At 42.0% G+C, this 124,565-nt stretch overlaps 15 protein-coding genes and 2 long non-coding RNA genes across 19 annotated transcripts in view; 9 read left to right on the forward strand and 8 right to left on the reverse strand.

The window, feature by feature from the left end:
- LOC4337692 (zinc finger CCCH domain-containing protein 33-like) overlaps positions 1 to 2,270 on the forward strand; it is a 2,415-nt gene extending 145 nt beyond the window's left edge. Inside the window, exon 1 of the mRNA NM_001402478.1 lies at positions 1 to 2,270. This exon is cut by the window's left edge and continues 145 nt beyond it. Coding sequence (NP_001389407.1) covers positions 29 to 1,834 — 1,806 coding nt within the window. The 5' untranslated portion in view covers positions 1 to 28 and the 3' untranslated portion in view covers positions 1,835 to 2,270.
- A 2,062-nt stretch (positions 2,271 to 4,332) lies between these two features.
- Positions 4,333 to 7,197, reverse strand: LOC4337693 (uncharacterized). The gene is made up of 2 exons (XM_015782830.3): positions 5,929 to 7,197; positions 4,333 to 5,050 (listed from the first exon to the last, which is right to left on the reverse strand). The coding sequence occupies exons 1-2, from the start codon at positions 6,587 to 6,589 to the stop codon at positions 4,617 to 4,619; spliced, it is 1,095 nt and encodes a 364-aa protein (XP_015638316.1). The 5' UTR covers positions 6,590 to 7,197; the 3' UTR covers positions 4,333 to 4,616.
- A 6,126-nt stretch (positions 7,198 to 13,323) lies between these two features.
- LOC4337694 (metal tolerance protein 1-like) lies at positions 13,324 to 16,889 on the reverse strand. The gene is made up of 2 exons (NM_001420085.1): positions 16,759 to 16,889; positions 13,324 to 15,009 (listed from the first exon to the last, which is right to left on the reverse strand). The coding sequence occupies exon 2, from the start codon at positions 15,007 to 15,009 to the stop codon at positions 13,753 to 13,755; it is 1,257 nt and encodes a 418-aa protein (NP_001407014.1). The 5' UTR covers positions 16,759 to 16,889; the 3' UTR covers positions 13,324 to 13,752.
- Positions 16,890 to 36,341: 19,452 nt separating this feature from the next.
- LOC4337696 (glutamate--cysteine ligase A, chloroplastic-like) lies at positions 36,342 to 40,995 on the forward strand. 2 transcript variants are annotated; one of them, NM_001402479.1, is made up of 16 exons: positions 36,342 to 36,422; positions 36,528 to 36,787; positions 37,420 to 37,570; positions 37,738 to 37,845; positions 37,989 to 38,081; positions 38,207 to 38,290; positions 38,388 to 38,456; positions 38,548 to 38,618; positions 38,695 to 38,763; positions 38,920 to 39,013; positions 39,131 to 39,220; positions 39,316 to 39,396; positions 39,575 to 39,667; positions 39,884 to 39,964; positions 40,049 to 40,118; positions 40,256 to 40,995. In NM_001402479.1, exons 2-16 carry the CDS (start codon positions 36,552 to 36,554, stop codon positions 40,342 to 40,344), a joined length of 1,479 nt encoding a protein of 492 aa, NP_001389408.1. In that variant the 5' UTR covers positions 36,342 to 36,422; positions 36,528 to 36,551; the 3' UTR covers positions 40,345 to 40,995. The 2 variants fall into 2 exon arrangements, with proteins under 2 accessions (NP_001389408.1, XP_066166311.1); XM_066310214.1 differs by having other exon boundaries at positions 36,371 to 36,422; positions 36,539 to 36,787; positions 40,256 to 40,881.
- Positions 40,996 to 42,789: 1,794 nt separating this feature from the next.
- On the forward strand, positions 42,790 to 44,898 carry LOC4337697 (acetylornithine aminotransferase, mitochondrial). The gene is made up of 3 exons (XM_015784057.3): positions 42,790 to 43,270; positions 43,381 to 43,812; positions 44,173 to 44,898. The coding sequence occupies exons 1-3, from the start codon at positions 42,842 to 42,844 to the stop codon at positions 44,707 to 44,709; spliced, it is 1,398 nt and encodes a 465-aa protein (XP_015639543.1). The 5' UTR covers positions 42,790 to 42,841; the 3' UTR covers positions 44,710 to 44,898.
- Positions 44,899 to 45,007: 109 nt separating this feature from the next.
- LOC4337698 (endoglucanase 14) lies at positions 45,008 to 47,244 on the reverse strand. Its single transcript, NM_001420098.1, has 4 exons — positions 46,232 to 47,244; positions 46,005 to 46,091; positions 45,750 to 45,905; positions 45,008 to 45,634 (listed from the first exon to the last, which is right to left on the reverse strand). Exons 1-4 carry the CDS (start codon positions 46,907 to 46,909, stop codon positions 45,008 to 45,010), a joined length of 1,548 nt encoding a protein of 515 aa, NP_001407027.1. The 5' UTR covers positions 46,910 to 47,244.
- An 8,304-nt stretch (positions 47,245 to 55,548) lies between these two features.
- Positions 55,549 to 56,917, forward strand: LOC4337699 (ocs element-binding factor 1). Its single transcript, XM_015784058.3, has one exon. The coding sequence runs from the start codon at positions 56,096 to 56,098 to the stop codon at positions 56,540 to 56,542; it is 447 nt and encodes a 148-aa protein (XP_015639544.1). The 5' UTR covers positions 55,549 to 56,095; the 3' UTR covers positions 56,543 to 56,917.
- A 1,366-nt stretch (positions 56,918 to 58,283) lies between these two features.
- On the forward strand, positions 58,284 to 58,975 carry LOC4337700 (pre-rRNA-processing protein ESF2). The gene has a single exon (XM_015783480.3). It carries the CDS (start codon positions 58,478 to 58,480, stop codon positions 58,844 to 58,846), a length of 369 nt encoding a protein of 122 aa, XP_015638966.1. The 5' UTR covers positions 58,284 to 58,477; the 3' UTR covers positions 58,847 to 58,975.
- A 2,074-nt stretch (positions 58,976 to 61,049) lies between these two features.
- On the reverse strand, positions 61,050 to 61,519 carry LOC107280899 (protein ETHYLENE-INSENSITIVE 3-like 2). The gene is made up of 2 exons (XM_015783014.1): positions 61,370 to 61,519; positions 61,050 to 61,265 (listed from the first exon to the last, which is right to left on the reverse strand). The coding sequence occupies exons 1-2, from the start codon at positions 61,517 to 61,519 to the stop codon at positions 61,050 to 61,052; spliced, it is 366 nt and encodes a 121-aa protein (XP_015638500.1).
- Positions 61,520 to 62,284: 765 nt separating this feature from the next.
- Positions 62,285 to 68,776, reverse strand: LOC4337701 (homeobox protein knotted-1-like 10). The gene is made up of 5 exons (NM_001420127.1): positions 67,941 to 68,776; positions 67,629 to 67,751; positions 67,370 to 67,508; positions 62,974 to 63,224; positions 62,285 to 62,886 (listed from the first exon to the last, which is right to left on the reverse strand). The coding sequence occupies exons 1-5, from the start codon at positions 68,169 to 68,171 to the stop codon at positions 62,695 to 62,697; spliced, it is 936 nt and encodes a 311-aa protein (NP_001407056.1). The 5' UTR covers positions 68,172 to 68,776; the 3' UTR covers positions 62,285 to 62,694.
- Positions 68,777 to 72,843: 4,067 nt separating this feature from the next.
- LOC136356572 (uncharacterized) lies at positions 72,844 to 76,081 on the reverse strand. The gene is made up of 3 exons (XR_010741506.1): positions 75,943 to 76,081; positions 74,303 to 74,407; positions 72,844 to 73,128 (listed from the first exon to the last, which is right to left on the reverse strand). It is a non-coding gene; the product is annotated as an uncharacterized lncRNA (long non-coding RNA).
- Positions 76,082 to 81,120: 5,039 nt separating this feature from the next.
- LOC9270274 (probable WRKY transcription factor 69) lies at positions 81,121 to 82,377 on the forward strand. Its single transcript, XM_015784451.3, has 3 exons — positions 81,121 to 81,350; positions 81,449 to 81,574; positions 81,776 to 82,377. Exons 1-3 carry the CDS (start codon positions 81,301 to 81,303, stop codon positions 82,137 to 82,139), a joined length of 540 nt encoding a protein of 179 aa, XP_015639937.1. The 5' UTR covers positions 81,121 to 81,300; the 3' UTR covers positions 82,140 to 82,377.
- A 191-nt stretch (positions 82,378 to 82,568) lies between these two features.
- Positions 82,569 to 86,636, reverse strand: LOC4337703 (uncharacterized). Its single transcript, XM_015784450.3, has 11 exons — positions 86,394 to 86,636; positions 85,821 to 85,955; positions 85,586 to 85,710; positions 85,206 to 85,327; positions 85,042 to 85,124; positions 84,814 to 84,915; positions 84,416 to 84,529; positions 83,591 to 83,776; positions 83,407 to 83,501; positions 83,234 to 83,331; positions 82,569 to 82,958 (listed from the first exon to the last, which is right to left on the reverse strand). The coding sequence occupies exons 1-11, from the start codon at positions 86,394 to 86,396 to the stop codon at positions 82,828 to 82,830; spliced, it is 1,194 nt and encodes a 397-aa protein (XP_015639936.1). The 5' UTR covers positions 86,397 to 86,636; the 3' UTR covers positions 82,569 to 82,827.
- Positions 86,637 to 90,212: 3,576 nt separating this feature from the next.
- On the forward strand, positions 90,213 to 93,552 carry LOC4337704 (cysteine-rich receptor-like protein kinase 2). Its single transcript, XM_015784452.3, has 7 exons — positions 90,213 to 91,145; positions 91,542 to 91,652; positions 91,757 to 91,896; positions 92,086 to 92,296; positions 92,402 to 92,636; positions 92,764 to 92,917; positions 93,016 to 93,552. Exons 1-7 carry the CDS (start codon positions 90,323 to 90,325, stop codon positions 93,346 to 93,348), a joined length of 2,007 nt encoding a protein of 668 aa, XP_015639938.1. The 5' UTR covers positions 90,213 to 90,322; the 3' UTR covers positions 93,349 to 93,552.
- A 6,115-nt stretch (positions 93,553 to 99,667) lies between these two features.
- On the forward strand, positions 99,668 to 100,549 carry LOC9270441 (uncharacterized). The gene is made up of 2 exons (XR_001546120.3): positions 99,668 to 99,862; positions 100,032 to 100,549. It is a non-coding gene; the product is annotated as an uncharacterized lncRNA (long non-coding RNA).
- Positions 100,550 to 119,690: 19,141 nt separating this feature from the next.
- LOC9266317 (uncharacterized) lies at positions 119,691 to 121,098 on the forward strand. The gene is made up of 2 exons (XM_015782840.3): positions 119,691 to 119,821; positions 120,369 to 121,098. The coding sequence occupies exons 1-2, from the start codon at positions 119,819 to 119,821 to the stop codon at positions 120,600 to 120,602; spliced, it is 237 nt and encodes a 78-aa protein (XP_015638326.1). The 5' UTR covers positions 119,691 to 119,818; the 3' UTR covers positions 120,603 to 121,098.
- Positions 121,099 to 123,354: 2,256 nt separating this feature from the next.
- LOC4337707 (UPF0481 protein At3g47200) overlaps positions 123,355 to 124,565 on the reverse strand; it is a 6,311-nt gene continuing 5,100 nt past the window's right edge. For both annotated transcript variants that reach the window (XM_015783498.3, XM_066310335.1), the window contains exons 2-3: positions 124,099 to 124,565; positions 123,355 to 123,982 (exon numbers count right to left, since the gene is read on the reverse strand). The exon at positions 124,099 to 124,565 is cut by the window's right edge. In XM_015783498.3, the coding sequence (XP_015638984.1) occupies positions 123,743 to 123,982; positions 124,099 to 124,565 (707 nt within the window). In that variant the 3' untranslated portion in view covers positions 123,355 to 123,742. The remainder of the gene's footprint in view (positions 123,983 to 124,098) is intronic.

The raw sequence follows: 124,565 nt of genomic DNA on the forward strand, positions 1-124,565 counted from the left end.
TCTGCGTGCGTGTTTGTTTGTGTGTGTCATGTGCTCTGGGCCGCGCAAGCCGTCCACACCGCCGCTGCCGCAGCAGCAGAAGGAGGCGACGGTGATGGCGGCGTCCTTGCTTCTTGAGCTGGCGGCAGCGGACGACGTGGCGGCGGTGAGGAGGGTCGTGGAGGAGGAGAAGGTGTCTCTTGGCGTGGCTGGGTTGTGGTATGGGCCTTCGGCGAGCGGCGTGGCGAGGCTCGGGATGGAGCGGAGGACGGCGGCGATGGTGGCGGCGCTGTACGGGAGCACGGGGGTGCTTGGGTATGTCGTGGCGGCAGCGCCGGCGGAGGCCGCGCGCGCGTCGGAGACGGATGGGGCCACGCCGCTGCACATGGCGGCTGCCGGTGGCGCGGCGAACGCGGTCGCGGCCACGCGCCTGTTGCTCGCCGCGGGGGCGTCGGTCGACGCGCTCTCGGCTTCGGGGCTCCGCGCCGGTGACCTCCTCCCGCGCGCCACCGCGGCGGAGAAGGCCATCCGGCTGCTGCTCAAGTCGCCGGCCGTGTCGCCGTCGTCGTCGCCGAAGAAGTCGGCCTCGCCGCCGTCGCCGCCGCCGCCGCAGGAGGCGAAGAAGGAGTACCCGCCTGACCTGACGCTGCCCGACCTCAAGAGCGGACTGTTCAGCACCGACGAGTTCCGCATGTACAGCTTCAAGGTGAAGCCGTGCTCCCGCGCCTACTCCCATGACTGGACCGAGTGCCCCTTCGTCCACCCCGGCGAGAACGCGCGCCGCCGCGACCCTCGCCGCTACTCCTACAGCTGCGTGCCTTGCCCGGAGTTCCGCAAGGGCGGCTCGTGCCGCAAGGGCGACGCGTGCGAGTACGCCCATGGCGTGTTCGAGTGCTGGCTCCACCCGGCGCAGTACAGGACGCGCCTCTGCAAGGACGAGGTCGGCTGCGCGCGCCGCATCTGCTTCTTCGCCCACAAGCCCGACGAGCTCCGCGCCGTCAACCCCTCCGCCGTGTCCGTCGGCATGCAGCCCACCGTATCGTCGCCGCGCTCCTCGCCGCCCAACGGGCTCGACATGGCGGCGGCGGCGGCGGCGATGATGAGCCCCGCCTGGCCGTCGTCCCCAGCGAGCCGCCTCAAGACGGCGCTCGGCGCGCGGGAGCTCGACTTCGACCTCGAGATGCTCGCGCTGGACCAGTACCAGCAGAAGCTGTTCGACAAGGTGTCCGGCGCGCCGTCGCCGAGGGCGAGCTGGGGCGCCGCGGCGAACGGCCTCGCCACCGCGTCGCCGGCGAGGGCCGTGCCGGACTACACCGACCTGCTCGGCTCCGTCGACCCGGCCATGCTGTCCCAGCTCCACGCGCTGTCCCTCAAGCAGGCCGGCGACATGCCCGCGTACAGCTCCATGGCGGACACCACGCAGATGCACATGCCGACCTCGCCGATGGTGGGCGGCGCGAACACCGCGTTCGGGCTGGACCACTCCATGGCGAAGGCGATCATGAGCTCCCGCGCCTCGGCGTTCGCCAAGCGCAGCCAGAGCTTCATCGACCGCGGAGGCCGCGCCCCGGCGGCGCGTTCGCTCATGTCGCCGGCGACGACCGGCGCGCCGTCCATTCTCTCGGACTGGGGCTCGCCGGACGGCAAGCTGGACTGGGGCGTCCAGGGCGACGAGCTGCACAAGCTCCGCAAGTCGGCGTCGTTCGCGTTCCGCGGCCAATCCGCCATGCCGGTGGCGACGCACGCCGCGGCGGCGGAGCCGGACGTGTCATGGGTGAACTCTCTTGTCAAGGACGGCCACGCCGCCGGCGACATATTCGCGCAGTGGCCGGAGCAGGAGCAGATGGTGGCATGATCATCAGAGGCTCATAGCAACCTAGCTAACCAAAAAAAAAGAAGTTCTTTCTTTCAATTAATTTTTCCCCTTCGTTTGCTTAATTTGATTCAAATGAGATGGTTTTTTAGTACATATTTAAGCTGTTCGCAAATAATATTGTTCATCAACAAAGAAGCATGTATACCCAAAGGGAGCTCTAGATTGATGAAGAACAGCTGATATTTACTCTATTAATTTTTGCCCCTCTCTTTGGGTTTTATAAAATAGTTGTATACAAGAATTCCAACAAGAGTTTTTATTTTACTCGATATATATTCATATATATCTTTGGGCATCAGTAAGATTTTGATCCATGTGCTGTCTGTCTTATGTTATTAACCATGCAAGATTCATGTTGTTCATCAGGAACATATGCTTATTATCAGCAGTACATCAATGGATAGATATATTCACCAGTATATATTCTTTGGTTCCTCCATGAGCATATCATATCTTCCTTTGCTTGATGCCTTCTTTATTTTTTTTTCCTTCTAAAGAGTGGATTATAAACCATTTGCATATTTGCAATTGATTATTCTCTCAAGTGGTTGGTGGGCCATAGGAGATAAACTGCAGAGCAATCACAGGTTAGTTTAGTGGAGATGGAGGCATGGTGCACCAATTGTGATCAGTGTTAGCATTATTATTATAACAAAAAGGAAGGAGCCATGCATCTTAAAGCAAGCCAAGTGATTAACTAATTATCATCATTGTGGTGGGTTTGGCACAAAACACAGAAATTGGGCCCCAAAGTCTGGGCATAAGGGCAACCAAGATACTAGAGCATGATAATCTCCAATAATTTAATGTTTTCTGAGTGTTGCCAATGTTGATTTTGCTTTGACGAAAAGCTTTTGTTCTAGAACATTGGGCTGGTTCCTCCTTAAATGATCACAAAGAATGGGTACATATCTTTTTTCTTCTCTGTTTTTCAGATTTGTTTTTTGGCTGATTGTATAATCTGATGAAAAGAGTACTGTTGTCCATGCTGTCTTTGGATTATATATATTTATGTGGGTTCAGCTGCTGTGTTTGGATACTCCGAATAATTGTAGCTGGTGTTGTATTCAATTCCTAATCATGCTTAAGTATTGTTCTTGCAGCTGGAGTAGATTTTGGAGAATTCTATGCGTGTCCAGATATTGAGCCATTAACTATGCACTTTCCAGCATCTCATTGCTGTTGGTGTTCTTATCTATTTATTTATTGTGCATTAGGAAACATGTTTTTGTAGATATGGTTATTTAACTTATTTTGTAATATAGAAAACCTTACTTGTTCTATGCTATTATTCTTGTGTACTTGCTCTTACCTGCTGTCTCTTCTTGTTTCCTACCCACTTCTTCTAGGCTGTATTTAGTTTCTTTCAAAGTTGTAAGTTTGGTTAAAATTGATACGATGTGACTGAAAAATTGTGTGTGTATGACAGGTTGATGTGATGGAAGAAGTTGGAAGTTTAGATCCAAAATTTAGATCTAAACACAGCCCTAATCTACTTTCGCAGCCTGCAAAATTGCATGTAAATGATATGACAGCAGAATTGTAATTTACCAAATTACAACAAAAAAGTTTACAATTCGTGCGGAAATTGAATTGTTTTATGTGAAATTCCAAGGGGCTGAAATAGTATCACATCTACTGATTTATTTTTTGTGGTTCCTTAAGGGGGTTGTTTCGGAAGCAGTCAAACTGTAATCTTCAAGACAAAATTAACATCCTGAGTAACATGCCAATCTGACACTATATGATTATTGAGTTAATCAGAAACAACTTGCGTCACAAGGAGGGATTATGGTTGGCTGATGAGTTGATTATTACATGGTCTTCGTTTGTATGCGAGACATTCAAACCTTCCTCCGAAAGCAACCTGAATTTTCTGAACTAATTTTATCAGTTCGTCGAACGAACGGCGACAAATCCTGTTCCAGATATGTTTTGGATTATTAACTGTGACTCATCAGCACACCATGATGTCCCATCTAATTGTCAAGCTCTTATCGCCTTATACGGATTAACAAATTGAGCAGCATCTTTTCTGCAATAGATAGAAAAGTGAAGCTCTCCCCTTCACGGGACTGATCATGATATATACTTGTTCATGCATTTGTCATCGATGTTGACATGGCAAAGACCTTTCTTATGGAATGTACACATCATTGACCTCATTTTGGTTGAAACTTTCCGACAAATTATTGCTCTGTTTAATTTCCTGCAGGAGAGAAATCAGATTGTCCAACCTCTCCATAAAGTTTCCTTCCATGCTGCAACTTTGAAGAAAATTTCTTGTTTTCTTTAATTAATTAGTTACTCCCTGCCAAGAACCGTCAGTTTCTTATCAACAAGAGGCTGTTCGTTGAATGTGATCCGTTCTAATCCATGGACGCTCCGACAAATCTCATAGAATCAGGAAACAGATTATTTTATATGTACTTCTGATGGAGACAGACAGGGTTTACTGCAGTTGGTGAAGCTGAAAATTGATCAAGTTACTACCAATCTTTGTCAACTAATATGAACCATAGAGTGAAAACACATGTGCTAATTTACATCAACTAACTAATATACATGTTGTTAGGTTTATGCTTGTACATGGAGTTAAAGTAAACATGTACAATTTCACTGCATATTACTAGCATATGGTTACAGCCTTGAAAGGAGAGAATTAATTTCATTGCATATTCGGGCTCGAGATTTTCTGAACCTGTTGTCTCTGCTACAATTCTCCAATCTTCTCCTCATGTTGTTGAGAGCTTGAGATTGTTCAGTTGCTTCGAATTGCCTGCATATTTCGATCAACCCTGAAGCTTGGATGTTTCATGGAGATGAGGCGGCCAGGTGAAGAATGTACAGTTTCAGAACCTGTCTGCATGAGTTCATCAGCTGTCTCAGATGTGAGCTGATCAAGAATCTCAGAGACCATGTCAGCTGCAATGTTCTCAGAATCACTAGTTAACCATATCACGCTGTTCAGATCTTCCTCAACCAGCCTGCAGATGAACTGCAGAGTGCCAGACACACCCGGGATGAACACCTCAGACTTGTTCATCACACTCCTGTTCCTCATCCCACTTTCTGAACATTTTGAGACATGGCAACTGCTAGTTTCAGGAGATAACGGGTTGTCGAGATCGTCGTTGAAATCGGGTTGCAGCTTCCTCCTTGAGCTCTGTTGATTGTTTGCAAGCCGAATTTCTTCTGCAATTTGTAGAGATTTACAGTGATGATGATTCAGCCTGTCAGTACCAATGTAGTACCATGAACATAAACAATAAAATAACTACATACATTGGTAAAGCCTAATCAGAACATTTTAAGAAACACTGAGCCTTTCAGTCAAACATGAACAATGCATTACTAGTTAACTGCTCGGTTCATGACTTTTTGGGGCCTGTCTGAAATGAATTGGGGACATAGTCAGATGGCTATTAGCTGCTACAGTCGCTATGATAATTATCTTTTAGTGATGTGTTGCTATCAGGGAGCTGGCTTTTCAGAGCTTTTGCAGTTTTCAGAGCAAACAGGATGAGATATGATTAAGCCACAAGAAAACACAGGTTTCAGATAACTTTGGATTGCGCCATCTTGGACTGGTTAGTAAGTCACCTAGAAGTTGCATTGCCAAGTCTGAATCACGGACCACAGAATTGTCCTTCTTGAACTTTAATTAATTTCTTTGGGAAGAATTTGTCCTTGTTGTAAATTCTCAACTGAAAGCTTTGAAAAACACAATTTCCTGACAAATTACCAGCAACTGAAACTTTCAAAACTCAAAAATATTATGCCAAGCCCATCACTGTCTGACAGTTGAGAAACTTGCTCGAAATTGCCCTAGAAAAACGGCCGTAACTAATTATCTCACTTGGAGTAACTATCTCGTTATCTGAATTTTGTCAGTGCATTTTACTACTGTTTCAGATGTTCTCACTTGGAGTAGACAGTGAATTCCTGCTCAAATTTTAATAATCGTTTTTACTGCTAATTAGTTGAGCTATATGGAGTTAATAGTGAAGTAAGAGTGAGCTGCAGCTGCAGGTTGCAGTGAGTGGAGAAGAGATTACGCGAAGACGACGAACCTGAGGTAGGCGACGGCGAGCTCGGCCCCACTTCTTCCGACGAGCACGACGACGTGGTGGTGGTGGTGGTGGTCGTCGTCGTGGACGACGACGACGACGACGACGACGAGTGCTGCGCGTGCAGCACCGACACCGGGCTTGAGCTCGGCATGCCGCGCTCTGTCGCCGCCGCTCTCCTCCTGCCGTGGCCGGGATGCTGCGCCTCGTCGTCGTCGTCGTCGCCGCCGTAGTGCAGCTTGCGGCGGGGGCAGCCACCGCTCTGTTTCTTGGCTCCGACGTGTCCGCTCTTGCCGTCGGGTTCGCCATTGTCGTGGCGAGAAGCGGCATCCGGGCTGAAGCTGAGGACGATGAACTCGTCGCCCTCCTCCTTCAAGTACGGCGCCGGCGGCGGCGGCCACCCCTCCGCCGAGCTCACCGACCTGCTCCTCCTCCTCCGCCGCTGCCGCCGCAGCGGCTGGCACTCCGTCTCCGGCGGCGGCGGCGGCATTGCGTCGAGCCCCATCAGCCTGGCCACGACGCAGGGGCTCATCCCCTCCTCCTGCTGTACCTGCACCTGCACCACCACCGCACCGTCGTCGTCGCCGCCGCCCGCATTGCCGGCGGCGGCGTGCGCGCAGAGTAGGCGGCGGAGGAAGTCGAGAGCCAAGGTGGAGGACGCCATGGCAATGGCAACTATGGCAGCATCAGCTTCGCAATGCTGCTGCTATTATATCTTCTTCTTGCCTCCGTTCTTGATTCGATTTGAACTGCAGTTGGAGGGAAAAAGAAAGAAAGAAAGAGAGAAAGAAAAGCAAAAGGAGGAAGAAGAAAGGTATGGCTATGGAGGTAGCAGCAGCTTGATTAGATGAAGAAATGGATGGAATTTTGCAAAGATTTTACTGCTAGTGGTAGAAAGGTGATCAACTGTTGCAGTGGTTATCTTCTTCTTCTACTTCTACTTCTACTGCTGCTGATGCTGTTGCACTTTTGTGTTTTGTCTGTCCCCTTGGATCTTTGGAGTGAGGGTGTGTTTAGTTCACGTCAAAATTGGAAGTTTGGTTGAAATTGGAACGATGTGACGGAAAAGTTGAAAGTTTGTGTGTGTAGAAAAGTTTTGATGTGATAGAAAAATTGAAAGTTTGAAGAAAAAGTTTGGATCTAAACTCGGCCTGAGTGAAATTTTTACCGTTTGACATTTGAAATACTCCTAGAGTATTTGCTCATACTGTTTTATTACAGTTAGTAGTAGGACTATCATATTTGTGTGTATTGTGATAAGGTTGGGACTGACACTGTTTACCTGCCTGTGCCATATATGAACACTGTAGTTCATAGCTTCACTATTGCAATGATATAATAAATGGGGTGGAGTGAGAAAAAGGTTGCATGCATGGGTATGAACTGAATTTGAACCTCCTTGACAAATAGGAGAGCGGAAAAATCCTTCAATGGAGTGTGGAGCATGCATTATACATTCTTCAATCCATGGTGGAACTTTATTAAAAAGATTGAGGTAGGAAGAATGCATACATTGACCTTGATGGTCGTGCTTTATAGTAGTTGTACATGCCATTTTGCTACTCTCATATACTATACTGTAGTAAGCCAGAGTCCTTCAATGCTCCATTGATGTTCCCAACTCACATCTCTCGTTCTCCAAGTGCATGCTTACCAAACTGCTATATGGTGTGTTTTTTTCTTTTTTAAAGAAAAGTTTTATATGAAAATTGTTTTAAAATCATGTTAATTAATTTTTTTTAAAAAAGAGTTAATACTTAATTAATCATGCTTTAATGAATCATTCCATTCTACGTGCGTGAGAAATTAGCACCCAACATCAACCTCTGAACACAGCCTAAAGGCAGTGGTGGTGTGAAAGTGAAGCATGCAAAGTGGGCTGTGGGCGGGCTCTGCGTTTGAAAGGGGGAAGGAAGGTTTTGCATGGAATTTGCAATGGCAGCCGGTGAGACCTTTTCCTGCAATTCTGCTTTGGCCAATTCCTTCCTTCTCACATGCATTGCAAATTTGTTTGCAATTTGCTCGCATTTTTTTTGCAAGTCTGCACGGTTTGAGTTGACAAAAAGGTTACCCTGCATGCGTGGGCCATCCATGTACGCCAGTCAGTGCAGATGCAGGTGTGGACACCGGGAGAAGAAACTTGTGGCACTAGTGTCGGGGGCCTGCACTGTATCGCTTCCATCCATCCATGTCCATGTCGTCTTCAATGCCAATGCCGAGCTCCGGCTGTCAGCGTGTCACAATGTGACGCCTAAGGGTGTGTTTAATTCACATCAAAATTGGAAGTTTGGTTGAAATTGCAACGATGTGACGAAAAAGTTGGAAGTTTGTGGGTGTATGAAAGTTTTGATGTGATGGGAAAGTTGGAAGTTTGAAGAAAAAGTTTGAAACTAAACTCGGCCTTAGTTCACGCCAAAATTGAAAATTTGATTGAAATTGGAAACGATGTGTTTAGTTCATACAACCTTTCATACACACAACTTTTCAAATATGTTTAGTTCACATTAAAGTTTGTAAGTTTGGTTCAAATTGGTACGATGTGATAGAAAAATTGTGTGTGTATGAAAAGTTTGATGTGATGGAAAGTTGGAAGTTTGGAAAAAAAAACTTTGGAACTAAACAAAGCCATTTTGTGTAGAAAAGTTTCGATGTGATAAAAAAGTTGGAAGTTTGAAGAAAAAGTTGATAACTGAACCAGGCCACTGTTCATGCATGCTCGGTGGAACCTCTACATCTTTGATTTCGAGTTTTTGACTGTGTTTAGTTCACATCAAAATTGGAAGTTTGGTTGAAATTAGAACGATGTGATAAAAAAGTTGAAAGTTTACGTATGTGGAAAAGTTTTGATGTGATGGAAAAGTTGAAAGTTTGAAGAATTATTTTGGAACTAAACACGGCCTTTACTCCAGTTTCCATTGCATTAAATGATCTATATGAACGGATGGAATGGCATATGTGGTGTTTTCAATTCACCTACTACATGCTGCAAACGCAAACGCCGACCTCGACGGCATTAGCAATCCGATCCACACAACACAAATCGCTGCACTCATCAGAATCCAACGATCGCATTGCCGGCCCAAACTTTTTTCTTGCCATCGTGAGGTTAGGTTTTTTTGTGGTCGAACTAGCTATAGATTTAACACGGATACTCGTATTTATGGTTAATTTATTTAAGTTGTAGGTAACATACTCGTTGATTGCGAGATGTTTGTAATGACTTCGTCAATCTCAAGATGTACCGACCCAATCTTTGAAGAATGTCCATAGAGATAGGATGTACTTATGTTTACAATGGTGAGTGTATACTTGTATTGTGTTTTAAAAAAAATCTATACGCACAGTACTACGGGAGGATAGCATACGGTGTTTCAATTCACCTACTCCTAAGCAGAGTGTAACTTAACTCGTTAGGTTTCTTGTTGTGGAAACAATCCACCCGGTTTCAAGTCCTAGGCTTGGTACGGGTGCTCGCATTTACAGCTAATTATTCTTTCAATAATAGGCAACGTATCCATCGATAGCAAGACACCCATGGTGATTTCGTTAATCTCAAGATATGCCGGCCTAGTCTGCCGGAGATCTATACGCACAGGACAATGGGAGGATAGCATACGGTGTTTCAATTCACCTACTCCTAAGTAAAGTGAGTGTAACTTAGCTCGTTAGGTTCCCTGTTGTAGAAACAACCCACCTGGGTTCAAGTCCTAGACTTGGTACGGGTGCTCGCATTTACAGCTAATTATTCTTTCAATGATAAACAACATATTCATCGATAGCAAGACATCCATGGTGATTTCGTTAATCTCAATATATGCCGGCCTAGTCTGTCGGAGATGCTCATAGGGGTAGGATAACACCCTTCAACTACTAAAACCATACCAAACAACTCCTCTATTATTTTAAGGGAGGTTTTTAAGAACATAGCGTCCACATGACACTTTGACCCGATCTTCATCGTAGCTATAACACGTGGCTGAGACATCGATGGACTTCACTAGAGCGTGCAGCCACTTCGTTGGCGCTACAACTATGTCGATAGCAGCAGCATGGTGAAGCTGGCCAACCTCAGAGCCCAACTCGATGAGATCTACCATAGCAACCTTGTCTTCGGTGACCTCTATGGTCATACCTTAGCTACCACATCTTCCCCTTCTAGCTAGCTTAGCTAGCTAATACCGCTAGATTTACTTTTTTTAGATAATAAAAACTTTATTGCACCCACCCCGATACATCCCGGTAGAAACGCCTAAGAACAATCTCGGTCTCTGCATTAGTTTTTATCAAAATAAAATAGCATGAGTGTTATGACTATATCGTCACCCATGCTATTAGCTAAAACATTCATTGATCACCCCGCTCCAAGCCTCCAAATGTCAACAGACTACTGCAACCAAATCCTGTATATGTAGCAACGACAACCCAATCCCATGTATCTAGTTTCTGAAAGATAACCTAGATCTGGTTTTTGAATAGATAACTTGTAAAGGAAAACTAAATGTTTTCCTCTTTAAACTCGTAATATGCATGTACTTAACAACGGGCCAGACCCATAGACCCATAGATTGGCTAGCAATGTGGATTGAGAATAAAGCACCAGTTAAACCCATATAATTGGAGATTAGTTTGGTGAGAGATTGATGATAAAGTACTAGATCCTACTATAGTTACGCACACACAAATGAGCGCACAGCCTCTTAAGCACGATAAGGAGTCGGAATGAGGACGGCTACACTTTTAAAGTAGTAGAAAAAATAGAATTCCTGCTTAACCAGAACAAACAACATGTAACAATCTCTAACAGGACATATGATTTCATTTCTTTTGTAATTCTTGAAAGAGAACCACCATCATACGCACGATAAGGAGTCGGAAGGGGGACGACTATGCTTTAAAGTAAAAGAGCATCTATGCCCCTAGTGGGTTTTGGTTTATTGATGACAAACGATTAAGGGACTAATGCACTTATTGAGTGTATAAGCAAGTGATTAGTCCGATGAAGAAGCTAGGAAATGGACTTATCGATGGATGAGAATTAAAGAGAAGATATTGAAGATGCGGGTATGAAGTGACTACCTATGGCAAGATGGTGAAGCGCAAGCGACGCTCAGTTGCGATGGACCATGCGGTGGTGAAGGGCAAGCAAGGGGCTTGGCGCCGACGAACCGAAACCGGTGGTGAAGGGCGAGTGAAGACTGTGTCGTGATGAATCGTGCGATGCCATTTGAAGTCATGGATTATCTACATTAATCATTTGAGAAATGGAAGATGAAATGTCAAAGATCAAGAAGATGAGATCTTCCCAATGATCAAATGACCTTGACGTTGGTAACCCTCCAAGTGAAGAAACAATATGGTGTGAAGGTACTCCTATTGGTATAACTTTGCCTTCCAAATTTGAGTTTAGGATGCCGTCCTATTAAGAGGGATACCACATGCATATAATTGGTTGAATACTAGTGCTCAAAATGCTTCATCTTTGTGTGAGTTGAAAAACCTAAGCCAAAATTTCAATCCCGAGTTGTTTCACTTGTCACAACACTTACACCGGGTTTCTTTGCAAGTTTTTCAACATCTCTTGAAGGTTTTGGACCATGTTTTATGTTGGGTTTGATAGCCCACAAAACTAGCTTTCCATAGAGTCCAAGATCTTCGAAATCGGAGTTCGGAGTAAAAAGTTATTGCATTTTTAATTGAGCAACATCAGACTATCCGATGTATCAGACTATCCAATTTTTCATAGAGCTTCACTCTCTGTCTTGATTTGAAAAAATCCTATCGAGTGAGTTTTTCTAAGTATCGGAGTATCCGATGTCGGATCAAATAGTCCGATGACACAGAGACTCCGAAATTTCATGGAACTTGAGTCTCTGTTTGAGGACGAAATTTTTGCTTCTAAAATATCAGATACTCCGATTTAACATCAGATAGTCTGATGTTTCGGAAAGTCCGAAATTTCATGGAACTTCGTTCTCTGTTTCTTGTTGCCTTGGAGGTTTAAAATATCGGACTATCCGATCTTGTATCGGACTATCCGACGTGGGCTGAAAGATTCCCCTCCAACGGTCACATTTTGGGGGATCTATATAAACCCCACACCAACCCTTTTCTAGGGTTGCCCAAACTGATTTCATTCCAATCTTGCTTTGGGTTGAGCTTTGTGCTAAGTGCTTTGGATTTTTGAGCTCTCTCCCTCTCTATCTCAAATCCCCCTTGTTCTTTGTGACTTGGATCTTTGTGTGTGGATTTGGAGTTTGGGAGCCTAGTGTGTGTTTCTTTTGATCTTGAGCACTAGGATTTGTCCAAGAGTTGTGTGGTGTTTATTACTCTTGGAGGTTGAGGACTCCTAGACGGCTAGGTGTCGTTCTTGGGCCACCGATCTACGTGTGGTTGGCCAAGAGAAGTTTGTGAAGGCCGGATCTCGCCTCCGCAAGGAAAGAGATACCCTTAGTGGAAGGAGGAGTGCATTTGTGCAACCTCACGAGGATAGGGTTGAAAAAGACCCGGCTCTTTGCGAGCCCCTCAACGGAGACTAGAATCCCCTCAAGGATTTGAACTCCGGGAAATACATCGTCGCGTAAACCTCAGTGATATCCTATCTCTCTTTACCTTCTTGTTGCATTGCTTTGTGCCATGCTAATATTGTTGTTGGTTGAGCTCACCTCCTTACGTGTGGATTGGATCTAGAGCTTTTAGGTTGTTTCTTGTTTGTTTTTGTTGTTGTGCAGGTCAGATAGTCTGATCTCATTTCAGACAATCCGATCACATAGGACTATCCGACCTGATATCAGACAATCCGACCCTGTTTTGTTTTAGCTTCCACATTTATTTTAAAAATCGTCTATTCACCCCTCTAGGCGACATCATAAAGTAGTAAAAACCACCATCCTATGCACGATAAGGAGTCAAAAGGAGGATGACTATGTTTTTAAAGTAGTAAAAAGCCATCCTACGTACAATAAAGAGTTGAAAGGAAGACGACTACGTTTTTAAAGTAGTAGGAAGAAAAACAGCATTCCTGCTTAACCAGGACGAACAATGCATAGAAAGAAAAACAACATTCCTGCTTAACGAGAACGAACAACACATAACAACCTTTAACAGGACATATAATTTCATTTCTTTTGTGATTTCTTGAAAAAACCAACCACCAAACATTTGTGTGGAGTTCCATATGCCATTTGGATAAATAAACGCTTACCAGATTTATTTGTAATGATCAATTGATTTTCTGTGACTAGTTGAATGATGGTACTCCTAGAGTGAGAAGCAAACGAGCATATGTTATGCTCACATAAGAGTTGTGAAAAAAAAAAACCCACTCCAGCAAACGCACACGAATTATTTAGTACAAGTAGTAGGTTTGCAATGTAAGAAACAAAAAAGCTCGAAGCAGATCATTATAAGGCCAAACGAAACTTGGTTATTATTTCCCATGCCAGTGCAGATTTACATAAAAACTAGTACGGCTGGGCGCTAGACTACAGACGCAGAAGGCAGGTTGACGTACTCACAGGTGCCTGAAAACTTGTCTGAAAACTGCACCCATGTGAATACAACCGACTACGAAACTGATTAACATCAACTCACCTAATTGACTAAGATAGTACTAATAACACGTACTTATAGTAATAAACAGCATCAGAAGCTAACATTCAGATGAACCTGCAGGAATTGTTGGACTCTGCTGATCTGATTTGCACTGCAGAGCTAACAGTAACTGCATAAAACCAGTGAAACAGGTTCCTGATAAGTTGGTCCCATGAGATGAGATGAAGATGATCCGTTCTATCATCAACACTACCTACCTGTCTCAAGCGGTCAAGCCTACTCGCGCTCAATCTGAATGGTCACATGGCTGATGTTGTACTCAGACTTGATGTACCCAATCACCTTGTCCAGCATTTGATCAGCGTCTGCGTCCTGAGTGATTGTCACATGGCACGCCAGGAGAACCTTCCCCACCGTTATGGCCCAGATGTGCAGCTCATGTACTGCAACCACACCGTCCATGTCGCGGAGGCCATTCTCAAGGCTGGTGGCATCGATCTCGCGGGGCGTGCTCTCCATCAGGACCTCAAGGATGTTGCGCAGCATCTTGATTGTGGTGAAGAGTACGATCACGGAGAAGATGAGGGTGCAGATGAGATCAATAATCTTCCACTCGGGCTTGTACCAGATGATAGCCCCTCCAATCATCACACCGATGCTCTGGATTGAATCCCCAAGCACATGCAGATAAGCACTGTGTACATTGATATTACGACGAGCCTTCTTGGCATCCTTGGCACCAGATTGGGTGCTGTCACAACCAGCATCACTCTTGAGCAATGGTTCCTCAGCATCATGGTGGTGGTGTCCAGTGCCTGGATGGTGATGGAGATTGACGGTAATTGAATTACCATGGCCATCTTCGTGGTGATGTACATGGCCATGCTCTTGATCTTCATGGTGGTGATGGTCATGGTCAGAACCACCATGATCATGGTCATGGGAATGTCCATGCCCATGACCATGTCCGTGTCCATGTCCATGGTCATGACCAAGCAAGACAGCCATTATGATGTTAACAAATAAGCCAAATGCTGAGACAGCAAACATGAGGGAGCCCTGGACCTCACCACTTTCATTAATGAGCCTTACAATAGCTTCATAGACAAGAATACCAGCAAGGAGCCATATGAGCTGAATAGAAACCAGGGCACCAAGAATTTCTATACGGAAAAACCCATATGACTGCTGTGGTGTAGCTTCCCATCCAGCTGCCCAAAGAGAGAACAAAGATATGGCAAAGGCCGCAACATCCGAAAGGAGATGGGCTGCATCAGTCAAGATTGCCAAACTGTTTGCTTTGATACCTCCAACCACTTCGACCGCCATGAATATGATGCAAAGGATCACAGCAATAATGAGCTTCCTCATTGACGCCATTCTCTCCCTTGCATCTTTTGAGCTATTACTGGAATCAGAAAAGTCACAAGCAGCACCTCTGCAAACTTTGTTCCCAGCTGCTACAGAAGTAGATGATGAGATGTCCATTCTCACTTCAGCAATCTGGGGAGGTGCTGAGTTATGGCTGTCCATCTAGGGGGAAAAGAATCATGTCAATACACAAGTACAAAGATGATGCTATATTTACTTCTCATGCTCTGAGAAAACATGTTAACATAAGGTTCCTGGTAGAAATAGTGCGAAAAGCTAGTGATAAGAATCCTTTCTTGTGTCACTGGGGGAGGAAAAAAACTGAACAGCACTTCATAAAGTAAAAGGTGGCATGAACATTCTTAACATGAATGAATAACGAAGTTAAAACATCAAACATATATAACATAGGCAACACTGTTTACAAGTAAAAAATCTCCGTGCCATGGCAGAGCGTACTTTTATGGTACTTATGCCAGGTAACAATGAGTAGCCTTTTGTTAAGCGGCACATTAAAAAAATGTGCATCAGTACCACCTTCCTAACCAGGAGACAACAGTAGCAGGTACAAAAAGGTTGGCCAAAGGATATAATGAATAGAAGTAAATATGTTCGTTTTTAGAAGGTGCCAATGTCTCTTTGCTCAACAAATATAGCAAGTGCATAGTTCTTGCTAGTGCAAATATAATATAAGCATTGCAAATAATGAAACCATTTTCTTAGTCAGGCTAAAGCTTTCAAGATGTATTAAAAAAGCACAACAAAACAGGAAATAAAAAAACCATAAAACTGAATGCAGAAGGAGAGCACTAGAATTGTCGTGCTGGCAGTACAAGAACAGTTAGCTGGCACCTGGCAGTCTTTTCCAACTAAAAGTGACAGTATCACGAAAGGGAAGATTAATTAAGTCGCACTAATCCAACAACAAGAAGGTCCCCCTAAACATAACTAGACATTCAGCACATGATTGCAAACAAACGTCACAAGATTGAAGTAGGTACTTCGTAAATCAAAATACCCTCAAACAGATCAAGTTCTCTCTACCTAACCGAAGGCAACCGGCAATCGCTGGTTACAGCGAAAGCACAAGAGGGGAACACCACCAAGGGAGCAAGCTAATCGGCATTCATTCATGTTTACGATAACCTACATTAGAGTGTATGTCCACAAATCCAAAAGGACAATATAATGAAACTAATGAAGCACTCCAGAGCTATCGTAATGAGATTTTCCAACCAATCCATCCATCCATCGGAAGCTTTTCATTGGACACGAGGACGGACTGGTCAGGGACCAACGCTGATTGATTGATTGATCGATTTATTTCGCCAATTCAATGACGCCGTGCTCGCGGACAAACAGTTTGTGGCTGACGAAAGTTGAAACCTACTCCAGACCAATCGAATCTGTAGTGTTAGGAAGAACCCAAGGAGGAAACGACCAAAAATCGATCCCTATCATCACCCCGTAACACCGCAATTGGAGACAGGGACTCGTGATTCGACCGATTTTGAAAAATTTTTCTCTCCCCCGATCAAATGGACGGAGAAGCGAATCGAAGCGAGACCCCACACCTCCACTCGAACAACCCAATCCCGCAGTAGCAACCCGTAACCTCGAGTCGAACAACCCAATCCCGTGACCCGTAACCGCCGCTCCCCTGATTTCTCCTCCTCCTCCATGAAACAATATTCCATCCTAAACAAAAAAAAAAAAACTAGCGCTCCAAAATCCGAAACAATAACAGCAACAGGGAATGACCCCAGGGAAACCCGCGGCGAGCGAAGAGCAGATTCGTGGAACGAACGAGAGAGGAGCAGAGGTTGATCTGGTCTCTCGGTGGGGACGACGAATCCATCGTAGGAAGAGGTGGTGGGAAAGGGGATGGGGATGCGGCGATGAGGCGCTAACCTTGGGGATGAGGAGGGCTTCTCTGCCGCCGCCGCCGTTGCCGTCGCCGTGGTCGTCGCCGCCGGCGTCGAGGTGGTGGTGATGGCGCGTGCGTGCGTTGGAGATGGGGAGGAGAGAACGGGGGGTAGGATGCGTTCTCGCGTGGAAGAGGCGAGAGATATGAAGAGGAGGATGAGGTGGCTTTGGCTAGGAGGGGCAGTTTGGTAATTTAATTACGGATTGTCGGGCCCACCGACCAGACAGATGACGTGGAACCCCCACGCGGCCCCCATCCGCTTTCCTTCTCGTCTTTTCTTTGGCACGGACATGAAGGCATATTAAAAAATAAAAAGGAGAATAGCTAATATGGTCCTTAAAATTTTGTTCCTGGGTCATTTTAGTCATTAATTTTTTATATTGTCCAAATAAGTCCTTTAAATTTGTCATATGGGCTAATATAGTCCTTGGTCCCACGAAAATCGCATCCAAACAAGTCCTTTAAATTTGTCATGTGGGCTAATATAGTCCTTGGTCCCACCAAAATCGCCACATGGACATGCCATGTCACATTTCTATGCAAAATCTATATGATTTGTCCAATTTACCCTTACGCATAGGAAAATAAAAAACAAAAGAAAAAAGTTAAAAAATATATGGTACATGTAAGAGCAAAAATATACCTCAAAAGGGTGAAAAAAGAAGTATTTTTTTCCTATGGTTATGTCTAATTCACCCTTATATTTATTTTTCTATGATATACGTAAGGGTATATTAGACAATTCATCATAGATTTGCATGAATGATGACATGGCATATCCATATGATGATTTTGGTAGACCCAAGGACTATTCTAGGCCTTATGACAAAGGTTAAGGATTTCTTTGGACCATTTAAAAGGTTAGGGACTAAACTGATCCTACAGAGAAATTTTAGGGACTAAAGTAGCTATTCTCTCTTAAAAAAACAATTTCTAACTACGTACAGTAAGTATATACAAATATACTTCCTCCATTCCATAATACTCCTATAAGACATGATCAAACTTGGTATAGTCTTCAAAACTAATACTTGATCTAAAATTTCTCACTTAAAATTTTTCATATACTATAAGATTTATTGTAACAAATTTATAACCATCTTAAAGTAAATTTGAATGTCAATCCAATGATATTAATTTTAACAAATAAAATTTAATTTATATTATAATAATTGTTGATCAAATGTTTTTAAAGTTAAATCTTGGAATGTGTGCACGTCTTTTATTATAGGATAGAGGGAGTAGTTTATGTCTAGGCTATATAGGTCTCGTTCTTTTCTCCAATAAGAGTTGGATGAAGATTAAGATTTTTGTGGCACGCTTTTCAAACTGCTAAACGGAGTGTTTTGTGCAAAAACTTTCTATATGAAAGTTGCTCTAAAATATTGTATTAATCTATTTTTCAAGTTTGTAATAATTAAAACTCAATCAATCATACATTAATACCATCTCGTTTTGCGTAAAAAACTTAATGAAACATCTTTAGGAGAAAAGGACACCACCATAGCCAAAAATTGATTACTTTTTAAAAATAGGTTTTACTTACAATAAAACACTTCTTTTTTTCGTAAGTTTTTGGGATTAGAATTTTAAACTGTTTTCTTAATAAGTCAATGACTTTCAAGTAAGTTTGGTGGACTTCTTACTCTAATTCACGTAAACATATAAAGTAGTATTAAAACTAGCTTTTGGTTTAATAGTGTGGACGGTTTGTGGCTTTATAAGAGAAGAATGATATAAAAGTTGTCTCTTTTTTTCTCTTTTTCAGTTTTGGCCTTTATTTTGCTTAGAAGCTCAAACAAATACTAGAACCTAGTATATAGTTAAATGAGTGGCAGATGAGAAATGGTAGTTTCCTTTTAGAACATTAGTAGTAATATATAGCACCATACGCGAAAAACTTACATGGAATTATGTCGTCAGGCACAGCGAAATACTTACGTGGAATAATTATAGACATGGATGATAAATCTTGTAAGGTATGAGAGCATCATATATAATAAATATTGTCGATAATCAGTTAACCAACAATAGCTTTTGTCTTGATTATATTGGGACATGTCGTGTTAGCCCTCGATAATTGACTATTTTAAACAGGTTCAGATCCCTCGAAGCAATAATAAACATATGTCATGATGATTGTATTTGTATACTAGGAGTATGTAAAAACACTATAAACTAGGGAACTTGGCCTGACTTCACGTGTGTGTTTTTTTTTTCTCAAAATGATCAGCTAAACTAAATAGCAGTTTTCTCTTTACTATGAAAATTATGATTATATACTATAGCTTAAATTTAAAATAACATGTTTTTGTAATACAGCCTCCCATGGTCCAACTGTCTCCTCTGGAGACAGAACTACAGAAGCAAGGATAGATCGAATTCAAAGTTTATGGCAAATGGCCAAATGGTTTGATCACGAACTCTCCCTTCACCTTACATTAATTTAAGACAGGGGAAGGATTTGAAAACACAAGTTGTGCTTTAACTATTACTACGACGGTTGAAGTTTATACATATAGTACGTGTGTTACGAGTATTACACGATTACTTGGGATTAGCAGGGAGTACAGTAGGTCATAGTTAGTGGTGCCACATGGAACCATGTATATATAATAAGATTAAAATGTCAGATATCACGTGTATCACGATGGTGTAGTGCTGTGCTGTGCTGGCATGGCGCTTGATTAGGGGGCCACTGCCCCTATCGTTAACCCCACTGCCCTGGATAGTTGTGTCCATAAGACGACGTGATTTTTTGTCCAAACACTGTACAAGCATACTGGTGTGCTACTCCGTTCCAAAAAAAAAAAAATAAACCCTAGCTACGAATCTGGACACGTATATGTCTAGGTTTGTAGCTTGGATTGGGTTTTTTTGGACGGAGGGGGTAGGTGTTTATATAAACTGGCAAGATCGATGGAGGCGGCGCGTTGGGCGGTCCACCGGCCTAAACCGGATCTGGCCGCCTCCGCCCTGGTGCGGAAGGGGGGAAGGCTAGTGGAAGGAGCTGGATGAGGCGCCGAAGGAGGAGTTGGCCAGCAGTGTTGGGGGAGCCCGACAGGATGACGGAGTTAATTGGAGGGGGTGGTCAAGCCGGTCCTAAGCCGAATTTAGCCGCCTCCATCTTGGTTCTGGAAGAAGAAGGCCGACGAAAGTGGAGTTGGGGAGTTGAGGAGTTGGAGGTGCAGGTGGCCGGGAGGTTGGCCGGAGGGGCACAACAGGTGTCAATTGGTGAAATTGCCGCATTGAGGGGTCGTTCGTTGTTGCAGATATGCTTGTTGGATAGCCGCGGGACACGAAGATCAGCGGTGTGGTCAGTGACCTGGTTGACGGCAAGGGTTCTTCCCGACTAGCTGATGTTCCCTCCTCCCGTCCCTTGGAGCCCCTTCCCTTCTTAGACTGGTCTGCTCCTAGACTCTAGTCGTGGGGTGCCCATGTTAAGAAGAGAGACGCAGGTCTGGTTGGAAGGTTCTGTTTGGTGAAGATCATGAGGTTGCCCGCTCTGTCAGCGCTTTGAAAGTCCTTGCAGCAGTGAGTCGTGTGGTGAACGAAGCTCCCGTGGCATAGCCATCAGGGTTTGAGTTGGGGTGGAGTCGGAGCTGCTTGAGGTGGCAAGCTCAGCAACGATAACCCCCTTCTTTCTCCTTGGAAGCGTCTAAGGTGTTGTGAAGCCTTGTGGCGGCTTTGGTTTCGTGGTTGGTAGGGAGCGAGAGCCTAAGCGAAAGCCCTGCTTAGTCTTTGACTATAGCTGATAACGTCGACTCCTGTGGGCGACATCCCCTTCTTGAAGGCGTTATCGCTTTGCTCTCCTTTTCTTCGGGTGAAAACTTTGTTCCAATTCTCGGACGGACGTTGCTTGCGTCTCGAATGCTTTCTTTCTCCTTGGAGGCTTCATTTAGAAGACCCTACTCTGTGTTATCGTTTGTCCCCTAGTCTGGGGTTTGTTCATAAGAAGTCAGAGCTGCTCTTATGAGCTTAGCAACGATGACTTATGTCTCGAACTTCAGTAGTGCTGCTGCTTGTGCCATGTTATGTTCCTCGTGTGGGTCTCTGGCTGGTTTTCCCCAATTAACCGTGCATTTGTGAGGTTTTCGGACCCGGTTTTCCCTTAAAAACTGGGCTAACTCTCTACTTCTTATATGAAAACAGGTATTCCCTGTCCTCTTTGAGATTTACCTTAAAAAAATTATTGATCACAAGTGTGGCAAGTTGTGACAAAAGTCTGTGAGTATGACACATGGAAACATGAGCTATGAAAGTGTGGTATGTCATAAATATAGCAATGAACCAAAGACTTGCTTGATTTAGTCAAAGGGCTTAGCCACAAGTTGTGGCAAGTGTTTCTCTCCTGCTCTTCTTTTCTTTTCTTTTCTTTTTTTGTTCGAGATAAAAATCTCAGTTAGTATGTCCCTCTACACCATGCAATACAAATTAAGTTGAAACACATTCAAATGGATATACGGATAAAATTCTTTATTGGATCTTATTTGAGAAACGATAATACTCCCTCCATTTCTAAAAGGAGGGATTCTAGGTTTTTAAGAGATTAAGGATGAAGATAAAAGATCACTATCATGCATGCCTCATGTTGCGTGGTGAGTGAAAAAGTGGTTGTGGATAAGGTGAGAATAAAATTAAATATCAATGATTGATCGGGCACTATATAGTACATATAAAATCCCTTATTGTTGGATAAAATTCTAAAATGTTTCGATCGTTGGGCGTTCGAGAGAATAATTTTTTTTAAGGGAAAAAGGGGGGGGAGATATTTCATTGCACACAAAGAAAGGCTACAGCTATTAATTCCAATATGATAGTATTATCTCTGTCCATTCCTAGTGTAAATGCGGCACACACGTTGAAGAGGCATATGTTTACACGCAGGTCACCCTAAACGTGTCCAAAAAGTCAGGTCTTAAAAATCATTATATGTAGTAAGATATGGTGGATTTATACTCGGTAAACACGTCTTGATTAATCTAATGACCACTAGTTCTTCTTTTAGCAAGGAGACATGGCAAGGCTAGTGAAAGATGAGAGCCCTGAACTGAAAGGCAGAAGCACTATACGTACGTGTCATATAATTCCTAGTGTAGTAGTTTTTTTATCATTGCTCAATTTTGTTTGCTTCCCCTGAATAATGGATCGAGCTTTTGCTCATCCTGACTTTATACCTCACGAGGACAACAGAGAGTATTACTTTTTGCAGGATGATTATATTTTTGTTTTTATCATACCGACGATTAGGTGCCCAATTATATACCTAGTACTCCCTCCGTCCCTAAATATAAAAAAATTTGATAGAATGTGACACATCATGTCCATATATATTGTACTAGAATGTGTCACATCCCACTAAAATCCTTTATATTTAGGGATGGAGGGAGTAGGTTTTTTCTTCGCAAATAGGATTTAATAAATTGTGATTTCTTTATATTGTGTTGGTGCTTATTAGTTTTTGCTTGAATTTTGCTAAATTTTGGTGTGTTCACGTGAACCCTTTGGTGGGTCGCGTTTGAGCGAATTTGTGGAATAATTGGATGTAACTCGTTGAGCAAAGATAGGGTTATATATCACCTTCGTCCTAAAATATAAGCATTTTTATGTATAAATTTAGATAAACAGTGATCCAGATTCAATGATTATATTTTAAGATGGAGGGAGTAGGTTTTTTTATTACACTGACAATTACACAATTAGGTAACTCACTATATAATACTTTTTTCATAGCAATTGTATATGTTTTTATTACATAAAAAGCAGGCACAAAACATCACACACGCATACAAACACTCACACATAAGGGTGGCCATTCAGTCTGACCGAAGAACTCGATCTAAATCTTTGGTCTTTTCATAAATTTAGTGATTTAAAATTAAAGACCAAATTGCATTGCAAAATTTTGTTTAAGACTAAGTAGTTTTGTTTCATTTAGTTTGGGTCGGTCTTCGATTATGACCGAGATATATACCTGAATTTTGATAGGGAAGGGGAGAAAAGAAGCCTATGTGGGCCTAGAAGATTATAATTTGAGATCGATGGACAAAACTATAATTGAAGAAGAATAGGCACTTTGGTGGTGGCAAGTATGACAACCATGGCAGCAAGGCGGTGCTTGAGCTCAAGGAGAGTAGCGGGGCCACACCTTAGCACCGCCTACCTCCATAGCAACCTTGTTGACGAGCTGCGGCCCTTCATCTCCTTTGCCTTTGCCGCCACCATCGAATGCGACCGGAGGTGCGCAGTGGCGTATGCATTGGTCAGATGTGGTCGGTGGTGAAGGAGGGCCTCATTGGTTTGCTATAAGCCTAAGTGACCGCCAACGAAAATAGACATATTTTCGCTGGCGGCTGGTATAACGCGGCCGCCAGCGAAGATCTATTTTTGCTGGCGGTCGTTGCCCCTTACCCCCTCGTTACAATTTTGCTGGCGGTTTTGGCATTTTTCCGCCAGTGAAAATCATAGACCAACGCCATGAAAAATCATTTTTCTAGTAGTGTGATTATAAGATAATTTAAACGTAATTTCTATTTAGCATTGGCTTTTAAGTCACTATGGACAAATATATGAAAATTTTATTTGTATTTACATTTAGGCCATATAAAATTAGTTTCGCCTATCTAACACTCTAAAATAACTTTATATGAAAGAGTGATCAGTTACAAAGTTATAGATCTCATCGTGATCTACAACTTTTATACATCAGAGATATATTGTAAAGAGTGAAGTGCACAAGCGATCCCTAAACTTGTGCGGGTGTGTCATCTAGGTCCCTAAACTCTCAAAATGCATTTTCGGGTCCTCAAACTTGTTTTGGGGTGTCATATAGGTCCAAACGAGCTCCAACCCCTTCCATACGCTGATGTGGCATGTTACAATAGTTCATACGTGTTAGTTGGACCCACGTGTCAGTCACATAGAAAAAAATATAAGTAGAAAAATATATTTTCTCCTCTCTACCTTAGGATTTTTATCTTTTTTCTATCTACCTAAGAGGAGAAAATATGGTTTTTAATTTTATTTTTTATATATGCTTGACATGTGGATTCCACTGACATGTAGGCGTCACTGTGGCATTGCCACGTCAGCGAATCGAGTGGGTTAGAACCCGTCATGGCAAGTTCAGGGATCTAAAAATGCATTTTAGGAGTTCAGGGATCTAGATGACACCACTGCACAAGTTTAGGGACCGCCTATGTACTTCACTCTATTGTAAATATGGCTATAAAATTTATAACGAATATTTGAACATCTAAATGATATAAAATGAAAAAAATTATCAACTACAAAGTTATAGATTTCGTCGAGATCTATAATTTTCATATAAAGTTTGGCTTTATCTGACTTATATGAAATATTTAAAAACTTTATAACTATCATATGATAAACTATATGGCAATTTTGCATTTAGACCCATCACGTCAAAAAATTGCCCTCTGAAAGGATGTTTTCTAAAAAAGCTCTCCCAGAGTGTGTTAGGGGTGTAGATATGTAATTATTTGAAACAAAAAATTATTTATGTAAATATTTTAATAAATAATAAAAATTAATAATACAAAAACGAATTCTTCTGTCTATTCATAAGAAAAGGCCCAATTTATCCAGGCTATACATTGGGCTTTTGTACTGTGCAAAAACTATCCCATGCATGGGCCACAGCCCACTCTTGCTTTCATATTGGCCCACTTGAGAATTCTCACTCTTTTTCTTATGGAAAAAGTACACCGAAGGTCTCTTAACTTGTCATCGAGTTACAAAATCGTCCCCCCACCGCAAAACCAGATATCGAACGTCTCTTAACTAATCAAAACCGGTCATAATAGATTCTTTGGTGGTTTTGATCCGATTTTGTCCTACGTGGCGGCTAAGTCAGCGTGGGACCCACGGGTGTCTTCCCCCTCTCTTGCCCTTTACACGGGTGATGAGCGTGCACGGGACGGAGAGGCTAGGCACGGCGCAGCCGGCGGCCGACGGGAAAGAATTCGGCGGCGGCGCGCTCCACCGCGTGCGCCCCCGTCGCCTACCGCGCTCGCAGCCGCCACTGGCGAGCAAGGCGAAGGTACTGGGGCGGCTGGCGTTCCCGGCGCTCCTGGCGGAGGCGTCAGACTACATTGCTGCGCTGGAGATGCAGGTGAGCGCCATGGCGGCGCTCGCGCAGGCACTCTAGTCCGTGGCACCCGCGCCGCCGCCGTCGTGATCTTCCTCGTCGTCATCATCCAGTTCCAAGGAAGGATTTGGTCTGTGTGTCTGTACATGACTTTTTTTTTTTTGCTCGGGCTAGCTTGGCCATTGTTAGTGAATTGATGGTGAAAATAAAAATGAGTTTAGTTTGGTCAGGATTATTATTAATTTTTTGTTTAGTGGGTAGGTCTGGTGTTGCCGCCGACGCCCTCTCGCGACCAGGCAGGGCAGCGATCGGAGGCGACCAGGCTGCGACGGCAAATGTAGGGGAACACGCGGAGGCGAACGGGGACTTGCAGAATGGAGCAGTGATTCGTGCCCCGCGCGTCGAGGTCTGCATGCCGGCCGCCGAGGTGGCCCGCTGCAGCAGCGTCTGCAGGCGTCATCGCCACGGACGCCTTCCGCCGCGACCACCAGCGCCACTGCTTCCCGCCACCCCATGTCGCTCTTCTTGTACCGCCTCGACCACTGGGCCTACCCCGACCGCGTCTGCGTCCACCTCCGCGGCGTCGACATCGCCGCTCGCGAGACCCACCCGCCCACCCGGCTATCCGCCTCGCCCACACCGACGCCAACCTCCGCCGTCCGCCGCACGCCCGTTCCCGCCTTGTTGCTGCCTCCCCGGGCCCATCTTTGGCCGCCACGGAGCCCCGCCGGGCTGCCGCGGTGCTTCCCCACTGCGACCGTCGCCGCCGGCCGCAGTCGCGGGGCCACCCTCCTTCTCTCCCGCCTCGCCCCGGCGGCCTCCACCCCAGCCGCTGGCCGGCTTGCCCAGAAAAGAGAAGAGAAGAGAAGAGAAGAGTGAGAGAGAGAGGAGGAGGAAGGGAGAGAGATGACGTGGCATCCTGACATATGGGACCCACGTAGGTCCCACGCTGCCTCAGCCGTTACATAGGATAAAACCGGTGTTAAAATCACCGAAGAACCTATTCTGACCGGTTTTGATTAGTTAAGGGACGTCGAATATCTGATTTTGCGGTTGGGGGTGATTTTGTAACTCGACGACAAGTTAAGGGACCATTGGTGTACTTTTTCCTTTTCTTATCTTAGGACCACAAGAACAAACTCTCTTCATTTAGGTTACGGGAAAAATTTGCAAGAAGTTCGAACGAGTTGAAATTTGCGTAATATCTCAAGCAGAATATATGCTCCGAGATCAGAATGGAGATCAAGTTTGGTTCAATATCCTACCAAAGTACCAATTCGGTAGGCGCCAGATTGATTTGCCGAAAGACGGCTCCAATCCAAACGCCAACCAAGTGCAGTCGAAGCCGAATTTTGCCATATAATCATGTAGTACTATGTTGCACACATTGACATTGCATCAAGAATTAAACATTAGAATCCATCGTTTGCTTGTTGGGTTATCCGGCTGCAGCTAAAATTTAAATTTCAAACTTAATTCAAGGATTTTTTTAATCATAATTTATATTCTAGCATTGGCTTTTAAATTATTAAGAACACAGGTACAAAAGTTTTACTTATAAATTATTTTTCATTGCTTTGTTCATTTTTCTATGGCTTATTAGCCTAGAAAAACGACGTGAGGATTGATATGAACATCTTAAGAAAAAAATAGAATTGCGAAATTCTTGCGACATAAAATTGTGATTTTTCAACCGGTTAGCGAAAAAGATTATTTGGCACACGCCAGGCGCTCGCGCATGTCTCCACTACCGTACAACGTTAATTGTTTTAAAAAATAACATAGTTACATACAAATTACCAAATTACACTATTATATATTTGTGAGTTTTTGAATAAATTTTCTATCAACTAGGTAGTTAAAAGAAAAATCTAAGGGATGTGCTTCTATGCTCCACAAAAAAAAACTTGCACGAAAGTTAAAGCTAATCAGCGGCTGTGATTAAAAGGGAGATTAGCACTTAATTATCATTAGCGAGGGGTAATTTCGTCCAAAGATTTTCGAGCCCATATCCAGCCCAGTCCACCTGAAGCGATCCCCACCCCCACCGGTCCACCACGGCGCCGCTCCTCAACCACACCGCCGCGCCGATTTTCGCCTTGCCGTCGCTGCTCTGCCCTCTTCTTCCCCTCGCAACGCCGCCTCGCCGCCCGGCTCCCTCCCCACGCCGCTTCCTGCCTCCCTTCGCCACCATCGGCGCCGCCATCACTCCTCCACAACCCGCGCGTCGGCGGCGCCGCCCAACCATCGTCACCTCCGCCCGTGAGCCGTGCAGCCCGGCGCACCCCCTTCATCCATCTCACAGCTCGCCGCCGGCTCGCCGCAGTATCCACATGCGCCTCCTTCCCGCGGCGCTACGCCGGAGCCGCCACTGACAACTGGAGTGATGCACGGGATTGAGATATGAACAGCCCCCTTCCTCCGCCGAGGCTCCTCCGAATTGCAACATACCGGTACGCTTGCTATTTCTGATGTGCCCCATCTTGTGTGTGATGTCGAATGAGAATTAACCTAACAATTGATTTGGACTACAGGTTTGATGTGAAACAATTTCCTGTTCCATCAGAAGACCTTTTCTGAAGGTATAGTTTCAGTTCCCACCATATTTGTTTTGTTTCACTGTATAGAATATGATGACTCGCCTCCAATCTACTCATATTTGGAGTATATAGCTTGATTTGATTCCTTGACTGTTCTTTGTCGATAGCTAATTATGATATGACCTACTCCCTCCGTTCCATAATATAACGCACAACCACTTTTCTTAGATGTTCCATAATATAAGGCATACATGCAAGTATGCAATTAACTATGACATCTTCTCCATTAAATTATTACTTTTTAAATCCTCCACTCTCATGTTATCTAATCCTATTGGATGCATGCATTAGTATTTATTAGGATGATCCAAACTACAAGATGATAATAGTTATTTCTTGTTCTTTGGGTTAAGGGTGGTTGTGCCTTATATTTTGGAATGGAGGGAGTATTAGCTAAATGTTATTCACCGATTGTTTCCCAACTATCAAGGTTTTGGGCAAGTTAGTTGTTTTATAGTTTTTAAGGCTGTTTAAGTACCATTTTAATCATGGTTATTAATTTCCTAGTATTAGTTTGTGTTGTCTAGAAATTTTTTGTATTTTCCATCTATTTTGCCTCTACACCACTTGCATAGTAGATAGTACTTCTTAACAGTTCTTAACTTGGGGTTAACAGTTTAAGGCTGTAGAAACCTAGTTCAATGGGTTTACCCATATCAGTGTTATGTTTTGGCCTAGCCTGGCTTGCTGGCTGCCTGCCTATGTGAATTTCCATTGCATGCATGGTGGTTTAGCGAACTGATATGGTCAAGGCTGAGATTGTTTAGCCATACTAGCAGCATACAAGGCAAATTTTTTCTGTTCAAATAATGAAATGAGTTTACTTGGTAGGATGGGTGAGTTTCGTGGCACAGGTAATAAAGATGATGCTAAATGTGGCAAGGATTGTTCAACTGATTCGTACATGGACAATTCGTCCAATACAAATGATGATGACTATGCTGAATGTTCCTTGGTTAGTTCACTATCTGCACATGTCCATAGAGTGCTTATCATTTATTTGTTGGATTTATGCAATTATTTATACATGTTGTAGTTTAGATTTCTATCACGTTAGCTCATAGTATTGGGGTTAAATACTTTTTTTTTATAATAGAGAGACCACAATAAATCTCAGCCTAATGATCCTAGTTGCAGTCACAATGTGTTCCACAGCGTTGAGGAAGATAATGTAGCTCTAGATGAGTACTGGAATATAGTTCAAATGAATTTTTAGACTGAAGATGAATGTTACAACTTCTACAATAGTTATGCTAAAAGGAAAGGTTTTAGTGTGAGGAAGGATATTGTGAGGCGTGAAAAAAGAGTTGGAGCCATCGAATACAGGCATTTTGTTTGCTCTAAGGAGGGGATTCGAGATCCTAGTTTGGTAAAACCTGAGGATTGTGTAAGAAGGGAAAGAGCGTTGACTCAAATGGAATGCGCTGCTAGTCTTAGCATCAAGCTTGATAAGAAACATGGTATCTGGTTTGTAGACAATTTTATTGATGAGCATAACCACCCATTGACGAGCCACGACGAGACTCCATTTCTTCGGTCTCATAGGAAAATTAAGGACTTCCAAAAATCTGAAATACATTCACTAGAATCTATTGGTATTCGAAAAAATGTCATAATGAAGGTCATGAAGTGCAAGTATGGAGGATACGATAAGGTGGGATTTGTCAAAAAGGACTTGTACAATTATTCATCAAGGTATAAGAGGTCTAGAATTTTGGAAGGTGATGCAAGTGCAACTTTAGAACTTATGAAGAAAAGGCGGGACAAGGATCCTGGTTTTTTCTATGAGTACCAAGTTGATGATGAAGGTCGTCTGAAAAATCTGTTTTGGTGTGATGCTCAGTCTCGCATGGACTATCAATCGTTCGGTGATGTTGTTGTGTTTGATAGCACACAAAGGATGAACAAATATAACATGCCATTTATTCCCTTTGTTGGGCTCAACCACCATCGTCAAACCACTATTTTTGCCTGTGGTATTGTGTCCGACGAGTGTGTTGAATCTTATACTTGGTTTCTTCAGGTGTTCTTGAGAGCAATGTGCCAGCAGAAACCAAGGTCTATAATAACGGACAGCGATAATGCAATGATGAAAGCAATCTGCCAAGTGCTCCCAGATACCGACCATCGTGTATGCTCGTGGCATATCGAGAGAGGTATCAGTAAGCACCTCCATTTCTCACAAATAAAGATATTCAGGTCCTTTATATATGATGCCTGCTCACATGCTGAATTTGAAGAAAAGTGGAGTAGTTTTGTTTTAAAGTACAGAACCTCTAGAAACAAGGGTTGGTTAAAAAGGATGTATAGAAAGAGGAAATTGTGGACAGCTGCTTTCTTGACTAACACATATTTTTTGGGCATGAAAAGCAACCAGAGGAGTGAGAGCTTGAATTCATGCCTTCATAGGCATCTAGACTATTACATGTCTTTGCTTGATTTAGTAGAGCATTATGAGGTATGTGTTTCTGAATTGCGTGAAAAAGTGGCTGAGTTTGATTCGAAAGCATCTCAATCATGGCCTGCTACTATCACTGATAGTCCTGAAATCGAAGAGTCTGCAGGGCATATTTTCACATCTGCAAATTTTGATCTAGTTCAAAAGGAGCTTCAGAAGTTAGATGGTCTCCATGTTGATGTAGTACAAGATGGTAAGGGTGAGAGGTACATGGTGACATCTAAGCAAAAAAGTGCGAGAAAATGCTATGTTGATTACACTCGCATTGGAGGAAACCATGATATTAGGTGCAGTTGCCGAAAGATGGAGCGTGAAGGGATCCCTTGCAAGCATATTCTCTCGGTATTGAAGCATCTGGAGGTGAAGGAAATCCCAAAGTGTTGTGTGCTGCAGCGCCTATCGAAGAACGCAAAAGCCGGTCTTCCTTCTGTTCGAAAAAGTGATTTGCATGTTTGGACAGAGAAACAAAAGAATTATTATGAATTGAATGCTCGAGGGTCCGAACTTTTTGACTTGGCATCCAATAGTCGTGAGTTGTTTAGGGAGGTGAAAGAATACATGGAGAGTCAACTATCAAAAATAAGTTCTTCTAATGCAGCAACCAAGAAGCACACGCATGTTGACGAGGTTGGTGAAACATCACATAGGCCTGAAGGATCTGTTTTAGATCCCATCTGTGTAGCCACAAAGGGTGCACCTAGGAGAATGAAAGGATGGGATGAGCATCGGCCAAGATTGTGCAGTCGTTGTCACCAACCAGGCCATGACATTCGCCGTTGTCCAGAGGCAAAGCGAGAAGAGTAAGTTGATGTTTCATGTTGTGTACAAATGATTTGAGTTTGGTGTGTTTATGTTATGTGCATAACACTAGTATTTCTCTTTGTTTGCGCACATTACTGCAAACACATATTGAGAATGGGCAAATGAATGCTTTACATCGTTGCTGCCAATCTGTGCTAGTGTAATATTAGGTTGGTTGCCTCATGCTAGATTGTCAGATTAATATATCCTGTATAAACTTGTAGCAAATTCATGCCACAGAACACACCTGGTTAATTATATGTAGACAAGATTTGGCCCTTATTGAGAGTCTGAAAATTGCTGTAATATTGTATGACATAAATTTACACTGTTTGGTATGATTTGTTCAACAATGTTCTCATTGCTAAACATTTAAGATGGTTACATCTTTGTTAGGTTTCAATTTTCATGCATGTGCTGCTAGGCACGTGGTTGGTTATTCTTGATTTTATTCACGAGCATTATTTTAACAATTTTCTACTTTTCATATTCTATAGGAGACTCTTCGGGTGAAAGATGAGGAGTTGCAGAATTTGGCCAACAATATTCGTGCTCGGGATGCTACAATTAAGAAAATAGCAGATAAATTAACACAGACTGCAGAGGCCGCGGAAGCTGCTGCTTCTGTAGCTCATACGTTGGATGGACATAGAATACTTCTATGTTCAGAGATTGAGCGCCTAAGACATTACAAGCAATGGAAAGACAAATGGAACAATCCATGCTCAAGGTAAATAGTTTTATTTAATATCTGAATTTTGAATGCTCTGAATTCTCATGCTCCAAATGGTCTATGGATATTACTGCTATGACAGTCTGAAGAAAAGGTAATTAGATTGAGCAAAGAGAAGGATCAATTGCTGAAAGAAAGAGATGCTGCACTTCAGGAGGCTCATATGTGGCGCACTGAGCTAGGGAAAGCTAGAGAGCAAGCAGTGGTACAAGAAGCAACTATTGCCAGAGCAGATGAGAAGTTAAGGGCATCTGAAGCAGATGCTTGGGTGTACTATCTCCATATTGCTATCTGCTATTCTGCTGTAGTAGTGCCTGACTAAAAACCTATTGTGTCAGTATATTCTGCCCTATCGAATGTAAGTAAGATAACAAGATCTGATATGTGCTCGTGTCTTAAGTGCTGGTGTCATGTATAAGTGTGATCAGGGCATGGTAGGCTCATGTAATGATGGTTATTGCTGTTATTCTCGTGTCAAAGCTTTGATAGCCTGTTAACATATGGAACTTGTATACTCTATGGTGTCACTTGAACTAGGGTTTGTGTGGTTTAGTACCAACTTACTGCACTACCAAAATTTTGGTAACTTCAACAGTAGCAAATGTATGTTTGGTTTGCTACCAAATTTTGCCCACAATAATTCAAATTCAATACTACCCAATTTGGTAGTGTCTAAACTTATCAAGGTTTTGGCACTACAAGATTTTAGTAGAGCAAAAATTGGCTTCAAACAAAACAAGCCCTATACTTTGGTATGGCCACGGAATGGTTATTAATACATCATGAGTCTAGGCTCCGCACTGCCATACGCTCAGAACATTTTGACAAGCCAAAACAAGGTCTATTTTTTGCAGTTTGGTTTGAATTTGTTTGTCTTTGCTCTTTATTTATTTTTCAGTCACCTGAAGTTGCAAAAATGCATAAAACCAACCGAGAAGTATGATGTTTTCATAATATAGTTAGCAATGGGCATCTTGCTAGAGGATATTTTGAGAATGAAGGCCAACCTGAACATAAGAGACTTTTTACCGGTCATCAGAACACAATGCAGTAAGGCTGTGTGACTCGATCTCACGAATTGATACTGTTCAAACAATGCCTTCAGGTCTCTCCAACCTTCAGAAGTCAGACCAAGCACTAAGTCTAGAAAAGTAGCATGAGCAAATACAAGTTATCTTTTTTTTTGGAGGAGGAGCAAATAAGAGTTAGAAGGTTTCCATGATGGCATAATGCAACTTTCTCTAAGATATAATTTCCAAAATCCCAACACAATCATCAGTGTGAAGCAGGAGATTGGATTCACAGTCATTCAGCCATTCAGGTAAACGCTGGCAACTGGTAATAACCGGTAAGTGAAACAAGTCGATGGGACGATGGCTATTCAAAGCCAGGGGCTTTTCTTTCACAGTGCAGTTCTCCAGCAAGAACCTCCTCAACTATCAAAATTGCCTACATATGAGTATACATCACCTAAACTAAAAATGTTGAGCTTCCGCTTGCACTCCTGTAGTTGTCCTAATGGTGGTGATGATTCATGCTTTCGGTCAAATCTAGATGAAGTCATTGGAATGTACACAAGTTTGGATGTTACAAAGATTAGGTGGTTCAGTCCACATAATCGATCACATCCCTGAAGATCACACGTCCATGGCTGACGGCCTCCCGGTGCGACGAAATGCCGGCTACATTCTTGAGCAATCTTACTACTTCACCAACATTGTCGACATAGTATTTTGCTTTGCTGGGTTTCTGACCAACTGAACAGGCAAAGACCTCTGGAACTGCAGGGAATGCAGAGCTGGAGGTCATGCTGTCGATGCTTTTGAACATGTCCTCATCAGATCGATCGTTACCGATGCACACTACGAAATCCAGCGTCTTCCCGTTGTTCATCAATCTGTGAATTACCTTGTCCACAACAAGACCCTTGCTAACTCCCTGCACAAGTAATGTATTTCATTTAGTGTGAGCTGGACATAATGAGTTGAAAGTGAAAAAATGTAGTAATAAATTCAAATGGTATAGACCTGTGGTTTGACTTCTACAATGTAATGACCACACTTCACAACAACAGGTTCATTTGATAGCACCCTTTCAAGATGACCCAGTAGTTCCTTTGCTTGGCAGGAACCGAAGTCATGGTCTGCATCCAGATAATGCCATAATAGAGCACTTTCCTTTGGCTCTATGGAGGACCCATCAATTGTTTCGGTGTAAACTTGCATGATCGGTTCAGCGATGTGCTTCCACTCAAAATCATGGTTTGGATAGCTTGATTCCCATTCAGCTGCTTTGTTCCATCTGAGAGAACATAAACAGTTCATTATACTCCTGAATAATTCAACTGTACAATTGCATAATAGTGTGTGGAGAAAATGCAAATAAAAACAGATTTAAGAAGAAAAAAAAGGTACTCAAAATGTTTACCTGACAAAATAGCCATGTTCTGCTGCAATACCAAGCTTCTAACATGGAGCAAACCACTCATCAAGCAAACTACGCATGTGAGATGGATGAAGGGGGTGCGCCGGGCTGCACGGCGCAGGGGCGGGGAAGCGGCGAGACGAGGGGACGAAGAGGATGGAGAGGCAGCAAGCCGGGCGGCGCTGGGCTGAGCGGTCAGCCTAGGGGAAGAAGAGAGCGGAGCGCTGGGGCGGCAAGGCGGCATTGAGCGGAGCAGCGGCGGAGAGGAGAGGGGAGGAGGGAGTGGAGGCGGCGTGGCGGTGCGGTTGAGGAGCGGCGCCGTGGTGGACCGGTGGGGGTGGGGATCGCTTCAGATGGACTGGGCTGGATATGGGCTCGAAAATCTTGACGAAATTACCCCTCGCTAATGATAATTAAGTGCTAATCTCGCTTCTAATCACAGCCGCTGATTATCTTTAACTTTCGTGCAAGTTTTTTTTTTCGGAGCATATAGGCACATCCCAAAATCTAAATCTCGAGAGTCAAGACCTGCAGGACACTATTGCGTAATGTTGTGGGAGCATCTGATACGGTCTCGCTGTCGCGTAGGAATCATGACACGAAGTGAAAGAGTTCCGTCTCTACCTCTAACTCTGACAAAAACTGTGGACAAAAATCACAGGAGACTCCTACAGATTTTGAATTCCTATAACAAAAAGATGAGGATTCAAAACTAATATGATTTAAATTAGGTGTTTTGACATAGCAAAAAGAACATAGTGGTCTCATTGCCAGAACCGGTTAAAAAAAAAAGAGAGCGCATACAATGTACTACCTTAACTTTTAATCATTCATCTTACCCAGTATATCTTGACAGTAACATTTTCCTTTGTGAAAAAGAAGGCAAAGTAACAGCCCAACTCACTTGCATATTTGGCCAAGCCGGCCAATTGCTACTGTCAATAGCTGATTAGTGACCATAATTAGTTAATCCCAAATGTATTAGAGTAGCAACATAAGGGAGAAACTGGCGCACATGCTCTGATTACTATAGTGGAGTACAGTACTGCTGATCACTGGATTGCACAGGCCAAGCCAAGCAGACAGTCCTACAAAATGAACCAGCCCGTGAAAATGTACCAGGTTCACTCTGATCAGTGATCTTTGCAGCACAGCTTGGCTATACGGAAAGAGAAAGTGTGCGAGATCCATTTTAGTACTACTTCTGCATCAACGCATGTGCTCAGCTCATACATCATCATCAGAGGCAGAGGAGATCCATTTCACCACTTGAGAAAACACAGAATCATCAGAAGCACTTTCATACCCTGCATCACCAAAATGTTTACACTCTTTTTTCACTTCAAATGTCAGGGAAAAGAGCAAAGACTCTGATCGTAAAAGGCAGTTAAAACCAAAGCTTCAAAATAGATTACGATGAAAAAAAAAACTCTTACATCAAGTTTTAAAAAATAAATTTTGGCTATGCACGACCAATCGACAAGGAAACAACGAAAGCTGAAATGTATCATCTCTCTTTGAGGGTTAAAAGCTAGAGCAACACAATGTGGTATATGTTCTAAAAAACACACACAATGTGGTATAGTACTAGTATTACTTTAGGAGGTTTAGAGCCATTTGATTTGCAATGAATGGACAAGATTGATGTACTACAGGACCCAATTAAACGATAAAATTGCTACGGAAAATTTCCGGAACAAACATGAAATCGCTACTACAAAATCACTGTTTTGTACAGTGGTACAAAATCTGTTTGCCCTCTGAATTTTCGGTGTTGTTTAGATCGATGCCATTTCAAACCATACTATTTTTATGAAGTTGTCAAATATGTATATCTATTAAATTTTTACCGAACTCTGATAAATACAAATCCTACCAAAATTTAATAATATTCCCTCCTTGCCATATGATCCGTTACCATATGTAACATGTGGTCACCTCATACGTCATCATCGGAGAAGATTCACTTATATTAACAAAAATCACAATCATTAAAGCCCTCAAAATTCTAATTAAACTACTGTACTAATCACACCGAATTAGCAGCCCCTCCCTAAGCCATTCCCAACCATCTAGAATGAAAAATCATGTGGCAAGTAAATAAACGAGGAAAGAGAAGAAAATCATGTCTTGAAATGTTTTCTACACAATATCCAAGACATCATGTGACTATGTGAGATAAGTAGCATTAAATTTAAGTATGAAATAGTGATATTTGTATTAGAAGAGTAGTGTCTAGTACTAATTTCTTAATGACGTGAAGTTTATGGAAACTATATTAGTGTTTTGGATTGGGAATGGGATGCATCATCAACAGCAGCAGCAAAAGCAGCGCGCACTTCAACGGGGAGAGCCCAGCTGACGTGGCGTCATACAGCCACTGACGTATGGGCCCCACCCCACCGTTTTTATAACCTCGCCGCCTCGCCTCCCCCTCTCTATCATCTTCTCGCTCGCCTCTCGCTGTCTCGCACTCGCCGCCGCCGCCGTCGCCGCGCCTCTCTCGCCGGCGGGGAGGTGAGGTGAGTGAGCCCGATTCCGCGGCCTCGTGAGCCGAGCCCACGTATTGTCGCGTCAATTTTCCGCTGATTTTTCTTTCTTTCTTTCTTTTTTTTGTGATTCTCAAGGTTTTTCTTAGGTGTACGGATTTGATGGCGGTGGCGTCGCGGCTCGCGGTGGCGCGGGTGGCGCCGGACGGGGGAGCGGCGGGGAGGAGGAGGAGGAGGGGGCGGCCGGTGGTCGCGGTTCCGACGGCGGGGAGGGGGCGAGGTGGGGCCGTGGCGGCGAGCCCACCGACGGAGGAGGCGGTGCAGATGACGGAGCCGCTCACCAAGGAGGACCTCGTGGCCTACCTCGTCTCCGGGTGCAAGCCCAAGGAGAACTGGAGGTGAGGAGAGGAGATTCCCTTGTGTTTGTTTTTTTTTTCTTTGGTGAAATTGGATAGCTTGTCACTGCTTCACTAGTGGTAGTGGTAGGTAGTTTTTTCCTCTAAAAAAACTAGTGGTTGGTAGAATGGTTCGCATGGAGACATCATTATCGTATTGGGTTCGATGGAAATGTGGAATTGGAGAATTTCCTATTGGCATATCCTAACACGCTGCTTTAGCTACGCAATTGCAGTTTTAGTTATAGTTATAAATCGATTGATTTCGGGCTTTCTATTGATGACTGATGAACTGGTTTATATGGCTCTAGTACTCTAATGTTGGATAAACAAACTGTTTAGCCTTATGCATTGTTAATGCAACTGTTTGATCATTTTTTTATTGGTAATTTTAGCTGTGATTGTTATTCCTACCTGATCTGCTAGCACCATTCGTTGGGCATGAAAGTGCTGCTGGTGCCTGCATTCAGTTTTTGTGTCATTGGCAATGTCATCTTTTTTGAAAGAACTTTTTCCTTTTTGAAAGAACATTGGCAATGTCATCTTGTTTGTTCAATTTACTCCCGCTTTGTTTGATATGGAGTATTCCAGTTTGTTATTTTGATTATGCCATAAATAAATTTCTGATTTCACAGAATTGGCACAGAACATGAGAAGTTCGGTTTTGAAGTTGATACATTGCGTCCTATAAAGTACGATCAGATCCGTGACATCCTGAATGGACTTGCTGAGAGGTTTGATTGGGACAAGATAGTTGAAGAAAATAACGTTATCGGTCTCAAGCAGGTAGTATTCTTCTGTTATTTCCGCTATGAGACCACCTTACATGACTTAGACCAACAATTAATGTGGACTGCCGTAATTAATTCTAATGGAGAAACAAACAAAAAAATGACAGTTTGTTCTGACAATTTTAGTTTATCCCTTAACTCAGGCTACTTATATGGTTGCAGGGAAAACAAAGCATTTCACTAGAACCTGGCGGTCAGTTTGAACTTAGTGGTGCTCCTCTTGAAACATTACATCAAACTTGTGCTGAGGTCAATTCACATCTTTACCAGGTAATGTGCAGTGCATCCCTGTATTAACTTCTTGCTTTATTTGATTTTCACTTATGATTTGCGCATTGCCATGCCATATATATCTTCAGTCCGAAAGTTTTTTTGCCAGCAGTTGATCCAATCCGAAACGTCTGTTCTTGTAGGTCAAAGCAGTTGGAGAGGAAATGGGGATTGGATTTCTCGGAATTGGTTTTCAGCCAAAGTGGGCACTGAGTGACATACCAATAATGCCCAAGGTAGTTTTGGCCTTAGACCTTGTAAAGCTTTAGCTTTTCTATGAATTCAGTGTTGCCTACATATTTAACTTAACTTACGAGAAGGGTTCCTATAAATTTTAATGCTTCAGATTGTTTCTTTATAGGGAAGGTACGAAATTATGAGGAATTACATGCCTAAAGTTGGCTCTCTTGGGCTTGATATGATGTTCCGAACATGCACTGTTCAGGTGATTATATGTTCATGTACTAATTTTGGAATTCCATCTTAAAGAAACTTGCAAACTTATTGTTACTTCTCTAAACAACTTTACTTGAGTCATGAAGGTTAATCTTGACTTCAGTTCAGAGCAAGATATGATAAGGAAATTCCGTACTGGTCTTGCATTACAACCTGTGGGTACTTTTGTTATCTTCCCTGATCATTTACTTTACCCCTTGACATGAACCTGGTTTATTCATTTAATGGATCGTTGCCATTTAACAGATTGCAACAGCAATATTTGCTAATTCTCCCTTCAAAGAAGGAAAACCAAATGGGTATCTTAGCTTAAGAAGGTGATTGCTTTATTGCTTTTAAAAGTACATTGTTTTGTTGTATGAAGTTGCCAACAACATCATTCATGATCTGCAGCCATATTTGGACTGATACTGACAACAACCGCTCAGGGATGCTTCCTTTTGTGTTCGATGACTCATTTGGGTTAGTATCTATAATTCATACCATTCGACCCTCTTCCCCCACCCAGAACACTGGCAATGTGATTGAAAACCTCATTTTGGCCAAAGATATTTTATACATGAAATGAAGGTTTCCATGTAACTGAAATTCTGATTATAGTTCGTTTCTTTGATGCAGATTTGAGCGATATGTGGACTACGCATTAGATATCCCGATGTATTTTGTCTATCGTAATAAGAAGTACATTGACTGTACTGGAATGTCATTTCGGGTCTCTTCCTGTTTCTGTTACCTTAGTGCTTGTGCTGTTATATGCAGTAGAGCTTTGGCTATAGAATACAGAACTTGGTTATTAACTAGACTAACTGGATTTATATTTGTTTTGCAGGATTTTATGGTAGGAAAACTCCCACAAGCTCCGGGGGAGCTGCCTACTTTGAATGACTGGGAGAACCATCTAACAACAATATTTCCTGAGGTTTGCCCTTCAATTTGTATAGCACGATCATCATGGCATGTTGACACTGTATGCTTAATGTAATAACTATTTGTTCTTTTGTATTTGGCTTGCAGGTTAGGCTGAAGCGATATCTAGAGATGAGAGGTGCTGATGGTGGCCCATGGAGGAGATTGTGTGCTTTGCCAGTATTTTGGGTTTGTTAGCTTACTCCTTTGCACTTCTTTTGTATTTCTGTACAGTTTGCAGTGTGGTCATTGGTGTCAAGTAGAAGTAAACGCAAGGAGTTTGGACATGGGTACTGTAGTAATGTATATCTTCCATGTTCTATAGGAAGAATTTTGAACCAGTTTTGGAATTGGTATTTGTATACAGGTTGGGCTGTTGTATGATGAGGAATCACTGCAAAGTATTTCGGACATGACCTCTGATTGGACAAATGAGGAAAGAGAAATGCTAAGGCGAAAGGTATCTTGAGTTATTTGTGCTCTCTGTCCCTGCCAAGTTATATAATATACTGTTGATCCATAAATAAACTTTTGTTTTGCCTTACAATCACCAGTTTAACAGAATTATATAATCTTTTTTGTCAGAATAATTTGTAAATTAGCAAAGTAACCCAGGTTCGGAAGTTACAACATGCTACTAGAGTCACCTTGGCCTTACTGTATCTAATTTGATTAGGTACCTGTAACCGGTTTGAAGACACCCTTCCGGGATGGATATGTAAGAGATCTAGCTGAAGAAATTCTGCAGTTGTCTAAGGTTAGTAACTTTCTTGAATGTACATTCTTTTATAACACGGAGTGCATGCAGATTATAGTAATGCTCCTTTTTTTGTTATTCCAGAATGGATTAGAAAGAAGAGGGTACAAGGAAGTTGGTTTCTTAAGAGAGGTTGATGCAGTGATCAGTTCAGGTGAAGATTTCAACATTCCAGCATCTCTTTTCATTGATGAAGATATCAACATTTTCATGGTTTTGCTGCGCTCTAGATAACAAATGAAGAATTTAACTCTGTTTTCAGACAATAATTCGTAGCCTACTTTGTTGCAGGAGTGACCCCAGCTGAGAGGCTGCTCAATTTGTACGAGACGAAGTGGCAACGCAGCGTCGATCCTGTCTTCCAGGAGTTGTTATACTGATGCTGAGAAACCTCTTACACAGCAAAACTGGACAGTCTGTAGATGTACTCCCCCATACAGAAAAAACCTCATATCCATTCTATTTCATGCCTCGGCAGCTAATGTCCGCCATCCGTTCTTCTTGAGCCTGAAGAGGGAAAAATAACCGCCGTGCAGCAATTCAGCTTCACGGACTCAATTGTTTCTGCCTCCTGGAACATTTGAGGTCGGAAGCCTTTGTAGGTGCTGTCTTTGTTGGGGCCTTTTACAACTTCCGATTTCCCTCGTCAACAGGGAGATGGGACAAACCACTGTTTGTACCAGACCCTCTTTTGTTCCTGATGATTTTTGTATGAAAAATAAGCCCATCTGGTGCATGATGGAAACTATATATATATATGGTTCCAGAAAATGTTGGAATAAGTATTTGACAAGCACGTGGAGTGAGTTCCATCCAGCTAAAAGAAATATCTTGCAGATGTAATGGCTGGTGTATTTGGTGGTCTCCATGAAAGTGCCTTTTTATTCGGTACTTATATGACTTGACTGGTTGTTTCCTGCTGCCTTCCTTTTGGACCTTTCTACCAATCTATATATGCTATCCTGATAGGAACTCACCCTGTCATTTTGTTATATGACAAGTAATCAGATATTACTGCATGGTTTTCCAAGATAAGATGGCTCTTCTTATTATTCCCTGCGCCTATGCCCCATCTTTTATTTATTTTTCATCAACAAGCTGGTGAATGATGTTGCATAAACGAAATTTCGTCGTCTCAAGAACATGATCAAGTTTGTGCATTGTTAATGTATAAGCAAAAAACAAACGTGTGAGGCGTGCATATGCTCTCTTCTGACCAAGCCCGTCTTACTGTCCTGAAAGCACGCACGCCACCACCCACCACCAACCCTTCCCCACTCGCACCTACTCCCTATCACTTACATGTGGGACCCACAAGAAAGAGGAACATACGTGTGTTGTGCATCTCCCATGCAAAACGGGCCAAGATGTGCTTAATCTTATCGTAGTGTTTTACTGGAAAGAAATACGCTTCCAAAAAATAAGTGCGTGTAAAGAAAGATACCAATGCAACTAGCTAGGCATTAAAGACAAAAAAAGGATAATGAAAAGCACATAATTTCTCCATCGAAGCTTACTATCAGTAGTGTCTGTATCATCCACGGCATCTTAAAAACTAGAGTACACACGGCAAGTCGGTAACACTAACTGCTAACTCTCTTATAAGTATCATGTATTGTCTGTAGCGTCCGAGTTAAATCTTGCATATGTCGCATGTATTCTCTTCTTATTAACTCACAAGTGACACATCAACTATCAGTGGAGAAGATAGGAGGGGCGAGCAGGGGTCTCGTCTCCCCTAAGCCCCTACAACTACACTATATTTGCTCTAGTTTTTGTAAAATTTTAAAAGATAAGTATCGTTGATCTCTCCGTCAAATAAAATTTAGTGTTTCTTGTTTCGCCACTTTCTCAACCATTTGCCTATAGTAGAGTCGTTGAACTCTGTCCTAGTTGAAGTATTGGGAGCTCTTACATATGCCCCATATTTCAGCCTTATTCATATCTTCAAAATCCTACACATCAATCTGGTAGATAGTATTGGTTCCCCGAGAAAAAGAAAACTGTTAAAAAGGGTAACTGTCACTGTTTGATACTTGATAAATTTCAGACTACAAGCTCTTAATCTTTTATTAATAACTCTTGAAATGATATAATTATACAACATTAGACATATAAAAGAAACTCAACTAACGTTATATATAGAGAGAGATATTCCCTCTAATCTAATCTTAAAATTTAGCCATTATATTTCATTCTCACAGTAAAACTGACGAACCGTTGCCAGCAAAACTAGCAGCTTGGGATATGGATAAGTGCCATTGATGTGGTGCTGGAAACGTGGATGCATGCTATCAAGATTTAAACCTTGATTTTCACGAATATTACATTAACTTTTTTTTTGCATCTTTTAACGTGTGTTAGAAAATAAATTTTATGTGTGAGTATAGTATTACGTGTGTAGTGATGTGCGTCCGTGTATGTCTGCGGTATAACAACTAAAAGAAAATAAAAACACACACCTCTAACCAGGGTTTACATTACCGTCGGTAACCACGCGGTTACTGGTCTTACCGCGGGGTACGGTAATAGAAAAACCACGGTAACCTCCTTAAATTTAAATAAATTTGAAAAATAATTTGAATTTTTGATAAATTTTACACGGTTTTATATGGTTTTTCACGGCTAATGTGGTTACCGTGCTTACCGCCGAGGCGCGGTAACCCCGGCCCTTGTTTGATCCAAAGCGTGATATAGGCCATAGCCGCCTCCACACAAACAATCACGAGGAGCAGCCAGCCGATCTTCCGCTTCAACACCTAACCCCCAATCCCAAATTCCCAATTCCAATTCCGTATTTAATCCCTCCATTTCCCAAATCCCCCAAACCCGATTCCACCCAAAATCCTCCTCTCCGCCTCCGCCTCCGCGCCCGCCATGAACTCGCTCCAATCCTTCCTCGCCCTCAACCCGCCCGCCGCCGCCGCCGCCCTCGGCGGCGCGCGCCTCCGCCCGTCGCGCGTCACCGCGTGCCTCGCCACGCCCACGCCCACGCCGCCGCCCCCGACCTCCGCGCCCCTCGCCCCCGCCGCCGCGGCCGCGCGCCGCGAGCTGTCCGCCGCGAGCCGCGCCGTGGTGGAGGACGAGGCGAGGTACATCGTCGGGACGTACAACCGCTCCCGCGTCGTCCTCGTCGCCGGCCGCGGCTGCAAGCTGTACGACGCCGACGGGCGCGAGTACCTCGACATGGCCGCCGGCATCGCCGTCAACGCGCTCGGCCACGCCGACCCCGACTGGGTCGCCGCCGTCTCCGCCCAGGCCGCCACCCTCGTCCACGCCAGCAACGTCCAGTACACCGTCCCCCAGGTCAGTCTCGAACGCGTCACGCCCACCGCCCACCACGTGTTCGACGCATTGTCCAACCCACCTCTCGTCACGCCAAGCTCACCGTGATCATTTCTTTTTTCCGCGTGCAGGTGGCGCTCGCCAAGCGCCTCGTGGAGGCCTCCTTCGCGGACCGCGTCTTCTTCGCCAACACCGGCACGGAGGCCAACGAGGCGGCCATCAAGTTCGCCAGGAAGTTCCAGAGGGTGGCGCGCCCCGACGGCGACGCGCCCACCGAGTTCATGTCGTTCACCAACTGCTTCCATGGCAGGACCATGGGGTCGCTCGCGCTCACCAGCAAGGTCCAATACCGGGAGCCATTCGCGCCGGTGATGCCCGGCGCGACGTTCGCCGAGTACGGGAACCTAGAGGAGGCCAAGAAGGTGATACAGTCTGGCAAAATTGCTGCCGTGTTCGTCGAGCCCGTGCAGGGCGAGGGTGGGATCCATAGTGCCACCAAGGAGTTCTTGCAGGGGCTGCGGGATGCCTGCGATGAGGCTGGAGCTCTCTTGGTCTTTGATGAGGTATGAAACATATTTCTTATATTACTCCTTATGTTTAGTATGCTGTGAATTGGTGTTGATTGAGTAATCCATGCTAATCTCACAAGTTCAATCCAAATAGTATAAAACTATTGGTAACTACTTCACAATTTGTATTAGAACAGATGGAATTGTACAAAGTAAAAGTTGTTAACATGCATTTAGTTTAGACCAGAGATCACATTCCATAGGAACCTGCATTTTCATACTTATTCAAATCAGTGCAAATGTCCTAAGCTGTCGATCGTCAATGAACAGTTCTGAAATTCTATGTCTCTGTTGCATTCAGAAAGAGGGCGCTGATCTAATCTAACACTCCTGTTACATGGTTACTAAACACAGGTGCAATGTGGTCTGGGACGCACAGGTTACCTCTGGGCGTATGAAGCCTATGGAGTACTACCTGACATTATGACCTTGGCAAAGCCATTGGCCGGTGGTCTCCCCATTGGTGTAGTCTTGGTCACCGAGAAGGTTGCTTCAGCAATAAACTTCGGCGACCACGGTACCACATTCGGGGGAGGCCCTCTTGTTTGCCAAGCTGCATTGACCACATTGGATAAGATCCAGAAACCTGGCTTCCTAGCAGAGGTGGCCAAGAAAGGAGAGAACTTCAAGCAGCTTCTCAGTACCAAGCTGAGCGGAAACGCCCATGTGAAAGAGATCCGGGGGATCGGTCTCATTGTCGGCATCGAGCTCGATGTCCCAGCGGGTCCTTTGGTTGATGCGTGCTTGGATCGCGGTGTCATAGTGCTGACAGCTGGTAAAGGCAATGTTGTGAGGCTGGTGCCGCCACTCATCATCTCGGAAAAGGAGCTTGAGCAGGCTGCAGAGGTGATAAGGGACTGTCTACCTGCACTTGATGCCTCTACCTCTTAATGTAAGCAACATCCTTAGCAATGGAGGCTAGAATGATCTTCCCCTTTTGGGAAGACCCTTAGCAATGGATGTTAGAATGAACCTCCCCTTTGGGTGGAAGTTCAGATATAATGTGTGCCATAGGTCTACTTGTCGAATCTTCTTCCAAATTTTGGAAACAAATAATGATATCAAAATGTTGTAGTCCAATTGCTGTCAAAGTAAATGATTTCTTGGAGGCTCTCTAGATACTAGATAATACTATCTGAATTCTTCCTTTTTTCAGTTTTTGTCATTGACAGAATGCAGGAATCTCTCTCTACGAAGGGAGAAGCCTTGCGAGAATGCCGACGATGGGCGCGACGGTGACGGTGGACGGCTCGGCCTGCCGGAAATTCTGCCGGGAATCGTCGTACCGGTCATCGGCATCCGGCCCTCCGACGATGGCGCCGGCGATCACATTGGGATCCGGTGAGCCCTTGTTGAGGTAGTCGAACCCACCCTTGCAGGTGACCTTCGCCGGGCTGGACTTGATCGACGGCAACGACGCCGCCCGGTGGTGCACCTCCGCCGGGTACCTGCTGCCGTACCCGACCATGTAGCTCATCGTCTCGGGGTTCGAGCCGAGGATGTAGTCCACCTGCGACCGCACGAACGCGGTGAGCTGCGCTGGCGACCGCGAGGCGCCACCGCCGCACTGGAGGGAGGCCGACCTCGCCGCCGTCAGGTGGTCGGCGTGCACGGCGAGTACGAGGGACGCCAGGGTCACGTACTGCATGTTGTTCCATGAGTCCCACCACAGCATGCCGCCGGGGCTGAGCCTGGCTCCCCCGCCGCCGCCGCCATTGCCGCCGGAGTGCTGCACGAGGTTGCAGATGAACTGCTCCAGGTTTGTCTTCATCTCGGCGTGGCTGCCATCGGCCGGCAGCTTCCCCTGGAGGACAAGCTGCATAATGCAAGATTAATTAATTGTATAATGTTAACTTAATTCCGCAATCCAAATTAAGCAGAAATTAATTAACATGACCAAGATCGAATCAGGAGGAGGATAGGTTTAGTGCCTTGGTGACCAATGCCTGCGCTCCGACGAACTTGTCGTCCCAGCTGAACATGGAGCGCACGCCGCCGACGTTGGTGGCGCCGGCGATGTAGGCGCTGTACTCTTCCTCGCCGCCGGTGGCGATGTAGAGCCAGGCTGCCGCCCAGAGCAGCTCGTCCTGTTCCATTGTCATCAAGCGACCAAATCAAACTATCAATGACTTATTCATCAGAGCTGTCAGCTATCAGTGATCGTTATGCATGCCATTGCTACGCACCTCATCGCCACTGCTAGCGTAGAACTTTGCAGCTGATGGTACACTGTTGTGGTACAAGCCACGATGATTCTTGGCAAACTCAAACAACTGCAAAACAGCGTGTTTAATCGAGATAAATACTACTTATTCTGTTTCACATTATAAGACATTTTAGGTTATAAATAGATTTATGAATGGATTTATATAAATTAAATTAAATTGCATTGTGCATGTAAGAAACGTAGTACCTGTTTGGCGTGCAGCAGGAGCGTGGAGGAGAAGTTGGCGTCGGCGGCGGAGGCGAGCGCGGCGGCCGTCTCGGCGGCGATGTCGGAGCCGGGGCTGGAGGCGTTCACCATGTACGCCGTGCGGGGCGTGTCCATGTTCTCGGGGCGCTGCCAGCACGAGTGGTCGGAGTCGCCGTCGCCGACCTGCACGTACAGCGCCTCGCCGCCGCCGGCCGACGCGTGCGCCCTGGTGAGGTAGTCGGCGCCCCACCGCACGGCGTCGAGCGCGTGGCCCAGCTCGCCCGCCGCGTCGAGCCGGTCGCCGTACTCCACGACGCTCCACGACAGCGCCGCCACCGTGAACGCCATGGGGAACCCGAACTTGACGTTGTCGCCGGAGTCGTAGTAGCCGCCGGTGAGGTCCACCTGCATATCGCATTGCATTGCGTCAGTGCGCGCACACACGGACACGTTCGAGGACGGCGGCGAGGCGAGGTCAGGTACGCGGTGGTCGGCACCGTCGGCGAGGGCGGAGTCGGCGCGCCACTGGACGCGCTGGGCGGGAGGGAGGCGGCCGGAGCGCTGGCCCTCGAAGTAGAGCAGCGACATGGCGAGCGCGGCGCGGTAGTCGTGGCCATGGGCGTCGCGCACCATGCAGCTCGTCGCGATCACCACCAACTCTATCGCAGCCGCAAGCATCGCCCAGCTTCTTCTTCTTCTTCTTCTTCTTCTTCTTCGATTAATTTCTTGGATTCTTTTCGTGCTTATAATTTAATTTAATACTTGCTGTGTGTGTTGATCTCATAAGGAAATGGACAGGATGATGATGATGAACACGCTTGAATCCGGCATAAATGCATGCATTGATTTTTTGGAGGTTTTTGGGAGATTTGTGATGTTCAAATCAATCTCATTAATCGACAATACCATGCATGCATGCATGCATTTATACCGTATTTGTATATATATACAATTAATTCATTTCCAACTACCAGTAGACTTGTATTGTGTATGGATTATATGGGCAGAGTGAAATCAGCACAGAAATCTTTTTAAGGATGAAAGAAATGCATCAAAAGTCCTCTTGTGGATGAACCAATTACGGAATTATTACCAATGATATGTATATATCCGCTGCGATTTGCGTAATGACATTCTCATAATTAATTTAGCTTCAAAATATTTCAGGTAATTCAATTTAATACGCTGATAACAGTAGATAGAAGGAAGTATACATGAGATCGAAAAAATATTGCTCAATTTTCAAACTAGCAAATGCTCTGAATAAGTTTAGATCGGCTGATCAAATTGGATATCGCAACTCATCATTCCGTGTTGCTGCAATGGGTCGTATGTCTGAATGGGCTAACCACTCTCAGGCCCACTTTTGTTCCCTACAACTTTGCTTTTTTGTTTTCTTTTTCCACATCCCTATTTTCCTCGTCCTTTTTGTTTGGCAGCTTGCGAAAAAATAAAATTTATAATTTATATACCAATTAGTCCACTGGTTGGGACTTGGGAGTTCAGTTAATAATACTTATTGTTCATATTCAAACTTAGATTGCTCGTGTAATTTTTTTAAAAAAAATGTAGATACCTAAAAGTATGTCATATGAACAAGATGTGTTACATCATTTATATATAAATAATATAATCATAAAACTTTTACTATATATTATGATCTAACCATTAAAAAATGATTGGTGGTTAAAGTCAAAATTGCATTGGACAACAAGGACATATATTTGAAACCATGGGGAGTTTTTCTTTTTGTGTTCTTTCATACTCCCTCCATTCCATAATATAAGGCACAACCATTTTTTTAAATGTTCCATAATATGCATGCATGCATATAGGTCATTAACTATGACATTTTCTCCATTAAATTATTACTTTTTTAAATCCTCCACTCTCATGTTCTCTAATTCTATTGGATGCATGCATTGTATTTATTAGGATGATCCAAGCTACAAGATGATAATAATTATTTTCTTGGTCTTTGGGTTAAGGGTGATTATGCCTTATATTTTGGAATGGAGGGAGTACATAATTAGCTAGGTTTTGACCCATCATTTTGGGTTAATTTGCAATATCGTGCTATAACTCATGGTTATCCCGTGCAATAACCTTATCAGTTTTTGAAACCTTATGATTTTTAATGGTAATCTCACCATTTTCACGGATTTTGGGGATCTGAAATGTCTTTTTTTCAGTGTTTATAACTTTTTTCAATATCGAACAGTTCATATCTTGCTTTTCTGTTGGGGGTTAACCGTTGTCTCTTAAAACAAAATGAATTGTTTGGTAATAAAAAAAACACTTCTAAGTAACTTATATACAAATAAACGAAAAACATCCTAACTGAAAATTCCATCAAAGTTTTAAATTACAGATTTAATTTAACCTATGTATGGTACTACAAAATAAGCTGACTGATCGACGATATATATATATATATATATATATATATATATATATATGTATATATATATATATATATGTATATATATATATATGTATATATATATATATATGTATATATGTATATATGTATATATATGTATATATATATGCGCCTAAGTCAAATACCAGATAGCTTTGATTAGTATACCTTGGACGTATCAAAATCATACTAAAAGTAAAGAAGATATACAATCCAATTTGTTGATTCAATATAAGATGATAGGCAATGCATGGCGAAAATTGATATTGGAAAATGAAAATCAACGAGAGAGCAACTCAAGCCATTGGCGATATAAAAGCCTAATGCGGTGCCAACTTTGACGGCTTACGCCATCCAACGGGTTTTAAATTTTAGGGTTTGTTTGGTTTGGAGCCAATTTTTACCATACCAAATCTTGGTAGTGCTAAAATATTGGCAAATTTTGGCATTAGCAGTATTCAATTTGAAATATTGTGGGTATAAAAATTTGTAGCAAACCAAACATGCACTTGCTTGAAGTTACCAAAATTTTGGTAGGGTAATAAATTGGTACCAAACCAAACAAGCCCCTAATGACCACAAATATTACGTATATATAGACTTTTAACATGATTTTGATGAGACCAATAATGTGTCACTGGTTTCCATCATAGTGCCCATAAATATTACATACATGTGGGCTTTTAACATGGTTCTAATGAGATCTGGAATATGCCACTGGTTTCTGTTTCTTAAAGCATATGTAAGGGGACGTATTTACAAAGGTGTGATGAGTATGATATTGGGTGTGTAGTGATGTTTGCGTGTGCATCTAAAATACAATCATAAAGTAAATAAATTTTTTTTGACAGATTAAACTACCGTTGGCACGTAGTGATGGAAGCACTAATGAGTAATGACTATCATGAGCGGAAAGCACGTTGTTTGTTTAGTACTCAACTTTCGACCGCTCTCACTGTCTTTTTTTCCCCCTTTATTATTTTTTTGCACGGTGCATGCTTGCACTACAAAAGCTCAAATTGCTTTTCCCATCCTCTCAATTAAAACAAATTCGTTTAGATTTGAAAATAGAATTATATATGTTTTACAACTCTAATGCTTTGATGGGCAATATAAATTAAAATAGAGGTTCTTTTAATTTTAATCAATTACAGCCATAATAACTCTAGGTTGGTGTAAGGACTTTGAAACTGTCTACAACTACTTGTTATGATCCTCAAGAATATGTAACCACCACCATGAGTAGAGCTGTATGCGCAATGTACATAAGATTACCCTTTGGCCGAGCGAACCAAGCCATATAATTGTTTGACATAAGGCTGATAAGCCGTTAAAAAAAAACTAAGAAACAAACAAACAATTTAACGACAATACTTCTATTCTTAGCGATTTTAACACAACATTTTCTCCTCCTCTGTACCTTGTTTGTAGTTGTCTTACTATGATTCAAAACTTAGTTCCAAATTATTTGTCACTATTAAGTACTCCCTCCGTATTTTAATGTATGACGCCGTTGACTTTTCAATCAACGTTTGACCATTCGTTTTATTAAAAAATTTTGTGCAAATATGAAAATATTTATGCCGTGCTTAAAGAACATTTGATAACGAATCAAGTCACAATAAAATAAATGATAATTACATAAATTTTTTGAAAAAAGATGAATGGTTAAATGTTGGAAAAAAGTCAACGGCGTCATACATTAAAATATGGAGGTAGTACTTACTTGTCATATCAATCATTTCACATTTAAATTTCTTGCCATCTTACCTTAATCACACTTATATTTGTAACCATATATTATTTAATAAGAAATGCTATATTTTTTTAAAAAAATCGTAATGTGTGTCATAGAACTAGAACGAGTAATGTGGGACCGATGTAGTACATAGTAGCCCATGAGGCTTCTTAGGTATCTCAATATAGTAGTAGTAATAAATAAATACTCCCTCTATCTCACAAAGTATAAATTTAGTATTGTGAGTGAATAAATTACTATGGGCATGTTTGTATTGGAGCCGATTCTTGTCCTACCAATTATTTGGTAGTTTCGAATAGTACTTGTTAGCTATTTAGCGGATTGAGGTTAAATCTTACCAATTCAATAGAGATAGAAACAACACAACTCTACCAAAATTTTAGTAGTTTCAAAACTTGCCTAATATTTAGCATTTTGGTAGGGGCTTCAAACCAAAACAATCCTACGAAAGATAAAAGAAATTAAGGTAAGATTAGCAGTGGTATGCTTCAGATGGCCATTCATCTTGGTAAAGGTGAGACAGAAAGGTGCCCTGCTCTCTCGTGCTCACGGACGGCTGAGTCATTGCTTACATCATCTATGATGTGATGTAATCCTAGCATCAATACTGAATTATTGATGTTCTCAAAAGAAACACTGAATTATTGATAATACAAACAAAATTTCCATCTTATTTTTTTCTCATTGAAAATCCACATAATTCCATTGGTGAGGATTTGCTAGCACTTCTCTCTTGGATGGATGCCAATATTTTTTCCTAACATGCATAGTGACATGGCAACTAATACTAATGCTGCTGTTAACCTTAATAAAAATAATAATGTAATGGTTGCTGGATGGCCATTGTAGGGCACATGTGGTTGTGATCAAGCTCTATTAATTAAATTTTTTGAGAGGGAAGGTTTGTGGTTGAGTTAGGTAATTAGTAGGTTCACGCCAAGGAAGGTCACAACCAAAATGAGGAGCCTCGTATACGTCCACTACTATAGTATATTATCACCTCAAAATCGCTACGTGCACACATGCATTGTCATGGATGCTTGGTGGCTAAGTTATCATATCAATCAACTACAACGTGTAGGCCACTTGGTGCAAATACAAGGCAGCATGTTCTATGATCAGCTGATATCTGGGGCTGAAGGTTAATGTTGGGTGTGACAGTTAAATGGCGCAAATTGTATGGAGGTGAATAGTATAAGATGTTAAATGACACGAGTTGTATGGAGGTGAATAGTATATCATTTTTCGTAATGTTTACCAATCGATCGATCATAACATATTATATTAGATATTTATACCGTTTTATGGTATGTAGATTAATTTTTTTCCAATATATAGCATGCCTATTGCAGATCGATCTTGCCTCCATGGTAGTATTCGAGGTTCCATCGTGATATCCAAGCCAATGTGGTCATGTAGCGCTCCCAAACAAAACATTGTGTAAAAAAACGATGACGGTTACATTCTAGTTCTCAACATCTTCTTTCGACTTCTATATATGTATATATAAACACACCTTAGGATGTGTTCTTTCCCCCATTTTTCCAACCCATCTCTCTCGTTTTCCGCGCGCACTCTTTTCAAACTGCTAAACGGTGTGATTTATTAAAAAACTTTCTATATGAAAGTTGTTTAAAAAATCATATTAATCCATTTTTAAAAAAAAGTTAATACTTAATTAATCATGCAATAAAACGAACTTCGTTTTTCGTGACGGGGAGGGGGTTCCCCAACCCCCTCCTCCAAACACAGCCTTAATAACACCTGGATGATACAAGCAAATGATTACAACTACAAATCTTGTAGTAAAGAAAATTAAAGGTGAATGCTGAATTGCCAATGAAGATGCAATGGAATATGCCTTGCATGGGAGATACTATAATAGTATTGTGAAGAGGAAAAAAATAAAAGGAGATATTAAAGCAAATGAAAAAAGAAAAAGAGAGAAGAGCTACTAGCTAGCAGCTGAGAGAGGGTATGCATGTGGTTGTGTGCAGAGAGCAGTGTGGCAATGAGCTGTGTGTTGTGGGTGGCGCCGCAGACAGGATGTGCGGCGCGATCTGTCGCCCGTCCAAAACAAAACATCCTGCGGCCGCGTCATCCGCCGGTGGACGCCGTACCAACTTGCGTCGCCACCCACCCACCCCATCTCCCCGTTTTGCTTCCCCCTTTTACCTGGGGCCAGCCCACTGTATCTAGTACATACCCATGGACAAATAAAAACCACGCATGGTTTAATTAGGCAGAAACGCCAACAGTTAATGACCATCTCCATCTCTCTTCAACGCTTTGATATTTTGTTTGCCTCTTGATTACTTAAAAAGTGTATATCTCAGTTTACCTGAGATATTTTTGACAAGGTTTTATGATTTATTTTTTTTCTTATTTGTCTAAGTTCGCATGTCTATAGCACTGTGGAATATCGGTAATATCAACCTACAACGAGTAATATATGAGAGGAGATCTATTACCGATTTTCTTTTAATTTTAATTTCTATGATGTTACATATCCTGTTAATTAGTATGTACCATATGAAAATGTGATGTGATCGTGGTTAATTAAGAGGGATGCTTTGCCTTAAAACAATGTCAAGGAATTCTTAACCTTTTGGGTGGAGTAATCTATACTATTTCTGCCCTATCAGTCATGGCAATAAGAGGTAAATAGGAGAAACCAGCAGCACAAGAAAAGATACTACATATTTTTTCTTGAAAAATTCAAAGACAAGAAAAGCAAGGCATCTAGAACCAGAATATCCTCCAAGCCAATAAGTCATTATCCACCCCCATCCAATTGAGATAACTATTACGTTTCCTTTCCCTATCATAATTCTCCTCGCAAAGTTTAATCCTCCTACCAACTTATAGCTGGTTTTGATCTAATCATCTTTGGTTCTTTTTTTCCTTTCCCTGAAGAAGGAAGCAGGGATAATTTGGTCAAATGATCCATTCATCTTCTTTTTTTTCCAAGAACCCAAACAGCTCTTCCCTTGTGTAATTAATTAAATTAGTAATTAAGCAGGATGGTTGCCAGATTCTACACGTTTCATCCTTTTTATCAGGGTGGTGGTGCCTTCTTGACAGCTTCCTTTCTCCAATGGATATGGATTGCATTTGAAACATGTAATTGGTGGGTAAAATTTGGAATTTTTTAAGAGCAAAATTTGGGGAAATTTTAGTAGTGGCCAGGACCAGCAGCGGCTGTGGGCATATGCGCGTTGTAGGGCCGGGTCACCGTCACTTTGTCCGCCTCGGTTGGTCATGGGTTGCTTCGTCTGGTTCCATTTGCACTTTCACCCTTCTAAAATTTCTAATTTGTTATATTAAAAAGTTATAATTTCTTTGTGACAACATTTAACCGTTTACTATTATTGGTGCTACATATGTTAAACCTCTAACTAGGCACTATTTTTTTTTCAAAAAATGAGGATTGTTAAACATAGGATTGGCTATTTACAGGTGAAGTAAATGCAAAAGGATTCATCGTTTTGTGTAAATTAAATTGATAGTAATACCCACAAATTCTTCAAACAATAAAGCACCTTTACATTTTTCTTTGTTGGAAACTAATCTCACACTGCAATGAAACTTAAAACTTAAGATAAATGCTTGTAACTACGTCGTCTGACGATGTCGAGGAGTGATCCTCTCTAGCGGGAGATCGTGGGATCCCCCTTTCGTGAGTTCGGCCGGGGGAAAAGGCCCGCCTTTGGAAATCTCGTATCCGCCCCCTAGATTATCAGCTAGTGTGCACACCACAAAATTATACAGGTTCGGGCCGCTATGAAGCGTAATACCCTACTCTTGTTTGTATGATGATTCTTCTGTGCTTGTGAAGCCTCTGAATCTCCGACATACAAGCTAGGGTTAAAGAAGCTTTGGATCGGGGATCCAGAGTTCGATCCTTTTCCCGCTAGGCATGGTCCTCCTTTTATACTCTAAGGGGATACCACACATGCTGCGAGAGCTACCTAGGGAGAAGGGAAAATATTCTCTATATTAATTATATATCTTGTGCCTTAGCTTGGAAACCGCATACACGTCGTCTCGGTCGTGGGGCCTACCACACCACGCCGCCTGACACGGGGGACACCCCTGTCAATCCCCCATTAATAGATGGAGAATTATGGTGGTGGTCCTCTCATGGGGAGGACCTCGAATGACCCTTCCGATGGGACGGGTCATACCTACCTCCACTCCGCCGGAGGCAGATGCGACGTGGGGGCGCAGCTGTCTGTCCAGTCAGCTGTGACCGGTGACAGGCCGGTCACAGACCGGTCATTCCTGACCGCCGCGCACCAGTCGGGCACACCGCACGTCTTCTCCTACCGCATTGAATACGGCAGGGAGCAGTTGGGGCGCTGCAGTCATTAAAGGAGGTTCGGCTTCGGCCTTCTCCCCGCTTGCTCCCCCCGCCAGATGGCGGATAGGCGAGAGCCTCGGGGTGAAGCGGTACGAGGGCCCGAGAGGTACGACGTGGCACCCCGAGGCCTCGGGGCGAAAACGTGCGAGGGCCCGAGTGGCACGACGTGGCACCCCGAGGCCCCCTGGCCGCTCCCGCGAACCGCGGGGTACGGAAGTAGGACCAGGCTGTAGGTCATGCGCCAGGATGGGAAGGTAAATTCCCCTCATTCCGCATACCCTCGGGCCCACTTCACCGACAGACGACAACAAGTACTTTTAAAATAATATATTCATTTAACATCGCTTATGTTTTAAGGGTGTGTTTAGTTCACGCCAAAATTAAAAGTTTGGTTGAAATTGAAACAATGTGATGAAAAAGTTGGAAGTTTATGTGTGTAGAAAAGTTTTGATGTGATGAAAAAGTTGGAAGCTTGAAGAAAAAGTTTGAAAATAAACAAGGCCTAAATATCAGATCAAAACACACTCATCCTACTAAAAGCCTGGAGACGAGCTGTAACTTTCCAAGGGGTAGTACAAAAATACCAACTTTCCTGGGTATTAAAACAAAAGAAAAGCAAAAATAATACACATTGACAGATGAGTTAACGCCCGTGACAGGCTGGCACACGGAAAACGCCGTCCAGTCCAACCTCCCATTTTTCTCCAAATCCCCAAAATGCCCTCCTCCCCAGCTATAAATACACCCTCCCAGAGCCCTTCTAAACCTTCCCCATCCGTCTAATTGCGCCCCTTATGCATTAGAGCCCCCGGAGTCCCCTCTGTTTCGCAGATAAGTCCTTTGGTTCCCATCTTTTTATTACATTCAGGTCCTCCTAGTTTCTTTTCCTTTCGAGTCTACTCCTTGCATTCTTGCGAGGAAGCCCCTCGGGTTGGTCGAATTTTAGTTTCCACTCCCTCTCCTCGGGGAGTCGTTGCTGTTCTTGTTCTTGGTCGAGGTTGAGGTTGGTGGCGTAGATCCGATCTGAGGAATGTTTACCTATCCTTTCCTCTAACGTTCGCCGTACTCCGATGAAGTTGAACGTGCTCCGCCGCCGCCGTTCCCACTCCTTCTCCGTCGCCTTCCTCTACTGGTTCTACGTCTTCTCATGAACTCATCGCCTTCCTCCCAAGAACACCATCTCCAGCCTCTAATTGATTATATCTTGATTTCTTTTTCATCCTCCTACTAGTTTCTTTCTTGTGTTCTTTGGAATTTTTTTGATCTCTTGAAGAGATCCGGTTCTTGGATTAAGTTTTGGACAAGAACCGTACTGTGACCATGTCGTCGCCTTCGCGCCGGAGCTCCAGCCCGGAGAGCAACACCAGCGGCGGCGGCGGTGGCGCCGACGAGCGGAAGAGGAAGAGGATGCTGTCGAACAGGGAGTCGGCGAGGCGATCCAGGGCGAGGAAGCAGCAGAGGCTGGAGGAGCTGATCGCCGAGGCGGCGCGCCTCCAGGCCGAGAACGCGCGCGTCGAGGCGCAGATCGGGGCCTACGCGGGGGAGCTGAGCAAGGTCGACGGCGAGAACGCGGTGCTCCGCGCCCGCCACGGCGAGCTCGCCGGGCGCCTCCAGGCGCTCGGCAGCGTCCTGGAGATCCTCCAGGTGGCCGGCGCGCCCGTCGACATCCCGGAGATCCCCGACGACCCGCTGCTCCGCCCATGGCAGCCGCCGTTCGCGGCCCAGCCCATCGTCGCCACCGCCATGGCCGACGCCTTCCAGTTCTGAGCCACCATGGAGAGCTCGCACGCCATGGCCATTGGCATCAATGGCATGGTTGCAGCTGCATTACAACTAGTAGTACTAGCCTCTGTGGTTGTGTCTGATGATGCTTATTATGTTTAATTATGGTTTGCTTCATGTTGTTTTCATTAATCTAGACCATTAATAAGCAATGTGTGTTGTAATCTTGTCTAGTCTTATGTGAGATGTGTTCATCTCCAGTGCTCCTTGCTAATAAGGGTGGAAGAGAACAATCCGATTTGATGTAATTCTTGGAGAGCACATGTGTGCTGGTTTGTGATGTGATGAACTGATGATTGTAATATTTTGACATTGAACCTATGCTATAATGTTTGCAGCAATGAATCTATCCTTGTGTCACTGAATGGTTTTATTTGTTCCTGATTGAATTGTTTGGGAAGAATCCTGTGAATGATGTTGGTTTGGTGAGATGCTAATTGTTCAATGTCTTTTATGTGATGAATTCCAAGATGATATATGCCATTACATAATCCTATCTTGTTGCTGTGTGGAGAATGTAATCATATTTTATTTTTACATCCTTGAAGTATAGTTCGGCATCTGTGAGTGTTTACAGAAATGCTATCTTTGGTCCATCAACCTCCTTTTTCTAAAGTTGGTTGATAGGAACTTCCTTTCTTGCCAAAGCTGGTTCATCCAGGTGTTTAGTGCTTATAACTCTTATTAGCAAGATATGTTACCTAAGGCCTCAAAAGAAGCAAGTTGATCAGGTTCATATTAAAATCCATCCGTCCCTAAAAGTATAGCTACTTCTAGTGTCTAATTCTCTACCTATTGCTTCGACTGAATCAATTACAATCATTTTCAATTTAATTTCATCTCTATCCTTAAACCCCGTTATGTCCATTAAACATGAATTCACCTTTATTATTAAACCCCGTTCATGTAGTTCACAACCATCAAACGTTTCACTGTTTAATTTCATCTCTATTCTTAAACCCCGTTCATGTAGTTCACAACATTAAACATTCCTCGCTTAATTTCACCTCTATTCTTAAACCCCGTAAAAGACTATCCCAGAAGTGCTTATAGTTTAGAACAACGAGACTAGGTAGCAAATATCATTTTCCGTTTAATTTCACCTTTGGGACTGAGAGAGTTAGTACCAATTATCCAGCAACGATAACTAATCATTGAGAAAATATATGGTCGAAGATAATGCTTAGTTTTCCCACCATTTTCTTTGTTCCAAAATGTTCCATGAAAAATAGAGCTAGCTTTTCCAAACATTTTTAAAGCAACCCAACATTTTTCCGAAAAAGTGCCGCATTAGCGCTCTCTCTCTCTCTCTCTCTCTAAAAAACTAGAGTTTCCATCATTATCATTTTATTTTGATGGAATAATATATGTTCTTTCATCGGAATGATTGGTGGAGAAAGGAAACGAAAAAAATCATCCTGTTTCAGTAGAGTTGTACCTGGACTGGGCCTCCTGTTTGGGCCTAGGCCCACCCGACGTTCCGACGTATTAGTGCTATTTTGGAAAAAGTACACCGAAGGTCCCTCAACTTGTCATCGAGTTACAAAATCATCCTCGAACTGCAAAACCGATACAACGCATTCCTCAACTTACAAAACCAGTGCAAATCCCTCGATGGTTTTGACTCCGGTTTTATCCGACGTGGCAGCTGACTCAGCATGGGACCCACGTGGGTCCCACATGTGAGACTCTTCTTCCCCTCCCCTCTCCACTTCTCTTCCTCTCTCTCCTTTTCTTTTCTCTCACTTTCTTCCTCAGTCGGCCAGCGCAGCCGGCGGGGTGGGGAGGAGGCTGGTGGGGGAGGCGGGAGTCCGGCGACAACGACGCGGCGACGAGGCGGCAGGCGACGAGGCGACGACGCTGGAGAAGGGAAACGCCTGCATCCCGCCGCCTCGCTTTCGCCTCCCAGACCAACGGGAGATGGGGTTGGCGATGTTTGGGCACACGCCGTTGTTTCCATTACACCACGCCGCCGCCGCCGCCGACGACGACGACGACAACGACACCTCCCCACTGGCGATCGAGACCAGTAGAGGCACATGCGAAGTGGGTTCCCATGGCGCCATGATGGCAGGAAGCAGTGAGAGCGAGTACTACTCGGAGGAGGAGGTGGGATGGGAGGAGGAAGGTCTCGGAAGCAAAGGCGTGGAGGAGAAGAGGGAGTGGGCACTGAAGCGGCTCGACGACCTCGGCAAGCGCGGGGTGTGCTACCTCAGCCGCGTCCCTCCCAACATGAACCCGTCGCACGTCCGTCTCCGTCGGTTGCTCTCCAAGCACGGCGAGGTGTAGATGATTTACCTTGTCTAGTTCATGCCACTAGAGTTGAAGCCGTGTTCGATTCAATTTGGGATATGTATGGTGGTTAATTTCAAATCTCGGTGCTTATTCGAGAAACCTGGAAGCTGCAATTACTATCTAGTACTACCTCCATATTTTAATGTATGACGTCGTTGACTTTTTATCTAACATTTAACTATTCGTCTTATTAAAAAAATTATATAATTATCGTTTATTTTACCGTGACTTGATTCATCATCAAATGTTCTTTAAGCACAATATAAATATTTTCATATTTACACAAAAAATTTAAATAAAACGAATGGTCAAACGTTGATTAAAAAGTCAATGGCGTCATACATTAAAATACGGAGGGAGTATCTACTACTACGGCGCCGAGCGGAGCAGAACGGCTCGCCGACCTCCCCGTCCTCCTCGCCAACCCCGCTTCCTACCTCCCTGTCTCTTGCCGCCGGCCTCCCCGCCGCCCTCGACGGCCCCACGTGGCCGAGGAGCACGGCTGGGACCCACGTCTCCTTCTCCTCCTCCCCAATCTTCCCGCCTCCTTTTCTTCCCCAATCCGGCGACACGGCGGTGTGATCACGGTGAGGCAACGCGCATGATCAGTCGAGGGAGACCACAGTGAGGGAGCAGGGAACCCGCTGCGGTGCAGGTGAACGATGAGTTCAGAGAGGCCGCGGTCAGCGGATTCGGCAGAAAGCAGAGGAGGAGTCGAGGAGACCCGCAGGGCTAGGAGGCGAAGGCGAGTCGACGAATACAGAGCGTCTCCCTTATCCAGTGTCGTCGCCTCGTTGCCCGCCGCCGCCGTCTCGTCCCCCATCGCCGCGTCGTGGCCGCCACCGCCTCACCGCCTGTCGGGGAGTGACCCTCTCTAGCGGGTGATCGAGAGATCCCCTTTTGTGAGTTCGGCCGGGGGCAGCGGGTGAAATCCGAGGTTTTCGAGACAAAAGAGACACAAGGGATTTATACAGGTTCGGACCCCTATGAAGCGTAATACCCTACTCCTGTGTGTATGATGATTCTTCTACGCTTGCAAAGCCTCCGAATCTCCGATATATAAGCTAGGGTTAGAGAAGCTTTTGCTCGGGGATCCAGAGTTCGATCCGAAGTTCGATCCCTCCCCCCTTCCCGCTAGGTATGGTCCTCCTTTTATACTCCAAGGGGATACCACAAGTGCTGCGAGTGCTAACTAGGGAGAAGGGAAAATATTCTCTATATTAGTTGCATGTCTTGTGCCTTAGCCCAGAAGCTATTTGCACGTCGTATGCTGCGCGGGGCCCATCAAATCATGCAGGGCGCCCTTGTCATTCGCCATTCAATGGATGAGGACTTCCGGGTTCCCGTTCGCACCAGGAAACGGGAACCCGGGTCAGTTCAGAGTGGTTGGACCAGCTCTAACTGGGGTAAGAGGCTGTGAAGCCCCTCATTATTATGATGGGATGGGATGGAGCACGCCGCACGCCGCCTGACAAACTGATCAGGCGAGGGTACACAGCCGCCGTTCCATCGGTCATTCGACCGGTCACGGACTGTCACAGATCGGTCGTACTAATGTTTTATCGGGGTGCTAGCCGATAAGTTATCTGGACGTTGCATCGGCTCATAAGGATTACATATATATACAAGTTGGATCTAGCCGATTGCAACAAAGGTTTCACAGTTTAATCTAATCTGTGGATTTTATGGCATCGGACCTCCGGTCGATGTACGCTTTAACCTTTGGATCAGTGCTTATTTTATCATATCATTGCTAGCCGATTGGTTTCTACTGAACTATATTATTGTTATATTTTATCGTCATCAGCCGATTGCCTTTATATCATTATCTATATTGGACATATAGCCGATTGCTTAAACCCTATCGCTATCGGATGGTATCGGCATCGGCTATTATCGGCTATCAGCTGGAACTACTCGATCGGCTTGTCGGCCGATCGGCTGTTTTGATCTACTATTTGCACATCTTGTCAGTTGCAGGGTCAAACTGACTGGCACGCCCGTATCTCATTAATCTTTGGACCTGCACTGGAGCTAAGCAGATCTCCCAGGCCGGTGTGTTTGATTTTTTCGTCAATAGTTTCACACACAAATTAATAAAAAATGGTGGGCCCCACGTGTCATTCTCACCCATCCTCTTCTTCCTCATCTTTCCCCATCTCACCTCTCTTCCTCTCTCTCTCTCTCCCCTCTCCTCTCAGGCGCGATGGAGAGGGAGCGGCGTGCGGCGGCGCCGGCGGGAGAGGATGCCGTCGAGGTCGGAGGGCGGCGTGGAGGATGGTGGAAACGAGGGCGGGGGCCACGATGGTGAGGGCATGACGGACTCGGGCCACCACGCCTCTGTCCCCTCCGGCCACCACGGCGGCGGCACGCCCTTCTCAAGCGGAAAGCGGCGCTGCGGCGGGTCGTAGTGCTGCGTGAGCGCCGAGAGCAACGAACCCAGCGTGGTGTACTGCAACTCGTGTAGGAAGTGCGGCGCCGACGTCGTCGTCGCGTCCCCGGCATGGCGTGGTCGGCCTGGTACTTGGCGATGGCGGCCAGGCCGTTGCTGTCGAAGCGGACCTTCTCCTTCCACCAGGAGCGGACGTTGTCGGAGGCGCTGCTCACCGGCTTGCCCTTCTCCGGGATGATGCCGTACACGAACCCCTGCGCGTTGCACACCTCCATCATTACTACTGCTAGCTAGGTACGTACGTTGTCGACGAAGACCGTTCCGAAGTTGCCGACGATGTTGATGATACCGAAGACGAGTCCCCCCGAGCTGAGCATGGTGAGGTAAGAGCCCTTGAAGTTGCCGCCGACGGGGCCGCACGCCTGAGCCCCAAAATTTTTAAATTAATTTATGTGTTAAACTGATATGTGGGTCCCACAAGGTTTTGTTTTTCTTAGATCAAATTGCCACATCAGATAGAGACCGAGTCAAATTAGCCACGTATGCGCCACGTCAGCCAAAACCACCGTCCAAACCGCCGAGGGACCTCATGGTGTTTTGGCAGTTGAGGGACACGTTGTAACTGGTTTTATGGTTGAAGGATGAAAATAGGATTCGTCGATAAGGTAAGGGACCTCAGATGAACTTATTCCTTTTGTTAACTTGCATGCATACTCCGGTATGAACAGCCAGCCCACCTGATTAATGGACCTGGGCTGCCATGTGTGTTCTGAATGATGGGCTCATTGCAGACATCTCTAGCTGGGCCTCAACTTGAAATCCAAGAACTGCCCAGATTCATAATTAGTCTTCAAAAATGAAATTGTGAACAATTCTTGCTTCTTCTTGTTGTTACGAAGGGAAGTACTAGTCTCTTTTACTCCAGTTGATGATTGACATGAAGGATATAACCACAAGATGAAGCTAACTTGTGCATATCCTGAGCTGCCACCCGAACACAAACTTCTTATCAACATTCAACAATATTAAGTGCTAAAATTGGTCACAATTAGACACAGACATCACACATGTGCATGCCAACAATTGGCAGCAATATGAAATGCAAGGGAAAAAATAAGTATCTTTATTATTGCTACATGTTACTATTACTCATAGTTCACTCTTTCCTGTCTAAAATGGTTTTAACTGGGGATGCAGTTGTCAGGGATACAAACAATTAATTAATGTTATGGTAGCTGAATGCAGGCAAGTTTTTACAGGTCATCCCAACTCCCTCTTACAACACCATATACACAATAATTTCGACAAAATGATGAGGTTATTGATTGATTTCATCTTTTTTTCCTTTTAATATATGATCATCCCTTGCTCCTCACAGAGGGTGTAGCAGCAGGTAATACCTGCCAATGTCTGTTGCAAGGTGCTACATTTAATTTGGAGTGCAATCTGATCATGGACCAATTGTGCCGGTGTCGAAGTACAGTGTCGTCCCGGAGGAGGATCCTCCGGTGACCCCCTCCATGAGCGCGAACCGCATGTCCTCCGATGGCTTCCAGTGCCTCTTCCTCTGGTTGATGAACCAGTTGTTGATCTGCTTCGGGTCGAGGCCAGTCATCGCGGCCAGCCTCACCTTATCCTCTTCCTGTGAAAGATCAATTGGAAGACAGAGTCCCAGGTCAGTGTGGGTTAGAGGCTTTTGTGTGTCGAAAAGGCGTTTTCGCGACATTACCGTGGGGTAAGGCCAACGGTAATGTGTGTTCCACCAGTCCATAAGTGCCGATCGCGCGTCTTTCGGTAGTTTCCCTTTCTTCCTCTTCTTCAAGAACTCGGACCGGAGGCGGCTGAGGCAGCCACTGTACTTCTTGAGCAACATCTCTTTGAGCTCATGGTCAGCCAAGCGGGAGCTGTGTTCTTGCCCAAAATCTGCTGCATCGGCGTCTCCTGAGCACGGCTCATCCTCTGAAGACCCCACCATTTCATCTTGCATATAGACATGTTACAAATCAGGGGCAGTTTGAAATAAAATGTCATGTATAAAATTAAGCTCAGATTATGTGGCAGGATTACAACATTAACCATGAAAAGCAGCAGTCTCTTCACAAACCGAACAAGAGCCCAATCATCAGTAAGCAAGATAATGAAGAGATTCCAGAGAATCGGCTGTTTGCAGTGCCATAACCAATGAACTATCAGACTTACTAATTACTAATAACAGGCTGTTTAGGGAGGCTACAGACAGAATGCTTCTTAAGTTATCTCATGAATAGGCAAACAGAGTTACTTAAGTGCTGATTTTTTTTTTTTTTGCCTTACACTATATTGGACAAGATATTATCAGAAACAAATGTAGTCAGATGTTACATTGCTGAATATCCACATATTCTCTACGATTTGCGGTGCGTAAATGTTGGATAATATTTTCTTTTATGACTTGACACGGTGAGTCAATGGAATATGCAGCAGCTTGTCTAAAATAGGATCAAAACCAGTTTAATACAATTGAACAAACACTAAAAAAATGAAGTACAATCCATCACCAGAACTGCGCAGTGTGGGAATACTTTAGAATATAAGAATGCAATTCCCGCAACATGATCATTAAGTCTTATAAATACAAACATTTGAATGAAAACGACACAGATAATGCACTGTGCCCCTGTCCATCGTAATCCTCCATCACCCATTTTAAGTTACCATTTTATCAATGTCAATCTTTTTTGCTCATTTCCATTAAATATGCAGTGTTCCATGCCAAACCATCTTTCAGGTCATAGTATTAGCTTAGCGCACCCTTTAACAATTATCAAGAATTATTCTTTTCGACCATAAAATGTGCATCAGGACATTTAGTTCTGCTTGCAATGGTAGTCCATGATTCCTGTATGAAGCTACTGAAGTTATGCCATGGATTCATGATATCTTTACTTGAGATCTACAAGCTACATGGTCTCATTTCATTCAATTCAGTGTAGTAACTCATGCAATATTTTTAAGGCTAGAACCATTTTGGTCAAGTGATATCAAATGTAACATAAGAACTGCTCCCCTCCAGCTTCAAATCAGAAGTACAATTTTTGTGGTTCTGTTTCAAAATATAAGCCAGGCATGCAAAGTTAATTACTTTACTTTCCCCTCAGTTATCTTCCCTTTCTCTACAACATTCACAAGTAAGCACTCACACTGCGTCACTAACTTTGGTCTCTAATACCACAGGGCATTAACAAGGATATCATGATTATTTCCTTCTACAATTCACTCAACCATATAATCTTCTTATATCACACATATCTGATCGAAATATGCATTGTAAGAAAAGGTTGGAGAGTACTTACATTTCAACTATATATTGTGATTTATGCTTTAGCAGTGAATTGTATGTCACCTGCTTGCAAACATGATGCCCTAATAACTATTGCTGGAAGGGACACCATAATTAAGTAGACCACCCAATTAATTAAAAACAATATTTGACATATAGTTGGAATAAATCTGAATTGAGGTACACAATTAAGGTTGCCATGCATATACATTACACCTATCTAGTATAACTACTGGGCTTGACCAGTAGTGTCCCTAAACTTTTAATCTAAAATAACTCCCTAAACTTTTAATTTTGGAACACATTAAGTACTAGTTCACCACCAATCCACCATAAGTGATATACAATCATCCGTTTTTACTATCCTTGAACAAAAATCATGAAAGCTCTAATCATTACATCTATCTTGAAGTCATTTGTTCTCAACTTCTGTAGAATATTTAATAAACAGAGCTTGTCTATACTAGAATAAGAATGTTAGTACCTTGCTAAACCTGAGCAAAGTATGTATTATGCATATATTCTTAGGGGATATATCATATATGTGTTTCAGTTTTTTTAGAATCCATAATTGTGTTCAACAAAATGGTTCCGAGTGCCAATAGTTATGCATGTGATCATCCATTTAATTAGTTGGTAATATGTAGGTGATCACATCAAATTTAAGCAGATACATTTGCATTTTGTGAACTAGGAATCACATGTGCAGGGAGAGGAGAGAGAAAAGGAGCGTATTAGAATTTTCAAAGAAAAGTAAAAAATAAGATCTATGAGCTCACGTTTATTTTCCTATGTAATGGGGGCTAGGGGCCTAAAGAAAACGATTCATAGGATTTTTGCAATCCTATTCCTTTGTTCCGAAGGATCTGATAAGAAAATTTTCCCAAGGAACAACATCCTCCAGAATTCTTATAAAATTTCTCCAATCGAAAGGAGCTTTGAGTATGAACCTAGAGGCAACAAACAAATCATTTACAAAGTGGATCAATATGTTAAAATCTAAACATGGAACAAAATAGGGTGTTGCATGGCTTTAGCTACTTATGATATGCTACCACCGAAAGCTACCTCCAACCAATTATTTTACTTCAACTTGCAAGTTTTTTATATTAATTTGTTTTCTTTAATTCTCTGCTCAGCAATACCAGGTGGCTGAAAGCCTGAAATAATTAAGCTCCCGAGAAGCAAGCACACCATGCATGCAATCGTATTTTCCCATTTGCAGTTAAAATAACATCATTATTTATGTTTTTCCTTACAGATTAGTGGGGCCAGGCCCAATTAACATTTATTGCATAAATATCATATTTCACGCTCCTCTGATTTGTACTAGTAATTAAGATGCATATTTCTACTCGGTGTTGTTCCAAAACATACTGAAAACAAGGAAAAGAAGACAGGAACTATTTTGACCACAGTTGCTACTGTTTGTGCAAGGTACTCCCTCCGTCCTATAAAACAAACTAACTTCTAGCTATGAACCTGAGAGTAAGCTACGCCCAAAGTCGTAGTAAGAAGTTGGTTTTTATGGAACAGAGGGAGTAGTATTTACATTTCCACGGTAACAGTGTTATGGCACTCAATAATAAAATGTCCTTTTGACTTTATACTAAACATGTGAAATGTCCAAAAGCTAGCTTCAGTGTGTTTGGTTGTGTTCATCAGTACAAAACTTGATCACCTGAAATTTTGTAGATGTCACAGTTTCAAGTGAGTTGTGGATGTATAATAGCTTAATTAATTAGTTATAATGGCTTAATTGATAATCATCATTCAAACTAAGAGCTTGTTATATTAGCCTCATCTCTCAAAGAGAAAGGACCTTGTTACTCTCTGATACTTTTTACTCGAAATGAGCCTAAAATTAAAGCATATGGGTTAAATTACATTGACAATGGGTTTATTCGGTAACTTTCAAACACCATCAAAATGTGCAACCTGCCACAATCTTGTGTGATTGTCAAATTGACAGAATATAATTAGGCGCAATATATCAAACTGAGAATTGAAAAAGCACAAAACAGAAATGCATGCCCAATCCAAAACAAATCTTTTTGTTTCTTCGCACGGGGTAACACAACTCCAGGTTCCATTACCACAAGATAATGCATGGAAACAAACCAAAACAAATTACATATCGATTGTAATTAACTGCAAGCAAATTGAAGGAAATCCTTGTGTGATTGAAGCTGCAACCAAGGAGGAGCATGCAAAATCTTTTTACCTGACCCACCAGAGCTAGGAAAAAAAATCACCACTACTACAGCACTAGTAGTAATAACCAGCATGCAAGAGCAAGATTCTCTTTTCACAAAGCCAGCCATCCAATCCAAGCAGTGCCACTGCCACTAGCTACTTCCCCACCATGCAAGCTCAACTCACATCACTCCCCTCTCTCAAGTTCCATCCATCCATCACAAAGTCTATAATAGCAGGCATGCAGCGACTACTCCTCCATAGACTTGCAGTGAGAGAAATAGAGAGAGAGAGAGAGAGAGAGAGAGAGAAGAGACAGAAGCATGGCTATGGCAGTGTGCTGCTACTCCAACTCCACAGAAGCTTGGACAAAACCCTACACGAAGCTTTACTACTCGTCTGACACCCCTGTGCCCCATTTGCATGGACACGATTTGACCTCTCAAGAACTCACGCACGCACGCATTCATCACCAAACCCAACCATGCAATGTATCTGCAATCCAATAATGCACTTAGCTCGAGCGATCTTCTTCCTAGCTAGCAACAGTCGATCGAAGATGCAAAACACAATGGCGAAGCAAGCAATATATAATTTGTTGGTTATTTACCGGAGTTGTCGGTGGGCGGCGGCGCGCCGCCACAGAGGGAGGCGAGCTGGGTGTGGATGCCGGTGAGGAAGGAGGCCGCCTCGTCGAACGGCCGTGTGAGTTCTTCCTTGTACCGCTCCAGCACCCGGCAGTACGTCTCCTGCTCCCGCCATTTATTCCAGATATATATCATTAATCACATGTAATAACAAGCTCCAACCAATTATTCAATGATGAAATTAATCGACTGATCAGCCGTTCGTCCGACGAGCTAACGTACCATGAACTCGTCGAGCTCCGGATCGAGGCCAATTTCCCCGCCGGCTGTCGCGCCGCCGCCGCCGCCGCGCCCCTCCCGGCCGATCTCCTCCAGCAGCGTGGTCACCTCCGGCGGCGCACCAACCTGCCAAAAATTTAATCAAGAACCAAGAATCACACACATGCAACAAGCACGGATAAAAAGTATCATCAAATTATGCTTTCTTGGATGCATGGCGATTGAGCTCTAGCTACCACATGCAGCTCCGAAGGAGGAGGAGGAGAGGAAGAAGAAGAAGCGAGCGGAATTGGACATGGACAAGGACGAACACACCTTGCGGCATTCGATGTAGGCGGAGAGGAGGGAAGGGTAGCTCGGGTGGCCGGCGATCTGCGCCTTCATCAGCTCCGTCAGATCCGCCGCCGCCGCCGTCGTCGCCGGCGGTGGGGGATGCGGCGGCGAGCTCCCCCCTCCGGCGACCCCGGACGCCTCGCTGGCCGCACCTCCTCCTCCCCCACCGCCGCCGCGGGAGATTCCCGGGTGGATGCTGTACAGATCCTCCATGTCCAATCCCCTCTTCCCCCACCTCACCTCACCTCTAGCTACCTACCTAGCCAAGAAGCTTAGCTCAGCTTAGCTCAGCTCAGCTAGCTATCCAGTAGCTACTTCCTTCCTCCTCATCTACTGTACATCTCCACACATAATAATACTGAATCAGCAGCAGCAGCAGCTGGAGATGAATCAGCAGGTGTAAGCTTAAGCAGCTCCAAGTTCCAGCTTTCCAAGAAGAAGAAGAAGAAGAAGAGAAAAGCTAGTAGGAAGGAGAAGAAGAGGAATTTGGCAGCGGATTGCACTGCAGCCTCTGCTGCTGGAGCAGCAGCTGCAGCTCCTCAGATCAGAAGGAGAAGGAGAAGCAGCTTCTGCAGGGTGCACTTGTAGGTAGCAGCGGCAGCAGCGGGATACATGGGTGCTTTGCTTTGGGAGGATGGAGGAGTCACCTGCTTGTGTCTGCAGGCAGAGAGAAGAAGAGATCAGAATTCAGACAGACATGGAAACAAAGATTGGGAGAAAGGAAGGAATAGCTAAGCCAGCAACCTTTTTAATATAATTTTCTTCTAAACAAAAGCAACTAAGCAATTTTTTTTCAGAATTTTCTTAGGAGGTGTCATGACTCATGAGTCATGAGAGAGAGAGAGGGAGAGATAGGGCAATTGGAGCTTTTGCATGTGAGTCCTTGATGGAGCTGATATTTTTTTCGATGCCTTGTTTGAGCATGGAGCTTGATTAGTTTCTTTCTTTGTAAGTCAATGAGCTCAACCTAATTACTCAATCCAGATTTGTATTTAGTAAGAGACGTATATGATTGTCTGTTAAAATGTGAAAAATAATAAATAAACTCTATATTTTTGTTCATGTATTTCTTACTCGTAGATAATAGGTTAGAGCCACGTGTTAACGCACAACTGCACAAGCTTCTCGCCTGTACGCCGCACGTCTAGCATGGGGTGTGTTTAGTTCACGTCAAAATTGGAAATTTGGTTGAAATTGGAACGATGTGACGGAAAGAATGGAAGTTTGTGTGTGTAAAAAAGCTTTGATGTGATGGAAAAGTTGAAAGTTTGAAGAAAAAAATTTGAAACTAAACTCGGCCATGCTTGACTATACAGGTTAGAGCTGCACATCAGTAGCTGGAATAAGTAGTAGTAGCTGGTTAACAGCCAAACGATCCCTCAATTTTCAAGAGGAAATAGTACCCACAAAATCACTTCCCTTATCTTTCGCTTTGAGCCATTACAAAATGAAGGTTTTTTTTTCTTTTATTGGAAAGATATTTAGTATGGCTTAACCTTTGAAATACATTACTCGTCTCTAGTTATATTTTCCAACCATTCAAACTTTTCTCATTTCGTCGACCTAAGTTAATTCCTCTTGAATTTGAACCATTGTTATACCACTCCCTGACGTCGTAGCATAGTTGAGCCAAATTAGCTTTGGGTGAAAATGACCATATGGCCCTAATTTATTACTGGTTACTTTGAATGATCAGAATGAGTAATCATTTCAAACCAAGAATACACCAGCCATTCCTGCCACAGAAAGAATCATGGATGAAGTGTTGTTCCTAATAATCGGTTAGTAAAATTTGAATCGTACGCTACTGCGCTGACCCCACGTTTCTACTACTTACCGAAACGTCAAGCATGGTGGGACAATATATAGGAGTAAAACATCAAGTATACTGGAACAAAGGAGTAGTATGTTAGAAACATTAAAACAAGGGTAAAACAATGCATACCAAAAGGTGTAACAACCGCCCCATGATACAAATAACATAAGGAACGAGTAGGATGCAAAATTTGCAAATACAACCAAAATTAGGGGCATGGGTGTACAAAATGGAGCAAAGTGCAAAAGATATTGGCCAAAAGGGAGGTGTGTGTGTGAGAGAGAAAGAAGACACACAGCACACAGTGAGTAAACTCAGAGCACTGTCCCTTTGCCCTTCCTCCCCCCAGAAACAGTGCTTCCACTGTACTGCCCGCTGGGCCCCACACCCCCACCCACCCACACGCTCGTCCGCCTCACAGGGAGGTGGGACCCAGAGCGACGTCGCACGTGGGAAGGTGCGCGGTGGGGCCCTGGGCGTCAGTGAGTGTGGGGTAGGGCCATGGGGGGCGCCCGTATTTACAGCCGTCACGTCGGGTGTCCAGTAAGCTCGACGTGACGTCCCGCCACGTGCCGTCTTGTCACTGGCTCTGCGTAACCACTGCCAGCTCTCAGCCTTTTTCTCTTAATTTTGATTTTTATAAATTTTAATTTGGCATAAGAAAGTACTCCTACGAGTACTAGTACCACTAGCAGAATAAAATAACCATTGGTTGATCAATTCTGGCAGTTCCATGTTTGAAACAGGTTTTCTGTCCAGGAAATGTTAATTTGAAACAGATTATGATAAGCTTAATAAACACTTCAGCTTACTCCAACATACTACAGTATTTAACAGAATTTATTTTTATAGACGTAGTGCCAATAATACACAAAAATAATCTGATAAATTAATTAGCCAAAAAAAAGGGTTGAATATCAAGCTAACTATAGGCTTAAGCTTAAACTTGATTAGTAGAAAAGATTAGACCTAAGCGTAAAATTCAGCTTATTATTTATCCAAACCATTAACGATACTCAAACTCAACTAGCTTATTCTACTGTACTTGTACAAATGAGGGTTGAACACTTGAACTCGAGTACTCCCTCCGTTCCAAAAAAAAATGAATCTAGCACTGGATGTGACATATTTTAGTATAATGAATCTGGACAAAAGTATGTCCAGATTCATAATATTAGAATGTGTCACATTTAGTACTATGTTGGTTTTTTATGGGATAGAGGGAGTAGGCTGGGACTGGGAGCCTCCAGTTTTTTAAAATCCTACCGTTAATGTTAAAAATGAACAATATTAAAACTCAACTGGCTTGTATAGCACTTTTTTTTTTGCAATCTGGACACAAGCCAAAATAAGGGTTGAATCTTGACCAAAACCAAAGTGAGGGTCGAAATCGAGCAGGTTGTGAGCCTCCAGTTTTTTTTTGTGTGTGTGGGGGAGGGGGTTGAAATCCTAATACTACCATTAATGTTAGGGTAAATTTGGAAAATACCATTGCAAAGATACGTGAGTTGCAAAATACCATCGTACGTGAGAATGACATGTGGGGCCTGGACCCACATGTCAATGACACATACGATGGTATTTTCCAACTCCGTGATTTTTGTAATGGTACTAGCCAAATTGGCCCTTAATGTTAAGACTGGCATGTTGATCTTCACAGAAGTAAAAGAGTAGAATCCCATATTCATGGTAAGAGTATATTGGAGGCTTTATGAGCACAAGTCAAACGAAAACCATATTAGCTGCAGGAACCACACAAACCCAAATCTATCCCTTTTAAAATATTTTTTTAATAATGGATAATATGGTCCTTTTTAAGATAATAGAATAAACATTACAATCTCGATCTGCATTGATTAATGATGCACACAACTATTTATTTATACTAATTTTGTTTACCAATCGCACTATCGAAGGCTAGTATTAGAATGCTAGCTCAATATGTTTTCTGTTGAGCTTCTGCGAAAATTCATCATCATGGAAAAGGTCTCATTATTGGATGAATATTTCTGAAACATTCTGATCACAAAAGACATTCGAAAATTATACTATCCAAGACTGCAGATATATAGATTGCATAATAGTCTCATGCATGGTTTGTTCGACGTGCATTTGCCGGTGGTGGGCCCACGCATTGCATGTGGCTCATTGGCACGCACTGGTGGGTGGGGCCCCTTATTCTTTTCCCCTTGGAAAATTTGCCTCCAGCGTGTCCACTCATTCAGGCCACAATCCTCTCTTCTCCCGGACAAAATGTCAAGCAAAGTACCAAATGATCATCAAGGGAGAGACCAAGCTATTAAATAAGGTTCAACCACTTGATAGAGCTTCAAACAGTGTGGGTAATATGAACCTCTGGTCGCTCCAACAGTGGCTATGATGCCAATGGATATGCTCAATTCCGAGTACGCCGACTTGCTAGGTTCACATCACAGATTACCACGTCTAATCTTAACCACATCAACAGAGTTAGCTATGTTATTGAGCTGTAGCAGCAAAGAGATTTTTTTATTCGTCGGTGAACTTTTATTTTCATTTCTGACAATAGACGGCATGGTCTCCAGATACGAGCCCAAACGATTACCTTACCATCCGAGGAGGTAATTTTGCTACTACTTGGCCATGGTACCTATAATATGTATGCTATATATTTTCATTAATAATAAATTATACTACATGTCCTCGCAGGAAAAAAAGTATACTACGTGAAATTCTACGCATTGCTGCGAAAATATTATACAACAATGATAAAAGAAAATGATGTGCAAGATTGACTTGCTTGCAGGTAGACAATGTGACTTTTTTAAATATCCTTTATATGCTTTCATACAATTTGAATCAATCATAAAGAAAAGAACATAAACCGATGCGATAATATGGTTGATAGGAGAAGGGAGATAATTTATATAACTTTTTTTAAATAGAATACTGCAAAGGAGGACATATATAAATATTTTTTTTATTGTTGAGTTAGTCTGGATTTAAAATATATCGCACATTGCACGTGCAAACAAACCTGAACCTGCTAGTACAACTTAATTAAAAAAACCAAAAAGATCAATATACTCTTCGTCCCAAAATAAATTAATTTACTTTACACGTGATGTTCAGATTCATGTAAAGGTGAACATATTTTGAAACCAAAGATGTACACTCCAGCAAGCACCGTGGCCATTGTACCATGGGTGATGAGCGTAGGGGGACAGAAGGAAGAGGGAGGCATGTGATGCGAGTTGGTGGGCAAACAGTGTAGTGTAGTTGATGACTTGATTCAGTACAAACCTTGACTTTCTTGGGTTCTCCATGTTTGCCTCCTTCCTTCCTTCCTGGTATTTTCAGTTTCCATCTCTACTCCTGAAATCAAATTAGGCTGTGTTTAATTTACACTAAAATTGGAAGTTTGGTTGAAATTAGAACGATATGACGGAAAAGTTGAAAGTTTGTGTGTGTAGAAAAGTTTTGATATGATGGAAAAGTTGGAAGTTTAAAAAATTATTTTGGATCTAAACACGGCCTTATAGTGAATAAAATTCTTAACCTGTTTTTGTTTTACGTTTATCGGATAATGCATATTTCATTAATTAAGTGAAAAAATTACACTATTAGGGATACACACAACAAAAATAAAAAAAGACACCTTTATTTTACTGTACACACGCTGCACTTCGCTGTTATTTTAGCACACGTCATATGCACGTTTCTTTACGAGCCAACTATATGAAACCTAAACCATGTAAGCTTAAGCTAATCTAATATATAACTGTCTACCACATATTCGACCATAGATATAAGAGATCCTTACATTCTTTTTTGAGATTAAGGATGAAAGAAAAATATACATGCTCCCTTGTCATTGATAAAGGATGATGGTACCTAGGGTAGTGGGTGGATGGTTTGGAACATAAATTGGTGAAAATAAAATTAGTAGTTGGGTGCGAAAAATAGTGCTATGTAATCCCTTATAATTATAGACAATATTAATTTGAATTTTTGGATTCACTTATATATATGGTCGAAGGGAAGATCCATATACCATCAAATTGTAGTCTTATATTTTTTTAATTGAAAACAGTGGCTCCGTAACCTTATATTTATACAATTTATCACTACTAAATCTAGCCAATTAAATCGCATCATCCCAATTAAATATGGTTACGTGTAGATTATTCTAGTTTCTCCGACAATCTTAACAATTGTTATATACAAATGGGTCATCTGGTACTTTAACCAGGAATAGAATTATCAATCTACAGTACACCACGAGACCAAAATTTCACTCTCTCAATATGCCATTCAGAAGTACTGTAAGTTCATTTTTAAATAGCTTCAAACAATAAAATAAAAGTTATGATTTCTTCTCCTTGTCATCAAACTAGTAGTAACTAATAGCAAGTGATGGATTGCCCAGAGGCATTTCATAACCATTTCTCAAGGAGTCCATGAAATTGAGATCTCAGTGCCAAGTTGCCAACATAAGAAAAGGATAAAATAATTAGAGAAAAGGCATTCCATTATTCAAATCACTTACTAATACTAAAGCTGGCACTGGTACTTGAGGTACTGTGCCCCATGCAGGAGAAAGCTTTCCCCTTCCAAGTTCCAATTGCCATCACACATGCAAAGATCAACTGTCCTGAATCCAAGGAGAGAGAGGGGCTCATAAATAGTGCTGTGGACTTGTGGTTTATAACTAATTAAGAGCTCAGAGCAAGCTAGCAAAAGAATCCAGATGGGAGCAAGTTTAAAAGATTGATGGCATGTACTAATGATACTTGCAAGATGGTGGTCCTGAGCTGAAAACAGAGGAGGACTGTTGATGAGCCAGGACCACAAACGGTTTTTCACCCTGGACCACAAACTACCTCCTTGGAACCTCCAACTGACTACTCCATCAAATACCATGTTTTCAACGTTTTGTTCCTCTTTTTCTAGATGTCAACTTGTGTGGGTATGTGGATGCACAGTTCTTGTTGAGATTATAAATAGTATATGTATATCTATACATACATATGTGATTTTGTAGTTATGCTAGAAGAATTTGTTTGCATATGCAAATGACAGATAAAACCATTAGCCAAGCGGTGGGACTTGGGAGCTGCCCTATAAGAGAATCTCGTGTCGTGGCTAGTTCTCTGTTTTAAACCGGACCATTTTATTAGAATATAATTCTCAATAATTGGTAAGCTACATAAAAAAATGAATTTCGCAAAGCTACATATACTTTGGTAATTATCACAAAACTATAGATTTAAACCATAGTATCACAAAGCTACAAAATTAGGAATGAATTTGTTAGAAAACTACAGATTTAAGCCATTGTATCTTGAAACTACAGATTAATGTCATATTTTTCACAAAACTACAGATGGAGCACCAAATTTCTCATAGAACTACACACTTTAAAAATTTACCATGGTAATAGCTGCACGACATTAAATATATAGTTTTGAGATACAATGGCTTAAATATATAGTTGCGTGAAATTTACTCTAAATAAAGAATAAGTATGTATCGTTATTATTCCATCAACTTATCTGATTGATTTGTTCACCAGGATAAAGTAAACAAATTAATTTTCTAGTTCAAGAATGTTCTTCCTTGATAAACCATCTAAGTTAAATACAATTTTAGAGGGATCGTTTTCTAGGGAGAATGGAAGACAAAAGAAGAAGAACAATAGTGCATTATTGGTCTTTGACCCTACCTTTTCCAGATAAAATCCCCTAGAAAAGGACTGCCACTGGCTAAGTCCAGAGGAGGAGAGCCTAACCGACGCAATCTCTATCTGTTCTCTGTGAATCACAACTGTGATTCTTATCTGAACTCTTACTTTTATCTGTTCAATGAGAGCATGTTGACTATGAGTTCAATTATCTCCATTTTCTTTGTAACATTTTCCAATCTTTCTTTTATAAAAAGTTGCTTGAGCATGAATATATGCTTTTCTACACTAAGACACATTTGCTTCCTTCTCAAGATTTTCAGATGACAATGAGCTTAGGATGATCATCTAACCTCTCAAATGATTGTGCCTAAAAACATCTCTTTCAAGAGATTGTTAGGCCAGCTGATATCATCACCTCATACTTGACAGCAAAAAAAGAAAAAAAGAAAAAAAAGAGTTGTGTACTTTCAGAGAAGAAAACCTTGCTTTTGATGTGAGCTCACCTCCAATCCATGATGGTGCAATCTCCCAAAACGAAAGCCTGATGATAAAGAAGAACGCTCCATCACCTTCCATGGCCCTGCTCCAGCTGCAGTAAACCTAGCAAAGCTACTGACATTTATGAGCAGTTGATATCAGCTGGAGGCTCTGAACACTGAACCTATCAAATCTGTTCACTTATCTCTGTCTTCAGATTGATCCATGTGTAACGATCATCTCTGACTCCACTCCAGCATAGCTCGAGTCTCATCAGTCATCACAGGTCATTACTAGTATGCGATCAAGTAGGAGTAGCTGTCATGACAGGAAGTAAGAGTAACTGTATTCATAGGGTAATCACAGAGCATAGCTGATAGCTCTTGCATAATACTCCTATACGGGATAACAAACGGCTCACAAGTAATACCTTCGGATTTAATATTCAGTTTATTTTTTAAAAACCTGACTGAAAAACCGAGCGGTTTGTGTTTTTATCTGGTCCAGAAGTCTGGACCGGTTTTCATCGGTTTTGTAAACCCTGCACTATCTCTGTATATGTAGGAAATTGTATTTGTCATGTGTTTCTTCAGACAGTAGGAAATTTTCCATAAGATTGAAATACTATTACAGAATTCCAAAACCCAATGTTAATTTGGACAGCTCAGTTTGTATGTTTTGAGCAAAATTTTGTGGCTTTTTTGGAGTTTGGAGGTTGGAACTTGTAGCCTGGCAGGTATACCTTTTAAATTGCAGCTAAAACTAAAGAAAAGCAAGGTGCTAGTAGTAGGGAGCTAAGACAAACAAAAGCACAGGCTTCCTCTCGTTTTCGAATCTCTACCATCTTCATCATGATAGAGTGATTTTATATAATGCCCATCTTAAAGTCCCAAGAAAGCCTAGAGATTTGCACACCCTTAAAATATCAGCAAATGGAGATTATTAAATTAGCATGATGTCAGGATGGCAAATGATGATCACTTGGTGTCCCCTGATATGTAGGAATATCATGCCAGATCCATTTGAAGAGGCCAATTACTTTGTTTCTTGCACATTCGGGTGCCACAAGAACCTGGTTTCACACTTTAATCTTTTACAAATCTTTGGTTCTCTGTTCTTTTTCCTAAAATAAAAGAAACCATGTGAGTTTGGGAGGTTTCATTTTGCAAGATGCTGTCAAAGTATTTGCAGCATTTTTCAGGGGAACTTGCATTTCTAGAGTTGGCCAAATGCATGTTCAGAGGTGATGATTCAGATAACTGGAGCAAAAGAAAAGAAAAGAGAAGAAAAGGGGCATATCCTAGTGGAACTATGAGATGGATGATGGTATATTTAAAAAAAAACTTCAGGGGGCACATTGTCTCAAGTAGTTCTTGTTTAAGGTTTCATTAGTAATTAAGAATGCGTGTCAACTTGAGGAGAGTCTTGCATGATTGTTAGGTCCAACAAATGATATAATCATTAGTCCAAGTATTGGAGGAAGGAATAGTTGCCCAAAGTAGCAAGGGGATAAACACTAGAATCAAGGAAGAAACATGGCATTGCAACAGATGGAAAGAGCAAGAATCTACCACATAGAATACTCTAGTTAAATTAGCAGTAAGTGGAAGCCAAAAGGAGTGTCAAGCATAATACATTGTCGGCACATCATAGCCTTTTTGTCCCTTATCAAACATCTTTGTTTATAAATTGTATTTGGGAAGTGAGATCAGATTCCCCAATGTAGGTGGATAAATTTGGGCCACTTCAGATGCCTAATTGGATTCTTTGATGCAGTAGCTGACACTTGCAGTAATAATAAACTATATCATGGAGCCAAATCTTTGCTTACCTTGCCTTATCTGCAAGAGAAAGATTGGCAGCTTTCTTAAGCATGGGCCTCAACAAATTGGGCATTAAGTGGGCCACAGCTGATCTACCTGAAATCTTGCATTGCTCAGCAATTCATCAGTTCCCCTTTTGTTTTTAGTTGAAACCTTATCAGCCACCTAACAACACAATACAGATCTTTATTGCAGCTATCAACACAAAGTGCAAGAGATGATGCTAGAGAGAATCTACATTCAGGAATGAACATAAGCATTTCTGTTCTGATCAAACTAGTATGATAATTATCACCATTACTGCCATTCAGTATTCACTGTCAAAGCCACATATGGACAGCAAGAATAGGGAGATGATATGGTAGTTTGGGAAGCCACCACTTTGTCGCCACTATGAATTACTACCTAATAAATGACATTTGAACAGAAAATGGTGAATCAGCATATGCAAAATCAAAATCTTTAACAACAAACTAATTAGTGCCAATGTGGCTCAGTGGTTGACAAAAAAGCAAATATGCAGAACCTATAATCCAACATAAACTTGCCCATGGTTTTGTGACTTTGACTACCAGGTTCAGAAAAACCTATGTGAGATAATCATCTATATTGCCTGAATGACAAGTTCATGGCCTTGAGTATAAAGAAGAGAAAAAAGGGAGGAAGGACAGTAAGAAAAGAACCAAGCTGCTCCTTTCCACAGGAAAGCTAGATTTGATCATTCAAACATCAATGATCTGTGGTGCACTTCATGTAAAAAGGGAAAGAGCAATAGAACTGTTTAATACTATTGCTTTTACTTTCATTCTCTTAAAAAAAAGACTATTGCTTTAACATGTTGATAACATCATATCTTCAAAGGAGATATCCATATTCTAGTGCACCTTTTGTATTATATAGTTTGAAAAGGCTCATGTAGTTAATAATCACAAAGATGTACCTTTTCTTTATTTTTTGGAAGAGGACAGAAATGTATGAAGCCTGGTTTACTTCTGCAGTTCTGCTGCTGATCTAAATGTATTCAAGAGGCAAGAAACAGCTTAACTAGGATTTGAAGAAGAAAACTCTTGTTATTGCAAATGTCTCATATGAAAACAGTCAATCCCATTGCAATGAGTCGAATCACATATATAGCAACAATATAGAACATCTAACAAATAAAGGAACTATTTTTTTTCCTTTTAATATTGGATTATGATCCAATCCATGCACCCCAAAAAAATTACTGCCAGCAAGTCAGGATACTTAATAAGTAAATCCACAAGCTTACAAATCACCCAGGATTCAATACCAAAAACTCACAATTGGAACGAAATGAAACTAGGATTTGCATTATTATATTCCCCAGCACAGTTCTTCAATTGGAATATTCTAAGAACAACACATCCACCAAGTTAAGATTTTACTGCAGCCAATGAACCCTAACAACACAGCAACCATTGGGAAATAGTAATCGAAAGAATGGTTCTTGAATTGGAATAACCTAAGAACAACCCATCTACCAAGTTGAGATTTTACCGCACCCAATGAACCCAAACTACATAGCAACCATTGGGGAATAATAATCGAAAGATTAGCGGTTCGTTTGGTTGGAGGGAGTTTTTAAGAGGGATTGGGAGTTTAGAGGGATGAGGCTATTAAGTGTTTTATTTGGTTGGGAGACATGGGAATTTTGGTGGGATGGGGATGGAGAATTGAGGAAGGAACTCCCTCCTTTTCAATACCTAGGTAGGGGCAGGTAATTGGGAGGGAATTCCTCCTTTACTTTGTCTAAGCAAATCTCAGCCATCCGTTTTTATTAATAACCTAATCTCCAACTAAACTCCCTATCAATTTCCATCACATCTACCAAACAAGATATTGGGATTAAAAATCAAATTTCCATATTAATCTCATCATCAATTCCCTCATATAAACTCCCAATCCCCTTCCCTCGAGTTAACAAACAAGCCGTAGGGGAAATTTTACCAACGCTGGCGGCTCGACTCAAGCCCCAGAGGTGAAAGTGCCCTGCTTGTTGTTGAACTGTAAGTACACATGTCCTTTGAATACCGAGAGGAAGAGGAATCTGCCGGCCCAGCAGTTGGATGGGCCGAAAAGATTCTCATGGGCTGAAATGCATTCAAGCCTCTTCTCATGGGCAGCTTGATGATCACAAGTTTGCTCTTCTTTTTCTTTCTTTTTTAAGGGAACATATGCTAACACTTTATTTTAAAAGAAAAACTAATCCGTAGAAGAGCTGCCAATTATATTTCAGTAAGGAGGAGTAAAAACCTAAATGGATTACAAGAAAATAAGAAAATACTGTGATGAGAAAGTCTAGACAAACACCTTACTCAAAATAATAATAGTTTGATTTTATTATAGTTCTTAACTAACTGGGACCTTAAAAACTCCAGCGAGATAGAGAATGGTTGTAAAATAATTGATAGTACAACATTCCTCCGCTAAGATACGGGGAAGTTTATATTGGCCGACCTACGGATCCAGTTGATCCTAAATTCTTGAAACAAGCTTGCTTTCAAAATGGTCTCAAATACATCGATTTGGATTAAAAAAAACATTGTGAGAAAGATATTTATAATTTACTCTATTTTATATTACATCCATTTTCGAGCAATTGTCATTTTTACTGCACAATCAAATCTTAAGAATACGTTTTGTCATTAACATACAAAAAAAGTCGAGAGTTGTCCAGTGAAAATGATATAAGTAGATTTCTCATGAAAAATAATTTGATATCAATGTACTTTCATTATATCTTCACGGATAAATGAATAAGAAAAGTAACCATTAAAGGTGCATGTTATAGATCATATCGATGTTCTAAATTATAACAAAACGGAGGTACAGTTGACAGCTAGCTAGCCTCCAACTGCAACGTGATTTTACATGTTTAATACTATTCACCCAAGTCATAAATAATTATTGCTTTGATATAGACGTAGCTTTCTACAGAACATAGAATATTTGTAAGACCTAATAATACTAGCAGGATTAGTAATATATTAGTACTAGAGTACTCTTCAAGACAAACTAAATAACTAATCATGCTGTTTGTTTGTGCATGGCCAATCAAAATGTTCATAAAGAAAACTATTATTTTAGCTTCATTAAATAGATATATCATATATTCAAGTCATTAAGTAATTTGGTTCACCCATGGAAAATCACAAGGATCACACCTGCAAAATTGCAACCACTACTTTGTAAGAGAGGCTTGCAGGAGTCCACATCATCATTGAACTCACAGGAAAATGGTGGTGAGGCTCTGAAACAGTAACCCTGAACATTTTCAGTATTGCATTCAATTATTGGACAGTGAAAACATAGAAAAGAAAAGAGTAGCAAGGCAGAGAGGGAGATCAGCAACTTGCTCCAGCCTTTTTCAGCCAACTTGTGGTGTGGTGTTGGCACTTGGCAGTCACTATATCATCTCACTGTTCACTAACATATTCTGTGCCCTTCAGAGTAATAGTGCCATTGCTATTATCTCTTCACCAGCTATATCTCTTCTTCCTCCACCTGCTGCCATATGCTTGTGTAGTCAGTGTTGCAGAAATGACAAAGATGAGCAGCATGAAAGCTGATGGCAGTGTCCCCAAGAGAAGGTAGTGTTAGCTAGCACCTATATCCTTTGCTTCTGCTTCTGCAAATTCTCTTGTGATTGTGTTGTCACTGCAGCTGTCTATCTTTGTTACTGTTGCAGGAGGCAGGATGTTCAGAAGGTTGTGGTGTCTTTGAAAGATCATAAGGTTGAGCAAGGGCCACCTGCTGACAGTTGGTCCTGGAGGAAATATGGGCAGAAACCAATCAAAGGATCTCCTCATCCAAGGTATCATCACCTTGCACTAATTCCTCATACTTATACTGCACCGAATGTTCTTGTAATATCACAATCTTTTGCATGTGCACTGATTCTTTACATCACTGATAATTTCACAAGAATCAGGTTGTCTGATCAATTACTAGTACGATTTTTTTCCTTGTATCAATCCATTATCTTTGCTCTTTTTGTGGATCATGCTGTATCCAGAGGCTACTACAAGTGCAGCAGTTACAGGGGATGCCCAGCCAGGAAGCAAGTAGACAAGTGCAGGAATGATGCATCTCTGCTCATCATCACCTACACCTCAGATCACAACCATGACAACTATGCTGCTACTACTACAAATTCAGTCCAAGAACAGGCACATAATCCTGACACAAGTGATCCTCTCAGCAATGGCATGTCCCTTGCTGAGGTAGTAACAGTTGCATCCTCCAAGCTGTCCGGTGAAGAGGAGAGCTGTGACTTCTTTGATGAGCTTGAGGAGCTCCCAGTGTCTGCATCTCCCTTGCCAAGCTTATCTTTCATGGTCCAAGAGTGCAGCTTCTCTGATGCAAGAACACTGTTGTAGGGAAATGCTAATGGCAAATTATTCTATCATGACTTTTTTGGGGGTCTATATAATGCATGTAAGTAGTACTATGTGCTCAATTTTAATAAACTTGGTAAGATTTATTATCTCCAATCACTTAATTTTAGGCATAGATATTATCTTCCCCATGCAACTTCGAGCACTACTAACATCTACTGTAACAATATATGTAAATTCCATCAGGACTATGATATTATGAGAGCTCTTTTCAAACAAATCTACGTCTATGATTTTCGCATGTCAGATTAAATTTCAAAAAAGATATATTGATATTTAAAGTTCTATTAAAAGACTGAATGCTTATCCATGCAAAATTTGCACAACAAAATTACTGCCGAATCCACCTGTGTCGACATAACAGGATGTCAGTGTCAGGGAATCCGCTACATCAGGGTATAGAGACAGGCAGAACTCGGCAACCCTGGCCCCAGGGGCACATATGCATCAAGAATATGAAGGTACAGCCTTTTCAGCCAGCAAAGGTCCATGAGCTTCACAATCGCATGCTTTGATGGATGTTTCTGAGACAACTTTATAACTTCCACCATTAATTGACTACCCCCCACACTGAGTTTAGCATTTCATTTCTACAGGAAAAGGGTGTTACACAATATCAATTGGCTAGAGCGTAAAAGGTTTCTAACGAGCTGTCTCAGCATCAGCATCATTAATTTGAAGTGAACATGTTATCCTGCAATCCTTCCTGAATATATTTGGCTCGAAGTTGCCTGAGGGCTTCAACCTGATCCGCTGATGCAGTTTCAGCAAGGAATATTTGATCCCAGACCTTCCGTAATTCTTGTGACAAAAGAAAAGAAAAAAGCATCAGCAAGTAGAGTATTTTCTAAAGATGTCGTGCTGACTACATTAAAAAAAACTTTCGAATAATCTTTGTGCACTTCAAAGTTTAAACTAACTATCCATAAAGGAATGGCCGAACACAACAAATTACTACTATCGCATTCCAAAAATCATTTTATTTGCCTATGCTTCTCATGAATGTCCTGACAATAAGTAACTGCCAGGCATGATGGACAAATGAAGATAACAAAGGGTTGCAAGATCAAACTTACCAGATTTATGCATGGATGAAAGGCACATGATTATCAAGTCAAAACGGGGAACTTTTGCCAAATTCTCCAAAATGCTAACAGCTAACATTGTGTCCTCCCTGGGTATGTAATTAGTATTAACAAAAGCAGCCATGGTTCCAAACCAGTACCAAGCATAAAACAGATAAGCTCACCGGAAAATTGAGGTTGTGCACTTCACGATATCAATCAGAAAAGCAGCTGAAAGTGCATTCTTGAAAATCTCTGGTAGGCTTGATGGTGGAATTGACTGGTTGCAAAACAAATAAGAAATTTGCACATCAAGAATGAGCAAGCAAAGGTATCCAACAGTAGAGAACAGAAGGACTAGGAACAAACCTTTAATAACTGTGTTTGCTTGGCAGTGTCATTAGAGAGAGCTCTCCAAGAAACCTCAAAATCATATGCTGTTTTTGGTGTCTTCACACTTTTTACAGTGCTGGCCATATACCGTGAAGCAGCACGAGATGCAAGATCTTGTATTGATGCTTCTGGTCCAGGCTTCTGTTTAGCATCTCGAGATGGCTGCACCAATTAATTGAAACATAACATAAGAAAACACAGAACTGTGAAAAATCTACCTGTACTACCAATGGTTCTTAGGTCCAACGACCAAGCAGAATGCACATCATGATTGTTTAACACGAAGCCTGCAAACTTTGCAGAACTCCTTTGCTTTGCCTACAGCCCTAGCACACTGATTCACAACCTAAGGTTGCAACAGATCATGCTACCACCAACCATGTCCTCTTCTGACATTATCACATGAAGGTGCTTGTCCATTTTCAGTGGGGGCCAGTTCTTTCATGAGAAGCACAATATAACGATGAAATAAGAAGTGCAAATTCTGACTGTGAGCCATAGTGGCAACGCCAGAGGCCCAGAGGCAAGGTGTAAACCAAGCAGGAAAAGTAAAGGGGTGATGCAAGCTGTGCTGGAACTCAAGCAGACATGATGCAGAGTCAATGGTACGAAGACAGCAGGCCTACTAAGTCACTGGTGGCTTGATATGTAGGTAATACATGAGGCCTACAAACTGCCTCATGTAGCACATTATCATAGATGGCGCTAACTATGCATGGTATAACTAGAGAAGTATACCAACACTCAAATCAAAGTGCATGTTTGTTATATAGCTGGAAAAACAATGTAGCAAAAGAACACCTGTACGGTACTGTCTTTGAAGATTACTCCAGATCCACCTTTGGATGTACCATCTGCTTTCTCTCTAATCTCCACTGCAACTCTACTAGGCGGATCAACTTCCATGAAACTGTCCTGTAGAATGCAAATGCATCAGGTATTACACAACAAAACAAATTAGCTGATTATACCCATGATGAACATAACCAACTATAAATAAACAGAACAAGGTGAGTTCAAAAGTGTTGGGCCATGTGCACGACATGTACTAGGTGCATTGAATGTGTTAGGGCAGGCATGTTAATCCTCATTAATAAGTGCATAGTTTAAACCTCATTAATAGAAAATTAATTATTACACATGATGATAAACAATGAAAACTACATAAGTATCATGAAGCTGTAAATCTACAAACCTACCTTCTGGGAACTACTTGGTGCATGGGAAGTGTCCTTTTTATCTCCAGATTTATCAAATTTAAAAACTGTATGTTTGGTTGGCTTACTTCTGTTAGCCACTTCCTGCAGAATTAAAACACATTAATATTGACTTTCGTAGGATAGGAATCAACACAAAACTTTGTTAGTAACACAAAAGCTATTTTAAATCAGATGTCTGACGAAAATTCTGAAGTAAAGATTGTTCACCTTCATGTGTAATTCTTTTATCTCAGAATACTGCTTCCTGAGCTCTGGATTGTTAGGATCAATACTGACAGCAAATTCAGCATCTGTATGGACCTGCTTGTCAGTGTTCATCAAGACAACAATTAAGCTAAAAAAGGAAAGACTGGTGGCCAAAAATAGGATACCATCCATTGCTTCCTTAAGCTTCCCAAGTTCTTTTCTTGCTGTAATTCTGCGTGAGTATGCTTTAACATAGCGGTCATCAAGATTCAGAGCTTCAGTGCAATCATTCTCTGCCTCTTCAAACCTAGTGAATATCACATAAAAAAATATAAGACTACACCAAGAGCAAATGTAAAAGCACATCGAAATTGTATATCAGCAGAAATATGAAACGCATCACAAGTAGCATAAAAGCATATCTACAGTCTGAAATTGTTGGTAGCTAGTACTTATTAAATAATGGTTCCAGAATAGAGATCCAACTAAGGTTTTTAAGTATCTGTAATCATATTAATGAACACCATAGTCTAGCGAATGCAAACACAGTGTTGCAGCTACTTGCCTTCTTAGTTTAAGATATGCCATAGCTCTATTTGCAAAAGCAACTGCTGAAGGAGACAGTCCGATACTTCTTGAGTAGCACTCAATAGCCTGGGCAAACTTTTTCTGTTTGAAATACTCATTACCCTGAAAAAAAATCAAACAGAACAACCAATGTTTTAGCTTCAAAGGATTGTCCCTCTACAACAGTCTAAAGTTTGAACAGAGTAGCAAGAGATGCAATACTTAATCCCAACCTGTTCCTTTTCTGATGCGGCATCAGGCATTGGCTCATCATTTAAGTAGCTTGAGTAGTTCGCATAATTGTCGTACCGATCACCCAGATTTCCTGGGGAAGCTCCTGAAGACCCGTATGTCCTTGCCCTAGCTTCCTGCAGACAGTATATTCTGATTTATTACTGAACCAAAACCCCCAGACACAAGAGAAAAACCACTTCATTTCAAACTCAAACACTGACAATAGATATATAGGTTCGAATTGGAGACATCTTTTCATCTTGCGCAATCGCATCGAATTAGTTGATGCATCCTAAAAGTAACCTCGAACTATGCCATCGAGACAAGTTAATTCCACCAAAAAGAAACAATTATCAGTGTGAACCTGATGCTCCATTAAAACGAACCTACATTTCAGACCAATTCACTAGCATACGTTCATACTTTCCATGCGAGCATACATTGGGTAAACCAAAAAAAAAAAGAGAGAGAAAAATCTAGGTTTACCCAAGCTGTGACAGTGAATGAAGCTACAGGGAGAGGGAAGTTTTACTAAACCTAATAGGGGCAGGAGAGGTCATGAGAGCTCGTACCATATCCCCAAGTCGCCTCTTGCTACACCTCGCCGGCGTCGCCTCCCGCGGATGATCCAACCGGCCGCAGGAGCAGCGGTGCTAACGCCGAGGAGGAGCTCCTCGGCCGCGCGCGTCCGAGGCGGCGTGGCGGGGGAGAGGGCCCGGCCGGAGCGTGCCTCCGGCTCAGGCAGGGAATCGAGAGAGAGGGTGGGAAGCGGCGGCGGTGACGGCGTTGTCCCGCGCGCCGACGGCGAGACGGCCGGCGAAGCGAGGGGAGGGGAAGGGCAAAAGTAAGGGAAGGGGGTTCTGGAATGTTCCGGAGATATCGGGGACCTAATTGCAAAAACTGCACGGGCTTTTCATGGGCCGAGATGTCCCAAGCCCACCGATCGCACGGGTCCAAGACTAGGGGGAATAAACTCCTAAATATGGGCCTAATCCATTAATGAGGAGGCCAGCGATGGGCTCCATTTGCAATATTCTATCTTGTCTCTTTTTATATGAAAATAATAATATAATAAATATCTACTAATATCTTAGTAGGAGTATTTCTTTTTTCCGAATGAATTGTACTAGTATGTTGTGAATTCCGTCATGTTTTGCACGGTTTGTAGAGCTGTACTGATTTACTCAGTGCTTTCAAAAAAAAGTTTGAAACTCATGTGTTCCAAAACAATTTTCGGCTTCCAATGTTCAATCCAAAGTCCAAACCTCAAAAGGTATTTTTCAGCCATGGATATATATATATATATATATATATATATATATATATATATATATATATATATATATATATATATATATATATATATATATCAAAGATTTATGTTGGCGTGAGCTAATATATGGTACTAGTAGGCTAACTACTGGTCCAATGTAAATCTACGTCAGCGAAAGCCACGATATGATAGGAACATATAGTTTAAAAGTTATTGTCCAGCAATTAAATTTCGAATAAAATTTAGAGTTTCTACTTCCTAAAACCACCACTAATCTATCACATCATTTGAAACTGCAATATCCGAAAGGTACATACGTTTTTAATTTATAACGCTGTTAATTTTTATAAATGTTTGACTATTTGTCTTATTCAATTTTTCTATGTAAATATAAAAAAAATTAAAGTCATGACAAAAGAATATTTGATAATAAATAAAGTCATAATAATTAAATAATAATTACATAAATCTTTAATTTTTAATAATAGGAATGGTTAGAAGTATAAAAAAATTCAACGACCTCGTATATTAAAAAAAAAAAGAGTGAGTAGGATTGCACTACTGCTGACTTCCTTATCCATCGATGCGTGGACCCATCATCCGCGAGATCTTAATCTTTACATGCATGATTGTATTTATTGGGCACACTTTGACTTCGAGCAAGTTACAAACATGGAATACGATTTTGCATTTATTTTCCACATCAAACGAGATGAGCAAATTAAGTTGGAGACATCAAGCAAGCTGTAGCAATTTATAAAATTTTAACTCACGCATTGCCGTTTTGTTGAATCTTCGCTCCTGCTGGTTGAAGAGTTCTACTTATGAGTAACGAGCGCCCCTCTCTCTGTTAGACTGTTACCACAATATGACAACAGTGCTTTGGTATTCTTTTAAAAAAGCAATAAAAGTATGAATTCAACCCTCTTGACCAACTTAGGATACGCACAACTATACTTATACTTACAAGAATGTGAAAAATCATATATCCACAACTTCACTTGTGTATATTGCTCTATATTTTATACTACTAACTAGAGTATATCTTTACCACGATGTATCCATGCGTGACATTTATCCTACTTGGGGCAAGGCATGGGCGCCATGGCCTTTATTTATACCCATCATATCGTCCTAAAATATATAATACCGTTGATTTTTAACGTGATGTTGACTATCTATTTTATTAAAAAATATATAAATATTATTTATTTTTTTACTTGTTTTATTATAAAATAAACTATAATATTAACTTATACTTTCATATTTATACTAAATTTTTGAATAATATGAATAGTTAAACGTTATGTAAAAAGCCAATAGCGAAGTAATACGTAAGGAGACGAATATGAATGCACCTTAGATGAAGATGATCAAAAGAAAAAAAAAAGAAGAAGATTGATGATGAAATGGACTGTTTTGTTCTTCTCTGCATACCCAGTACCGTGGAATGTTTTTTTTAGACCCACGTGTGCGGACGAGACAATGAATCAGACCACCACCACCAACCAAGCGCACCGAGGCTGCTGACTGCATGAAAACGAGTCAAAAAATTCGTTTCGTTTCTAGATTGCTTGAATTCAAGTTCAATAACGTTGAAAACTTTGGTTAGATATATGTTGCAGACTAGTATATAATATAGTATCCGCCGTGACGGCTGTAATAAAGTAGTTTAATCTCTGTATAATTTTCTCCATCATTTTCCACCTAACTATGTTCTCCAAGAAGACAATCATACAATCCTACAATTAATCTTTTAAAAATCCAAGTAGAGCAGTAACAGATGAATCAAAACCATGCACATTTTTAAAATCCAAGAAGACAATCATACAATCTTTTTTGGAAAGGTGAAAGATTTATGAAGAAGAAAAAGATAGCTAGCGAGACGACATTTTCGCTTCATCGCGACTGATTGATTAATTTGGTTGTTCACTGGAATACGTTTGCTCTTGTAATTAGCTCTTGGTTAATTACACTTACATTTCACCACGTGTGCTTGGCGGCGGCGGTGGCTGGTGACCGGCCGGTGAGGGGCGGCGGCTGTACGTGCTGGCACGACGGCGACCACAACGTCAACGTGTACTCCCTCCATCCCAAAAAAAGACAATCCCTAGTTTCCGTGCCCAACGTTTGACCGTCCGTTTTATTTGAAAAAATTATAAAAAAATTAAAAAAACAAGTCACGCATAAAATATTAATCATGTTTTATCATCTAACAACAATAAAATTATGAATTATAAAAAAAATTTATATAAGACGGACAGTTAAAGTTAGACATAAAAACCCAGGGTTTACCTTTTTTTGGAACGGAGGGAGTAGTAATTAAGCCAGCAGACACGTAGTCACGTAACACTAGTGTTGTTCACTGCTGCACCTGCATCAAACAGAGACAGAATGCGATGGCCCCGAGATGGATATGCATAAGCTGGCAACGCAGAGATACAGTGCACCTACGTACGTACGTGTCAGTGTCACGTCACGCGCGCGAGTTAAAGTGGGCCCGCGCCGGCGGCGTCATCCTCAGCCGGTGCCACCGGAGTTCTGCCGGCGGCGGCCGTCTGGTGAAGCATCGCACTCACGGTTATGTACATCCATCCAGATGTCATCACAAGGCCTCGTTTGAGTTCACATAAGCATATAATTAATTAAATTTTAATTATCTTAAATTTGATAAATGATTTATCTGATATATAGATAAATCATTTATCGAATGATTTATATTTGATAAATTTTAAGCACGTTTTTTGTAGTATCTTCTATACAGAAGTTTTCGCTACTACCGTTTAGTAGTTTAAAAAAACGTGCTAACGAAAATTAAGATAAAATCTAGTACATCTTAATCAAAATATTCAACTAAATTCACAAATTGTACTTAAATTTGCTGGTGTTTTTCTCTTCTCATATTTATTATATACGATGTAAACATTAACCACTTCAGGTCCATTCCATCCGGCTACTGATCAGTGCAAATGACCTTAGCTCAGCTTAGACTTAAGATGCACTCCGTATTTGATAGTGTAATGATAAGAAATGTGTGATTTTAATTTTAACATTCCGCGCTTAATTTTTAACACGCTTATAATTATTTTAAAAAATGTTTGGAGGGACGTCTCTCTTTTTTATTTTCTCAGCTTAGTCATCAACACGCACGTACAAAACCGAGACGGCCATGGCGATCACACGCTGAGAAGCTAAGCTAGAGACCAAACACTCCCACACGTGCAGTCCATGCTCGCCGCCGCCATGCAACGCCGGGGCTCCTTGGCCGCCGCCGCTGCTGCGTTCCGGTGCCTCCTCCTCGTCGTCGTCGCCGCGGCGGCCGACGACGCCGGTGGCGCCGCGGCCAAGCCGGTGATACTGGCCACGGTGTGCGGGAACACCACCGCGGCCGACCAGGAGGGCTTCGACGTCAGCTTCGTCAACACGCTGGAGCTCATCTACCAGAACGTCACGCGCTCCGGCTTCGGCGCCGCGGCCTCCGGCGAGGGCGCCGACACCGTCTACGGCCTCGGCCAGTGCATGGGCTACCTCTCGCCGACCGACTGCCAGCTCTGCTACGCGCAGAGCCGCGTCAAGCTGCCGCACTGCCTCCCGGCCACCGGCGGCCGGATCTACCTCGACGGCTGCTTCCTCCGCTACGGCGCCGACAACTTCACCGCCGCCGCCACCGACGCCAGCGACACCGCCGTCTGCTCCAACGCCACCGTCTCCTCGCCGGCGTCGTTCGCCGCGACGTCGGCCGCATTGCTGCGGAACGTCACGGCGGCCGCGCCGGGCGCCAGGGACTACTACTACTACAGCGCGTCGTCGTCGTCGTCGGCGTCGGCGTTGCCGTCGGTGTCGCCGCGGGTGTACGCGGCGGCGCAGTGCTGGAGGTCGCTGAACGCCACCGCGTGCGCGGCGTGCGTGGCGACCGCGCGCGACCGCGTCGTCGGGCGCTGCCTGCCGCGCGCCGCCGAGGGCTACGGGCTCAACGCCGGCTGCGTCGTCAGGTACTCCACGCAGCCGTTCTACTTGCCGGCGAACGCCGCCGCCGCCGCCGGGTCATCCAGTAAGTCCATCTAAATTAATCTCTTCCCTTTGAAATTTAGGACACGTCACATTTTTCTTGAGAAATTTCGTACCAACGTTGTCAAATTTGGTCTTTATCGTGGCAATTTGCTCATGAATGTTCACGGGGAATCTGTCAAAAAAGGAGATAAACTTTGACGGCCGGCGAGGTGCGTGCCGTGTCTGAATTTTGGAGATAGCAACAGGATCTGCTCAATTATTCATCTCAATTTTTTTTCAGAAAAAAGCTTCTGTTGATGGGAATTTAATTGTAAACAGAAAAGAAAATTGGTGTTGTCAGATTGTGAAGATGCAAATTCCGTAGAAAAACATTGTCCATTTCGAACAAATTGTAAAGAATCTGACGTTTTATTTCTGAAACTTTCTTTGCATGCAGCACGGCACATAGTTATCGTGGTGATCGCCTCAGTCTTCTGTGCACTGGCTGTCATCGGCATAGCATTGGTCTGGGCAAAAATGAGGAACAGAAGAAATGATCACCATGATGGTACATATGTGAACTTCAACATGATGCTATTACATTTTTACACACTGAAGTCTGAATCTCTGATGGAAGTCTTTAACTCTGTTGTGTAATTTTGGGATTTTCAGACATGGATGGTTCTAGTGAGATCATCCGCACCATCGCCGCATCGCAGCTCAGTTTCAAGTATGAAGAATTGTGCAAGGCGACCGACGACTTTAATCAGATCAACAAGCTTGGCCAGGGTGGATATGGATCAGTCTACAAGGTACAATGTCATATACTATATCTGAATTCTGAAACAACATTGATACAATGATCTTTATTAGGTTCTTCCTGAACTGTTGATCAGATTGTGTGCATGTATGTATGAAACGGTGATGATCAGATCAGATGTTCAGATGTACAACAGTAATTTGATTGCATCGGCTTGAATTTGCTCCTGACATGATGCTAGGGTGTGCTACTAGACGGCCGGGAGATTGCCGTAAAGCGCCTCTTCTTCAACACGCGGGAGTGGGCCGATCAGTTCTTCAACGAGGTGCGCCTTGTCAGTCAGGTGCAGCACAAGAATCTTGTCAAGCTGCTCGGATGCAGCATCGAGGGACCGGAGAGCCTCCTGGTCTATGAGTACCTCTGCAACACCAGCCTTGATCACTACTTGTTTGGTACTAAGCTAGAACACTGAAGAAGAATTCCTGCATTCTGAATTTTTGAACTTGCCATACTTGACAATGTAGATAGATTCAGATCTTTCATGGTTGATGTTGCAGATGCATTCAAGAAGACCGCATTGGATTGGGAACGGCGGTTCGAGATCATCCTTGGGACTGCAGAGGGTCTGTCATATCTCCACAATGCTTCTGAGATCAGGATCATACATCGGGACATAAAGGCAAGTAACGTACTGTTGGACGAGAGGTTCAGGCCTAAGATTGCCGATTTCGGTTTGGCGAGGAACTTCATGGAAGATCAAAGTCACCTCAGCACTGGCCTCGCGGGAACTTTGTAAGTCGTATCATTTAAAAATGTAGTGAATTTTTGTATTTAATTGGATGGAACAAGAATTTTTTGTCATCAAATTGTGCAATTTGTCTGAAAAAATGGTACTGACCATGCATTTTTATTTGTACAGTGGATATATGGCTCCTGAATACATTGTCCATGGGCAACTGACAGAGAAGGCTGACATCTACAGCTACGGTGTGCTAGTCCTCGAGATCATCACCGGTCGGAAGAGCCTCAACTCGGTTGCTTCATCAGCAGAAGGGCATTCCCTCATGTCACTGGTAATTTTGCTAAATTTCCATCCTATTGCAAAGTACTAGCACTGTAGCATTCCCGAAAAACCTAATGAAGTTACTCTACTGCTTCTTGCATTCTTCAGATATGGAAGCACTACAATGAAGGCACCCTGATGGAACTATTGGACCCAAACCTCCAAGAGCAATGCACGGAGGAGGGAGCTCTCAAGGTGTTCCATGTTGGACTACTATGTGCGCAAGCTTCACCGAACCTTAGGCCACCGATGTGGAAGGTGGTCGAGATGTTGGGTAGTAGGAACAATGAGCTTCCTCGGCCTACCCAGCCCCCATTCATCAACATAAAGGGGTCGAATGCGAAGAGCGACAGCTCGGGTTCTTCGTCTTTGAAGTCAAGCTCAGACAAGTCCCCCTTCTCGCTAAACCAGCTTTCAGTGAGTGGAGTACAGGCCAGGTAACAATGGTCTGAAGGACAATCTTGACATTTTTGTTCATTCCAAGATGTACTTCATTTTTTCAGTTAAAAGTTCTTTCATCTGATCATGGTGTAAAGTAGTCCTTGTAGAAAGCATCCTACTTGTAAGTAAGCATACAAGAAATTCTAATTTTTGTCAAACATTCAGAAAAATGAAGTTTTGACCTCTTGGACCATTGTGTCTGAATTCCTTGTGTGACAACATTAACGTACACCTAAGGTCTAAGGATCGTAGATGTCTGAATTTTACCAAATTCCTTTTGCACTTTTGAACATGTACCATTCAAACGGCTTGGGATTCAATCATTCAACGACGAACAAAACAAAACCAGGAAATTCCAATACTTCCTACCATTTTTCTATCATCACACAAAGAACAAGAAAAAGGAAGAAAATTCGTATCGTTTACACTGCTTGCTTCTGGATAACTTGAGACAGAAGCACACACATCACTGCATGACATGGTCAGTTTTTACTTTCAAAAGTCAGAGCATGGATATGGTTACAGAGAGAGATTTTAGGTGATTAAGACCCACAAATCCCTGCCCTGATAAAAACTGCACTGGCTAAGCTATGTGATCTAGTCGCTGCCAATGTCTGCAGGGAAGTCAAAATAATCCTGCTGATGATAGCATCATGTGAGGAAACAGCAAGCAAAATTAATGGATTGAACAATAGAGACAAGGAATAGTTAAGAGCTGGACTTTTCAGCCGTCCAAGATTAAGACAGTTGAATATCCAACACCAATCATCAATGTGTTCACTGAAGCTGAAGAAAACAGAGCAAATTTCACATAGGAACTCCCACTATCCGTGTATAAATTAATTAAATAGTAGAAATCAAATCAAGCGTAGAGTTTACCCTTTTTTTAAAATTGAAAAGGGAAAAATGCAAATACTTCATCCGTTTCACAATGTAAGTCATTCTAGCATTTTCCACATTCATATTGATATTAATGAATCTAGATAAATATATATGTCTAGATTCATTAACATCAATATAAATGTGGGAAATGCTAGAATGACTTATATTGTGAAATGGAGGGAGTATATGAAAAATCAACCAACAGTAGTAAGGGTTATATACCACGGAAATAATAATAAAAACTTTGGGGTAGCTGATAGAAGCAAAATTTCAGAAAATTAGGACAGAAATAGTTTGATATTTGAACAAATTTTGCTTAATTATAAAATTGGGGCTGGGGAAATCCAGAAATTTCGGTACTTGCATTCTGAAATATGGCACCATGTTAGTAGTATGCATCCCTGTGTGGGGGGTGTTTATGGGTTGGCCTATTCAAACTGGACCCGGCCCAGCCTAAAAATGTTAAGCCCGGTCCAACCTGATAATGCACTGGGCTAGCTAGGCTCGGGCCCAGATTTCACAACCCAAAATCATGAAAATCCAGCAAGATCCCATCCTAGGAAAGCCTATTTCTCGGGTCGAATTTGGGCCTAGCCTTTTATCCGGGCTTTTTCTTGCCCGCCCTGAAGCCCGGCTTGAGGTTTGAACATGCAAATGTGAATACATTTTAGTAGGAATTTTGTGAAATCGATGAATTAAGGTGTTAACCTTCTTCTCCCATTTTGTTGAATATTTACAAAGAGGGCATGCCCGGCCGTGAACTTTATATACTTTCAATTGAAGCCGGAGATATGCTCCCTGTTCTTTTTTTTTAAAAAAAAAGAATAAAAGAAGAAGAAAGAAAAAGCCACACTCGGAGCTTTGTGTAATTGTGTGGTGTGTGCATGCGTAATTATTATGTGGTGCAGTGGTGGTATGTATGCATGCACATCTTTTTCTATTGGAGAAAAAAAAACTATATTGTCTTATGGCACAGTCTTGTGCCGGCTCGTTAAAAAGAAAAAAAATTCTGTTACCCTTGAAATTTTGCAAGGCCATGTAACATCATGGTATACATCTTCATTAGGTCCAATCTGGATGCATGGGATGATTTAGCCCAACTCTACATGTCCCTCCCTTTGGACCAGATTTTGATCCATCCAAATAATGCTTTACAGAGTCGAAGGCCGAATTTTACAACTTGGTCTGTCTCGAGTGTTGTCATTTATTTATTTTTCCTTTGACGTAAGAGTGCCTGTGGCTGCAGAAAGCTTGGAGAATGATGTCTTATTAAACCTACCTATAACTATATATATGTCTGTTATATTAAGTAAAAACTGTATTGAGATTATAGGACCCATAATAGGTGATGAACCACCCTTAACAGATAGGACGGTCGGCGCCGGTTTATTTAAAACCAACACCTATAGAACTTTTTCCCACCTTCACGGGATGGAAGAAAAATATAGAACTGGCACATTTGGTTTTTTTTCTTAAAACCGGTACCAATACTGTAGGTTCGGAGATTATAGCGATATGGATTAATCATTAGTTTTTATACAATGTGTAATTTATACCTATATAAACATAAGCTAAGAGTTATATATCAAATTCAGTTTGATTTTTAAAATTTAACCAAATTATCACAATACTACATGTATTTTAGCCTTAAACTTGTAGTTTTGAGATAAATTTATTGTTAAATCTATAGTTTTATGATATATTACCTTAAATATGTAGTTCTATGATAATTTAGTTAAAATATCAGTTGTTTTGTGAAATTTACTCTATAATTATATATGAAAATGGTATGGAAATTCCCGACCGTGTGAGCTATCATTTCTGTTATACCAATTGTTTTATTCCGTTTCTGTTTTGTCTAAAATGAGATGGAAATGGTATATGTTTTGACAACCGTGTTTTAGTGGTATGCTGTTTCTATGCAGAAGTTCCGAATGAATTACTATATAATACCAACAACCCATCAAAATATAAAAACTTAACCATAAAACTTACGTGTTGTTATTGTTGATGTTATAATATCGTTATGAAAATTTAAATCGGAATCTTCACTAATATATGTCTACATTAATTTATCATGTAAACATGACCATAACTTGCTTATTTTTTTTTGAAAGGAGGGCAAAAGCTTTGTCTCGTATATTAATAGAGATGGAGAAAAAACAAAACAAAATCAGAAAGGGAAATATTTACAGGGCAAGCCAAAAGAGCTACACCCGCAAGAATTGACAAAGAGACTAAGTGATATCTCCCAAAATTCCAAACTCTTGAAGCCTTGAGGCTCCAGCCTTGACCTAGGCTCGAGCCTCCTCCTTGATCTTGGCGATGATGGAAGCCGGTGTTGAGGCGGTGTTTCGGAAGATTCTTGCGTTTCATTCGCACCAAACTTCCCATGAAACCAAGATCACCAGTGCTCGCAAAGGAAAGCGGGGGGTGTTAGGAGTGTCTACCACTAGGTTCCACCATTGCTCCACCGAGTCGCAGTCACTCTATTTGCTCATTTGGAGGTCAGTTTGGGTCCACCTTTGTAATTCCGCCCATACCCTCTTGGTGACTCTGCAGTGCGCCAGCAGATGGATCGCTGATTCGTTGATTATGCAGCATAGCGGTTGATTATGCAGCATAGCGGGCATATCTTCTGATTTTGCCAACCTCTTTTCTCGAGTCTATCAGTTGTCCAGAGTCTATTTTGGGTGGCGAGCCAGGAGAAAAAATTGCATTTTGGAGGGGCCCATGCTTTCCAAATGGATTGGCTGAAAGCCGATCTCATAGACCCCATAAATTGGAGTCCATAGGCACCATAACTTGCTTATTCCTTTGATGCCTTAATTTTGAAGCTCTCTATCCCGATAATTCCGTTTTTGATATATTCCAATGCTCCGGTATGTACCAATATCGTTATTGTTTCCGATACTACCACTCCGATTATGTTTCTGAGAGAAAAATTGGTAACAAAAATGTAGTTTAATATCATCTAGCCTACAATTGATAAGTTGTAAAATGGCTTATTAAAAAAATATTGATAAAAACTTTTATATATTTGTCCTTAATGATTTAAATAAAAGTCAACACTGGAAAATAAACTAGATAAATACTTCAAATTAGCTCAAACATTTAAGTTTTACAATTCAAATTTTACGCTCGGCTAATAAACCAAAAGGCAGACGATGGTGCTCGTTGAAGCATTTTTCCGACCGTTTCTATCCTAACCATAATGCAAAACATATCCTAAGTGCATATTTTGCTTTCAGTCATCACAATTCGCAATGCAAGGGGATGATTCAGATGTAAACTGAATAAGAAAAAGTTCAGCTTTGTTCCATTGTTATCATACTATTCTTTTCATACAATTCACAAGGGAGCGATTCCCAGCTAGCTAATCATCGTATATTCTTAGCTATCTCTTCTTGTACTGTTCAATAGTTATCACCATTAAAAGAGCACCATCGATTTGCGTGAGTTTGCTTTTGTGTAAACCTTGTAATAATTGGCTGTAACTCTTAATTAAACAAATGCCGGCAATAATATTTTATTCCATTATATTAAAAAAAAAGCACCATCAATTTGAATGTTATCCGAACGGTATACTTGGAACCGCCAGTGATAGCCCGTTATATATGCAAGAATATGTGCTACTGTGATATCAACACGGTGCCTCGCTCGCTCCTCTTCCGGGTCAATCCTGGCCGTTCAAGTCCGCATATCGACGGTCTGCATTGCATACGTACTGGACTGTTCATGATGCCATATATACTAAGGTGGTGTTTGGATCCAGGAACTTCTAGCATATCGGATGAATTTAGAGTATTAAACATAGACTACTTATAAAACTAGTTACATAAATAAGAGTTAATTCGCGTGATAAATTTTTTAAGCCTAATTAATCCATAAATAGCGCATGTTTACTGTAGCATCACATATGCTAATCATGGATTAATTAGGTTCAATAGATTCGTCTCGCGAATTAGTCCAAGATTATGGATGGGTTTTATTAATAGTCTATGTTTAATATTTATAATTAGTATCCAAAAATCCGATGTGATAGGGACTTAAAAGCTATATATAGCTCATAATTTCCAAAAGTAATCTACATATATGCGTTGCATTGGACGTACATATTGTGATGAGTGCATTCCACGGCAAGGAATCATATTCGTGTGCCAACCAATTAAGCCACTCAAATTCTTTTCTCATTCAAAGGAATCGTATTCCTCTCCTTTGACGATATCATTTTCTTTGCTTTCTCATAGCTAGATCAGCATCAGCATCAGCATCGTCATCTCCTTTAATTCTTGGTTCCTTTTTCACTAGTCGGTTAGGACATCTATATAATTTTCGATGCACATGATTTATCATCACCTTTTTTCTATAGCTAGCCATATATTTGTATCAAAACTATTGAAAATATCACTACATTGAAGTATCGATCTTTTAGGATAAATCTAGCTAATAATATTGTCTTTTACTTATCAAATCTTAATATTTTTGTATTAGTGATTTAATATTTTGAGGTTTAAATGCACGAGTTTAAACGACTTATATTTATTTGTTAACGAAAGGAGTGTATGTACTAGCTAGCTATATTCATAGCTTCTGTGACTTTTACGCTTAATTATTATCATGCTGCCCCACTCCAGCTAGCTAGCTAGCTAAAGCTTTCATCCTAACCCAAGGCATCTTATATATAGTAAAAGCAACAAACTTTCATACACGATGATGCGCTACATCATCAAAAATATATTAACCGTCGGATAGATAAATAAGGACCATTGGATCAAAAGGGTACATATACAATATAAAAAACAACAAATGGGATAAATGTATGGTAATTTCTGGAGGTTTCTAGTGTCGAGAGAGGGGCAAAGATAATAAATAAAGAAATAAAAAAACCAGGAGGCTTCTAGTGATTTCTCATATAGTACAGCTTAGTTAAATCTATAGTTAGCTAGACCAATTGATACTTTGTAAATCAATCAACTCATGCTAAAACCTTCTATAAACTAATATACGGATACAAAAGTTCTTATACGGGATCAAAAGTCGCGCAGAGCACGACTACGTGGCTAGTATATCCTTAATTCGGCAGTTGCGTTCTGGACATTGACATAGTTATTTCCAGTGCACATATATTATATTTTTTGAATCATTTAATTATGAGAATTATGGAAGATATAACTAGCTAATTAAGTAGGAGTACTTGCCATACAAAATCTACCAATATCGATTTTATATATAAATCATAAATGTATATATTACTGATTCAAAATCACATGGTTGTTTTTTTGGCAAACACAGTACAAACGCATACCCTCACATACACACGTGCACACTCAGCATATACATAAATTTATCTAAACACAACATTTAAAGAAATCATGAAAATTCAAGAACACAAGAAGCATCTTCACTATATATATGTGTGTGCGCGTGCATATGCCATGCGGCCTACGAAACCTCTCATGAATCTGATGCCCTAGTGCAAGTGTGCAAACTGAAGCCAACCCACACACCACACACACATATATATACAGAGTTCCTTCCATTTTTCTTTTGAAAGCTGCAGGGTGCTCTTCTTCTTCTCTAGGTTGATCTTATATCATCTGAGAGCTCCAAACTAAAGCCTGCAGCCATGGTAATATATCTTCAATACTATACTTTTACTCACTTTTTTTTGTCCATTGGTGTGTGCTCTACTACAATTTTTTTAGTTTGCAAATTAATTGATTAGGAAGAATAAATATATATATCACTTAATAATTAACCTGCATGCACATGTAAATAAACTAGTAAATATTTTGCAGGATCTGATGGAGAAGTCCAGACGAGCAAATTTCTTGTTCGACGACAACGACGGAGATGAGGATCAAAACGACAAACAAAAAAAGGAGAGGACTCCTGTTAATCGAGCTGGGGAGAAGAATAACAATGAGAACTTCACAAGTCGTGGACTACCAAACGACACTAGTAAGGATCGCTCCTCCGGGTTGCTGGCAAGCTTGCTGTGTTGTTGTGGACCGCGGCGAAATTAACTAAGTCGTAGTACAAAATGAGACACACATCCTAGTTCTACGATTCGGGATTTGAGGTATGCTTAGATTTACAGTAGTAGGATATACCATATTATATACTAAGTTGTTATGTTTTAGGATGTCGGATTTTGAACCAGCTGTGATTTGATCTTATATGTACTAGTGGCACCGCCAGTTACCGGTGATTACCAATTACTCTCATGTGTGTTAAGTTAACCATGCATACATGAATGTAGAGACTGGGATGAATATGTTGATTATTATCTTATAAAAGAAATTAGATAGTACTACATGTGATTGTGTATGTGTGTTTAGATATTAATGTTATGCAAGAATATTGTACTATCGCCATATATATAATCGTGTCAACTTGTTTGATATATTTGACATATATAACTTGTACAATTTACAAATTTCTTTCTCAAATTGTGTTACTTAATCGTGACTGAGAAGTGGAAGAGGCTTGCTCCACGAAGATACATACGTACAACCACAGCGATAACAAAGGAGGATTGAAACGATCAACGACAATACATCCACAGAAAAGATCGTTACGATCCATATGAGAAATCTATTACCAAACCGGATAAATTACAAGTATATATAAGAGAATTAGAGGCATAGACTACGAAGAAGCAATTTTTTTTTCGGGGAAAAGGGAATATATTACTCCTCACAAACAAGGTGAGAGATGAAATTACAACTGTTTTCAAGCCAGAAATTAGACATAGACTCACATCGTGCCTTATTTGCTAAGATATGGCTAACACGATTTTGGTTGCGATGGCTAACACGAAGAAGCAATTAGTATGTGAAGAAAGGGATAAGAAAGAATCAGGTGGAGAGGAAAAGTAGTGTGCACTGTGCAGAAGAAAGGAAGCCGATGCCTTGGCCTGGCTTCTTGCTTTTTAACGGCTTGTTTGGCAAGAGTATCGGGAGTTTGGATGAGTAAATTGATGGTAAGATTAATACATGAATGAATTTGATTTTTAATACTAGTCTTTTTGTTTGGTAGAGGTAGTGAAATTAAAATTGGCAAGAATTAATATATATAGACTAGATTTTTAATGAAAATAGATGGCTGATTTTTTTTTAGAATTACACAGTACAACGCAGACACTCATAACTCACGCGCACTCACCTCTATGAACGCACGCACGCAACCCTACCCCTATGAGCATCTTCGAAGACTGGGCCGGCAAATCCTTGAGATTAACGAAGCCACTGCATGCGCCTCGCTATCGACGGGTACGTTGTTTAGGCAACGTAAAGGAGAAATTTCCTCCCAACTCCATATTCCTTCAACTAAACAGAACACAACGTAAAGGAGAAATTTCCTCCCAACTCCATATTCCTTCAGTTAATAGATATATCTCTTTTAACTCTCAAACTCTCTAAAAATTACCCCAACCACATGCACCCTTAGTAATCCTACTCTGCATATCTTTCATTGGGTTGGGCCTCAGTCTGGTTAGTGGAAGGAAAGTGGCTAATTAGTATACATGTAAGGACGGCGACAGATTTCCAAACACAACATTATGTCGATGATTCCAGAAGCAGGTCGAGATCCTATCTGTAGGGTGAAGGCTGCAAGGTGGCATGTAGCGATGATGCTCGGCCGAATTCCAATGGCCTGCCAGAAGTGCATTGCCATTGGGCAGTGGAGGCAGAGGTGGGCAGCATTTTCATCGGCCATTTTGCAGAGCTCGCAAGTGGCAGTGTCGACGATGCAATTCTTCGTGAGGTTGTGTCTAGTTGGTAGCCGCTCTTTCGCTAGGAACCAGGCAAAGAATTGAATCTTCGGTGATGCTTTGTTCCCCAAGATAAATCTCCAACTGCTTCATTCTACTTGTCCTTGTAGCAACGAGTTGTGTATTGACTTTTTATATGACATTTGATCTTTTTTTTCAATTAAAAAGTATATAAATATTATTTTTTTGTTGTGATATGTTTTATTACTAAAGATGTGCATTCCTATTGCCAATAATCACTCAATTGTTGGAGTTTGGGCATGAGACTTGACAGGGAGCTCCAATTCACCCCAATTTTGACATCTGGATTAAAGAGGAGTCTTCATACTTTTTCCAAAGCCAAGCATCCCATCTCGAGTGCAAGGAATGGGCCAAGAAGCCCATACATGGCCCATGTATGATCCGCAACATTGCTTGGACCAGAGCCCATCACTGGTGGAGAAACCATCTTTGGTCGGTCCACCCAAATCCACAATAGTCTCGGTTCCATTAAAAACCGGGACTAAAAAAACATTTTTAGTCCCGGTTTATAACTGTAAGGGGACTATATCATCTTTAATCCCGGTTCGTGTTATCAACCGAGACTAAAAATCATCTTTAGTCCAGGACTAAAGATGATCTTTAGTCCCCGTTCATGTCGTGTCAGAGGCTGCTAGTCCCTAGAGATCTTTAGTCCCGGTTGATGGTACCAACCGGGACTAAAATCCTAACTTTAGTCCGGTTGTTGTTCCCAACCAGGACTAAAAATCAAATATACCGTATATAATCCCTTGCTGCTATCCTCAAAAATTTCTATTTCCTATTCCTCCTCTCTCTCACACTTATCCTTATCCTCTTCTCAGTCTCTTTCTATTCTTCTCTCTCAACACTTAGCCGGCGAGGAGCTTACCCGGAGTGCGGCGGCGGGGACCCGGGCGCGGTCGGCGGCCCGTGCTGGGAGGCGGTGGCGGCCGTCCGCGGCAGGAGGAGGTGGCGGCGGCCGCCCTCGGCGGCCAGATTTTTCTTTTTTTTTCCTTTTTAATAACTTGTGATTCATTGGATCTGGATCTGGATCTGTGTTATTTGATCTGTAATGTATTTGTGATCTGTGATGTATCTGTGATTTTGATTGTGATGTAATTTTTCTTTTAGAATTTGTGATTTTTTTCTGACAATTTGTGATGTGAATATTATGATTTGTGATGTTGCTATTTGATCTGGGGATGTAGGGAGCATCTCAATTTCGATTTGGAATTTGCGATTGATTTTATGATTTTGGAGAGATTGGTGTGAAATCAATATTCAAAAGAACAATGAAAAAAAAAAACTAGGACTAACCCTTTAGTCCCGGTTGGTAAGATCGATCTTTAGTCCCGGGTATTTGAACCGGGACTAAAGATAGCGATCTTTAGTTCCGGATTGTTACTCCCCGTTAGAAAACCGGGACTATAGGGGGTTCTCAACCGGGAATAAAGAACATTTCTCTACCAGTGCATGAAGCTAATAAGGGCTGGCAGTTTGTGTTAGAGAGAAAAGGTTTAGGTCAAGTATGGAAGTTTTCTCAAGAGTTTAATTTCAAACATCTAAATAAGTGAAAGGGGAGAGTCAAAATGCAAAACTAATGTGCCAAGTCATCCTCCTCCCTCTTCCCCACCGCCGCCAACAGTCCACCACCCACTCGATTGCTGCCTCCTCTTCACCATTTCCATCTCCTCTTGCCTTTGGATGGCTATCCTCGCACTGGATGTGGCCATGCTTGATGATGCCACCAAATCTCACCGCAATAGGCATCAGATACATCAAATTTACAAAACATTCTTATAGGAATGACCTTATAGGGCAGATAATATTAAAGCCAATGGCTTTCAATTTATTTAGAAATTTATTTTTGGTGGATGCCCTCAAGTCAACTTCTCAGCTCAGAATAGATGATGTATTGAATTGTATATAAAAACCACTCAAATATCAAGTTCATGGATTAAGAGCAAATCCACAAAAAAAAAAATCCCAACAATGGCTTTGGAGGGTAGCATTCTTTGGTGTGCTGCTGGCTAGCATTGTTTGATGTGTAGATCTCATCGGAGTAGCACAAGTTATGCTTTATAGTTAGTCTAACTTTGCATGAAAGACTCTAGGAGCAAGTCTTGATGTGTAGATTTTATTGTTGTATCCTACATATATACTCTGCTCATAGAATGAATTAGAGCTAGACTACTGTGTTCATCGATGATCACGCTGAAAATAATTTGTCCACGGGGAGTAAGTACTGAACAAACATTATGGACCAGAGTAATGTATGTATTGTTCAATCGGGGTGCTATACCATCATTTTGGAATTGCAAAAACGATTGTATACTAGCTTTATTTTATTATTATTTCGAGTAAATTTCAAAACTCCATCTATTATGGCCCAAGTTTCACAAACCGTATATGGTACGTACATAACCCTATATATTATATATTATGGTCCTAAGGTTTCTTACTACAACGCAGCCGCAGCAAGCGCCGAAGAAGCGATGCCGAACAGCCCAGTAGTAAGAATGTGCCTTTCAAGTAGACCTAATTGAATTCATGACTCTTTGAAGTACAATTTATCTTTAATAAACTAATTCTCGTAGTATCTGAAACTAACCCTATAATTGTCAAGAGTCAAGATGCACACACTGGTGGAGAAACCATCTTTCGTCGGTCGGCCGATTTCCACAATAGTCCCGGATGCAATAAAAACCGGGGCTAAAGATGATCTTTAGTCCCGGTTCAAAAGGGTAACGGGCATATTTGATCTTTAGTCCCGGTTTGTGTTACCAACCGGGACTAAAGATCATCTTTAGTCCCGGTTCGAATGCTGTCAAGGCCTGTCAGGCCCCCCCGGGATCTTTAGTCCCGGTTGGTAACACCAACCGGGACTAAAGATCGTAACTTTAGTCCCGGTTGGTAATACCAACCGGGACTAAAGATCCCGGTGATCTTTAGCCCCGGTTGGTGCTACCAACCGGGACTAAAGTCCCACCCCTATATATATGTCTTCTTCCTCCTCCAGCTGCCCGAGCAAGCTTCAAAATTTCTTCAAAAAAGAGGGGAGGTCATGCCAAAATTTCTATTGAATTTATTTTGGTGATTACATACAAATCGGAGGTGCCTAAAAGGTTTGCAACTTCATCCTCCAATGTTTTTTTTTGTCATACTACATTTGCACCTATGTTTTGCACACTTTTTTTGTCTCCAAAATTTAGTTGTAAGTTGATGAGAGAGAAAATGTGTGTGGGGAAGAAAGAATATATAGAAATTTAGTTCATTTGCTAAACAAGGTTTTATAAAATAGTTGAGAAGGAAAACTCTAGTGAAAGTTAATCTTAAATAATAGAAAACAAACTAAAATGAAAATTAAAAGAAGTAAAACACATTAAAATTAGTTTAAAACTTTACAAATAGTTTTTAAGAATTATTTGGTGTAATATTTTATGATTTTTGTATGAATAAAGATATCTTATAATTATTGTATGACTGTCATTATTGTAAGAATAATTATTTGTGTACGGTTTTTTTGACTCATGTAGATGGATCGGCAATGGATGTACGCTGACCGGCGGTCCAAAGAGTTTATTGACGGCGTGCACTATTTTTTGAGAGTGGCCGAAGCTAACAGGCAAAGGGGTTTTATTTGTTGTCCATGCAATAAGTGTAAGAATCAGAAGGAGTATTCTGCATCCAGGACTATTCATTTCCACTTGTTTGAGTCGGGGTTCATGCCAAGCTATAATTGTTGGACATCCCACGGAGAGCAAGGTGTTGAAATGGAAGAAGATGAAGTGGAAGACGACAATATTCCGGACTTTGCTCAGTATGTTGGATTTGAAGGAAATCAAACGGGCGAGGAGGAAATAGCTGCTGATGGTAACGACGTTGCGGATGATCTTGGTCAGATGTTGCAGGACGCCAGGGAGGACTGCGAAAGTGAAAAGGAGGCCCATAAATTGGACAAGATGTTGGAGGACCACAGAACTTCGTTGTACCCAGGTTGCGAGCAGGGGCACAAAAAGTTGGATACCACTCTGGAGTTGTTGCAATGGAAGGCAAAAAATGGGGTTAGTGACAAGGCATTTGGCGATTTATTGAAACTCGTCAAGAACATTCTTCCGGGGGGAAACAAATTGCCCGAGACAACGTACGAGGCTAAGAAGATAGTCTGCCCGTTAGGACTGGAAGTTCATAAGATTCACGCATGTCCGAACGATTGTATCCTATATCGTGGTGAGGAGTATGAGAACCTAGAAGCATGCCCTGTTTGCAAAGCACTACGATACAAGATTAGACGGGACGATCCAGGAGAAGTTGACGGGCAGCTAACAAAGAAGAGAATTCCTGCTAAGGTGATGTGGTATTTCCCTATAATACCACGGCTAAGGCGTTTGTTCAGGAACAAGGGGAATGCTAGAATGTTGCGATGGCACGCTGAAGAGCGTCAACAGGACGGGATGCTGAGACACCCCGCCGATGGTTCGCAATGGCGAAACATCGACAGAAAATTTAAAGAATTTGAAAAGGACGCACGAAACATACGGTTTGGTTTGAGTACGGATGGCATGAATCCTTTTGGAGAGATGAGCAGCGGCCATAGCACTTGGCCCGTTACGATGTGTATCTACAACCTCCCCCCTGGCTATGCATGAAGAGGAAGTACATAATGATGCCGATTATTATTCAAGGCCCCAAGCAACCTGGTAACGACATCGACGTGTACCTAAGACCACTGGTAGAAGATCTTAAACAGTTGTGGAAGAAGGAAGGTGTCCCCGTGTGGGACGAGGACAAACAGGAGGAGTTTAACCTACGAGCGCTGCTGTTCGTAACCATCAACGATTGGCCTGCACTTAGCAACCTATCCGGACAGTCCAACAAGGGGTACAAGGCTTGCACTCACTGTATGGATGAAACAGAAAGTACGTATCTTAAGCACTGTAGGAAGGTTGTATACATGGGTCATCGTCGATTCCTTGCAGCAAACCACCCGGTACGGAAGAAAGGCAAGCACTTCGAACATAAGGCCGACCACCGTACGAAGCCTAAACATCGCAGCGGGAAAACAGTGTTTGCTATGGTTAAAGATCTTAAAGTAGTGTTCGGAAAGGGGCCTGGAAGCCAGCATATAGAGAGCGAAGATGGTCACGCGGCGATGTGGAAAAAGAACTCTATATTTTGGGAGTTACCATATTGGGAATTCTTGGACGTACGCCACGCAATCGACGTGATGCACCTCACTAAGAGCCTTTGCGTAAACCTTCTTGGCTTCCTAGGTGTATACGGAAAGTCGAAAGATACACTGGAAGCACGTAATGATCTGAAGCATATGGAACAACGCGGCGACCTTCACCCGGAACCAAAGGAGAAAGGAAGCCATTACTTGAGTCCAGCCAGCTACACTCTTAGCAAGGCAGAGAAGGAAAGTATGTTTGAATGCTTGGAGAGCATAAAGGTACCGTCTGGATACTCCACGAATATCAAGCGAATAATAAGCACGAAGGAGAAGAAGTTCACAAACCTAAAGTCTCATGACTGTCACGTGTTGATGACACAACTGCTACCAGTTGTAATAAGGGGTATCCTTCCAGACAATGTCCGGGCAACAATAACAAAGCTATGTGCATTCATGAACGCAATTTCGCAGAAGGTCATCGATCCGGATAGATTAGAAGCCCTTCAGAATGAAGTGGTGCAATGTCTCGTCAGTTTTGAGTTGATATTTCCACCTTCATTTTTCAATATAATGACGCATCTGCTTTGTCACCTTGTGAAAGAGATCCGTATTCTCGGGCCTATGTACCTACACAACATGTTTCCTTTCGAGAGGTACATGGGCGTTCTGAAGAAGTATGTTCGTAACCGTGCTCGTCCAGAGGCAAGCATCGCCAAGGGTTATGGAACAGAGGAGGTCATCGAATTTTGCGTAGAATTTATCGAAGACCTTCGCCCAATCGGGGTACCTGAATCACGCCATGAAGGGAGACTACGGGGAAAGGGAACTCTCGGAAGGAAAGCAATAATGACGGTAGACAACAATTTATTCCGTAAAGCCCATTTCACTGTTCTGCAACACTCTTCATTAGTAGCTCCTTACATCGAGGAGCACTTGGCTCTAGTTCGCGCCAGGAACATCGGTAAGTCCGATGCATGGATTACACGGCATCACATTGATACTTTCCCCGCGTGGCTATGACAACATCTCATGGGTAACGAGTCGATCAACCAACAACTTGCCTTCCTGGCGAGTGGACCGTCTGGGTCGATCACGACATTCCAGGGATATGAGATCAATGGGTACACATTCTACACGAGAGCCCAAGACATGAAGAGCACGAACTAAAACAGCGCTGTTCGTGTCGATGCCATGGGACACGATGGAACAACTGCCACGTATTACGGTGCCATCGAGGACATATGGGAACTTGACTATGGTCCTCTCAAGGTTCCTCTGTTCCGGTGCCAATGGGTTAGGTTGACTGGTGGAGGCGTAATGATTGATGACAGTGGGATGACAACTGTTGACCTTAACAAGGTTGGATACTCGGACGAACCTTTTGTCCTTGCCAATGATGTAACGCAAGTCTTTTTCGTGAAGGACATGTCTAGCAAAGGAAAGAAGGGCAGAGGGCCTGATGAGCCTAAGCGTCAAGTGGTTCTCCCAGGCAAAAGAAAAATCGTCGGAGTTGAGGACAAGACTGACGAGGATTACGATCAGTTGGATGGGCAACCCCCTTTCACGGTGACGATTGACCCTAGCATCCTCCTATGAAATGAAGACACCCCTTACTCACGCAGCGATCACAAGGAGGGAACAATAGTGAGGAGAAAGTACGTGCGGTCAACCGTCACCGCCGATGTAATGCCGTAATTATTGTGTACACGATGTAAACTATTTTGGATGTATTGATTATCCATATAAATCAATTGATGTATGGCATATGTTAATTACGCACGATTATTAGAGGTTTCAACAAGTTTAAATCATGTATATGCTAGTTATATGTGATACTTACAATTTTTAAAAGTTTTAAATCACACAGGTGGCAATTTCATATGTATGTTAATTAGAGTTTTTAACATTTAATTTACTAGCATTCATATGCTAATTATAATTGACTAGAGGATTTTTAAAAGTTTTAAATCACGCAAGTGGCAATTTCATATGTTAATTAGAGTTTTTAACATTTAATTTACTATCATTCATATGCAAATTATAATTGACTGGAGAATTTTTAAAAGTATTAAATTTAATATATTTTTAAAACTATCATTCATATATTAGAGTTTTTCACAATTTAATTTACTATCTTTCATATGCTACTTATATAAGACTATTCGAATTTTTAAAAGATTTAAATCATGCATGTGGCATTTACATATGTTAATTAGAGTTTTTAGCATTTAATTTAATATAATTCCTACGCTAAGTATATATGATGATTACAATTTTTATTAATTTTAAATCATGCAATATGTACATACATATCTTAATTAGAGTTTTTACCAATATAATAATATCATTCATATATATGCTAAGTATATATATATATATATATATATATATATATATATATATATATATATATATATATATATATATATATATATATATATATATATATATATATATATATATATATATATATATATATATATATATATATATATATATATATATATATATATATATATATATATATATATATATATATATATATATATATATATTGGAATTTTTATTAATTATAAGTCATATATTTGCTTATTACGATTTATCCACTTAATTTATTACAGACAAAAATAATTTTTCGAAGTAATTGTCATTAATCTTTGTACTTTAAATAATGTTAATGCATTAACTTCTATTTTATAAACACATATGTAAGCGAAAATCATATGCAGTGCTATAATCTTTAGTCCCGGTTCTTAACCCTAACCGGGTTTAAAAAGAATTTCGAAATAGCGGGAAAAGATATTTACTCCCGGTTGGTAATACCAACCGGGACTAAAGATCATCTTTAGTCCCGGTTGTTCTCAACAACCGGGACTAAAGATTTAGTCCCGGTTGTTCTCAACAACCGGGAGTAAAGATCTTTTCTTTACTCCCGGTTGTTCTCAACAACCGGGACTAAAGATATCTTTAGTCCCGGTTGTTCTCAACAACCGGGAGTAAAGATCCGGGGGTATATATATTCCCGGTGCGCCCTCGTCTTCTCCACCAACACTTAGACGTTTTCGGCCGATCGATCTCTCTCGGCCTCTCTCCTTCGCCGCCACTGCCTAGGGCAAATCCCCGCGCCGACGCCGCCGTATCTCGCCGTCGTCTCGAGCTCGTCGTCCTCGCCGCCGCCTCCGCCTCCTCCGCTGCCGCCGCATCTCTGGGGTGAGAGCCGCCGCCGCCAGATCTCCCTTCATGCATCTCGATCTCTCCGATATCGATCTCTCTCCGTCGCGCCGCCCGCCACGAGACGCCGCGCCACGACGACGACGCGCCACGACGACGACGCGCCACGCCGCCGCCGCCTTCGCCGCCGCGCGCGCAATGCCAACGCCGCCACGCCACGCCGCCGCCGCCACGCCACGCCACGCCGCCGCCGCCACGCCACGCCGCCGCCACCACGGCCCCGCAACGCCACGCCGCCGCCGCCGTCGCCACGCCGCCGCCGCCGCCGCCACGCCGCCGCCCCGATGCCGCCACACCGCCGTTAACGAACGAGAACGAGAACGATCGAACGAACGAGAGCGAGAACGAACACGTCAACGTACGTTGCCGCGAGAACGTGAACGAGAACGAGAACGATCGAACGAACGAGAGCGAGAACGAGAACGATCGATCGAAGACAAGCGAGAACGAGGGAACGAACGTGAATGAGAACAAGCGAACGAACGTGAATGAGAACGAGCGAACGAACGTGAACGAGCTAGGGAACGTGAACGAGCGAACGAACGAGGACGAACGTTAACGTGAAATGCAATATATATATATATGTTACTTCGTATTTATCCTAATACATCTTTTTGTATCTTGCAGAAAAGACGTGTTGTCGGAGTCGTCCGTCAAGCCTGAGTGGAAGAGCTAGCCCTAGAAGGAATTGGAGCAGGCAAGTGACGTAATAATATAAATGATTGTTATATTTGTAATGCAATTAATTAAGATTATTAGACCTGTAATTGGACTTATCATATAAGATTGTGTAGTGTTCTAATATTATTTGAGTTTTAATATAAGATTACTTTATTTGTAATTTGACTTAGTATGTATAATTATTGACTACGGAATTGGTGCGACAAGTAGCAATTGACTATTGTAGTCTTAATTAGACTTAGCATATACGCACGAAACACTTAGCATAGATGACTATTTTAGTCTTAGCATGTAATATTATTTGAGTTTTAATATAAGATTACTTTATTTGTAATTAGACTTAGTATGTAATTATTGACTACGGAATTGGTGCGACAAGTAGCAATTGACTATTGTAGTCTTAATTAGACTTAGCATATACGCACGAAACACTTAGCATATACATGACTATTTTAGTCTTAGCATGTAATATTATTTGAGTTTTAATATAAGATTACTTTATTTGTAATTAGACTTAGTATGTAATTATTGACTACGGAATTGGTGCGACAAGTAGCAATTGACTATTGTAGTCTTAATTAGACTTAGCATATACGCACGAAACACTTAGCATATACATGACTATTGTAGTCTTAGCATGTAATATTATTTGAGTTTTAATATAAGATTATTTTATTTGTAATTAGACTTAGTATATAATTATTTACTAGCTAGGGTTGTATAATATACGTCACCTAGACTTAGCTTATATCACGATTTGTAATTAGACTTAGCACGTAAGGTTGTGTAGGGTTCTAATGTACGACATTTACACTTAGCATACATGACTTAGATTGTTAAAACATAAATGTCTCGTGACTTAGCAGATGTTTCTTGTATCAACAGATGGCTGACCGCGATGAGGAACAGATATTGTACGATACAATCGCGGAGGGAAGCAGCCAGTACTGGAATGAAGAAGAGGGGAACGAGGATCCAAACCAGTACTTGAACGAGGAAGGAAACGTGGAGAGGGATGCGGAGGGGAACCAGCAGGGGCACATGGAAAGGGATGTGGAGGGGAACCAGGAGGAGGAGGCTAGTGGTAGTCAACCCTCCGTTGGACAGAAGAGGGCACGCGGGCAACGAGGTGCAGCGAAGAAGCTTGAGAGTCGGCACATCATAACGGAAGTGCAAGAAGATGGACGTCCTAGTGCCCCGGCCGAAGCCGCCAAGAACTATGTACGTCACAGCGGTTGGGTTGTGCGGGATAACATGCCTGTCAGTACGGTGTACTGGCGAAGAACAAGGGCACGCGGAGATCATGAGAGCTTTGTCCCAGATTCGGAGAAAGAGATGCTGTGGACCACAATGCTCGAGACATTCACCCTTCCTGCGGGTACAGAGGACAAAGTGAAAAGGTGGACTCTGAAGAAAATGGCAGAACAGTTTCAGAGCTTCAAGGGAGATCTGTACCAGAAGTATATACTGAAGGGGCAGACACCGAACTTCGACACATTCCCAAAGCTAAGGGATCACTGGGACGAGTTCGTTGCATATAAGACAGGTGAACAAGGGCAGGCGATGATGGAAAGAAACAAAGAAAATGCCGCCAAGAAGAAGTACCATCACCACTTGGGGTCAGGAGGCTATAGCGTCGCGATGCCGAAGTGGGAGCAGATGGAGGCTAGCTTGATTGAGAGGGGTATCGAACTGGCAACAGCCAATTGGCCGGAACGATCGAAGTTCTGGTACTATGCTCACGGTGGAACGCTCAACCCAGCTGATGGCTCACTGGTCTTCGGCGATCAGATACGAGAGGCTGCGCGACGACTAACAGATGCAGTGGAAGCCTCCTCTCAGGGCACGTTCCGACCAGACAGAGATAGGGACGAGCTGACACTCGCCCTGCAGACTTCAGAGCATCCAGGACGAACACGAGGGAAAGGGGTGATTCCTTGGAAGATTGGTTTCAAGGAGGACATCCACACGTACAGGAGTCGGATGAGGAGCAAGAGAGATACCGAGGCGAAGATTGCAGACCTAGAGTTCCGGGTATCGAGCTACGAACTCAACATGCAAGAGGAGGTGGCAAGGAAGGTTGATGAACGCATGGCCGCACATCGGTCCCATGATCCCCAGCCGACCATTCCTCCTGCAATGGTGAGCCCGTCAGGAAACCGTAGCAGCTGCGCCTCAACGGGGCAGGTAGGATCACAGAGCATGGACGCCATGCAAACACAGGACGAATCGACCTGTCCCGTTGATGACATCACTCAACGGACACCATGTGAGCTGCATATTCCTTTCAAGAACTTATCAATAAAGGTAAGATTTAGCCATTCCGCTAGTTGCTGCTTATATATGTTGATTACTAATAAATAATCTCTCACAACATGAAGGTGGCGTCGGGCATGGCCATCCCAACGGACCCTTCAGGTACTTACCACTGCAGGCCGATTCCAGCAGGATACTCGAAGGTCGAAGTTGAGTTGGTCGAAGGCGCGTACGAGGACCTCGAGCTGGATTACCCTGGAGGAGACGGTGAGACGCATCTACGAGACACAAGCCATGCCATTATTCTATGGCGCAGGCGGTACATCATCCTCCCTGGGCGACAAGCGGCGTCTCGTGCACCATCTCCTCCGGCTCTGCCATCTCCTCCTCAGGATCCTGCACCGTCTCCTCCTCATGCTCCGCCAGCACCGTCTCCACCTCAGGCTCCAGCATCGACTCCTCCTCAGGATCCTGCACCGACTCCTCCTCGTGCTCCTACACCTACTCCCCCGCAAGCTCCTCTTCCGGCACCTTCAAAGTCAAGGGCCCCCCCAGCTCCACCGCCTGCCCACACAAGGGCAACGAAGAAGGCGAAAGTTGACGCCGCCAAGAACAAGGACCCGGGGTACGATTGCACGCAAGAGGAGCTTGACGCTTACGTTGCATCAGAAGTCAAGAGACAATTCAAGCCTCGAAGTCCAGAAAAGAAGATTCCTATAGACCCCAGTGTCAGGAACTTCTTCAGGGGTATGTCTGCACCTGTCAAGGAGGCCATCAAGCTATCGGACTATGAGCGAACGCTGAAGAAAGCATCTTCTGGAAAGTCCAAACCAGTCCCTCAGCTTGGAGAGCAACCAAACCAGGAGATCGAGCCGTTGGTGACCGGTAAAGAAATGACGATAGAACAATTTATTACTGACACCGGTCTAACTACGGATCAATTGCTAGGAGTCGCACCAATCGAAAAGGCGGAAGTGAAATACATGTACGAACTCGGTAAACCGCTTGTCAAGCCTGAGCTGCTGCAGTCCCTACCCACACAAATGTACAAGTTCCATCAGCTGTACATGGAGATGAGCGCCACCGGTAGAGAGATGATCGGAGCGAGGATCAGGGACACGGACTTCTTGCAAGGAGATGACATTCTCTGGATCAATTTCAGGGGAATCTACGAACTATACCAGTTGGACGCCCTCGACGTCTCTATTATGAGTTGCTGGATTTTGTAAGTATATCGTTCAGTTAGATTTCTTACTATACGTCTCCTTTAATTAATTAGGTCCTTGTATATAAGTAGACTATAGAAAATAATATACTCCCTTTTATCGTTGTAGAATGGAGATTCAAAGGGCCCGACGGCGGAGGGTTTTCGATACTGGATTCATCGACCCTCGGAAAGTAAACGTCGCAATGCTCGACCAATATCCACAAGAAACAGAGGACAATCTCATCCATCTCCTGAAGGCGCAGCATTACAAGACGTTCATACTGTTGCCATACAACACAGAGTTAGTTTAATTTTACTGTCTTCCTACATGCCAAATTTCATTCCCGTACGAACTTGCTAAGTGTTTCATATGTAATGCATCCCACGCACATTGCAGATTCCACTGGGTGCTTTTACTCTTCGACTTGGAGGCCTGCACCGTCAACGTATATGACTCAATGGATAAAAAAGAGTCTACGTTTGACAAGGTTTTCGAACTTATAGACAGGTACCGTCATAAGTTCCTTTGTTAATTAAGAAAATCTTGTTATGTTAATTGCTACTACGAATCATAGCTTTAAACTCCATGTAGGGCTTGGTATCGGTTCCGTCATTTGGTCCGCGGCAAATGGAGAGAAAGACTTAGGCGGAAGTTCAAATTTCCTGTGAGTACACATGCTCTACATTTATATTTCTCCGATTCAAATACATACAAGTGTATATTAATTAGATCTCTCGTTGTTTGTCATTTATTTGTAGTGCGCAAAGCAAAAGCAGGGAACTAACTTGTGCGGCTATTACGTGTGCGAGTATTGCCACTGCCTTGCAAACCAAATCATCACCACAAGAGAGCTCGATGTACGTACAAATAAATTCAAAATTTCATTACGTAGCGATTTCTTGTTTAATTACTAATCAATTTCATACATTCATATAGTTTATTCGTATGAGGGATAACCTGACCACACATAAGGAATTTATCACGGCGGTTCAAGAACAACTCATGGGATTCATCAACGAAGAAATCCTTGATCCCAAGGGTGAATTCTACTACGACGGAAACACAATTCACCGGTCCTTAGCTTCTGAGCTAGCAGCGAGTACTACTACGTCGAAATCGTAGCTAGCTAGGACATATAATGGATTGTAATTAATACATGACTACATATGTTTCTATATGCATGTGTACACATTTTCTATAATGTAAATATATTTTGGTCATATATATATCTATATACATATGCATTTGCATAACATATATATGTATAAATACATATATATTATGCATGTATATACATATAATATAATATAATATAATATATATATATATATACATATATATATGTATGCATATATATGTATTGAAACATATATATGCATGGTTTATATATATATATATATATATATATATACCATGCAGCAACAGGGCCATGCAAAAAAAAAAAAAGATCAGCTCGATCTTTAGTCCCGGTTGGTGTTACCAACCGGGACTAAAGATCGATCTTTACTCCCGGTTATTTCACCCGGGACTAAAGATAGCGATCTTTAGTCCCGGATTGGTACTCCCGGTTTGGAAACCGGGACTAAAGGGGGGTTACGAACCGGGACTACAAAGGGTTTCTCCACCAGTGACACATCATCTTTTATATTTAGATATTTAATAAAAACTAACCTATTAAAAATGACTTTAGATGGGGCAAATTAAAAACATCTCAAGAGAATGCCCTTAATTAATTAGAGAAGAAAAAGTCTCTAACCATGCTGCACATATTTCTAAAAACACCTTTGGCTACAAACCTCCTTCAAAAATGTCTCGACCACGTTACACAAGTATTCATTATGATTTTAGAAATGTCTCAAGGCCGGAATGGCCAGTACGTACAATTTCGCCAGCAAAAAGGGTATGCAACGAGTGGGCGCCGTATCGTACCGCTCCAAATTAACAATCTTGATATTTACTCCCCCAGTCCCAAAATACTTAAAATATAAACATTTTTAGAACAGTGCTAAGTCAAATATTTTTAACTTTGATTATTAATATCCAAAAAATAGAATTGATCGATCATGTAAAATTGATATTACTATATTTATAATTAAACAAACTATCATAATATACAACTATTTTTGTTTAAAGCATCTTAACTTCATAGATATTGTTGGTCAAAATAACATATCAAAAACTATGTCGAAGTTTAAAAATACTTATATTGTGGGACGGGGAGTACTTATGAAACTGTTCTTGCAGTGGTGATTTGAAAATCACCTTAAAAATAAATTCTTCCACACCCATCATCTTAATTTGTGGCCAGTAGTATTGAGTACTCCCTCCGTCCAAAAAAAGACAACCCTGGGTTTCCGTGTCCAATGTTTGACCGTCCGTCTTATTTGAAGAAAATATGAAAAAAAAAAAGATAAGTCACGCATAAAGTATTAATCATGTTTTATCATCTAACACACACACACACACACACACACACATATATATATATATATATATATATATATATATATATATATATATATATATATATATATATATATATATATATATATATATATATATATATATATATATATATATATATATATACCGCTCCAATCAAGGAAATTAATTGCACCAACATATATATATATATATATATATATATATATATATATATATATATATATATATCCACCTGTGGATCGACATGGCTCGGTAATCGTGAGGTGGTTTTGACAAGTGGAGTAGTACCTTCGATTCTCCGGAGTACGGCATTGGCAGTTGAATTGAACGCAAAAGGAGATATAATGTCGTCAAGGAATATATGCTCAGAAAAAAACTTTGAGCTGTATGTCAATTGAGGGAGAGCTATAGCTTTTGAAATCTTAGTGATGCACGCTCAATATATTCTTTCTACTTTTCAAGTGAAAAGTTAGTCACACAAAGTGGCGTGAGTAATGCATTTTTAAGACCTTTCTTGAAGTTTAGAAATATGTTTTTTTAGCGGACAGGAAGCTACAGTGGAGGAAACAACATATACACACACATATAAGTGTAACCCGAATTTGGTCTCGCCTATTAGTAATATACGACAAAACAGCAAGCTAATGTGTATGACACCCTAATCAGTTTTTATTTTATGAATTTAAAATTGTATAAATTATATATGTTACAACTTTGAAAAATTGTACAACAGTTACTACTTACAAAATTCTAAAATATTTCAAAAAGCTAGCGTGTGTAAAAGATATATGTGTGCGTGACTCTTGTTTTAAATGCACATTGAAAACCGCATGCCTCACAAATTTACATTCACAACGGCACCAGACTTTTGTGCAAAAACAGCGGCCGCTATTAATACCACTAAAAAAACGTGACCTTTCCTAAATTCGATGGTGTCGATTTTCGTGGTGGTTCTAACTATCGCTATTTCATTTATGAGGTCACTGTCGTGGCCGCAGTATTCCAGCCTGGCCTCCATTTTGCACCATCTCCTCGTCGTGGTCCCGATCGATACCGCTATTGTGGCCGCGAAACCGACACTGGTGGAGAAACCCTTTTTACTCCCAGTTGATAACCCCCTATAGTACTCCCAGTTGATAACCCCCTATAGTTCCGGTTTTTCAACCGAGAGTAAAAATCTGGGACTAAAGATAGTGATCTTTAGTCCCGGTTCAAATACTCAGGACAAAAGATGGATAGCGGCAGTCAGATGGTCCCCTTTTCTTTTTTTTTTCATTTTTATTGTTTCTTTGGCTAAAGTTAATCCCTATATTTTCTCCCGAATCTAGTGCCATGTATATCCCCAAATCAATCCCCAAATCCCCCGATTCAAAGTAACATCCCAAATCTTAAGTTACATATACACACAAATCAAATACATCACAAATCCTAAAAAAATACGCACAAATCAGATACATCAAAAATCCTAAAAAATAACACACAAATTAAATACATCACAGATTATACATCTCAGATCCATGCAATGAATCACAAAATTATACATCTCAATTAATCACAAATTATCCAAAAAAAAGAGAGGATGCTGGCCGGCATACGAGAGGGCGCGCGGCATCGCCGGCCGCCTGCCCGTAGCTGTGCACGGCGCCGCTGGCCGCCTGCCTGCCGCCGCCGGGTGCGGCCCCGCCGGTCGCCGCCGCTGCGGCCCCGCCAACCGCTGGATGGGAAGGGAGGAGGGGGAGGAGAGGGGAGGGGAGGAGGAAGGGGATGAGGAGAGGGATCTGTGAAGAGGATAAGTACGAGGAAGGGGAAGAGGAAGGGATCTGTGAGTGGTGCGATTGTGGAGGAGAGGATAAGTGAGAGGGATAATATACTACGTATTAAATTTTAGTCTATTGATCTTTAGTCCTGGTTAGGATTACCATCCGGGATTAAAGATCATCTTTACGAACGGGACTAAAGATTCTCGGCCCCCTAACAGGCCACTGACAAAGGATGAACCGGGAGATCTTTAGTCCCGATTGCCAACTGGGACTAAAGATGATAAAATGGCTGTGGGGTTTTCAATCGGGACTAAAAATCATTTTTAGTTTCGGTTCTTTTTGTAACCGGGACTATTGTGGTTTTGGGTTGACCCAGCAAAGATCATTTCTCTAGTAGTGCAACCGCTACCACCAATAGTGTTTTTGAAAGAAGCTTAGCACCACCAATAGTCGATTCATTTCAGGCGTTTGCTCCACTTGCAAGGGGGACAATTAATTGTACCCGTAAATCGATCGTGCGGCTGTATTCGTTTCTGCCAACACCATCAGACGCGCTGAATTTTGATCATCGCGAAAAGAGAGGAAAAGATTGAGTTATAGCTAGAGTGGAATACGCCAAGGAATATATGCACTTGCGCTTTACTTAGCTTGAATATAATGCATATTATGCCACACGACAACCTGCTTTTTGGGGAAATTTCATCAAAAAGCATATGTCGATCATGTTGGACTTTTGCTCTGTTTCGATCCCTTCCTTCATTCGATCAAGCTTCAATTCCACGCGTAAAAATGAAAAGGTTTCACGCGTACGACGTACGTGTATTGGCCGACGTGCTGGATGTATATCTTGATAGATGCGTTTTTGTCCGTCTACCTAGCAAAGCAACAGCTATATATATAGAGAGAGAGTAGGGTCTTGCAATATCAATCCATCATCACAAGATCACACACAACTCATCAGACTCAGATAGAAGAGTTCATTGAGTCATCGAGAGCGAGCAACCAGCTAGACAAACAAGCAAACCTAGCTACCTACTACTCGATCGAAGGCAAAATGGTAAGTAAATCTCGTATACAGATACATATATATATATGAAGTACTCCTAATTAATTATTTGGTAATTAGATATGTTGCTAGTGCATATATATATATATATATATATATATATATATATATATATATATATATATATATATATATATATATATATATATATATATATATATATATATATATATATATATATATATACACGTATATATACGTATACGTATACGTGTATATATATACGTGTATATATATACGTATATATACGTGTATACATACGTATACATACGTATATATACGTGTATACATACGTATATATACGTATATATATATACGTATATATATATGTATACACGTATATATATATACGTATATATACGTATACGTATATATATATATATACGTGTATATATATATATATATATATATATATGATCATGCATGATCGATACTGCTGGGGCCGCCGGATACATCTGAAGTATTGGATGTAGAGGGCGGATTAATTATATCATCTTAAAGAGAAAGTAATTAATTAATGGTTATGATGTATATGCAGGACGTGATGGAGAAGTCTCGGCGAGCTAACTTCTTGTTCGACGACGACGACCAAACGCCGCCCAGGCAGAACGGCCGCCGGAACGTCGACCAGCACAACAGCGACGACGGCGACGTCGACAGCGTCCGCGTGTCGTGCTACGGCGGCGTCGCAAAGCCAAAGGCCAAGTCGTCGTCGACTGCGAAGGACGTCGTCGTCACCGGCCGTCCTGCTGCAGGCTCCAACCGTACCTGATCTTATTCTTAGTATAGCTAACTAGCGATCGAGCTCGATCCAGAATTTGAAATTTCGGAAATTTTGCCCCCCACCGAAATACTCACATCTCGTCCGAAATTTTCGGTTTTTTATAACTTTTTATGAATTTTGGTCAAAATTTATTCTAATTTATTTAAAATCAGTCAAAATTTCAAAAAAAAATCGTATGAAAAAAATCCGAAATTTTGGAAATTTCAGTTCTTTCGCCCACCTGCGGCAGAAATCTTACTTCCGAAATTTCAAACCCTGGCTCGATCTCATCTCGCACCCTTGATCATGTCGAGCAACCTTGTGTTGATGATCGACATGGTCACTCTAGCTAGCTAGTTATTCGTATCAATGTTGAATAACATGCATATGCAAACATGACCGTCTCCAATTACTGGTACAGACGACTACTTACAGAGTGAGCTGTATGTTACGAGAATGTACTTTACGAAATACTACTATGAACATAGTACTAAAATTGAAAATCTCTCGATTCTGTTTGTGTTGCCTCTACTCAACAAAGCTAAGTGAAATACTACTATGAAATTTCCTGCACAGTTCTCCACCTTCTGTTGAAATCCACTCTATTCGTTTTGTACACCTGCAATGACAAGACATGTAATAAGCTCCTCAGACAACACATCATCAGAGTAAGTTTAAATGTTTAATATTTACCCCGTCACAAAAATAATGCAGTTCTTACATTTAAATTTTGTTAAAATTAAAAACAATTATAGAATACTACTCATCCCTCCAATAGAGAAGAGTCAATAGATGACAATAGAAAGGGAACGTACGCAGATACCAGTCTATATGACGGGCCATCCATTAGAGACACAATTAATTATGGTGAAACAGAGAAGATCGATGATGATGAAAGCATAAGATTTCAAATTTTCTTTCCATCCTACACAACACTCTCCACCCTTATAACCACTGCTCATTTAATGGGTGACATATAAATTAATCATTTCAGTTATACCTACTAATTTATCTTTTAAATGATATATGATCATATTCGTTTCGGGTTGAAGGGAGTAATATAGATATGCTATGGAATCTCATCCAAATAACGCTAAGCATGTATACCTAACGGTACCAAATATGATACCCTGTAGGTATCGATGATACCCCGTCAGTACTAGCTCCGGGTACCTATTAGTACCGGGCCGATATCCTATTTAGAGATGGCAACGGGGCTGCCCCCACCAGGTAATGCTAACCCACCTGTCCCAAATACCTGAAAATCGAACTTTAGAATCAGAGAACACAACAAGCAATTAATGAAGCGATACACAACACCATACTAAACATGAAGGGATGATGAGTAACCAATTAATCATCACCAACAAAAACTACGTAGAAAAAGCATTGATGCACATAATTCTTTAGCGGGAAGACTAGACGAAGCAATGCAACGCAGTTTGGAGTTGACATAGTGCTAGCATTGCTTGGAGACAGGCGAAGCCATCGAGTACAGGAGGAAGCACCGGTGGCCTGGAGGATGTGAGGATGCATGGTGTGGTGCCCGCGTGTGTCCTACAGGACTCCTTGAGGTGGCGCGGATGTGCCCCAATCCCTTGACCCGGAAGCATCGCTTACTTGTCATGTTAGCCTGGACTTCTAGTGGCAGCTCTGTAGTGCCTGGATTTGGACCGGAGTGGAGGAGAGCATTCTCTCCCCAATTTATTTGTGTGAGAACTAGGGTTGTAGTGTTTGTATCTATATGTGTTGTACACGGGGGACATAGCGATTCGGGGACAAGGGTCTAGGGAACGTCCCCGGAACCGATCCATCAAATGGGGGAGTTTTTTCATGTTTAGAGCCTCATGGATCGGGATAGTGGCCCATTTGCAGCCCCTAATAGATGTTTTACCCACCAGGGATTAGGGTTCAGGCCCCATTAACATCCCTAATCCCATCGGTAATAGGCTAATACCCCATCATTATCAAGCCTAATACATGTGATACCAAACCTGGTACATGCAGATCTGGTGAGTAGTACTAGGCCTAGCTAATTATTAAGGAGATAACTAGTTGAAACTATTCCTGATACGTTTAATGTTTTTTTGGTTATTTATAAGTTCATTAGTTTTGATATCTTAAAATGTTATATTTTCGTGCTTCATATAGCTATATCCATGTTCACAATTTCGTAAAACTTACTAATTCCTAACCTTTGATCAATTCAATTTCTTTCACAGCTTCTTATATGCACAGTTCACAAGCCCAAATTATGGGGGCGTTTGTTTTGTTTGGTTAACCTTGCCATGCCATATTTTAGTCATGCATGTTACAATTTGTTAGATAGGTGTTTGCTTCAATTTAAGCTTGTCAGACTTTAATTTTCTTTTACTTGGCCTTATATGTCACATGAACATTTTTGTTGGCTAATAATGTCACAGAACTATTTAATATATAAGTATATGTATTACTCAGGAAGTATATACCTCATAACTAACAAAATTGGTATGTGTACCTTATATACTTCCCGAGATTTAGAAAAGCTTTGTCATTGTCAATCATAAATTTATCTTATAATATGTTTAATCAATTTATTTTTTTAGGGAGGTATATACCTCTCCAAGGATATATAAGAACCTCTATAAGGGTCTTTACTTCCGTGCGGTTAATACGTGCGTAGCGCTCAGTATATCATAGTTTAAATAATCATAAAATTATAATATTTAGAGCATCATTAAAAATAACTTGTGCAACACACGGGTTGACGACTAGTATTACATAATCACATTATTTAAAATATCAATCAAGGCCCAAATTGTAGGTGCCCCACTTATTTGATGTATTAAATTATTACAACATTTTGGTAACACCGACAAAATATATCACTAATGCTGAGGATCTGAACTCCACGAGCGCGCACACAAATTAATCCACACACATATATATGTATAGCTAAGATGACATAAGATAATTACCAATAGGGTAGGGTTTATTTTTGAAGCTGAATTAAGCTTTTAATGAAGCCTTAAATCTTCGAAATGAACTTAAAAGTTAGGTAGTACTAGCATTATTCCAAGTAAATAAATTTTATCCAAATTTGAAAGTTAATTAGGAGCGAAAAATAACTGATCATAATTAGTTGGGCATGGAATGAAGGGCGAGGTGTATCATTTGGGATAGAAGGCGACGGTAGTCTGCAAGACAGTGGAGATGGCGAGAAGAGTGGAGACGATGAGCGCGAGGATTTTGACAGGGCTGTCCATGTACTTCTTGGCCTCCGCCCAGTAACGATACGCTTTGTTCTGGCTGCAATCCCTGAGCCCCTGCAGCACCTTGCCGATGTGTGTCTTCTCCTCCGTGCCGCTCCGCTGATTACCTCGGCATAGGTTCTTGAAGTACTCGATGATCTGCATATATATATATATATATGCGCGCGGTAATTAACTGATAACGAATTGAGAATTCAGATACATGTATGTATTCGTGACGAGATTGATCGAATGATAAGTATATATATACTGACCGTTTCATGGCTTCCGAAGTTGTTGAGGAGGACGCCCTGCTCCTGGAGCACGGCGATGTCGTCCGTGGAGCTGACGAGGTTGTACATGAGGAAGGCGTAGGTGGTGAAGTAGTCCCGGGGGTGCTCGTCGTCGTTGCTCGGTGGTGGCGTGCCCTGCTGCTCGTACGCGACGAGGTTCTGCAGCAGCTGCACCGTGCCCTGGTCGACGGTAAGCGCCGGCACCTCCAGAACCGGCGACAAGAGGCCATTCCTGAGCCGCACGTCCAGTATTCCGCCGCGTTTCGTCGGCGCCTTGCTGATCTTGACGCCGAGGCCACGCAGCTGCGCCGCCGACACGATGTTCGCCTTCGCCTTGGCGTCGTCGTCGTCCTTGTCGTGGCCCTGCTGCTGCTGGTTGGTGGCGCTGCCGTCGCGCCGGCGGAGGCCGAGGACGGCGCCTTTGTCGTCGTCGACATTGACGAGGTGGG

Source organism: Oryza sativa, chromosome 5 (genome assembly GCF_034140825.1).
Source record: "Oryza sativa Japonica Group chromosome 5, ASM3414082v1".
Lineage (NCBI taxonomy): Eukaryota > Viridiplantae > Streptophyta > Magnoliopsida > Poales > Poaceae > Oryza > Oryza sativa.

Coding starts and splice junctions, on each gene's coding strand:
- LOC4337693 (XM_015782830.3), bottom strand. CDS start 6,589: ATGGCGTCCTCCACCTTGGCTCTCGACTTCCTCCGCCGCCTACTCTGC. Junction 5,051..5,928: donor CTCGCCGTCGCCTACCTCAG/GTTCGTCGTCTT, acceptor TACAAATTGCAG/AAGAAATTCGGCTTGCAAAC.
- LOC4337694 (NM_001420085.1), bottom strand. CDS start 15,009: ATGGACAGCCATAACTCAGCACCTCCCCAGATTGCTGAAGTGAGAATG.
- LOC4337696 (NM_001402479.1), top strand. CDS start 36,552: ATGGCGGTGGCGTCGCGGCTCGCGGTGGCGCGGGTGGCGCCGGACGGG. Junction 38,291..38,387: donor TCCGAACATGCACTGTTCAG/GTGATTATATGT, acceptor TGAGTCATGAAG/GTTAATCTTGACTTCAGTTC. Junction 39,965..40,048: donor AAATTCTGCAGTTGTCTAAG/GTTAGTAACTTT, acceptor TTGTTATTCCAG/AATGGATTAGAAAGAAGAGG.
- LOC4337697 (XM_015784057.3), top strand. CDS start 42,842: ATGAACTCGCTCCAATCCTTCCTCGCCCTCAACCCGCCCGCCGCCGCC. Junction 43,271..43,380: donor TCCAGTACACCGTCCCCCAG/GTCAGTCTCGAA, acceptor TTCCGCGTGCAG/GTGGCGCTCGCCAAGCGCCT. Junction 43,813..44,172: donor CTCTCTTGGTCTTTGATGAG/GTATGAAACATA, acceptor TACTAAACACAG/GTGCAATGTGGTCTGGGACG.
- LOC4337698 (NM_001420098.1), bottom strand. CDS start 46,909: ATGCTTGCGGCTGCGATAGAGTTGGTGGTGATCGCGACGAGCTGCATG. Junction 46,092..46,231: donor TCCTGCTGCACGCCAAACAG/GTACTACGTTTC, acceptor GCTGTTTTGCAG/TTGTTTGAGTTTGCCAAGAA. Junction 45,635..45,749: donor CGCAGGCATTGGTCACCAAG/GCACTAAACCTA, acceptor TGCATTATGCAG/CTTGTCCTCCAGGGGAAGCT.
- LOC4337699 (XM_015784058.3), top strand. CDS start 56,096: ATGTCGTCGCCTTCGCGCCGGAGCTCCAGCCCGGAGAGCAACACCAGC.
- LOC4337700 (XM_015783480.3), top strand. CDS start 58,478: ATGGGGTTGGCGATGTTTGGGCACACGCCGTTGTTTCCATTACACCAC.
- LOC107280899 (XM_015783014.1), bottom strand. CDS start 61,519: ATGGAGGTGTGCAACGCGCAGGGGTTCGTGTACGGCATCATCCCGGAG. Junction 61,266..61,369: donor CCGCCATCGCCAAGTACCAG/GCCGACCACGCC, acceptor GCGCTCACGCAG/CACTACGACCCGCCGCAGCG.
- LOC4337701 (NM_001420127.1), bottom strand. CDS start 68,171: ATGGAGGATCTGTACAGCATCCACCCGGGAATCTCCCGCGGCGGCGGT. Junction 67,509..67,628: donor CGGAGCTCGACGAGTTCATG/GTACGTTAGCTC, acceptor TGGCGGGAGCAG/GAGACGTACTGCCGGGTGCT. Junction 63,225..67,369: donor GCCGCCCACCGACAACTCCG/GTAAATAACCAA, acceptor TCTATATGCAAG/ATGAAATGGTGGGGTCTTCA.
- LOC9270274 (XM_015784451.3), top strand. CDS start 81,301: ATGACAAAGATGAGCAGCATGAAAGCTGATGGCAGTGTCCCCAAGAGA. Junction 81,351..81,448: donor GGCAGTGTCCCCAAGAGAAG/GTAGTGTTAGCT, acceptor TTACTGTTGCAG/GAGGCAGGATGTTCAGAAGG. Junction 81,575..81,775: donor AAAGGATCTCCTCATCCAAG/GTATCATCACCT, acceptor TGCTGTATCCAG/AGGCTACTACAAGTGCAGCA.
- LOC4337703 (XM_015784450.3), bottom strand. Junction 85,125..85,205: donor GCTTAAGGAAGCAATGGATG/GTATCCTATTTT, acceptor AGGTCCATACAG/ATGCTGAATTTGCTGTCAGT. Junction 84,530..84,813: donor CACCAAGTAGTTCCCAGAAG/GTAGGTTTGTAG, acceptor TGCATTCTACAG/GACAGTTTCATGGAAGTTGA.
- LOC4337704 (XM_015784452.3), top strand. CDS start 90,323: ATGCTCGCCGCCGCCATGCAACGCCGGGGCTCCTTGGCCGCCGCCGCT. Junction 91,653..91,756: donor AAGAAATGATCACCATGATG/GTACATATGTGA, acceptor TGGGATTTTCAG/ACATGGATGGTTCTAGTGAG. Junction 92,918..93,015: donor GGCATTCCCTCATGTCACTG/GTAATTTTGCTA, acceptor TGCATTCTTCAG/ATATGGAAGCACTACAATGA.